At 45.3% G+C, this 143,088-nt stretch overlaps 7 protein-coding genes across 20 annotated transcripts in view; 4 read left to right on the forward strand and 3 right to left on the reverse strand.

Moving 5' to 3' along the window:
* The first annotated feature begins 3,050 nt into the window (after positions 1-3,050).
* On the forward strand, positions 3,051-12,354 carry LOC130372816 (zinc finger and BTB domain-containing protein 7C). Its single transcript, XM_056578976.1, has 6 exons — positions 3,051-3,173; positions 8,870-9,707; positions 10,098-10,492; positions 10,769-11,173; positions 11,643-12,109; positions 12,257-12,354. The coding sequence occupies exons 2-6, from the start codon at positions 8,931-8,933 to the stop codon at positions 12,352-12,354; spliced, it is 2,142 nt and encodes a 713-aa protein (XP_056434951.1). The 5' UTR covers positions 3,051-3,173; positions 8,870-8,930.
* Positions 12,355-25,919: 13,565 nt separating this feature from the next.
* On the forward strand, positions 25,920-29,290 carry LOC130372759 (sphingosine 1-phosphate receptor 3). Its single transcript, XM_056578919.1, has 2 exons — positions 25,920-26,062; positions 26,581-29,290. The coding sequence occupies exon 2, from the start codon at positions 26,634-26,636 to the stop codon at positions 27,798-27,800; it is 1,167 nt and encodes a 388-aa protein (XP_056434894.1). The 5' UTR covers positions 25,920-26,062; positions 26,581-26,633; the 3' UTR covers positions 27,801-29,290.
* Positions 29,291-30,296: 1,006 nt separating this feature from the next.
* shc3 (SHC (Src homology 2 domain containing) transforming protein 3) lies at positions 30,297-54,584 on the reverse strand. Of its 3 annotated transcripts, XM_056578463.1 has the most exons (16): positions 53,960-54,584; positions 52,605-52,679; positions 52,189-52,280; positions 50,483-50,592; positions 47,439-48,538; positions 43,648-43,718; positions 42,647-42,710; positions 40,654-40,773; positions 40,096-40,149; positions 39,919-39,970; positions 39,134-39,263; positions 37,156-37,309; positions 36,530-36,623; positions 36,232-36,408; positions 34,166-34,512; positions 30,297-33,343 (listed from the first exon to the last, which is right to left on the reverse strand). In XM_056578463.1, the coding sequence occupies exons 5-16, from the start codon at positions 48,207-48,209 to the stop codon at positions 33,218-33,220; spliced, it is 2,160 nt and encodes a 719-aa protein (XP_056434438.1). In that variant the 5' UTR covers positions 48,210-48,538; positions 50,483-50,592; positions 52,189-52,280; positions 52,605-52,679; positions 53,960-54,584; the 3' UTR covers positions 30,297-33,217. The 3 variants fall into 3 exon arrangements, with proteins under 3 accessions (XP_056434438.1, XP_056434439.1, XP_056434440.1); XM_056578464.1 differs by lacking the exon at positions 52,189-52,280; XM_056578465.1 differs by lacking the exons at positions 50,483-50,592; positions 52,189-52,280; positions 52,605-52,679; positions 53,960-54,584 and having other exon boundaries at positions 47,439-48,641.
* A 65-nt stretch (positions 54,585-54,649) lies between these two features.
* Positions 54,650-92,776, reverse strand: sema4d (sema domain, immunoglobulin domain (Ig), transmembrane domain (TM) and short cytoplasmic domain, (semaphorin) 4D). 4 transcript variants are annotated; one of them, XM_056578286.1, is made up of 21 exons: positions 92,615-92,776; positions 84,927-85,036; positions 79,666-79,711; positions 71,460-71,593; positions 69,888-70,033; positions 69,669-69,731; positions 69,110-69,208; positions 68,675-68,768; positions 67,625-67,741; positions 67,026-67,174; positions 65,667-65,842; positions 64,571-64,727; positions 63,536-63,758; positions 62,953-63,065; positions 62,212-62,381; positions 61,810-61,856; positions 60,858-61,238; positions 58,686-58,925; positions 57,146-57,358; positions 56,514-56,605; positions 54,651-56,174 (listed from the first exon to the last, which is right to left on the reverse strand). In XM_056578286.1, the coding sequence occupies exons 4-21, from the start codon at positions 71,554-71,556 to the stop codon at positions 56,145-56,147; spliced, it is 2,607 nt and encodes an 868-aa protein (XP_056434261.1). In that variant the 5' UTR covers positions 71,557-71,593; positions 79,666-79,711; positions 84,927-85,036; positions 92,615-92,776; the 3' UTR covers positions 54,651-56,144. The 4 variants fall into 4 exon arrangements, with proteins under 4 accessions (XP_056434260.1, XP_056434261.1, XP_056434262.1 ...); XM_056578287.1 differs by having other exon boundaries at positions 79,652-79,711; XM_056578285.1 differs by lacking the exon at positions 79,666-79,711 and having other exon boundaries at positions 54,650-56,174.
* A 3,267-nt stretch (positions 92,777-96,043) lies between these two features.
* add1 (adducin 1 (alpha)) lies at positions 96,044-123,165 on the forward strand. Of its 6 annotated transcripts, XM_056577980.1 has the most exons (17): positions 96,048-96,165; positions 104,289-104,494; positions 105,628-105,790; positions 106,204-106,355; positions 106,640-106,720; positions 107,005-107,154; positions 107,696-107,839; positions 108,115-108,213; positions 108,739-108,912; positions 109,118-109,363; positions 112,908-113,003; positions 113,182-113,274; positions 116,407-116,563; positions 118,292-118,384; positions 120,116-120,131; positions 120,846-120,899; positions 121,542-121,630. In XM_056577980.1, the coding sequence occupies exons 2-16, from the start codon at positions 104,303-104,305 to the stop codon at positions 120,895-120,897; spliced, it is 1,908 nt and encodes a 635-aa protein (XP_056433955.1). In that variant the 5' UTR covers positions 96,048-96,165; positions 104,289-104,302; the 3' UTR covers positions 120,898-120,899; positions 121,542-121,630. The 6 variants fall into 6 exon arrangements, with proteins under 6 accessions (XP_056433953.1, XP_056433955.1, XP_056433956.1 ...); XM_056577981.1 differs by lacking the exons at positions 120,116-120,131; positions 120,846-120,899 and adding an exon at positions 119,354-119,387 and having other exon boundaries at positions 121,542-123,165; XM_056577983.1 differs by lacking the exons at positions 120,116-120,131; positions 121,542-121,630 and adding an exon at positions 119,354-119,387 and having other exon boundaries at positions 120,846-120,861.
* A 1,088-nt stretch (positions 123,166-124,253) lies between these two features.
* Positions 124,254-137,244, forward strand: nop14 (NOP14 nucleolar protein homolog (yeast)). Its single transcript, XM_056577977.1, has 19 exons — positions 124,254-124,450; positions 124,573-124,755; positions 124,918-125,052; positions 125,306-125,447; positions 126,576-126,715; positions 127,412-127,549; positions 127,856-127,984; positions 128,462-128,593; positions 129,130-129,478; positions 129,896-130,026; positions 130,397-130,482; positions 130,835-130,970; positions 131,478-131,579; positions 132,027-132,180; positions 133,517-133,676; positions 134,798-134,945; positions 135,095-135,213; positions 135,692-135,847; positions 136,167-137,244. Exons 2-19 carry the CDS (start codon positions 124,573-124,575, stop codon positions 136,258-136,260), a joined length of 2,634 nt encoding a protein of 877 aa, XP_056433952.1. The 5' UTR covers positions 124,254-124,450; the 3' UTR covers positions 136,261-137,244.
* LOC130372167 (alpha-synuclein-like) overlaps positions 136,940-143,088 on the reverse strand; it is a 7,028-nt gene continuing 879 nt past the window's right edge. For 2 of the 4 annotated variants that reach the window (XM_056577985.1, XM_056577984.1), the window contains 5 exons: positions 142,799-142,965; positions 142,226-142,255; positions 140,401-140,543; positions 138,580-138,651; positions 136,941-138,087 (listed from right to left, as the gene is read on the reverse strand). In XM_056577985.1, coding sequence (XP_056433960.1) covers positions 138,073-138,087; positions 138,580-138,651; positions 140,401-140,543; positions 142,226-142,255; positions 142,799-142,919 — 381 coding nt within the window. In that variant the 5' untranslated portion in view covers positions 142,920-142,965 and the 3' untranslated portion in view covers positions 136,941-138,072. Of the gene's footprint in view, positions 138,088-138,579; positions 138,652-140,400; positions 140,544-142,225; positions 142,256-142,798; positions 142,975-143,088 lie in introns of all 4 variants that reach the window. The other 2 variants (XM_056577987.1, XM_056577988.1) reach the window with 2 other exon arrangements.

Below are 143,088 nucleotides of genomic sequence, written 5' to 3' on the forward strand. Positions count from 1 at the left end.
GACACGCACACACACACACGCACACACACACGCACACACAGACACACACACACACACACACATACACACACACACACACGCACACACATAGTGAGCAGTCCTGTGTATTTATATACATTTTAATGTAGCCTATATATATTTATATTTCCAGGATATTCAAGAATTCATAACAGCCTATATCCTAGAAGCAGAAGTCAGTTCTTATATGTGTTTGCGTATGTGTCTTTGTTTGTGCATGTGTGTGTGTACGCACAGGCACACGTATGTGTGTGTGTGTGTGAGTGTCTGTGTGAGAGCTTGTGTGTGTGTGCGTGTGTGTGTCTGTGTGAGAGCTTGTGTGTGTGCGTGTGTTTTTTTGTGTGTGTGTCTGTGCGTGCGTGTGTGCGTGCGTGCGTGTCCGTATGTGTCTGCGTGCGTGCGTGCGTGTGTGTCTGTGTATGTGCGTGCGTGTGTGCGTGCGTGCGTACGTGCTTGCGTGCGTGTACAACGGGTGCACGTAGGTGGGAACAATAGACACAGAGCAGGACGGTAAGGTCAGCTCCCGTGGGCGTTCTGCAGTTGACTCCGATATAAAGAAAGACTAAAATATTTGTTGAGGAACTCTTATACTTTCAAAAAAGACATGACAACATACTTTCCAGCAACTGCATAGGAAATGTGATAATCTTTTGTTTGGACAAAACTTGGCAGACTAAGTGTTTGAGTAGTGTTTGGGGCTATTATGATGAGGATTTGTCTTTCAATTATTTGACAACCAAAAAATTAACTTTGACCCTCAGTCATTCACAAGTCAACTCAGAGGGAGTCCATTCTTCTTATCCAAACGTATAATTCTCACACTCTTTATCAATTCACTGTCCATGAAAGTTCCACAGACAGATATTTCCTGTACTTTGTTCAGCTCTAAAACATGTACTACAAATATATATATATATTATCAATTATATCAAGGCAGAGAAAACCTTGTAATTTATGCACTGCACAGTAAAGTCACCGATGTCTATAAACCATCACGCAGAACAGAGGACGCATGTAAAAACAGATCCAGCCGAGTCATCTGAAATGTTTACAGATGTGTGCGGATGACGGAGAAAGAAACACACACACCCATACAGACATACAGCTATCGTATACAGCACAGGCTCTGCCCCTGCTCCCTGCCGCGTTACACCAGCCTATTGGATTTCCAATCACTGTGTCAGACCTACAATCCAATTGTGTGCAGTCCAACGAGACCTAATTGACCCATTAGATAAGCCACCGGCCCTGCGCTTACTGTGATCTATTAGCTTATCTGAAGACCGGCTCTCACTTTATTAACTCGGATCATCGGGTTCATGCAGAAACAGGTATTGCTGCGTGTTGCTATGACGACAGGGAAGCACTGAGAAGAGAAACACACCCAAAACGGTTATATCATGAAAACCAGTGTTTGTCCGGTGTATGTCCGTCTGTCTGGTCGTCCGTCTTGTGGGGGGGGGGGGGGGGTTGTTAGCATAGTGTGGCGGAAGCGTACACTGTGTGTTTATGTATTTTAGTCACCGCGGTGAGCTGGTTTAAAACTAGTTAGCGTCTCCAAACAGTGCTAACCGCTGTCGTGGTCTGGGCCGCAGTCTGAGCCTGCAGAAAAAGACCCACACGTACTGTGGTATTACACATAGCCCCCCCATACATTCCAAACATGTTCAGGGTAAAGCTTTAGTGATGCTGCACAGGACACCCTACCCTATGGGTGAAAGTGAGTTTGTAAAACAATAAGTGTCCTCAATTACCAAGCAAATAAGGTCAACTAAAGAATGTATCATCTAAGGATTAAACCCTTAACATATCAATATATCTCAGGTAACTTTGGTTGAATGCATGGCAACCTGGAAAAGCTTGTTCCAATGATTGTCGATAACTTTCTAATCAATTAATTAGAAGAACAGAATAAAAAGAAACACTAAAAGGCAACAGGTTAACACCACTTGGTTAACACCAATGGTTGATTTGCAAAGCTTGCAGAATTATTTGAAGGGATTATCCCCTAACAGAGGTATATAGGAAAAGGGTAAGTTAGTAACTAAATAGTAGGCTACTAGGTTGTGTGCGCTCTGTATGAGGAGGGTAGGAAGTAAACGAACACAAGCTCTCTGCCCTCTAAACGCCCACCACTTCTTCAGCTAACTTTCCACCATTCACAGCGCACACAAAAAAAGTTTCCTAAAACTTAAATCGTTCCTCTCTTTTTCTGTTTAGGTCCCATGGCTTACTCCACCCCCCCCCCCCCCCCCCCCTCCACACACACACACACACACACACACACACACACACACACACACACACACACACACACACACACACACACACACACACACACACACACACACACACACACACACACACACACAAACTTCCATCAGCATCAGACCCACTCCCTTCATGCTTAAAAACAACCCAGAGAAATCCACTCAAACACAACTAAAAATTCATTTTGTCTGACCTAAATCAGAGGGTGTCTGCGCCATGGGCTTATTACACAGTACGTTTAAACTTGTGTTGTGGACGAGGATGGGGTATTATTATCTAGCTCCTACCCACCCTGCTATAAAAACTAGCAGAGCAACATCTCCACGGCGCAGCGCTGGTGCTCTCCCCTCCTCCCTCTCCCGCCCTCCCTCCCTCCCGCTCAGTCTCTCTCTCTCTCTCTCTCTCTCTCCCTCTCTCTCCCTCTCTCTCTCACGCCTTTACAACACAGCCTGATCCAAACTCCACACTAGCCATTCCGCTACACACAGGGGGAGCGCGGGAAGGGATTCTCACTCTCGCTTTTTTATTTTCTCCTGCTGGCGCTTTCTCATTCTTTTCACAATTGGATTTATTATTCATCTCCGGCCTTGTTTTTTTGTGAATGGGCATCCCTGGTGGTGCAGCTTGTTGTGAATGGACTGACCTGACTGACAGAGAGAGAGGGAGAGAGAGGGAGAGAGAGAGAGACAGAGTCAGAGAGAGAGGGACAGAGTCAGAGAGAGAGAGACAGAGAGAGACAGAGACATAGAGAGTGAGAGAGGTTCACTCCAAGGAAGGCAATGCTCAGAGGTCACCCGAGGAGCAGCTGAGGTCCTTAATAGTGTGTAAATACGCACACACACTCACACACACACACGTGTGAGGGGAGCCCGGAGAGAGTCAAGGTACGGCAGATTTAAAGTGATTAACAACTGTTTGCGTGCTGTGTGTGTGTGCGCCCGTGCGTGAATGTGTTTGTGTGAGTGTGTGTGTGTGTGAGCATGTGTGTGTACGTGTGCATCAGTGCGTTTGGGAGTTTGTGTGCCTGTGTGTGTTTGTTTGTGTGTGTGCGTCGGTGTGTGCGTTTATTAATTCTGTGTGTGAAAATGTTTTTGGGTTTTGTTTGTTTTTAAGATGTGTGAGCTGCAGGGATGACGATTTGCCGGTTTCAACTGCATGTGAAAATGTGGATAAGTGTGATGCACTGAACCCTCTAACGGCCGTATCGCAGACTGTATCTGAGTTCAGGTACCGTCTGGTGGTACACATTTATATTGATGTTACAGTGAATTGATTCGTTCAGACCGTGTAGGCCTGTCTCTATCTGCGATAGGCAAGCAAACGGGTCAACCCGTTTTCTGCAAACTTAAAAAACACACTTGGGTTTTTAGAGTTAGCTCAAATATCCATGTTGTCTTTGTATTATTTGCAATTTATCCTGAAAGTAGCTCAACTTTTTTCTGAAAGTTGGGTTAAAGATTTTTTTTCCCCTTTTCGATGGCAGGTGTTTCCATTCAATACGAGAACACAAATCAGGTGTCTTTTTTAACGCTATCTATTAACCAAGGACTGTTTATCCTGTTACAGCTTAAAACGCGCTCCACGTGACACAGTACACAAGAGATTAATACTACGATTTATACGTAGCGGAGTTGAGGAATACAATGCAGTGGAACGATGCTGAGCGACACGCAAAAAAAGAAGAAAAACATGTTTCGATTTCCAGCTAAGCTTTAAATGGTTGTTTTTGTCACGGTTGCTCTCAGCCAACTCAGAGGAGAGGCTTGCTTCATGAAGTTACAAAATGTCAGACAACCTGCATTGACATTTCTATTGTAGGCTTATCGTAGTTCAACCTTCAGTTGGGCATGTGATGGACTGAGTTGTCAGTTGAGTTAGTTGTCTATCACATGATGCTTGTTTCTTTGTTCAGATTATATCGCATAGAAAATGTAAAAAAAGTTAAACTAAAAAAAAAAAAGTATCATGTGGTATTAACGTCTTGCGTGAATCAATTCAAGGAGAGTCTATTCGTTCATGGAAGTATTCACATTTGTAAACTATATTACAAGGCCAACATACTTGGCCTAAATGACACGGTGAAATATCGTGTAATTTATAAAAAGCACAATTACAAGGGTTTTCCTTTGAGTTCTTCTAACAACGGCAATAATGTCATCCCTAAAGGATAAAAGTATTTAATAATTTAGGTACTAAGAATACAGTCATTTCAATAGGTGCGTGTCACAATTCACTATAGCTTTAGTGTAATTCTTGCTTAAGTTCCATTGTTCGAATCCTAAGCAACAGTGATAGCATAAAACAATATCCTGTTTTTCAGACCATTTGTAATCATGTGTTTTTAAGTAGTATTTACATTATATTTGTCATTGCTCTTAACTCGTTTTTGGTGCGTGATTAAAGTAGGTCAGACTGTGAATACACGTCTTGTAGAAACAATGCTGCGGTCTGAGCGTGATCTTCCTTCCATACTTGTTCAATTGGAAGAATCATGCGGCAGACAAAGACAACTCGAGGTCGACTAGATTAAGAAAATAACTTCTAGGGTATATAAATATTTGTCATGCTGGCTTTACTAACACATATAATTCACAAAAGCTAACAAACAAATTCACAGAAAAGATAATTGCACGTATTCAATTACTTTGTAAGAATAGCACCGACCCCAAAAAGTTAACAACACACAGGTCCCAAACTACCAGTGGCAGGCCGGTGCTTTCGGACTGGGGGATAATGTATTTGTGTACCGGTCAAATGAGAGCATGGCCCCTAATAAGGCCACTTTTTAAGGACCATGCACGGTGACTTCTCCCCCCCCCCCCCCCCCCACCACCCCCTCCTGCTGTCAACAATACGAATTATTGGCTGGGCGATTGTCCATTGGTGACAGTTGTTGGGGTGCAACCTCACTGTTTTGGCATTGTGTGACAGGGGTAAAGCCAGGGCTTTGGCTGCAGGTTATTAAGCCTGTGAGTCAGGTGAATGCCCCAGCCCTGACAGGGATAAACTGGGCTTTAGCCGCTGCTTGCTTGCAGGCCAAATGAGTGTCTGCCCCGGTGACAGGGGGTCTGAGATGGACATTAACTGTTGATTTGTGGCCTGAGTGGTCAAGGCAGCGAGGGGACATGCTATAGCGATGGGCGGCTGCTATGGCCATAATGATGATGATGTCGCTGCTGTACTCGCTGTCATCACTCTGGTTGCAACAAAAAAAAAAAGTGAGGGATAAGTAGGCAGCGGGAGAGAAGACGGAAGAGGAGACGGGAGGGGGGAAGGGGAGAGGAGAGGAGAGAAGTGAGGAGAAGAAGCAGAGAGAGGAGAGGGAAGGGCCGGAGAGAGTTGAGGAGCAGAGATGAGGAGAGCAGAGAAGGAGAGGAGTTGCTTGGAGGAGAAAGACTCCCTCCTATCCTAGCCAGGATAGGGGGAGTCTAGGAGCTCGGGACAGGAGCTGGGAGGAGAGAGGAGAAGACAGGAGATGGCGAGGTCAGGAGAGCAGAGGGGAGGCCAAAGGAGAGGGGAGAGGAGAGGCAAGAAGGGGAGAGGATAGGTGAGGGGAGGAAAGGAGGGTAAGAGAGGCTAGGGGAGTCGAGGAGGGGATGAGAGTAAAAGAGGAGAGGAGAGGAGGAGGAACATCTACTTGAGGAGAAGGTGGCCAGACTGGAGGTGGAATGGGACATGGGTGGAGGTGACACATGCTGTGAGGTGGGTGTCCTGAAGAATACTGAGTAGAAAGTGTGAGTGACTAAGTGAGGCGTGAAGCCAGAGAGAAAGTCACACGCAAAGGCAGACTGTCCATTAAGGGTCACTTTAATAATTGGGTTCATATTTAGTTCAACTAAACAACAGTTGGATGGTTTTTAACCTCCAAGCAACTGAAAACATGTTATTGTTGTTTTTCTTTGTGATATTCTTAACCTAACCCTTTTTTTTTAATGACCACAGGTGTAATATTTCAGAGTAATATTTACCATGGATGGACCAGTAGAAAGATGGCATTTAGCAATAGAATAACTTCAGCAGTTTGAGCCTAAAAGTTTGACGAAGTCAATATTGCAGACTTTCCCAAAAGTATAGTAGGAACATACAAAATACTCAGAAGTGTTTTTGTGCCTGTATAATTAAATCACAAAAATACAACAACTAACAAACTAAAATAGCCATTATCACACCCCTTTTTCTTCACCAAGCTTGAGCGTGAGCCACTGCACTGCTCCACCGCCCTGGTTATTTCGGATGGGTGGGGTTAAGTCTAAGGGGTTAAAAGGCTGTTTTAGCTGATGAAATGTCGCCCCAGGACCTTGTGGTGGGAACGCCGTGCCCTTCTCTCCCCTCCCTGTCTATGTGGCACATCCTCCTCAGATCCTATCCACGTTGTAATTAGGGGCTGGCCGCTAAATAGCTCTCGCTAGCGGAGTGGCTGCAGTAGGGAAGCAGTGGGAACGGAGGAGGGGAGTGGTGCTCGCTCAGGGGCGCGAGCACGAGCACGACAACATACGAAACTCCACCACTACTACGACACGCGAACGGCACCCAGCACGTGTCACCTTACTTGAATACTTTTGTTTTACCCGGCCGGTCTTGCGCATTCTGTCTGTCCGTCTGTCTGTCTGCCCTTCTGTCCGTCGTTCTGTTTCTTTCTTTCTCTGTACGTTGAACAAAACAAACTTAAAAAAAGAGGGAGGGGGGAATAACAATGGAGTCCAATTAGTCCAAATGTTTAGATGTATAAAGTAGACTCAGAGTACTATTTAAGAGGTGAACTAATTACAAATGTGATGTAGGCATGCCTGTACTGTAGGCCTACAATGGAAGTGTCGGCATACCTGTACTGTGGGCCTACAATGTAGGCCTTTTATCGGTGACAATATTAAATGCTAAAGGCTATCCCAAACTAAAGTTGTTCAGTTTGGATGTGCGGTTTTGAGTAGTCTCTCTCTGTCTCACTTTCTCTCTCCCCTCTCTCTGTGTCTCTCTCTCCCCTTTCTCTCTCTCTCTCTCCCCCTCTCATCCAATCGCTGTTGTTCCAAGCTCCTCGTTATTGTTTGCCTTGGGTGTGTGGGTGTGTGTGTGTGTGTGTGTGTGGGGGGGGGGGCGCTGGGAGGGGCGCCGTGTTTGTGCAACCTGTTGGGGAGCTTTCAGCCTATCTCACGTCTTTCATATTCTCCTCGAACGAGACAGGCTGCTATTCTCTTAACCTGTTATTCCCGCAATGTGGCGGCGAGTGCATGTCTCGCATGAACATTCAATAAGCGTGTACGTTGAGTGTGTGTCCTGATGTGAAGCAGTCAAAGTGATGCGAGTGATACTTGCGTGCGTCGTGCGTTTGGCTGCAGGGATGGTAGGTCAACACGTCGGCGTCAATTTGTCATTGTTGGATTTATCTCCTCTCTATCGCCCTGCACAAACATTCATTAATAGGGGTTCGTACAATAGGCCTACTGTACAAAACACGAAACATTACCACCCCACCCCGACAGCGAATATGTCTGTTAAATAACAGCTCCTAATATCAAGTCTTGCTATCGTTGCTCGTATTTGCCAACAAGAAAAACACGCCCACACTGAATCGATTTTATATATATATAAAAAAAAAATCCCTCAAACTTGCTGGTCTGAGATATACGTGATACCACCACCCCCTCTATAGGCGTTTAAATAATTATGTCTACTCGGTATTAGTGACATTAACATGGCAACCGTTACCTAGCAACAACGTGGACGAGAATAAAAAACCCTTTTGCCCAACTTGTATACCTGATGCACAAGGTTGGCTTTCTTCTGAAGTTTTTGAAGTTGGCATAGTCTCATCTGATACGCCGCCTCAACAGTGAGGGAGTCTGGGACAGTGTGTGTGTGTGTGTGTGTGTGTACAACTGAGTGTGCATGTGAGTGGGTGGGTCAGAGTGTGTGTGTGTGTGTGTGTTTGCATTGGTGGGTGTGTCAAAGTGTGTGTGTGTGTGTGTCCTGTGCACGGGTGGGTGGGTTGGTGTGTGTGTGCGTCAATGTGGCTTCATAGTCCAAGTCCCGCTCAGAGGCAGTCAACAATGTCGCCGTGGTGAGCAGGACCGCTTCAAAGTATTGACGTACACATGCCTCCCCTGACCGCCGAGTGCGGACAGCACAGTTTAAGCGCTATTCATAGATGTGAATGAGTGAGAGCGGTGCCAATGTCAGTTGTCTTTTTTACCACGGTCTGTAAACACCAGAGTGATTCAGAAGGTAGGAACTGCAGCATCTGGTGGGAAGGGTCAACAGAACACAATAACATCAAAACCACATCAGATTCATTAGACACTAGTCATTGGCCCTTGCAAGTAACACACTGAAATCCAGATGACGATTTATCTAAAGATCCCAACGTATACCTTGTGAAGATGGCTATATAAGTGTACAATTGCAAATCTGCCTTCATTTCGGTTAGGCCTTTTTATATATTTCTCACTACATCCTCCAAAGACAAAGAAGATGTCAATCTTATCAACAAATCAAAATCCACAAATGTATACGTAGGTACCAGCAGTCCTCCAGCAACGCCTGTCACAGCGTCGTCTAACCCGCCACCTCCGTCCCCTCTCCTCAGATCCCCCGGCCTAGGGTGCAGCACACACTCCGGCCCCCGCCGACCCCCCCCCGACCCCACCATGTCCCACCACAGAGAGGAGGACCTGATCGGGATCCCCTTCCCCAACCACAGCAGCGACATCCTGTGCAGCCTGAACGAGCAGCGCCGGGACGGCCTGTTCTGCGACGTGGTGCTGATCGTCCGCGACCAGGAGTACCAGACGCACCGCTCCGTCCTGGCCGCCTGCAGCCAGTACTTCAAGAAGCTCTTCACCGTGGCGACCGCCTCCGACAACCACAGCAACCACGGGGATCATCGACAGCAGCAGCCGCAGACGGCGGCCGCGTACGAGATTGACTTTGTGGGCGCCGAGTCGCTGACGGCCATCTTGGAGTTCGCCTACACCTCCACGCTGACGGTGACGGCGTCCAACGTCAAGGAGATCCTGAACGCCGCCCGCCTGCTGGAGATCCCGTGCATCATCAACGTGTGTCTGGAGATCATGGACACGGGAGGAGGGAGGGAAGGAGGAGGAGGAGGTGAAGGAGGAGAGGAGGAGGAGGAGGACATGGAGGACGACGAGGACGAGGAGGAGGAGGACGACGAGGAAGAGGAGGACGAGGAGGACGGGTCGAGGAAGGAGGAGGACGAGGAGGGAGGCAGCGAGAGGTCGACGCGGTCGCCGGAGAGCCGGGGCGAAGGGACGCCGCGCGGGAGGGAGGAGTCCCCGCCCCCGAGCACGTCGCAGTACCACCGCCACCTCCACTACCGCAACAACAGCAACAACAACAGCAGCTATGAGCTGCACGCCAACAGCAGGCAGTCACAGTCGCCGGACAACATGAGAGGAAAACAGGTATGCTGTTACTCATGTTTTGATTGGCGTTGATTCGCTAAAATCCCAAGATAGGAATAGTAAAAGCAAAGGAGAAATCATGAAGACTTTCTCCCTGAGGAAGGGTCTGTGTAACACACACACACACACGCTCACAGTGGGTGTGTGTGTGTGCGTGCACATGAGCACATGAGCACATGCATGCAATGCAAGGCAGGTGGTGGCGCCCTAATCTTGTGTGTGGTTGTGTGAGAAAACATGAAGTTTAACAAAACTGTTTAACAAACGAGTCCAAAATTCTCGGATCACCTAAATTATTTGATTTCCTTTCTTTGTCGTCGTTGCCATGAGCTTGCACCAACCCGTCGAGTCCTCATTAACCCAACACCTCCGACGTCTGTTTGTGTGTAGGAGAGCACCGAGAGCCGCGCCCTGAAGGACTTCTCCATCAAGTCCCTCCTGCAAGACGGCCTGTACCCGCGCATCGCCTCCGCCCTGGACAAGAGACAGGCCACCTTCTCCCCGCTCCTGCCCAGCTTCTACCCCTCCATGTGGGCCGCCGAGATCTCCGGCTTCCCCCAGCAGCTGCTGGAGCCCGGGCGACACCACCACCACCACCACCTCCACCACCACAACCGCCACCTCCACCAGCAGCCACACCCGCACCCCCACAACGGAGGCCCACCCCGGGGCAGACACTACCCCCCCGGGTCCTCGGCGGCCCCCCAGCTGGAGAGCTCCAGGCCCCTGGACCTGGCTGTGAAGAGGGAGGTGATCAAGGAGGAGGTGAAGGAGGAAGTGACGCAGTAAGTCAAGCCTCTGCAGTTTAAATGCACATGCATGGTTAATAGTTAATAGATTAATAGTGTGACAATGTATATTTCCGAAGCCACATTTCTACTACTCTTTTTGTGCATGCCGACATCATTTCTATGTTATTAGTTGTTTTTTTATATGGATATTTTATATTTATTATGGATTTTTAAGTCTTCTTACCGTCATGTCTGCTGTCTGCTGTGACACGCTATTCCCGTCTGGGATAAATCATTTCCTTAATTCTCATATCTTATCCTTCCCTCTAGCAGTGGCGCCGGCTTGCTTCACGGTGACTTCCTGAACGAGCTGGTGGGCTCCGGCCTCGTGGGGGGTCTGGGGGGTTCTGAGACCCCCGGCGTGAACGGCGGTGGCGGTAGCGGGAGCGTCGCCGGGGGAACGCCGTCCCTGGAAGGCCACGTCCCGCTGGGCCAGATCAAAGACGAGGCCGACTTCCGCTCGTACCTGAGCTTCCTCAGCTCGGCCTCCCACCTGGGGGCGCTGTTCCCCCCCTGGCAGCTGGAGGAGGAGCGCAAGATGAAGCCCAAGGCTGCCCAGCAGTGTCCCATCTGCAACAAGGTGATCCAGGGCGCGGGGAAGCTGCCCCGGCACATGAGAACGCACACGGGGGAGAAGCCCTACATGTGCACCATCTGCGAGGTCCGCTTCACCAGGTAGGCGTCAGCCAAGTAGGGCTCTCTGTGCACTTTCTGTGTCGGACACTTCTTGATGCTTGGTTGTATTCATTTTTAAGTGCATTTCTGGTCACCTGTCACAAGGCCGCTAAGACAGTTGGAATTTCCCAAAGAAATTCATTATACATACTATGTGAACATCCCAAAAGAAGGAATCTGATTTGACAGTTGATGATGTACTCAATGAGTTATTAAACTCACAGTATTATAAACTAGTAGGAAAAGAGGACAGCTAGTCATGGGTTTGTACAAGTTCTTCCTATTTCTTTCAATCACACTTATTTACTTTCAATCTTTCAATCTGGCTTATTTACTAGGTTAGACGTGGTATACATTCGACAAGAACAGCAAAACACAAGACCACAATAATCATGTCTTAACCAATAACCAGTTACCAGTCCAAATCCCCAACACCAACACCCCTGTCTGTTTCCCCCCCCTTCCCCAGACAGGACAAGCTGAAGATCCACATGCGCAAGCACACGGGCGAGAGGCCCTACATGTGCCTCCACTGCAACTCCAAGTTCGTCCACAACTATGACCTGAAGAACCACCTGCGCATCCACACGGGCGTGAGGCCCTACCAGTGCGAGCACTGCTACAAGAGCTTCACGCGCTCCGACCACCTCCACCGCCACATCAAGAGACAGAGCTGCCGCGTGTCCCGCCCACGCCGGGGCCGCAGGCCCGCCGCCTGGAGGGCCACTCCAGGGAGCGTCAGCAACAACAGCAACAACTTCCTGTGTCAACCGGCTGCCGTGGCGACGACGACGACGACGTCGACGACGACGACGGGCGTGATGTCAAACCGGACCTTGGAGGAGAACGGCTTGTTGCTGGGCTCGCCCTACGCGGGGGTCAAGGCTCTCGGCGGTCTGGCGGGCGTGAAGGGTTTGATGGCGAACAGGGGCAGGGGTCAGGGGTTTAGGGGCAGGGGGGCGGGGTCCGGGCTGGGGGGGGGCCGGGGGGAGGGGAAGGAGGAGGAGGAGGAGGAGGAGGCGGGGGAGCTGAGGGGCGGAGCTGGGAGGCAGAGGGGTATGTTCTCCTTCACGCTGGCCGGAGACAAGGTGCTGAGCCGCTCGGGGTTCTACGCCCCGCCCCCCGACCCGTGGACCGTGCGGCTGGAGCGGCCGCCGCCCGTGCCCGAGCCTGCAAACTGAGCTCCCATTGGTGGAGCTTTGAAAGGACTTTTAAGGACAGCTGCGGTGATTGGATATTGGGGAAGATATGATTTGAATATGGTTCAACGATGGAGAAAGATAAAGAGGACGTTTTGAAGTATGGTATAGCTGTTTACTTTTACAGATGATCCTTTGTTTAAGAAAAGTAAGCTGATTCATTCCGCTGGTGGTTTTTGATAGCATTTAAGAGATGCAAGCGCAATCAAAACGGATCTACGTATATATTTTTCTAGAAGGAAGCCCCAGAGAGTACACTGAACTGTTATTGTTTGCCTTATTGTTCGATTCAGATGCAGGTTTGTGTTTTTCCAGAAGACTGCTGAATTAATCTCATGGGTCTTGATGAAGTATGCGGACACAATCCCTTCAAAGGTCCTTACTGTCCCAAGTCACTATTTTTATACTAGTATTTATTAATTGAGGATTGATGATGAATGTACTTTAAAAAACCAAAACATTAAGAAGTATTCTAAATACACAAAACAATCGCCCCACATTCCAAAACATTGTGCCAAAAAAACACCCATTTCTCATTTGCATATTTTGAAATGCCTGGTGTTGTGATGACTTTAGACTTTTAAAATGCTTGATAAACAACCTAGCCCAACCACATGGATCTGTTTGTGTTTCTACATTTTGACCACATTAAAAATGAAAGGAATTAACTTGAAGTGGTGTCAGTCAGGGTTAGGGTTAGACGCTAAACAATGTTGATAACAAATCTACTGCCTGTTCTTTTCTCTGTTTTCCTTTGGGCTGCACTATTGTACATAGTCTCAAACTCTCAGCCATGGTGGTGTTACTTGCTTTTGCTCATGATGTTAAAATGTGTTGCTTTAAAAATAACGACTTTAAGGGACCTTTCCAAAGATGCTGAGATTGCTCCTTCACAAACTTGAATAAGCCTTGTTATAAATTTTGAAGTGTGTTAAAAGGTGTATATTTCTGACTAATCAAATGCAGCTTTAGCCATTTCTTTGTGTTTTATGTGTTAAGAAATCGAAAGGGTTTAAAACCCTGTTTTCCTATATTGTTTATTTCTGATCTACGTGTAAAACAATTATTTCAAATTTATTTGAATTGAAATGGGAAAATGTTTTCCTGCTATTTATGTGTATTTAAATGAATGAGCCGTGGCTATATTTTGCAAATCTGTTTTATAAAGACACTAAATATTGAACACCATGGGAGACCATTATTTGACCCTATTTGTGTGTGTGTGTGTGTGTGTGTGTGTGTGTGTGTGTGTGTGTGTGTGTGTGTGTGTGTGTGTGTGTGTGTGTGTGTGTGTGTGTGTGTGTGTGTGTGTGTGTGTGTGTGTGTGTGTGTGCATGCATGAATGTGTGTATTAAACGCCTTTGTATGTCTGTGCGTGTGTGTGCGCGTGCGTCTGTGTGTGATTGTGTGAAAAGAAAGAAAGATAATAACGGAGATGAAAATAAATGTTATGTTGGACCTACTGTATTCTTGCAGTAGTTTGAACATATTATGTTCAAACTAGTTTGAACATATTATGTTCAAACTACTGCAAGAATACAGTAGGCCCAACATAACATTTATTTTGATTTCACCCACGAAGATCAATACCTATATAACATAGATAGATACATGTAAACTCATTTAAAAAAATAAAATACCGAAACCAATATACATATATATTTGCAGACACAGATTACTCAGATTACTACATTTTGCATCAAGTTATAGATTGACGGCACGCAATATGATGATATTGCTATAGGCCTTCAGGCAAATACTTAACATGATATGAACTTTTGTCGACCAATTGTAAGAACTTGCAAACGTAAACTATTTATAATGTACTTATGTTATTGTAAACATATGGTAAACAACATAATCTCAATTTTAAAAACGGGTTAATGAAATTATAGTTAGTTAGTTCTATGAAATTGTGAGAACTGGGAAAGAATTGGCAGTGCATATCCTCAGACATTTATTGCCGTTTTCCGTGGTTAAAAATGTATGACACTGACCTCTAGTGGTAAATAATTGTCTAATTTCCACCGAATATTGAGTCTTATAAAATGAACGTGACCCTATATCATTGAAATAGACTTAACCATTGAATAACAAAAATGTCAACTGTAACAGCAGGAAATATTAATATTGAATTGGATTAATAACATTAATAACTGATATTGCACGTATGCCACAGTATGGCATAAGTAATATTATTGTTACAATCATTATAATAATAATAATGATTATTGTTATTAGTATTAATATTAATAGACCAATGGAGTGTTTGTTCATGGATTTTGAGGTAGGCCTACAACGACAAGAAGCTATGAAATAATGTATTTAGTTTTCTCCACCAATTTCATATTCTTCCTCCAGGAGACGCTAAAGATGATTTATTCAAACGCATTCAGACTTATGTCTTCATTTTAAACTCTAACTTGGAACCTTTCCCTTACCAATGTAAAATAACAAATTAGAAGTGGTTATAGGACCTAAGATCATGAAAGATATTTTTTTGAACGTCTCCAATTATTATCAATATTATTATTGTGGTTTTTGTTATTATTAAAGTGTTGATTTTTCTTTCAATGATGCCATTACATTTAGAGCCAAGTACTCTATCCACATTGCATGATCCTATGTAAAGTAAACCACAACGCAAATCCATTAGTCAATTCAATTCACAAATAACTTGTGCGTGTGTGTGTGTGTGTATATGTGTGTTTATTGTGTCATTTCCTAAATACAGAACGTCCAGAAGTGTGACTTCCTGACCCACTAACCTTGCATGAACTTCTTCTGTATGCTGTCCAGACTCACTCTCACACATACACCGACGCACACATGTGTGCGTGTGTGTGTGTGTCTGTGGTTTGGGGGTTTACTGAGGAATGCTCTTTCCTAATATGCTGTGTTACACACACACACACACACACACACACACACACACACACACACACACACACACACACCCGGCGTTGCGTGTATGCAGGGCGGATGGTGGCCCGTCTGATCTTGAGTGGTTGTTCGGGTGGTGTTTAAGGCTCTGAAGCCCTGGCCCCCCCAGAAACTCCTGCCACATCCTCTGAGGAAGTGGAGTGACAATGTTACCTCACGAGGAGCCATGAGCTTATTCTGTGATTGGTCGGGGTCTCTGGAGGTCCAGCGGGCACACGAGGAAACTCACTTCCAAACAATAGGACAAAAAAATAACAGTGACAAGGGCGAAGGAACCGAAGAGTCTGACATCAGACCTGTGTGACATCAAGCCCTACTTTAGCTCCACTAAAGGACGTTTGAGAGACTACTCAATGACGTACTGGTAGTTTCTTTCACAGGTTAACTCAAAGTTGCAGCCTGTGGAGGATAACATTTCCAATGAGTTTTACATTATGGACACTTAAGGATAAATTTAGTGTCCATAGTATAGTAATAGGATAAATGAAGAGAACATGTGTTGTTTCCCTGCGCGACTAACACTCACAGGCTGAGGACTGTGAGTGTCCATTATGTCCATTATGTCCATTAGTCCATTACGTGGACAACAACATTGTATGGATGACAGGCTCGCATTACTGGCCGACACAAGTGGATGTGGTGTGTTATTCAGCACTTTTTATTGTCTTTCTCAGACAAGTTGGAGGAAAATAACATTTATAACCTGGTATGCCCTGTTTAAACCCTGTCATTGTTATGGAGCCTGTGGAGAGCTGATATTTATTTGAATATCTATGGTCATCTTTTTGTAAGATAGTCCTATGTTCTATTCTGGGTAAGATGTATTCCTTTAATACATGTATTTAGGTCATTCTGTAATTTATAAAGGAATTGAATGGCATAATCAAGATTGAACGGCATAGTCAAGATGCATTCCTTGTATTCCCGAGCAGTTAAGATTAGCCAGACCCTAGGAGGCTACACGGCCAGTTGTGAGAGAAGGCTTAAAGACAGTTTGGAGGATCTTAAAGCTAGGGTGGGCAATTTATTTTAGTACCATTCTTTTTCTTATTTGTTGAAATTCCCTTAACAACAAGATAAAAAATATTAAATGAAATGATGAAAACAATCTGTAATCTGTTCAAGGGAGTACTTTAAGATTTTAAATTAAAAATAAATATTTAAAGCCTGTTCAACAATTTAATTAATCCTTAATTGATTGGTTGGCCTACACATTTGTCTCCCGAACTATCTGACTACCTATGCAAAAATTGACCACTCTGCATTCATTGTGCATGACAGGTGTCTTTCACAAGGCTAGACAGACCTTCTGCTAAAGCTAGCGAGCTAATCGTGTGTTTTGGGAGAGTGGCTTGACGTTGGGACGTAGGCCTGAAGGGAGGGGTGGGACATTTTTAGGGATGTATGTTTTCAAAATCGACCTTAATCTGGTTGGGTTCTCCAAATTGCCTACCCTAATTTAAAGGTGACATATTATACCACCAGGTGTGAGTGTGATTAGCCGTTACAAGCCGTTCTGAAAATCTCAACATGAACTGAGGACATCACAAGTTGCTGTATCCACCTAGATGTGTGCTGGATGGATCAGTCATTCAGCCTACCCAGTGGACTGTAGCAAATGTTGCTCATCTATCCATCATACATCTAGGTGGACACGCCCACTTGTGATGTCGGAAGAGGCCGATTTTGAAAACGGTTTGTAATGGCAAATCAGACTCACACCTGGTGGCATAATATGTCACCTTTAATGTAGCGAACCTCAGCCATGGTGGCAAGTTGCCAGGGTCACAGCAGTGAGGGTTAACTTCTGAACAGCGGAAAAAGACGATGCTTATGGAGATGGAGATGAAGAAGGAAACGGTCAACTGTAGGCTGGAAATGAACAGTCGGAACAGTCGGAACAAAGAGGGGAGATGTGGCTAAACAAAACCAACTGAGGTGCAACCGCTGGACCAATCATGCTGTGGGCCCTAGGACTAAGAAGTAGCTCTAACCACCACACCAACATGAGCACTAAACTACAAAACAAAGCCAGACCTCCTCTTAAAGGGGACATATAATACCACCAGGTGTGAGTGTGATTAGCCGTTACAAGCCGTTTGGAAAATCTGCCTCTTCTGACATCACAAGTGGGCGTAGATGTGTGCTGGTTAGATCAGTCTGCCAGCCTACACAGGGGCTTGTAATAGCATATCACACTCACACCTGGTGGTATAATACGTCACCTTTAAAGAAAAATAAATCCAAGACAAAAGGCTTTAACGCACGGCAGGCCAGATAGCACCAGAGCGTGGGCTGACTGGTTTAAAACCTGGTGAGGCTGGTCAACGTTGGCGTGGCTCCACCCGCTGACTCCCTCTCTCCAGGGACTCTGTCAAGGCTCAGTTACCCGGTCAATCACAGCCCTTGCTGTTGAGTCGCCGTGACGCAATGTCACCATTTTTGGGAGGCGCGCGTCAGGCCCTTGCGAAGGACGCAAGGAGGGTCCGCAAGGCAGTAATGGGTCTGTAAACCCCCTTGCGTTGTGTTGACGTGGAACCATAACTAAGCCTTAACAATGCAGGAGATAGAGAAGGACAGCCTGGGCTAACCCAGCTACATGATGTGAGGCTGCACTCCATCGACCCCTCAGGGTCAGAATTAGACTGGGGAAGTATTAAAGCAGAGGTTAATGCAGTGGAACGTTTCAAATACTTTTCCCGTTTCCCTGTGTGTTCGATACGACTGATGCCTCAGATCTGACGCTGATAGTTATAAATAATGTATATAGACAGATAAATTAAAAAAATATTAGTAATGCTAATAAGAGTTAACATGACTACAGCTTACAGACAACATTACAGAGTCCCAGAGAAATGAAAAGCCATCCCATCCTGCACTTTGACCTCAGACTGTCTGTCTGCTCTGTCTGCCAATCACTCAGGCTGCGCTACTACTCCCTTCAAGTCTTCACATGGTGCTTTAAATGTGTGTGTGTGTGTGTGTGTGTGTGTGTGTGTGTGTGTGTGTGTGTGTGTGTGTGTGTGTGTGTGTGTGTGTGTGTGTGTGTGTGTGTGTGTGTGTACATCGTAAAGCCAAGGATGGTTCCAGTCGTTATAGGGCTCCTGATAAAATATGCATACACTTTGTGACTGGAATGCCCGGAGTGTATTCTCCCGGGAACGTATTCCTACATGGAGCATTTTCACTGTGGCTGCAAGTACGACGGGTTGCACCGGCGATACTCAATTGAAGGAACCCTCCGGAAGCCTCAGGCCTGTATGAGCCCGTACTCACACCTGCTCCTGTCCTTGTGTTTTCATGAAAGAAGTAAAAACATGAAGCTACTGGTCATTTTTTAAATATTGTACTATTAACATTTTTCACTTCACTACGTTGTGTATGCTAACGCTAGCTAGTCAGCGCACGATCAATCAGCTGTATTCTCGCGTCCCAGTTGCTACTGTTACGTTAGGATCCATTGGAAAGTGAGTGCATATTAATATTTTAATATTATGTATACATCAGTGCATTATTGCAGACACCAGTCTGTGGAAGATAAATTGTCTCTGTGAGTGTTAATTGCTTATAGGATGTGCATTGTATTGTCCGTTGTGTGCAGGTTCCATTGAAAATATAACAAAAAGAAGTATATTATCCAGAACAAGGAAATGAAATGCAAGTCTTGTCCGTCTGTTCTTGATCACTTTGAACACTGTTACCCACGTAGGCCTACTCTCTCTCTCTCGTTTCCCTATGTGGCTGTTCCTATCGAACACGAAAGGGGCTAGGTTTGATCCCCTAGTGTTCGCAGTCTTCTGGGCCATCCATGAACCAGATGCCCTATAGCTGCTCCTTTATTATTTATATCTGAATTCACTGTCTTTCGAATTTAGGTGTCTAATGATTCAATGATAAAGTAAAGAACACATTTTAATATTAGAGTAGCTAATAAAGGTGATTCTGCTTGCTTGTTGTGTACTGGATAGATCAATGCATGCAGATGGTACAGCACCAGGGAAAGTACTGACAAACACTGTCTTGCTCTGATACCGAAGCTGCAAAAACTTTGAATAAAAAGCTGCGTAAACTGCATAAAAAGTAGGATGAGCGTAGAGTCAAAGAAAATGTTGGTTCCGATATTGTATTTGAACAAAAAAGCTGTAGCCATGAACAACTAGCAAACATGCTAGTATATTAGCATTGCGTGACCTTGTGTGTGCTGAACAGTTGTTTGGTTCCTTGTGTTGTTTGCTTTCATGTCTAAAAGTGAAAAATGGCCTGGGATTACACTGGCAGCTTTAGGGAAGTGGAGAAGGATGAATGGGAAGTTTGGAAATTTATGACAGGGTTTGATATTTGGGTATCTGCCATTCCATGTGTCTTGACATTTATTAAACAGACGCGTAAATGATAATCTGATTCAATAAATAAATAAATATGGTGTGGAGGTAAGATGCTTATGGTCCAGCCACAGACCTTGGAAAATGTAGGGAACTGTTTCAGGAATCTGCGATCGACTCTGTTTCACCACAATGAATAAGCACAAAATGGCCGATCTTCCATGGAAAAGTACTCACTACAGTAGGAACCTTTCTTTTCACAGGTTGAAAAGAACTCAGGCCTTGGAGGGTTGAATTGCTTTCAGGTTGTCCCGGCTTGGTTTTCCCATTAACTTAGGGTGTTTAATTTTTGGTCTGGCTTGGCATGCTGCAAGGGCATGGGAGCCAAGACCGGTTAGTAGGATTTTAACGGTGCACTACACTAATACATTGTTAACAATGAGATGCATATACATCGGGGAAAGATGATGGAGGAAAGCATTAAAGCTTCACAAGATAACATTTATTAAAGCCTAACGAGTGCCTGATCAATATGTTTGAATGCACTCAGGCATCGAACATGCGGCCACTCCAGACAGAAGCCTGGCTCACAATGGAAAGGCTCTTAAACAAGTTTTCCTGTACAGTTCCGTCCAACAATGCGCTGTAGTATATGTGGTATAAGGGGTTTTAGTTTGGTTATATTTTTTTACTACAACATATTCTATATATTTAATGCATAGCCTACATTAAAATAAAATATCAACATAATTTTTTTTGGTAGACACGCCTCTGTTCGGGAAGTCAGTAGTTTGCTGATCAAGCAGTCCTTTTCCTAGAACCTTCTGTCATTGGGAGATCAAAAGTTCAGGGTTCTGCTCTTTATAGTGTTTGTCTGTATGTGTAATCTCTCTGGCCAGACAAGAAGTCAGGCACTTTAAGGCACTTTTATCCACTGTAGATTCTTCACATGGAATTCCCAGGTGATGATTAGACTCTCAGTTCTGCTACTGATTTGGCAGCTTCTCTTGGAGAGAAGCTGTATCGTGGTCGATACCCAGTGTGCGAAATACGTGGGGGTCCGGGGGGGCTCGACCCCCCCCCCCCCGATTTACCAATGAGACCCCCTGAAAGCCTCAATAGCAACATTTGAGGGGGGTCCCAAATTTTGTCCAAAAAAATAAATACATAGCCTATTTTGTTGTCACTAATGGTCAATGTTTTTAAGCTCACTATGTCCAGTATTCAGAATTCAAAACATTTATTCACAAATATGTTATTTTTTGCCAAGAGCCAGCCAGTCATGTGTGCGTATGCAAATTAGCCATGTTCGCCAAACAGAAGAAAGACGTAATGTTGAAAAGTCGTATACTGTGTGCTCTGTGTCCTCTCCGGCTTCGGCATACTGCACGGTTATGAAGGGTTGTGGTTGGTTGTGGTCCGACTGTGTGCGTGCATTACCTTTCCGGCTTCGTCTTAGTGAAGCAGCCTAGCCTTGCAAGTTGGAGTAGGCCTAATTGTTTACATGTGCGTCGTGCGAGAGAGAGAGAGAGCGCACCTGCCGTGGTGATGTTTGGCTTGTTGTGTAAAATGTTGTCAGCATCCGCCGTGGTGCTTTGTGTATGTGTTCGACAATGAAGTATCTGTCTGATCGTATTTGCTGTAGATGTAGGCTGTCATGTAGGCTACAGACTGATTGCTTGCATCGATGAAATATTGTAATGTTATAGGCCAACTGCATATTGAGATAATTTAGATCGGTAATGCGCAACAATCGGCAACAATCGGGGGACCCCCCCCCCCCCGAATATTGACGGGTATATAATTTGTCTAGATGGACTCTACGTCTGTTGTAGGGGCAATTAACTATAAGGGATGATATGGAGGGATAACTGGATGGATAAGGAAGCTATTGCCAAGATATTTGTTGTTAACTACCAAATAAACAATAATGAATCATTGTCAAAATCACTATAGAAATAAAGCTCTAAATAAAGCACACTATTGACAATAATATTGAACAAAATAAATACTGCTAGTCTGTTTCTCATTCCTAAAATAACTCTGTCCACACACGCACTCATTCATACTCTTTCACACACACACACACACACACACACACACACACACACACACACACACACACACACACACACACACACACACACACACACACACACACACACACTCTCTGGTTTTGTCTTCACTGGTTTGCCAAAGTGAACTGGAAATGAACCATGATTCAATGTTATACTCTCTTTTAAACGTGTGTTTCCCCTGCTCTCACAGGAGGGGGGTCAAGGATGGCAGAGGATATTCCATGCCGTTCATATCCACTCCAGCCACAACGCACTGACAACGTGGATTCTGTGACGCCATCTTTAGACCCTGGGTGGTCCGTCCATTATTTTGGAAAGCCCTCACTCTTTCCCTCTCGGAAAACTCTGAACCCCGTTATTAAAAAAATATGTATTCGACTTCAACTTCATATTCAACTTTTTTACCAAGCAAACAAATAAAAGACACAGTGCTTTCAAAGGGAAAAGCCATCGCGGCGCAAACGAAAAAACCATGAAACAAGGATTGTTCCCGTTTTGTGTGGTCTGTCCCCCCAGTGTTGGCACACTGACTTGCCCCTAGACTAAACAGGCCCCACGGCTGAAATTACGCCTCAGAAATGACTTCAACCTTCTGCCTTCTTTTTCTCCCTTCTCCTCCTCAGTTCAGCTGCATGCGAGAGGTTACCCAACGTGCCTCAAAATACTCCTAACCGCCGAAGCCATCGGACAGAAAGAAGGTGGAACCAAAAACCGCCACAGATGCTCCTGGGGCCGAGACCCATGGGGTGTGTTGTTGCTTTAAAATAACGGCAGAGTTGAAATTAGAGGCAGGGTGCTCTTATAATTGCTCTTATAATTGCATGCGGGTGCGCCAGTGCGCTGCCCCGCCGGTTTCTGACCCTAGCCGTCTTTAAATGAAGGGGTTGGGGAGGCTGAGCCGTGGGGAGGCTGAGCACGAGGTGATGTCAGCCGAAGACATTTCGGAATGTGTTTTTAATGCTAGCGCGTCACGGCGTGCCCAGGGCTAATCACAACTAATCATTCCAAAACCAGAAGCGCGCTAAGAGCTAATGGCGTAATGCTAACTAGCGGAGCAACAAGAGCAACATCACGCCATTAGCTCTTAGCTCGCTTCTGGTTTGGAATGATACATGTAGGCCGGACGTTGTGGTGCTATAGGTAATGCCAGGGTGTGTGTAGTAGTAGGCCTATGTATGTTGCGTTATGAAAATCTTTACTGCGCTTGATGCATGCAGGAACGTATATCTAAGTGCAGGAAATGCCGCTTGTACAATAAATAATGAATGTGTTCCTGATAAAAGTCAGAGACGGCGAACATCCTATTTTCTGCTGATATGTTTCAAACCTGCACATTTGATGCACACTTAGAGGAAGTGCTGTCTAGACTATGTACTATCGGGCTACACACTCTGCTTCTAAAGAAATCTGGGTGTGAGTATAGTTGATAACACTTGATGTACTCTAATGTTGCGTTTAGAAGACGACAGTTAGTAGTGTAGTAGTTTAGTCGCGTTCAGTTACAGCGGGAGGGAAACAACGTAGCGCATCGACCACACAAGTTAGAAAACCAACCGGCCCGCCACAGACTTAAATCACAAGCAACTCTCTGCCTAAACGCTTATTACTGTCAGTGGCTGACCGTCGATCCCAGGGAACCGTCCAGCCTTCCTGCCCATGTATACAGGAGGCACGATATTTCAGAGAAGGTGGTCGTGAAGAGCTGAAATCCCATCCTCACGCACTGTACTCCCCTCTCAGTAGTCTATGTATAAACACAGACGCTGGGCCCCCCCGTTCCTCGACCACATCTCATGGCTTTACACTCAGTCCCCCTGAAACCTATCAGTAAAATGTAGTTTCCTGGTTTTTCCACATCACCACAACTTTGCTGACAAACTCAGAAGTTTTTTTTCCTTTTTACTTTCCATCTGGGGTTACTGCAGGAACGTGCCCACCGCTCTTTTCTCCTCTTCTCAAGAGTCCTAATATATGATGGCTCCCAGATTGCTGAGCACGGAGTAGTAGCCCTAAGATTTCGTTGTTTTTTTCTTCTGAGTTTCACAGTGTCACTGGATGAATAGGCTACTTAGTGCAACCTGCAGGAAACGTCTGAGGATTGTTACTGTAACACAAGGCCTTGTGTGGACCCTTGCCAAACCACGTCCATTTATTCAGTCTGGACTTGCGGTTAACACAGAGAGTTAAGGACCCGGCAATGTGTGGCTCCTCCATGACGTCACCTCGGTCCATTATCGCCTCGATATTTGCTGAAACTGAAGTAAAGCTAAAAGCCTAGCACTGTGCCACGTGTAGCATCTTGGGGAAGGATTGGAAGTAGCCTAAGAGTAGCAGTGAGATAAGTCATTATTGATCCCCAGGCAGGGACATTGGGTTGTTTACAGCAGCAGAAAGCCAGGTGAAAAAAAGAGATGCAGAGTATAGTAAAAAACATTCTATGGAACACAATACCCCAGAAAAAACACAATAGGCAAAAAAACTACTTATAATGTAATTAAGAACCAATTAACAAACAAATGTCAATGAAGTGCAAATGTGTTATTTCAAGTGTATGGGTTAAGGTAAAAGAGTCTAAAGTAGGTAAACAGTTATAAGGGTTGGACGATTCCTGCTCTTTTGGAAGTCCGTCAGCCGCTCCTTGGTCTGGCCGATGTTGGGATGGAGTTCAACCCAGACCTTCTGACGAACCTCCCATCCACACTTTGGTACTCGTCCTCTTCCTCACTGAAGCAGCCCACGATGGAGGACTCCTCAGAGAACTTCTTGAACTGGCACGTTTCAGGGTTGAAGCTGAAGTCAGAGGTGTAGAAGGTGATCGGAAAGGTGGAACGCAAGGTTCTTTGGGAGGCGTCGGTGTGGTCCATCACCCCATCTGACTTGCATAGCTGAGAGCTTCTCCGCAGGCAGGAGGGGCCGGAAGGTGCGGAAGCACGTCAACTCTCCAGTAACTCTCGCTCTGCTTCCCGGCCTCTTCTGATCGAGCCCTGTGCAACAGGTAGAAGTTGGCATCGTCCATGCTGATGGTACTTGAATTGCGAAAGTGAAGAACTAGTGAGGTTTGAAAGATTCACAACAACAACACATATTAAAAGATTTTTGTTATTTATTATTTTGATAGTGAGGATATGATATTGTATCTTAATGATAATATCTAAGGTAAGAAATGTGATTGATCTTGTCAGTATGGGCTCGATTTTGAAAGCATCCAAACTAAACATCCCAGAACTCAGGTCTTCTGTCAAAGCCACTCCCCTGAAACATGTGACTTGCTCGCTTGCTTTAGCACTAGGTATATGGGCATAGTGCGCGCAGGTAGACGGTAGGTAGGTAGACAGACAATTAGGCCATCCAATAATTTCATTCGGGCCGAATGAAATGATTGGACAGGCTTATTACAGGCCAGCGAGAGCCAAAGATACAACACATTATATATTTTTTGTCAGTTGATTTATTTCTCGCTGTCGGGATGTCAAAATAAATTTGACAAAGAATGGCTCTAAAAAAAAAATTGCCATCCTACCCTACCTTAAAACAACATAATCTAACAAATAACATGAGTAGTTGCATGCATAGTTTATTATGCTATTATAGATATATAATCAAACAATATTCTAACCATAGCAATCATGAAACCAGAGAAATTAGGATGTGATTATTTTAAGGCTATAGGAACGGGGTAAGTCTAGCACAAAGGTTGTCTACAATTCGATAGAATCATGTTATTTATTTAACAACCAACAAACACTGAATAAGTCATGACTCCAACCAGATAAAGACAATGAGTCAATATTTATTTCGCTTACTTTTGTTTTAATGCACGCAAAGGAATTATGTAGGGTTCCTATAATGAATACAATCGCAGGAGTCATTGTGTATAAAACACATAAATTGTATCATTATTATTTGTGTGAATTATTTTTTGTGTGAGTATTTCTTTAATAAAAAACTGTCTAAAAAAATATCCAAAAAATATATATCTTTATCTTGCACTTGGCAAAGCCATCTGGAAAATAATGCAAAACGTTATGATAGTTCATTTCAGGACATGCTATCCATAGACACATTACTGACTTTGATTCACGATCTTTAGTTTTCACAGCCCTCCCAATTTAGTTTGCAGCCTCCAGTAAATTGAGGAAGGGGTGTGACTTGAAGAGAACCGTCGAAGAGATACCCTGCCTATAGAGCAAAGAGACCTGGACGGAGCGCTGTCTACTTTAAACCGGAGCTGGAAGATGATTGAAATTAAGAATACAATTGCATGGATCAACTCTTTAGCAAGGCGTTGCATATTTTTCCCCCTCTCTTCAAACTGGAATAGTTGTTGAATATCCCCGACATCCTTAGGTAAGATGTTTTTACTTTAGCCATTAGGGTAAAGAAAAAAAAAAGCAGAATAATCTAGGATTAGGATTAACACTGGTATATTTGAAACTAATAAATGCTGGGTGATTACGAAAGGAAAGTATGACTATTTGGACAAGAACCAGATACATTGTTGGTGAGATTATACTCTTGTGTTGGACCACCTATTCAGGCTCTTTTGTGTTTGTCCTATGTTCATTATATGTAGGCAACATATCGTTTATTTGCCTTAATAATGATTAATTTATAATATTCTACATATGGCTCTAGGCGACTGTCCTAACTGTGTTTTATTAAGTAGACAAGCCTAGCAATGACCGGTGTTGTTGCATCGTGTAAGGCAATAGTCCTAAAACACTAAATGATTCATTATATAAGCCCGACTTTTACAACCAGTTCACGTTTAGAAATACGCTCATCACGGACTATAGAACCGAGCAGCAAATTAAAAAAGACAAACTTTCCAGCACTGTCTTCTTTCGTTTTTTTTGGTCCCCTAGACTTCCAAAAGATTCCCTGCTGAAGTGCGCCCTCTAGCGGCCGCTCCGGGAACATGATCAACAATGAACTTTACCGACACTACAACTTCACCGGGAAACTCGACCACAGGCCCGCCAGCGGCGAGGGGACCAGCGGTGGCTCCGTGGACACCAAGACCTTGGTGTTCCTGGTCATCTGCAGCTTCATCGTGCTGGAGAACCTCGTGGTGCTCGTCGCCATAGGGAGCAACAAGAGGTTCCACAATCGGATGTACTACTTCATCGGTAACCTGGCGCTGTGCGACATGCTCTCCGGGGTGGCGTATCTCGTCAACCTGCTGCTCTCGGGGGACAAAACCCTGCAGCTGTCCCCGGCCCTCTGGTTCGTCCGGGAGGGGAGCATGTTTGTGGCGCTCGGCGCTTCGATCTTCAGCCTCCTGGCCATCGCCATCGAACGACACCTGACCATGGTCAAGATGAGACCTTACGACCGCAAGAAGAACTACAGGGTGTTCCTCCTCATCGGCACCTGTTGGATTATTGCCCTGTCCCTGGGTGCGCTGCCAATCATGGGTTGGAACTGTCTGGGCGACCTGCCCGACTGCTCCACCGTGCTGCCGCTCTACTCCAAAAGGTACGTGGCGTTCTGCATCATCATCTACATGGTGCTGCTGCTGGCCATCTCCGTGCTCTACGCCCGCATCTACACGCTGGTCAAGTCCAGCAGCCAGAAGGTGAGCAAGCAGCGGCAATCGGAGCACGCCTTGTCCCTGCTGCGCACCGTGGTCATCGTGGTGGGCGTGTTCATCGCCTGCTGGACGCCCATCTTCGTGCTGCTCCTGGTGGACGTGGCGTGCAAGCAGCGCCGCCGGTGCCCCGTCCTGTACAAGGCCGACTGGTTCATCGCGCTGGCCGTGCTCAACTCGGCCGTGAACCCCGTGATCTACACTCTGGCCAGCCGGGAGATGCGCCGGGGCTTCCTGGGGCTGGTGTGCGGACCCTTCTGCAAGATCCAGACCTCGGTGAACGGTAGCGGTGCCAGGCCGTCGCTGGAGCAGAGCCGCAGCAAGAGCAAGTCCTGGGGGAGCGGGATCAACCAGAACCAGAACCAGAACCAGATTCAGAACCAGAGCCAGAACCAGCCGCATGGTTCCTCCAGGAAGGAGGGGGAGAGGGGGAACGAGGCGGGGTCGGGACCCGCTGCTCAGGACACGCTGGTGGGCCAAGCGTGTCCTGATTAGGGTCATGGGTAGGGGGGTTCCAGCAGTCTGAAGGAAGACGTGAGGGGTGTGAAATGAGGGAAGCACGCAATCTAGGAAGGGACAGAGGTAGGGGGGGGGGTTAATGAAATGAATAATCTTGAAGTTGAAGTCCCCCCCACACCCATGGTCCCTACGTGGTACTGATTTAAGAGTGTTGCTCATGTCAGCACACTCAGTCAGTATCATATATTTACCTTCACATCAAGCTTTTCATGGCTGCTGCTTCAATATAAGCTTTGTAACTGCATTAAGGATAACGACAGAAAGAGTGTGGTATCAGTACAATTCAAAGAGCTATATTTAAGAAACTGCAGTAATGCATGATGCTATATATTGGTCAGTATTACCCATTGGAAACCTATTTATTAGTATTCAGGTTGATGATGATTCAATTTATTTTGACATAATAATGCAGCAGCCTAATTGCACAATTCATAGATTAAAGCCAGCATGGTTTGTGTGTGTTATGTAAAAAACAGACACACTTTGTTTTTAAACTAAATGCTACATAATTCTGTTTATCGAAGAGATTTTTTGGACTGCACTTCATTGACCGTTACTGTCCGATGGACCAAAGTCATATTTGTAAGGAAGTACTCCTGCAAAGCTTTAGAAGGGGAAGAGCCCCATCTGGTGGTCAATAGTAAAAGTTGGACAATGCTTTTTTTTTGTTTCCAATTAACTGCATGTTAATCATTCGTTTTTTTTCTCAATCGCTTTCGTTCAATTATTGAATGAGAATTATGTTTGTCAATACAAAACCTTCAAATCGCTGAACAAAATATAGTCTCTTGTTCACACCAGATTTTTTTTATTATTCATTTAAGTAAATTGCACATATGTTGGTACAATTGCATACGATTTGCACAATAACTACATGCACATGGCTTGCTGATGGGATGAATGCATTGAAAAGTTGGTTTTCAGTGTCAGTTTTTCTTTCTTCAGTGTGTGAGCCATGACATGCAAAATTATCCATTCAATTGTCGAAAACCTGTCAGACATGCGTGTATATTCCATAAATATCTTTGCCATGGAGTGTTTGTGATGTCTGCTTGATTGACAAACGAGCGGTCATGTTACATATAGGAATTTCGAATCCCAATCCTACCAATCAACAAATCAAGCTTGCAGCATTTATACGGAGCTGCCCACAGCAGTATCAAAACCAAGGATGAGGTTAGAGAAAGGTTGAAACCCTGAATAGCATACACCCTCGTGGAAGAGGAACAAGAAGAGAGATGAGAGTGTCTGGGGGTGTTAGGGGAAGACATAATAGAGGAACAAGTAGACATTTATAAAGAAACTGCAACTGTGAAGTTTCCGATATCCGAGTTATCCGAAACAGTGAATTAATTTTTGTTGCAATGTGTATCCTGACACATTGCAACAAAAATACATTGACTGTATACCTACCCTACTGTGGAAACCAGTACCTTAAAAGTGTGTTATGCAATAGCAATCAGCGAGACTAAATACTGTACATTCTCGACGAGAACCGTGAGAAGTCAGTGTCAACAAAAAAGTAGAAAAGTGATATTTTTTATAGGACAAACATTGCTGGCTGGCATGGTAACGATGACAAACAACAACCTTGGATGTCTTTGGCTAATTTACCTACACACTTGCTGGGTTTTGAAGCACAAATATATATTTTTTGGGTGAACTAGTTTTGTAGAAAGTGATGTCTGGACAGTTCTGTGATCATTGTGTGACCATCGCACTTACACTTGTGACGTTGCACTTGAGCCAAAGCGATTGAGAAAGCTGTAAAGCAGTTTTAGCCTGAGGCATGGAATATATACATTATGAATATAATTAGTGTCTCCACATGTGGAAGGTCAATAGCTTTATTACCCTACATGATACTCTAAGGATGTTGACAAGTCGTTTTGTGGTTGGGAGGAAAGCCAATGAGGAAACAACAAAAAAAATTGCACATTCACGATTTTATTGCCAACAGTCATACATAATAATGATTAACCCATACAACCAAAAGATTAAATTTGTAAACATCATTTGGACATATTCCGTTGTTTTTGTTATTTTAATATTTTTTATTTTCATTTTCTTCAGCTTTTCCCCAAAATAAGTGTACTTTGTGTAAATCCCTCTGACAAAGGTTTATATCTAGAATTTGGGAAATTATACATTTATTATATATAATAGAGAAATAAATAGAACTAGAGATAGAGACAGAGAGAGAGGGAGAGATAGAGAGAGATAAAATTGGAGTCTCAAGCAGCAACACGCAGCAGGGCAAAACAAAGCCTCTCGTGAACAGGCATGCCCCATTGAGGATCAGCTATTGCACTTTAAAGAGAGAGAGAGAGAGAGAGAGAGAGAGAGAGAGAGAGAGAGAGAGAGAGAGAGAGAGAGAGAGAGAGAGAGAGAGAGAGAGAGAGAGAGAGAGAGAGAGAGAGAGAGAGAGAGAGAGAGAGAGAGAGAGAGAGAGAGAGAGAGAGAGAGAGAGAGAGAGAAATAAATAAATAAATTAAACACCTGGTACAAATAAAAGGCACATTTTCATCAACTGAAATCTGGAGAAGAAAATAACAAATGTCTTACAGTTTAAATATCTTGTTTGGTTGTGTACGGCGTGTGCCCCCCTCCCCCCACACATACTTCTGATCTTCATAAATATTCAAGAGTTATTCAAGTAGAGAGTTGGTCCTGCAAGATACTTCATTCCTATTTCAAACCTTGCATTTATACATATATACAGTGTATATATATATATATATATATATATATATATATGTGTATAAATGCTATGTTCTTCATAAAAATAGGCATCAATCTAAATAGACCGAAGTGTGTTGGCATCAGGCCATGGCTCTCGTCAGGGGTCTGATTGACAGCTGTCACCAAGGAGTTAGTTGAGCTTGTGTTCTCGTTTTCTAGAAAATATATTCTATTGATCGTAACTGTGGTTACAGTGGTTTCTAGTCAACAAAACGTAAGAGGAGCAGCCCAGTGTAGGGCTCTGTCACAAACACAAATTACCTTCCTCTAAGGAATATTGAAGGAACTTTCCTCTCATTTTCTGTGAATAAATTTTAACGATCGTTGAAGGAATTTTCCTCTGAAGGATTTATTCTCTAAGGAGGATCCCAAAGGAACTCTCCTCTAAAGACCCTCAGAGGAACTTTACTCTAAGGAACTTTGAAGCAACCTTCCTCTAAGTATCCTTGAAGGAACTTTCCTCTAAGGAGCTCTGAAGTAACCATCCTCTAAAGATCCTCAAAGGAACTTAACTCTAAGAAACTCTGAAGTACTCTTTCTTTAAGTATCCTTAAAGGAACTTTCCTCTAAGGATCTCCAAGTAACCTTCCTCAAGGGTCATTGAAGGAACTTTCCTCTAAGGAACTCTGAAGTAACTGTCCTCTGAGGATCATTGAAGGAACTTTCTTGCAAGGATCCTTGAGGGAATTTTCCTCTGAATAAACTTTGCTCTAAGGAACATTGAAGGAACTTTCCTCTAAAGGAACCTTTTAGGAACATTCCCCTCTCAGGAGGAAACTTTAGCCAGGTGTAAGGTGTTAAGATTGTGTGGAAATAGTTCCTATAAGTAATCTCAAAATAGTGTAATCCCTCTGAAGATGTGTCATTTAGTTTTTTTGGGTGATGCACGTACACTTTATCTTGCAGCAAAATACAGGTACATTAAAGAACATTGCATCTGTCTTGTCAAACGTATTGAACACACACACCGATTTTGGTTCAATTTTACTTGTCCAGTGCATATTAAACTCAATACCTAATTCATATTGGTATAAAGCATGAGAAAAATAAAACTGTCCTCAAAATTGGTTGAATGAATGGTTGAAGGAAAATTAATTGTTGAATAACACATTGCAAGCTCATTCCAAAGGGCACCCCATGTTTAGTCAAACTACAGTTACAGTTTCCTAATGTGCACGATGCGTTTCAATCAACACATTGTTGGTCAAGATTGAGGTCGTTCCAAAGATGGAAGTCAAATATAACCAGAAACAATACTGCTTAAATTTTTGACTTTTTAAACGTAAGAAGAAGGGGGTTAAAGCAAGATAATAAACATTATCAATTTGGGGATGCCAATAGAAGATATTCACACACTAAATCAAGTAAAAAAACAATAACAAAATAACCATTTCTAATCCATATTTCTTTTTACAACTTTAAGTGAAAGTGATCTAAAATTCAACATTCTTAATTGAGGGCGCACAAAGTGAAATAATCAACAAGATTTGTCTAAATCAGTCTCTTTAGTATATATTGTAAATCACTGCTGAACACATTGGCGTGAGTCGTCATGGTGCGACTCACACAGATGATCTAAGGTTTCAGATTGTGCTATTCCTTTGTGACCATTCATCAAATCATAAACTCTTCTTTTAAAACGTCACGATAAAGCCAGAAACGCTAATTAGGGATGCGTGAAAACATCCATTTGCATGACTCAAGCCCCGAGAAAAAAAACGAATTATTTACTACACACCTATTGAAAACAATCCAGATAAAAACCAATCGAGAAAGAATTATCCTTTGAAAGCATAGATATTTTACAGTGTGAGCATACGCAGGCACCTCTTCAGGAGAAAAAGGGCATCAAGGTTTATGAACAATGTCCACGTGAACACATTTTTCAAGTCATGCGACCGTAGTGACACAAGAGAGTACTTCATTTAAAAAACAGAAAAACGTCGTTAATCTTTAAAGCCATTGACAGCACTATGAAGGATGTTGGTGTACCATCCCCAACACTTTGTGACTAATACTGCAAAGCAACATTCTCGACTACTCCCCGATAAAACCAAAAAAACGATTGGATATAGTGACTGATTCATTGAGCTGTTTGCACTATTGCTGGGCTTAAAGGAGATTTTTTTTGTCCTAAAATAGTTTTGATACAAACAGTAGGTTTTTCAAACAATTTCAGTATATTTTTTCAAACTTTTAGCCAACAGTACCTGTAAAAACGTGGTTGTGCTTGACAGAAAAAAAAAGAAATTGGGTTTGTTTTTTTTATTCTAAAATACTCTTCCCCCACCTCTTTGAGGTTTGAATTGCGTTTCACCAAAACTACAAGAACAGTTGCTTGAGTTTTTTTCTTTAAATCTCAAAACGCCAAATCAACATATTATGTCCAAATGCACCTATATATCTTTTCAAAAATATAGCATTTCAGTCTTCACAACAAAATAATAACAGTTCTATAAATCATTTTTATCTCAAACAATCCTGCTTCGTCCAAAGCCTCCATTGAAGAACTGCGGGCTGTTTTTGCATCCCCTCCCCAAAACCCATTGAGCCATCAAACAAAATATCACATCTTCTCTGTTCAATGTAATCTTCAAGTTTCAAGTTGACGGTTTCTATTGTTCGTAGACTCCGGGTCTGTTATAGAGTCGCTATTTCCTCCCGACCGGCTGTTTGAGACACAGTTCACTTCCGGCCGATACGATTGGCAGACTGTTATCGCGATGGTGTCCAATCAGGTGGTTGATGCTGTCAAATATGTGGTCTTTTGTCCTTACCTTTTTTCCAAAACAAGAAAAGATGGCAATTATTAGACACAGTACAAAACAAATGTACTAAACTGCTTGATAGTGCTGATGTGGCTCCTATTCTACCAAAAATATTATTCCCCTTAAAAGGGGAATAATGTGTATCGATTCACAATGCACAACACAGAGATGGTCTGGGAACCTCCTGCGCTAAACGAATCCCCCTTCCGGTCTTCAAACATACGTTCAAAATATAAAGTACACAAACAAGGCATATAGGCATGTGAAAAACTACTTTATTTTGGCCACTCCCACAATTTGAAAACCCCTGGGTTAGATGAAAGAATCAAACCCAACTTTATTTGTAGAATACTTTTGGTTCAAAATAGCAATGGGAAGTGCTTGACAAGTTAACAACACAACAGTAAATGAGTTAAAAATAACTATCACAGAAGGTACAATGTGAGTACTACGGAGCAACACAAAGTGATCAAAGGTGAACCGTCACCCGGCTATTTCAAACCATGAGCGCTCGCTGCTTCGTACGCAGGGTCTGACCGACTGTGACATCAATTATTTTTCCGTGAAGTCAGGCCATTCACAGACACACACTTAACGTCATGAAGTGCGTTTGAATCAGTAATAGTTCATAAAGCAGTATTAGAAAATAGCCACGTGTGACGCTTCCCCTTTACCAAGGGCAACGACGCAACAACGAGCCACAAACAAACAGCATCCTATTCCCAGAGTCACCGAGGCACATCCAAGAGGGAGGATGGAAAAAGAAAACGGGCACCCGCCTGACGGTGACTCACGGACGGGGGTCTCAGAACAGACGGCGGCCGCTCTTACCGTCCCCTCGGGGTCCACCAGCAGCAGGTGCTTGGCCAGCCCGTGGTGCATGCCCGTCAGCACGTAGGAACCCGGGTTGGTGGTGCTCTTGCGCACCAGGAAGTCCCCGTCGTCCCGCAGCAGCTTCTCGGCGTCCCGCCGGCTCATCTGGCCGTGGTACCAGGCCTGGCCCCCCAGCTCCTCCTGGCCCCGGGGGGCCACGGCGCGCGCCAGCAGGGGGCTGCAGTTGTCCACCGAGGAGGCCTTGTGGAGCGCCGCGGCGGAGCAGCAGGCCGGGGGCAGCGGCTGGCCCGCCCCGGGGTGGCAGGGCGGCGGCGGCTGGGAGTGGATGGCGTCCTCGAAGGGCTCTGGTACGGGACAGGGATAGGGTCGGAAGGAACGTCGGTATGTTGGTTACGCTTTTAATAGATGGAAGCTCTGTTTTCCTCGGGTTGTGTGATCTGGCCACCCCGTGTGTTAACTGGTGTTACCTAGTCCCCCATGTTCACCTTCTCCCCAGACCCCCTTATCTATACCAGAAACCCCCTGGATGTCAACATATGATACAACATATATGATGTATCCTTGCCGGGAGCGTGGGACACTGTGTTAAAAGACTGTCTGAAACTGTATTCTGGGCTCACTCTGCTAGAGAGGAGACTAGTGTATATGTATACACTAAAATAGGTTAATTGTCTACAACTATTGTGGGCTTTTTTTTTAGCATTTTGAATTCTCATCTGTCCTACAAGCAATATCTCATAAAGAAATTGCCACAACACAAGGTATTTTTAAGTATGCCCAACGTCCAATTTTGGACTCTTTGGATAAGTTCTAGGATTGAAGCACTCGATTGAAGAGGATAAGACTGTGACACATTGCTAAAAGGTTTTAGTTGTTCTGTTATTTTCCTTTGAGACTGTTAAACCTTTAAATAGTTTGAGTTCTAAAGCCTCTTCCCAACAGCTGTCACAAATGGCCAAATCAAAACTACAGTAGATATTTATATATAGCTATTTGTATATCCAAAGTAACTTAAAACAAGACAAAATGTATCAATGTCAAACAAACAGGAATGTATCAAATATGCTCGTAAGTCATTTTTGGCAAGACCAGGTCAAGTCTTTGGTTCACAAGTCCAAGTCAGGTGTCAAGTCTATGGTCTTATGCCAAACAAGTCCTAACCATTCACATGACCTAACCAGGACGTACTCATGTCAATCAGGTCCTAACCAAGCCCCCAGGAACAGTGCATACTGCCACAATCCACCAGTGCTCAGCGGCCAAGCCTGGTATTGCAGCTGTTTTAGCGGGCTGTGGACGGGTCCCTCAATTCATGGAGTCCCAGAAGTAGATATCTCCGTTCACTCCAATACAAGTGGGGAACAGGATTGTGTCTCCGCAAAGATAATATGGATATCAATCAAAGGCTCATAATTATCTTTATACCATGTACTAATAAAATGTAAGTTTTCTCTTTTCCTAACACCATCTCAAGCGTTTTATCTTATTTATGTATTTTTTGCAGGAGAGAGAGGGGTAGGCAGCTGAAAGGAGTCATAGTGAAACAGATGTTGTTTCGGCCCTGCATAATAATTGTCAAACTAATTGTTGTTCAGATAGCAGGAGGTGTGTAATTTAAAGATCACATATAGAAAATCATCGGGGGTTTATTAACTTATACTTCCATGGTCGGTAAACAATGCGACTGCGCTCGCTCAGACCTCTCGCTTATGATGCTACAATGCTAACAATGCTAGTTAACGAGAATATTTCTGCATCCGGCACGTCATGCACTAGGGCGTGGCAAGGCGCCCATGACGCAGGAGCAAATCTCTCCTTGATGTTGCCCTGTGCCATTGAGCAGTTTTCATAGGAATGAATAGGGGGGCCATGTTTTAGCCCGCTGGCCTTTCTTTAATAGGTCCATGACCTAACCAGGACATACTCATGTCAAACCGGTCCTAACTGTTCACCTAATGTCTCCTAACCAGGACGTACTCTGGTCAAACCGGTCCTAACCAGTCCCCTGACCTAGGCGTACTCCTGTCAAACAGGTCCTAACCAGTCCCCTGACCCAGGCGTACTCATGTCAAAGAGGTCCTTCTGCGGGCTGATCTTGGCGTCCGAGGCGTGGTCCGCCTCCGCCTGCAGCACGGCCAGCACCTGGGCGTCGATCTGCTGGGTGTTGACGTACGTGGGCATCTCCCCCGCCTTGGACGCCTGGCCCTTAGCCTCCGGGAGGCTGTATGTGTCCGTCGACCCTAGACACACACGCCGCGGGACCAGATGTTAAAACCCTAGTTTTCCTGCTCAGACGGGGGTAGCTTATTAGCCTCTGTGAGCAGGGTCTACGCTCCAGGATCTCAGTAGACGTGGTCCTACCTTGAGTGACGAGCGAGGGGGTCTTCTCCTCGCCCCAGCTCTCTCCACAGTGGCGTCCCTGGTAGTACGCGGGGTCCACGGAGCCGGAGCCCGTCTGCTGGCCACAATGACATCATGGTTTAGAGCCCTGTTTCTCAGGGGTACTCGGAACAGATGAAATGATTAACATTTTGTGTTGTTTTATATCGGTAAGTAATGACGAATGTTATTGAAATCAGCCCACGGTTGCGTGCAGCGAGCCGACCGCCAAAGACATCTCGGTACAAAAGTGTTGACTTCACAATTTCACAGTAAGAGAAAACTTTCAGACGAGAGAAGATAAAAGGGGTACATTCGCAAAATATGGTCTGAGAACCACTGATGTAGTGCTTCCCAGCCAAATATATCTAAGTCTACCTGCCACTCATCCTTGAGCTAAGATAACTAATTCCTACCTGCTCATGAATGGCACATTACCAAACTAAAGGTCCATCCCTTCGTATAACAGAGCTTTATAGTCTCAATATTGGCTTTGATCAATCAATCAAATCCACGACGACAACGCAAAGATGGAAACTGAATATTGAGTGATTCTAATGCATCCCCAAAACAAAGCATTGACATCAGAACCAGGGGTGCAATCTGACCTGGCCTCCGTCAGACGCCCCGCCCTGGCCGGCCAGTCTGGAGTCGATGAAGCCCCCGGGTGGGGGCATCTTCCCGGGGATGTTGTTGTAGTAAGGGTGCTCCGCCGGCTCCTCCTCCTCCTCCGTCCACGGGAACTCTTCCATGTTCAGCACCCTGAGGAGTCACACAGCCACCTGTTGTTAACCTCCACATCGCTGCTCGTGAGCGCTACAACACCGAGGGCCCTGTTTCCACGGTCTGAAGCGCAAGTGAGCAGCCCAAAACGAGGTAGCTTTGTGGGCGGGGCTCTGCCGCTGTTGCTATCATACCGGCGGATAAATGACTCTTGCGCCCGACGCAAATCTGAAAAGGGTTGCCCTGAAGTAGCCTAATTACCCGTAGGTGTGGTTTGGGCGTAACGTGTAAGAGCCATGAGAGCATTTGAACCTGACAAGTTGATATTTTGGTGCGTTTACAGTCTCCGATGAGACAGATGCATGACCACATTAATTTCAAACTCAAATAGCTCAGTTTATGGCCAAATAATATGCCCCAATATACACATGGAATAGCGTTTTCTTCTACAACTTCCGAAATAATGAGTCGTCATGTACATTTCGGTAAGGAAAACTTAACACACATATGATTGCAACTGTGGTTTTATTTAATGATATAAGGCAATACATTAACAAACATAGTTTCTTACCAGTATTGTATACATTATCGTTATCGACTTGTGTTCCTAATATGCATATGTCCCCCCGTTAGTGTACATTGCCATTGACTGTATTATGCGTTACGTGTTATGCTTGTGTGTGTTTAAACAGATGGATGCACACACGCGCGCCTGCATTCATTCATTCTTTTTAACACTCACTCGCGGCAAAACTATATTTTCTCACAAAAAAATACTCATCAATCCTAAAAGTTATGGGCTTGTACACGATGTCTGTGTCAAGAAAATATGTGTTTGCTGTACGGTGTTTGCAGATGCATTGATTTAAATACAACTTATTACTGCTGTTCTTTCCCAAATAATTTAACCAACGTTATCATTTACCCTAAAACGAGATTTTGTTTTGGAAGGCCGGGATATAGCCTACTTTGCTAGAGTTTATTATTATTATTATTTGCTTGAGTTTGTTATTATTATTTTAACACATGGCATAGCCTACTACAGTGTTCATTCATGCAGCCCCTATGGAAAGAATGTTGCGGTTCAGACCTGCCATGGTACGTCAAAATAGCATCACCAACTGCGCTATCCGCTAGTGCACTTAGACCAGATATTTGTCGGTCAGTTGCGCAACTGCTTTATCTATCTGTAAGATAGCACCATGTATCATTTGCGCCGGAACACGCCTCTGCTTTTCGCCAACACGCCTCTCAGGGCGCAAGATTAGAGGCGCAGGATTGCTGCAGGGGGAAATCGGCTTCGCGCCGGGTGCAAACTAGCAAAGATAAATGCGTCGATGTGTAGTCTGGCCGATGCAGAGATAAACTTATTAAAATCTCCTTCTGAAAGCCTAATCCAACATTCTCTTCGGTAGAATATCTCCCTTACGAAACAGGAAACAAGGCCTGACTCTCTGTCGTTATCGTTCCTAGTTTTCGGCCAAGGCTCTGTGCAGATTTCCCCCAGAGGTTTTGCAATAACATAGTAGTACGAGTAGGTCACGACAATCAGCCTGAGAAATCTGCCCTTTCTTCAAGGATTAAAAAAATGACGTTGATCGCAACATACAGATCGAACTTTCCTGAGAAGTCAGACAGCATTTCTTTAGAAGAGGGTGACTCACCGTTCACAGGAAGGTCAGTGTCTTGGTGACGTGCATACTTTTTTTTGTGTTACTGCCCCTTTCTTACGATACAGTATATGCACATACTGTCAATGCTCACATCTCCTTACAATAACTGCATTAGCAACACATCAAATCAAATCACCTCCATCAATTGTGTGTTAACAAATAGTGGTGTAATCACAACATGTCTGCTCACCTGTCGTGCGTTGAAGAGGGCTTGCTGGAGGGACACTGAAGGTACTGCTGGAAGCGCAGGTCGAAGGCCTGTCCGATGCTGCTGATCACGTCCTGGGCCAGACTGTCGGAGCACTCCAGGATGTGACACGCTGCCCAGGGGAGGAAACACGACACCATGAAGCCTCTGACTCGCCACTGTAAAACACCTGGTCAGCAAACTGTGTCGCCGGATTCAGGTCACTAGGTAAATGATGCAACACCTAGTTAGTATTGTGTCACTAGGTCAGTGTATACAGGTCACTAGGTTATTGATACAATAACTAGTTTGTATTATGTCACTGTATACAGGTCACTAGGTTATTGATGCAACACCTAGTTAGTATTGTGTCACTAGGTCAGTGTATACAGGTCACTAGGTTATTGATACAACACCTAGTTAGTATATTATGTCACTATGTCACTGGATACAGGTCCCTAACTTAATGATATACAAATAATTACAAAGTAAAGTTGTAGTATAGTAGTATAATTATAAAAAAACATTTTATTTTAAAAGCTTTTATGAGTATGTTTTAAAATAGAGTAGATAGCAAGTAAGTCAAATTAATAAAAACAAATGTATACACACACTCATATACAAATACATACAAATCAAATGATCTGAGTGTGTGGTATGGAAGAAAGAGGAGGCCCAAGGGGGGGGGGGGGTTATGAGGTGACCTGGGAGCACTGGTCATCTGTGTGTTTCCATCTGAACAGTTTATTTAACCCCTAGCTGGTACACTGGGAGGCACGGTCCACTACCTCTTCGATTCACCGGGTCCTTGGCGACGTAGGCAACGTAATCTGTCGTGTCCTGAAGCGAGGCCAAGAAAGCAAAAACGATTGTTAGGAAACAGATATTTTAAACAGCTCGATGGAAACATATGACCTTACACTCTCAGTGAAAAAACTAAGCTTGAAAGCGTAAACATCACTTACTGGGTCCCCGCCCGATGCAAAGGAGATGGACTGCATATGGTGGTTGGCGATGATCTGTGAAGGGCACAACACGACGTCTCAATGTGCGCCAGTGGCCGTTTATTTAAGGAATGGTTTTTTTTCACGGTTATACTGGTTATAAACAATGATCAAAAATAACATGATTATTTTATATTATTGTTTTTTACTCTACTTAATCAGCGTACATTAAAACAGTCTTCTGTGGTGCTTGAGATTTGTAGTGTGTTCTATTTCAAATGTTGTCGTTCATTTTGGATTTGTAGCGCATTGATCGGGAACTGTGTGTGCTGTCATCGAAAAACGATGGACACAAAGTTAGAATGTCAATTCAGTTATTCAAGCAAGGTCAAAATAAACCCTAACCCTCTAACCCTAACAATGATCATAATGGAAAGTAAGAGTCATTTATCAACCAGGTACTTTTTAATTTTAACTTGAGTAGATTTCTAGAGCGGTTATTTTCATTTTTACTGTAGTCATCTTTTAGGGGAGAAGTTTTACTTGTACTTCCTTTCAAGCACGAGTCCCCTGACTGACCTGCTTGGAGTCGGGGGTCATCAGGTTCAGGCTGCTGGTGGAGATGTTGAGGTTGATGGACATGCCGGCAAACTGGAGGTTGCTCTTCCCCAGGATGTTGGACAGGGCTTTGGAAGGAGGCTGCAGGGCACAGGTAGAAACAGAGGTAAACTTTACATTTTGTTCTATTATTTATTTTCAAGTGATGTTCAGCATCCACACCACGGCCCGCCACTAGGTCTATCAAAAGGATCTCAGGAGGCCCGGTTTAGGAAAAATGCTAAAAATATATGTGAAAGACAGTTTTTATTAGGTCTCGCTGTTGTTCTTAACTATTTTTAATCCCAGACAGATAAAATCCTGAGATCTTTCATGAAGAAATCTAATTTAAATGAAAAGTATTGTAGTGTACGACAGATGTAAACGTTCTTAGGCTGTCCGTCAATACAAGGGCATTCATTCATGCTTCCAATATTTCCCTGCCCTCAAACATCAAACATACACTTGGTTCTTTTTGCTTCATGTACTGTGTATCGGCCACACCCATTACATACAGGTAGGGTATCATTTGGATCTGAGGATATTAGTCATGCAGTTACAATCACATCCCATTTCATCTCACAGATCATTTATCTGTGAGGAGCCGGTCAGCACTGACTATGTGACGCATGCGATCTCTCCTGCATTTAAACCGGGAACGGCTAGCACAGAAATGCTTAGTTTCACACCGTACATTAATGTGTGTTTTCATCACACACACAAACACATCCTAAACATAGAGACAGACATGCACACACACACACCCTTAACATGGGCACACACATAATCAACAGAGACACACACTCAAACGCACAATAACACACACCCACACACACACACACACACACACACAAACACAAACACACACGCACAATCACACAAACATGCACTCGAGGACACACTAACACACACACAGGCGCACATGCACACAGCCTTGCTGATATTCTGCACTACATGAGTCACTGAGTGCTGCACGAAGTGTGCAATGCATCGTGGGCTAAAGCTATGCCCACGCACACTGAGGCCAATACCTCTCTTGCTCGCTCTCTCTCTCCCTTCCCATCTCTCTCTCCCTCACTCTCTCTCTGCCATTCTCTCTCCCTCCCCCATCTTTTTCTCTCGCTCTCTCTCTATCTGCCTCTCTCTCCCCCCTCTCACTCTCTCCCTCCCCATCTCTCTCTCTCTTGGTCTCTCTTTCTCTCTCCCTCCCTCATTTCTCTCTCCCCCTCGCTCTCTCTCTGCCTCTCTCTCTCCCCCCCCCTCTCACTCTCTCCCTCCCCATCTCTCTCTCTTGGTCACTCTCTCTCTCCCTCCCCCATTTATCTCTCCCTCACTCTCTCTCTGCCCCTCTCTCTCCTCCCCCTCTCTCTCTTCCTCTCTCTCTCTCTTCCTCTCTCTCTCCTCCCCATCTCACTCTCTCCCTCCCCATCTCTCTCTCCTCCCCCTCTCTCTCTCTCTCCCTCTCTCTCTCTGCCCCTCTCTCTCCTCCCCATCTCACTCTCTCCCTCCCCATCTCTCTCTCCTCCCCCTCTCTCTCTCCCTCTCTCTCTCTGCCCCTCTCTCCTCCCCATCTCACTCTCTCCCTCCCCATCTCTCTCTCTCTGCCCCTCTCTCTCCTCCCCCTCTCTCTCTTCCTCGCTCTATCTGCCTGTCTCCCCTGTCTCCTTCCTTCTTTGAATCTCATTTCTAAGAAATAGAGAGATAGACCAATCCGCACATATCCGCACATAAGTGGACGCGTGTATACGAATGCAGCCAGTCATGCACTCACACACACACGCACACACACACAACCACACACACAATCACACGCTCAAAACATTGAGTGTGTCTCAATTAAGAGCATTGCTGACCAAGATCCACACATCACCATGCCTTCCTGTCTCCCCTTCCCCAGCCTTCTCTCCCTCTCTCACCCACTCTTTCTCTCTCCTACCTTCTCCCCTCCCCCACTGCCTCCCTCACTCCCCCGTACCTTTCTCTTCCGCGGGGCTCCTTTTGTCCCTGGAACCGCCTCGCATACCAGGCTGATGGCCTCCCTGCAGACAGGAAGGAAGGAAGAGCAGGAGGAAGGGCCGGAGAGAGAGAGAGACAGGAAGGAAGAGCAGGAGGAAGGGCCAGAGAGAGAGAGAGAGAGAGAGAGAGAGAGAGAGAGAGAGAGAGAGAGAGAGAGAACCACACCTAGGGGTTATGTGAGTCTAATAGTTGTTTTTATTATTTTGTTATACACTGAGCCAATAACCGACCGGGCCAGATGCATTACAGTACCTCATTGACAAAACTACAGAAAAGTTGACAGCAGCGAATAGTATCAACTGGATGAGAAGTAGTAGCCTACTCTTTTCTTTCGTTCTCTATTCTCTAGTCTTTAGTTGGCTCATGGGTTGAGTCCCTCATGCTAGCACTGTGTAGCCCTGAGGTTAATACCAGGATGGCTCCAGTAATCCAGCACAATATGTCGCCGCTCGCTAGTCCTGACACTAGACACTAGACTTGCTCCGGGAAGTCATGCAGAAACATTGATGTGACAGAAACGATTTGCTGTTTGCTTTGGCCTCTCTGTGCAGAAGCGGTCGATTACCTAAAGAATATTTCTTCTCACAGAAGACATGTATGTCGACAAGAGCATACTACCGCATGCAGTGTTGATTCATAAGAACCGTATTGATCACGATCCATTTTTTAAAACTAGTTTATTCATCTCAACCCAATCCACCCCTTGCTTCTGTGATATACAAGATTGGTTGCGAACATTTTAGGGTGACTGCATGTCCTTTAAAAATTTACATTTTAGTCTAAAATATGTATCTAAAATAATTGTATATGGCATGAAATTAGTTTGAATCTTGAATCTTCCTAAATCATTATCATCATGATAATATCATGTGTTGTTCTAACTACACTAAAACCTGTGGTTGGTCTCTGAACATAAATGACTGAGCAGACCTCAGAGGCCGCTGAAGGAGTGAGTCCTACCGTGTTATTTGTGATCTGGTTGTGAAATCCAGGGACCTCATTGACCGTAGCACTTCTATGCAACCAAGGTACTGAAAAAGAAACATGAAAAAATATAAAACACAGAGTAAAATGTATATCTGCTGAGAGATGGGCATCTTCTTATATCGTAAAGCATTTCCTAAACAGGTTGTGATGGTAAACGGAAAACCACAGTGTGCTATGCTCAACGAAAGAGAGAGAACTGGCCTGAATAATCTTTTTTCAGCATAGACTTATCATAATAATGTATGGTCAAGTCTTTGGCATTCAATGGCCAAATGCAAGCAAAGTGTATGATCAGAGATGTGCTTCTCTACCTTCATCTCTTTTGTGTCCTCACTCAGTGAGCCAATGGCAGAAAAAACATATTGTCCATATAAGGCCCGAGTGTGTTTTGGTTTGGTGGCTGCATCTGGAGTAGGGGGGGTAGTGAAAACCGATCAGGGACAATGGCTGTGTTAGATGTTGGGAGCAGACGTATTCACAGACAGGTTCGCTCGTAGTTCACCCTTTTTACAGAAAGTCTCTTGGCGTGTGTGTGTGTGCGTGCGTGCGCGTGCGTGCGTGCGTGTGTGTGTTTGAAACATGATCACCAAACAAACACGAAAATAAACAGAAAACAATGGTTGGCACATGGAAAAATTAATTCCGCCTATCACAATATGTCATGGTTTCATATTGAATAGAAATCTGTTGAGGGTTCACCATGACATGGGACAAAATCTAGTGAAATTAATCTTCATTTTTAGAAACATTTTGTGACCACAAAATGGCTTCAAACGTGTGATCATCCTCACACCTGGGGTGGGTTCTATATGCTGCTTTAATGGGGATTCCACTCACCCCGTCATCCTAAATCTCCATATGTTCTCCTCAATCGCCATCTCAACAATGCGCAGTAGTAAGGCAGAGAAGTGGCCTAAAGCATCCTCGGAAGCAGATTTGGACTGAGGATACAACAGTGTAAAAGAACTTTGGAGATCTACGTAATCAGCCGTACAGTCACAAATAAAGCAAGTGCAATGGTTGTGATTCAACAAGAACTTTCACACTCAATGTCCCCTTTAATGACGCTGTAGTAGCATTCAACGCCATACTGCTTCTTTCCCAACCACAGGCCGATACTGTGTCTCCTCTAGCTTATAGCGAACATTGAACAGGGCGGTAGATGTAGGAACGTTGTTGTAAAACAGGGGCCCTTTGACTCCACAGTCCACCATGGATTAACTAGCTAGCACACTGTTAGCCTAAGGAAAGCTGGATGTCACAAAGCCACTATCACAGACTAGCATGAGTCTCACTTATTAACAACCAAAGGCCACATCCTCTGCCGCCATCTCTACTCAAGAGCGGATGTAAGTCAACTCTCAGATGAGTCAAATGTGATGTAAAAACCGAGTCACACAATATAGCCAGATATTGTGAATGATCTTCATTCACGTTTACACAGTGTTGCTGTTGAAAAATAGAATAATAATAATGTACATGCGACTTGTCAGATGCTTTTATTCAAATGTGTAATTAAAAAAATGCAGGTGCAAGTGTTAATGTCCTGCTCTGACAAGAGAGCAACAGAGAACCTAACAAGACCAAAACTGAAATAGGCTTAAATTCATGAATGAAAACAAGGTGTGGTTGTTATGTTCTATCAGATACAGACAATGTTATTCTGTCACTCTATCACAACGTTACACTTCTCCCAGCGTGTGTGAAGAATAGTGCAAACGTCAACATGAGCTCAGGGCGAGAATGGGGAGTTTATACATGACACTACTTATGAATGAATGGCTTCAGTTTTTACAACACCGAACCGTCCAGCACACAGTACAACAATATGTCTCTCACTTCATCCTCCACCATCAAATCTCCAGGTTGAAAAAGACATCAGAAAAACACATATGTCCACATGATCACCACCCCTGACACTGTCAATTTATCTCAAAAGGAAAGGAAATAATTAATAAATAAAAACCAATCTCTAACATGTAAAAGCCTCGTGCATCCAAAAGACATTGCCACACACGAACACCCTAGCAACCACCAAGGACAAAATAAAGCTGGAAGTGTAAATAGTGCCAGCGTTAATCAGTGTCCCTTCAGAGTAATGGTGCGTGATGTGTAAGCGTGAGCACATGACACTAATTAAAAGTGCTCCGAGCTGAACAGCACATGGAACTGTGTGTGTGTGTGTGTGTGTGTGTGTGTGTGTGTGTGTGTGTGTGTGTGTCTGTGGTTGGTGGGTTCCAGACCACCACCAGCCAATCACAGGCCTCTGTCGCTCTCGCTAAGTGTGGCCGCTGTTCCACAGCATCGACTGGACAAATAAACATGCTCTCGCCCCACAAATGCCGTTAATGGACTGTCATGCTGGGTCTGGATACTGTAGGCTTTGTGCTCAGGCCAGAATAAGAGTGACAAGGAAATAATGGCGATAGCACTGCCTGACTCTGACTCTAACACTCTCTCCTTCTCTCTCTCTCTCTCTCTCTCTCTCTCTCTCATTCTATCTCTCTCTCTCTCTCTCTCTCTCCCACTCTCCCTCTCTCTCATTCTCTCTCTCTCTCTCTCTCTCTCTCTCTCTCTCTCTCTCATTCTCTCTCTCTCTCTCTCTCTCTCTCTCTCTCTCTCTCTCTCTCTCTCATGAATAAAAACCTCAATCAACTGCCTTTCTGAGTGACTTACACCGTTACTCATTCAATGGACTCATTATTATGTTTCTTCTCAGAACCTTCACACATTTCTTGTTGCTTTCACTGACAACAAGTCCCTTCCAGCCAAATTCATTCACACCAAAACGCGGAAGGTCCTTGGTGTAAGATCCTCTTCTGCTTCATCCTCCTCCTCCTCCTCATCCTCCCTGCTCATGGCTACTGTGACTCATTGCCAGTGTGACATTCTCAGCAGCACCAGCAGTTGTGTGCCAACTTGCTCGCCTTCCATCTCTCTCCCTCTCCCCCTCTCTCCCTCTCTCTCTCTCTTTCTCTCTCTCCCCCTCTCTCCCCCTCTATCCCTCTCTCTCTCTCTCTCTCTCTCTCTCCATGGGTAAGTGCTATACAGTGATTGAGAGAAACAACATGCATGTCTTTATGTGTCGGCTCGTATCTGTATCAGAGAGCCAGTGCCGACGGGGGGGAGAGCTGGGCGAAGGGGAATCAACACCGTACAGGAAAATGACATTGCTATGGTTACAAAAACACGAAGCCATGCCATTTCTGACATGAAACAGGTTGATGCGCCGCCGAGGCAAGAACAACACACAGGAGAAGCAAAAGAATAAAAATGCTCGTAACATTCTGCCGTTATCACACGCTGATTTAATTATAATGTACATGATGAATTCCAGGGATTTCAACATCAGTTGACTTGATGAGAGACTGCTGTTGTTGTTGTTGTTGTTGTTGTTTTTCCCAGCTCTGCCATCAATGGCTTCTCCTATTTTTGTCCACTGGTGACCTTCTCTGTTTCCTGAATTATTCAATATTTTTTCCTCTAGTCCCTGTTCTTTCTTCTCAGCCGAGCCCTAGCATGGCTGCCACCTACACCCACACAAGGGCGCCGATGTAGAGAGCTATTGACAATAGGTTCTTTCTTTTTTCATACCCCCCCCCCCCCCCCCACACCTCCTTGAAGCCATAGCTCAGATCAAGTAGCAGCACGGTAAGATCACTTGTAGGGATGTCATTAATAAAAACAAGCCTAGATCAAGACGGAGAGCGAGGACGAAATAGAGAGAGCGAGACAGAGAAAAAAGAGACAGAGAGGTGACTTACGTTGACGATATATGTAACTCCAGGCCCAGAGATCTTCTCACTGGAGTGAAGCCACCCTCTGGGGGGTTTACTGACCAGCCCGGCGGCGGTGGTGGTGACGGTGGTGGCGGCGGCGCCCGTACCTCCACCACCACCTCGACCCGGGGTCCTGTCCTCCGCGCCGGGCTGGGCCTCGTCCGGCCTGCCCTTCTTGTGCATGCACCCGGGGGCGGGCTCCAGCTGGGAGCAGCTGCTGGTGCAGGCGGAGCTGCCGGTGGCGGGGCCGCTTGCCGGGGAGCCGTGGCTGCACATGGAGCCGGCCGCACAGGGGGCTGCCACGTGTGCGGCCGACCCACCGGGGCTTGACCCCCCACCGCCGCCGCCGCCGCCTCCGCCGCCGCCGCCGCCGCCACAACCACCGCCACCTCCTCCGCCGCCTCCGACCTGCAACTTGGACACGGCCAGGTCCTTGACGGCCGAGGGCAGGCCCTTGATGCCGAGCAGGCTGCCCGAGTTGCTGAACTTGAGGTGCGACACCTTATTGATGAGGGTGCAGAGGGTGGTGCCCCCATCGCCGTCCGGGTGGTGGTCCGAGCCCTGGCTGCCGACGGCGGACGGCGAGGCGGCGGCGGCGGACGGGTGGACCTCGGCGGGGGCGGTGTAGGGCGTCACGGCGGAGGCTGGCGAGGGGGCTGCCGACACCTTGGAGTTCATGGACAGGCCGTGGAGGAGGTCATCGACGGACGTTACGGACTCATTCCTGAAGCGGTTGTATTTGGTACGGTGAAGCATGCCCTTTTCTCTCTCTCTCCCCTCCGCTCCCGCGCTCTCTTTTTGCTCTTTGTGCTCGTTCGCTCTCTTCCGGCTGACCGACACGCAACCTGCCCCCTCTCGTCTGTCCCCCTCTCTCTCTCTCCCTCTCTCTCTCACGAGCGTATTGACAGGGTTGTCTGAGCGGCGGTACTTATTGCCCACTTCTGTAGCATAGCAGCGGTGGCACCGGGCTGCCAATGCCTCGCAGCAATCACACAGGCCACCTGACCGTAATGTCCCCCTCCTGTGTTGACGCGATACAGCGGCCGCCTGCGCTGCTCAGCCTCAAAACCCTCGCCACCCACAGGCTGCAGTCCGGTCCGGAATCCGTCAGTCACATCAACCAAAAAAAATAACTCAATAAACGCAAAAAACAAAAACAGAGAATCGGGAAGAGGTAGGGGGGCGGGGGGGGGGGGGGGGGGGGAAGGCTCAAACGCAAGACCCTAGCAGTAAAAAATCGAAGCGAAACATGGACAGTTGGCTTGTTTTTGTTCCGTGGCGACGATACAAATGTTATTGATCCGTGGACAGAAGAGACCAGAGAGGGGAGGAGAGAGGAAAAAGGGCTGCGTGTTAGTGATGTTGATGGATTCGGCCGGCGAAGGTTGCTGCTGCCGGGGAAAGAGAAAACGGTATCTGCTGCCTGCCTGCCTGCTCCGAGCTAAAGCATGACTCACTGATCTGAGAAAAACCTGCTCAACAAAAGGCTTGCTGAACACTGCAATTCACTTCCTGTTAGAGGGCGAGAGAGAGAGAGACAGAGGGAGAGAGAGACAGAAAGAGAGAGAGAGAAAAATCCTCCCACATACAGCACACTAGAACCAATCAATTCTCAAATTTGCCAGTCTGATATTTCTCATCCATTGTAGAAACGCTTTTGTATTTCATAATGTTGAATTTTATCGCAACATTTGAGATTAATATGCTACGCTGTTATCAAGTCAATCGATTTCACAAATAAACCTGGCAGTTTCTTTAAAATCCAATCCAGGGTAAACGCTTTTTTTTATGAATGAATTGCAGTTTTCATTAACTAACTATATTGACTGAACACCTGAATAAGCCTGGTGAAATGATTTTGTGCAACTAGCCCCTTTTGTCATCGCAGCTAAAATAAATATGACTTCAAAACGACCGCAAACAGACTTTTCTGCATTTGTAATAAAATGCTCCTATTTAAATACCTCGTACATACGCCACCATGGAAGATAATAAGGGAAGATATCTAGAAAAGAAAAAAATAGGAAACATACGAAACAAAACCATAGCAACAGCCCAAAGCCAATAACACCACTAACCATGTAAAACCATGGAAAGGAAAAAAATGACTCCTGGCCTTCGATCTTCGTATTTTAATCCATAAATTGGTGGACCTCTAAAATATCCGCCATTCTATTCATCTGTGGATCTTGAAAACGATCATAACAACCACAAATCATCATCTAAACACCATGGTCTGTCCTCTTCTGTTTACATAAGCATGTTCTCAGTCCTTTGTCAACATTCTGCAACAAAGGATTATAAAAACGCCGAACCGAGAGCGGCGACAAACCAATATAGTTTCCGATAAACGTCTCCGAAATAACACCCGAAAGAACCATGCGATAGACTGATGATCCACTAGGTCCTGGTATTAAACCCCTTAGCCTCTCCGTGCAACCAGACCTACTTGAGCGCCGACAAAACACCCACGATACGTTTCCCGGGCGCACATATGTCAATGAAACCAGCCGGCAGAGAACCAGAAGCAAGGGGAAGTCTCGTTCACGCCGTCAGCGGCTAAGCCTCGTCTTCATCCCCCCGACTCCTTATGGCGGAAAAACAGAGATAGAGAGCGCGGATCCAGACCCCATTCATGTAAAAATGTCCCCGGGAGCATCTAGCGGAGGAGAACGACTATCCATTCATAAGCAGCTCCCTCGCTCCTTCTGCTGCAGATTTCGCACTGCAGTCCCTCCCAACATCTCTCTCTCTCTCTCTCTCTCTCTCTCTCTCTCTCCCTCTCTCGCTCTCTCTCTCTCTCGCTCTGCTTCCTAGCAAATATAGAAGAAAGCACGTATTGCTTCTCCCTCTGAAAAAACAATGAGAGATAAAAAAGAGGAGGAGGTGGAGATGTGCCGGCAGGATTTCAAAAGGTGCAGGGAGCAAAAAATCGAAAGGAGAAAAGATGGAGAGGGAAAAAGGCAGAGGAGGATATAAGGTGTGCACAATTTAATATTTTATGTGAATGACATCGCAGGCAGGCATACCAATGTTTCTGTGAATGGAAGCTGGGCCTTTCTGCCTCTGCAAGGCAATCCCTGGGGATGGCATGGCGTTGTCCAATCAGGAGCCGGTAGGATGACTCATTCAGGGAAGGCTTGCAGAATAGTGGAACGAACCATTTGGAAGGAGGCAGTGTGTTTGATGGGAGATGTTGACCAGGGTAAAGGAGATACAAACGACATTAGAAATATGACATACATGGTGTTTATGGTATTATAATGTGAGAGCTAGAGGATGGAGAAGGTGAAAGATGTCTATGGTAGAAAGAAAAATAGGATACTAATGTTGCCCACCCCTCCTTTGTCTTGATAACTGTTTCTATTAAGGGTTATTTTTCAACATTCATATAAACGTTGGTACATTCATGCATTGCGGTAGCGTTTTACGCATCATTATAAAAACACGACATTAACATAAAAACTCGGCCCATGTGTTTCCTTTTGTCAATAATATGTTATGTTGATTATATTTCTAAACATAATAAACACAAAACGATTTTCTGAAATCAATGGATGGTTTAACATGTATTACTGGGGAATAATCAAAATAAGCTCCTATATTCTACTTGTATCCGTAGCTTTTATAATCAAACAGTATATACAAAGTATGCTGGTATTATTAATAAGAACTGCAGTCATGCTTATCTACATTATAATATTACAGTTGAAAGACTTCAAAAGATAGGATTATTGGATATAAATAGACCCAATGCAATACTTGTCCTACCATGTCCCTGTATTCCTAATGCTGTTGATGTTATTATTGTTATTATTATTTAATAACAGGCTGTGTCCAACAGTTTTACCAACATTTTGTCTGTTAACTTTTGGAGGCATTGCAGAGCGGAAGGGAGACAGGTAGGGAGGGGGAGAGAGGGAGGGAGGGGGAGAGAGAGAGAGAGAGAGAGAGAGAGAGAGAGAGAGAGAGAGGGGTAGGGAGGGGGAGAGATGGAGAGGAAGGAAGGGAGCGAGCGAGAGAGCATCCTCAGGCAGTGATGCTTCAGAGACCACTTCACTTGACTACTGTTGCCAGGTTACTAAAAACATTGGAAAAGCAAGAGTTATTTTCAAAGTAGAAACTAGCCAAATAATGAGACATAACGAATGCTATAGCATAGACTGACACCAACACTTGGCAAATTATGTTTTGAGCTAGGTCATACGTTTTGATTTTGAACAACATAAGCTTGTATACTTATTGTATGGTGTGTTTTATTAAACACCATGAATGAAGTATTAAAGTAATTGTAGTTCCAATTATTTTGCACATTATTAGATTGTACCGTACCATATAAAGAACCAATTTTAAACAGTAATACAAGTGGACAAATATAGAAATAATAATAGTAGGAATTAGTTCTGCTGTTTTTTCCCTGAGGTGTACTACCTGAATGAATACCAAACACATTGTACATACTATGTTTAGGCAGATATATTTTTTAGGAATTATGCCCAATTGATATATCCAGCATGGATTTTTTGACTCAAAGATGTAAAACCCTGTTGCCTTAAAGGGCCCTTGTTTTACTAAGTTGTTTCTATGCTAAGCCTATTGTCCCTTAGCAACTATGACTCAGGGGGATTTACGTTTATCAGAGAACCAAACGAGGGATGATAAAATGTTTTCAGGTACATGGTTTCCGGAGTGTCCACTCAGAAGATGCATGACGGACTGATCAACTCCAGCTTACCATATAGGTAGACCACCAGTGGACTCCTTCCAGCCTTTGGGAGCACTCCCACATTGGGACTGGTGTGTGTCAACTGATTTTGTTATCATCACCTGTGATTATATTAAAGGTGCAGTGTATATAATAATAATAATAATAATACATTTTATTTATAATGCACTTTATATTCAAGAATCTCAAAGTGCTTATATATAGGGAGGGTCCTCTTTATGGAGCCCACCAGGTTGCAAAGACGTTTCTTCAGTAGCCTAGAAAAAGCGTAACGGATCTAGAGAGATAACTGTAGCAATAAACCCTACCACAAGGAGGAACAATCAACAATCATAAACACTATACTACTTGCAAACTATAACCTATAGTTTTGCAGAATAAATAACTATTTACATTTCATAAATGTATATCCAGGGAGGTCATACTTGATATTGGATGCTGGCGATAATGACATCATTTAGAAGTACCCACTGGCACCTTGCAGGCCACTGTAGCTTCTCCTATGTCGTCGGAAAGGAAGAGGTCAGAGGTGGTTTTCAATGGGTTGCAATCTGCAACCTCTCCACTAGATGCCACTAAATCCTAATCACTACACCTTTAACCCGATTGCAATTATTCTGGTGCACCTGAATGGAGCTTAATGAAATGAATGGATAATTATAGCACTATTGACCAGCTCCGTGGGGGTAGGCTGGTTCGGTGCATAGATTTACACGGAAAATACACGGAATAGAATTAAATAAAACTGGCGTGCGAATTAATTAATGTAATGCGAACCGACCCGCACCCTCCTGTGGAAATGGCGCAAATTCTGTGTACTTTGCAATTTCATAAGACATGATGAATTTTCAGTTTTATAACTGATTGTCTTATTTTGTTTACAAGATACGGATGGAGTCTGAAGGTGACGTGGGGTACTTATTGTTTGCTGTTCACAGTTTAGATAACACAATTCAGGCTGTTGCAGCTAGTTCAGGGGAGAGACTGTATGACACTAGGTGGTACAACCAGAGACAATAAAAAAGAATTGCCTTCTGCATTTTTGTTTTTCTTTTCCCTTCATTGTACCGAACTCGTACCGAACCGTGATGTCTGAACGAACCGAGGTATGAACCGAACCGTGACTTCAGTTTACCGTTACATCCCTAACAGGTACTAGACTACACTTAAACTAGTAAAGATAAGTCAATAGCCTGTGCCCCTGTACATAAGTAACAAAGGCAACAATACTAAAGATTAAATTCCATTAATCTCGTGTGGATTATATTCAAGGCTAACCGCTTTATCCGAAACATATACAAGATTGGCAGTGAAATGGCCAATAGAGGGCAGTGTTGATCGTCTGTGGAGCTCCATTTACTAATCACTAACAGGCTGCTGTGGATATTACTATGTTATACATCATGGACGCTTTAATTAGGTGGAAAGCACCACCTAAGGTGCATGGCATCTGTTGTTATTGCAGCTTTTCAGCCATTCACACCCATACCTTTTATTATTCTATGGTTTCCATATCATATTATAGATATATAGAACCTTCAGAAGATGCCCCCTTATATACATATATAATTATTGGTAACGGCTCTATCTCTGCACTTGATTGGTCAAAGTAAAAAAAAAGAACCTTCAGAAGATGCCCCCTTGAAACACAAAGGTCACATAAAGGACTCAGACAAACACGCTTGTGAAGTTTAGCGTCAATAAAAGGAAATTGCTCAGAAACGCCATTATCACTTAAACCATAACTGGGATTGACGCTGAATCATCTGTGGACCCTTACCTCATGGCCCCGGAGTGACCGATCCTAGGTCACTAAACCCACGGTGTGAAAGTCGTTGTCATGTCGTCGTCTTTACCTCAGGACATAACCGACCCGTGGCCAAACTGGCCATCTTTTCAAATATTTAGGTAAACTTTTGCCGCACGTGCAGATGCGAGGCTTATCGGCCTTTTGTTGGTCCAAACATTACTGCAATAAAATGAAATGAAATTCGCCGTGTTCCACTTACAACATTCCTTTTACTTCTACGGATTGTAGCGGTTAATATATCACACAGGAAACTGTAATAGCTGATTGGGGGCCGAACTTGTTTTGAAAGAAAGCGCTTCAGCGACCTAGTTTTAGAGTTTGGCTAAACTGCGTCCCCTAGCGCCCATTGTTCATTAAATTATTATTATTATATATACAATATATATCAATATTGATTTAATAAACAATGAGAGCCAGAGGGCGCAGTTGGTCTACATTATTGTATACCGCACATTAACTTTCTCAACAAAAAAGACATTAAAAGAAATACAGTCTAGCCTGTAAATTCAACTTGGCTGTCCTGAAGACAACCTATAGCTGCAGCCCGAGCATCTTAACCATGGACCTACTAAAGAAGATCTTAACCGATTCATGTTAATAATGGTGAAGGAAAAATTGGTCTACACAATTTGCCTTCAGTCTCGATTCGCCACGGAAATTAAAACTGTAATACCACATTAAAAACAAACCGGTTTTCTTTCATACAAGACTCTAAACTAAAGGATTGATGTGCATTAGTTTGGTCTGGGATGTATCTTATGACTAGCTTGTGTGTGGCTTCCTGTGCGTGCGTGTGTACGTGCAGTTACAGCCATAGGATTTCTATACAAACATAGACTAAAGACAGAAACTAAAGAGTATGACCTTTAAACAGCATGCTGGAGGCGTTGGTCTACTGTAGAACAAGACCATAGTCCATTTAGCAGCAGCAATGCACAAACAAATTACCTTTACGCGATTTCAAATTCGTTACCGACGTCACTGGCTGTCATCACACAAGGGAGTGTTTTTTTTTTTTAAATGGGGAGCTTTAATCTGCATGGTACAAACAGTCTTGTCACGACTGACTTGTGAAGGAGTGAACTTGGAACATGCAAATGCCCTCGCTCTCTTAACACCCTCACACACCTCAATGAAAGGAGTTAACCAGGCTCCCAGTACAACATTTTTATTTGTGACCTATAAAGAAACAACCTGTTGCAACCCGTGACAAAAGATAAATTCAGAACTTTGCTTCAGAGCCTCAAGAATTATGCATTTTTAAAAAATTGTCCAACCCTTAGCAAGTGACGATAATAATACTCAAGAAAAGCAAGATTGACGTCAAGTGAATATTAAGATTGTCATTCATCCCACAATACAATCAAAAAGTGAAAATGTGTTATTGTTTCTATCACACGTACATGACACAGGGGTGCTGAAGGACGGTGAAGCAAGAGAAAGGTGTAAACTTTACACATAGGGTGCTTTCAACACATTAAGACCAATTTTCTGTGATTGCCTTTGCTCTCCCACCCAGAACTTCTATTTCTTATTTTTCACAGTCAAAAAACTGATATTACATCCAAGACAAAAAATTATAAACAGACTACAAATGAATAATTAATGAAAGTTAAGTAAGTGAACCGATTAATATATTATACAATTAACGATAGATCATATACCCTCACATTACAAAGGCCCCTTATTCTTTCACCACCAGGGGTCATGTTGATGAGCCTTTACTAGCCATTTAATGTGCAAGGTTTCCTTCTGGCTGGAAGCAGCAGAGTAGTGGACTGGATCAACCCGATGGAGTCGAACCGTCCGTCTGGGTGGACACGCCACAAAGTGACAGATTGTGAAAGGGCTTGAAATGGCTCATCAACCTCACACCTAGTGGTAAAACAAGGGCCCTTTAAGGCAACAGCTAAATCCTTTCCCCAGAGTATCCAGCACAGCAGGAACACCGGGGGACCCCTTAACAGAACACAGGGTGTCAGAGTAAGGCCTATGCATTCCGTAGGGTCTTATCAAGACTTTGCTACAATGCCCTGACATCACAATGCGTCAAGCTGTGCCATCGTGAGGCCTGCTGGTACACCAACGTCCAGGACTCTGGACGTGGACAATGTGTTGCTCAGAGGACGGTGGTGACGTAATGCACGCGACATCCTCACAGAGCTCCATGGCCATCGCAGCGATCCTGAAGACAACAAAGGAGTTCAGATCTTTGAAAAGCTAATTACAAGTAAGGCTGGGAACAATACAAAGCATCACTAACTACTACTACAAAAAGGCATCAAACATTTTTTTTTTAAAAGGGTGGGAATAGCTCCTAAATGTATCAAGCTAGGAACTAGTGACAATAATTAAACCAAAGAAGTCGTGTGTAACTATTACCCAATAACCCAACCCCCACTGCAATGTCCTCATTAAGAAGTTGCCCAAGCCAGCACTTATGGTCCAGAGTAATTTGGACTAGTGAGCCCAGTAGGACTCCTCAGACCTGAAGGGGGTGCCCCTCACCAGGACGTAGACCTACCCAGGCGTTCTCCCATCGTTTGAGCAGGTGCTCGTGCTCCGTGAGGGCTCCTCTCCACTGGGTCAGATCTCTGGCCGGGACGCTCTCCTGATCTATGCAGCAGGCCACCAGAAGGAACCATAACTGCCTAAATACATTAACACAACTCCCGAACCCGTCAGCGTTATATTTTCCGTGCTTCATTGTGAGCTGTTTTTACGCCAGTTAAGTCGCAGGAGTGACAAGAATAAGTACAGAACAAGAAAAACATAATTTATTAAGAATAATTTGACAAGGCAATATCCGAAACAGCAATGGATATCCCTCCTATTGGTTATTTATCCCTCTCTTGCCGTTAATCCCATTTACCTGAAAGTCCCAACCCCTCTCTTTTCTCCGCTAATCCCATGTAACAGAAAGTCCTGCACTCTCTTTTTGCCGCTAATCCCATATAACACAAAGTCCCGCCCTCTCTCTTTTCGTGGCTAATCTTATAACAGTAAGTCCCTTCCTCTCACCAATCACGCCGATTCAGACAGAGCATCCCATTCCAGGTGTTCTCCATGGTGAGCCGGGAAACAAGGTTAGCTCTCGCCCCAGTGCTTCCAGTACACTTGATGACCATTGGTCAGCACAAAACCCCTCCTCCTCACCTCCGATGGGAAGGCGGAGCTCCACCTCAGACACGTCGCTGCCGGCGCCGGCCTCGGCCACACAGCTGTAGGAGGCGTCCTTGATGAGCGGTCCCCCCTTCAGCCAGCTGCTCACCAGCACCTCGCTCTGACCCAGCTGCAGGCGGTACTCCATAATGGGTGTGTCCATACTGTGGCCATTGATCAGCCAATGAACACGAGTGTCGCTCGGGCCTGGGATGGATGCGATTGGACAAGCCGTGACTCATTGCAACAACAAAAAACGAAAAACACAACACAACCAAAAAAATATAGAGGATTCTTGAGGTGAATAGGACGTGCGTGAAGGTGCAATACTTGCCTTGGCTGTGTCCTTGGGGATATATGTTGGTTTCAACACACACTGCACTGCTTTGTTAATGGGAGCCGTCAGGATTAGATCATGCATGGGTCAGTTACTTGTCGGTACCAACGAAAGACTCAAGCTAACTCGATGCTTTTCTCTGCCACATTGAGTGGAATGACCCAGGCTTCCAAATATAGACTCCTCATATAAGTTAATGCATCGTTTTTAGTTTGTGTTATAAGTAACTGTTTTCAAAAGGAGTAACCAAAAAAGGGCAAAGGACACAGGCAGCGGCATCTCTGGTAAAAGGCACATTATTATCAAACTGCTGTTTGGTTGACTCAATTTGACCCCAACTGATTGATGAAAACTATTTTTGCCGTTCAAACCATCCGAAGTAAACCCTTGCGGTCATTGAATTGTTGTGGTTTAAAACCATTTACAATATTTCTTTATTCAGCTTAAGACCAAATAAATACAAATAAAGTCGATTTGAATGATTTTAAACTGAAAGACAAAGTCAAGTATTTTAAAACATTTGAATGTAACATTTATTCAAATCCCCTACAGCAGTATTCAAGATTTCCGAGAATCTATTTACATATTTAAAGGTATTATTTTCTCCATATATACAAATATATTTACACTTGTTTACAGGCACAAAGTTCTGGATAAAGTGTTGAAAAAAAAATATGATACAATGAGTCTCTATTCTTGAACATAGAAAAAAAAAAAGAAGCAATCCAGAAAAGTCCACCTCAAATGTCCCAAGACCCTCCGGCCAAAAACAATCAGGACTTGCACGTTAGTAACACATCAAGACTGCAAACCAGAACAGAGGGACGCTAGCAGGACAAACGACGATTTCCGCCAATTCTTGAGTACATTGACACACCTGCCCCTTTTTTAGGTTTTATGACACACACACACACACACACACACACACACACACACACACACACACACACACACACACACACACACACACACACACACACACACACACACACACACACACACACACACACACACACACACACACACACACGATTGGCAATGTAGAAGGAAAATTCCATGCAAGAAAAAGCGGAGAGTAGTGATTAGAAAAGTAAATGGGGGGCGGGGGGCATCAACCTGCACTCAAGTTCCTCAGGGATGCAGTTAAGGGCTAGAGCTGGCTCGGACAGTGGGTCAAAGGTCACAAACACCACTCACCAAGAGCCAGGCAGAAAAGCAAGAAGGCCTCCTGGGCGTGCAGCCCCCAGGCCTGGTCCTTCAGCAGGGGGGGCAGCAGCCTCACCTCGGCCTCCCCCCCTCCCGCCACACCCACGCTGGGCTCGGAGGGGGAGGAGGACATGGAGGAGGAGGAGGAGGAGGAGGAGGAGGAGGAGGAGAGGACAGAGCGAGAGCTACCTTCAGAAGACAGGGAGGCGGAGGAGGAAGAGGTGGCCGGGGCTGTGAGGGAAGAAAGGGGATGGGGGGGGGGATGGAGACGGAGGAGAGAGGAGTGAGGACAGCTGACGAAGAAGAGGGGACGTGCGAAAGGGAGGGGAAAAAAGGTGGGGAATGACAGAGAGATGAAACTCAAGCAGAGTAGGAGATGCAGTGATTTGAGTCGTGTCTCAGTGTCAGTTAAATAATAGCTTTCTGGAAATACTCTAATACTTAAAGCTCAATTAAATTAAAAAGAACAAAAATACAAAAAATGCGATTGTATCCCAGGCTCATATTTCAGTGAAAAAAAGAGGTTTATCAAGCAAATGGTCTTAAATTAGACGCGTTATGAATGGTTATTGTCACACCATACTGGGGAATAGGACTAGTAGAAGTTAATATGGCACAGCACAACAACTCCGGGACGAACAGTTGAACGCCCTTCTTCAGCATGTCAGACTTCACGCGTCAGTGACTTTCTCAAAGTGGTTCCAATCCTCTTTAAGTCTTTTGCATTTTCCGGTTCAAATGTTATCAAGCGGTCAAAGTCTCCCCCGTCCATATTTATTGGATATCCCCTAGTTTCACACACGCACGCAAATACGTCGGAGGTTAAATCCTTCAAACGCACGTTTCCTCCATTCCGTTGTGGTCTCTCGTGTTGACATCCTCTGTACCGTCGGTATCGCTGATCGCTGCGGTCCACAGACATCATGCTCAACGGTGACAACATTCAAGAAAGGAAACGCAGGTACGATCCCCCCGTACCAAAGCCAACTCAGTCCCTGAGGAGTCACAGATCACACTAGGGATGGTTTAAAAACACGCCGCTCCCCCAGATATCTGGTAGCCCCAAAGGATCTACCATAAGTTTACAAAAGAAAAAAGTATCAAGACGCAGGCCCCAACACTGCACAAAGTTAACATGGCTCCAATCTGGTCAACATTAATTTAACTTACCAATTTGGTAAACAAATGTTTCCAATTTGGAATTTAACTAGAAATCTTTTTATAGCTGGACTACGGTCATCGGTTGTCCAACGATCCGTTGGTTCTATCGGAGAGTTGAGGGGGAGGCAAAACACTTGAGTTTACCACCGTCGGCATCGGCCATATTTTCACATTTCACAATTCTACCTCGAAAGGAAGCAGCTTGTAGAGTCGGACGCACTATAAATACTTTCTGTGCTCGGCGTGGGGGTGAATGAAAAAAAAAAAAAAGCAGATTTTCGCGCTAGCAGCTCGGTTCGTCCGCGTCGGCAAACTCGATGTGCTGCGAGTCCGAGTCCACGTCGAAGGGCTTCTCGCTGGAGGGACTGTCGCTGCCGCCGCCGCCGCCAAACCCGTGCGACGGGATCTTCCCGTTGCCGCAGTCGGGCTCCGTCTCGTAGCCCGTGTCGCGGAGCGCGCGCAGCTGGCTCTGGGTGGTGTTGGTGGCGGTGGTGTTGGCGGTGGGGGTCGGGGTGGGGGTCTGGCTGCCGTTCTGCTGGCCCTCGGGCCGCGGCGCCAGCTTCAGCTTCTCGGCGGCCGGGGGCTCCATGAGGCCGCCCTCGCAGGCGCGGTACTCGGGCCGCAGCGGGGACTTGTGGCCCCCCACCAGCGCGGCCCGCAGCCGCAGGCAGGGCGCCGGCAGGTAGCGCATGTAGCAGTTGTAGGCCAGCGCCGCCAGGAAGAGGAAGAAGAAGAGCAGGAAGAGGCAGAGGAGGGCCGCCGCGTTGCCCCTCTGCAGGTACTGCGCCGAGGGGTCCCGCGCCTCCGGGCCCCCGGGGGCCTTGGAGCTGGGCTGGAGGGGGTGGTGCCGGGGCTGCAGCCGCAGCGTGCCGCCGCCGCCGCCGCCGCCGCCGGGGGGCGGGGTTAGTGGGGAGTCGGTGCGGGGCTGGGGGGGCGGCGGCGGCAGCGGGGGGGAGAGGCGGGCCGGGGTTAGCGGGGAGGGCCCCGGCGTGTTAGCGTTACCTTCGGGGAAGGGGTCGCCGAGCGGGCCGCTGCGGCCCAGCTCCGGGGCGGCGCGGCCCAGGTCCTTGCGGGGGCCCCGGGGGGCCGGGGGGGCGGCCAGCACCAGGGTGTAGGCGGCCACCTGCCGGCTGAAGTTCTTGCCGGCGGCCGGGGCCCACTCCAGGGACCAGCACTCGTAGCGGCCCTGGTCCTCGGGGCCCACGCTGTAGATGAGCAGGCCCCCCTCGCCGATGAAGTGGAAGCGCGAGGCCTCGGTGAGCGCCGAGCCGTTGAGCCGCCACGACACCAGCGCCAGGTTGGAGGGCGGCGCGCACGGGAGCTCCGCCGAGCTGCCCGGACGCACCAGCACGCGCCCGTAGTCCCGGGGGGAGAGCGCCGCCACTGGGGGGGGGGTGACAATGTTAAAGGTCCCGTGTTGTACCACCAGGTGTGGGTGGGGTTAGCCGTTACGAGCCATTTTCAAAATTGGCCTCTTCTGACATCACAAGTGGGCGTGTCCACCTAGGTCTGTGCTGGATAGATGAGCAGCGTTGGCTACAGTCCACTGGGTAGGCTGGTAGACTGATCTATCCAGGGTTCATATAGTTGGACACGCTCACTCGTCAGAAGAGGCAGATATTCAAAACGGCGTTGGTATAATGTAAAACCTGGTGGTATATGTCACCTTGTGGTTCTTTGTTCTCTTTCAAATGTCGTGATTTTTCTTTTAAATTTGATCACTGCCTATGTAAAGCAATAACGACCCTGGTGTGAAGGGTGCCCTTTAGAAAGTATTGCCTTGTTAGTAGGAATCTGTCTTCATAGGGAGAAAGTCAAGAAAGTTTTCCACTATCATTTGACATGAGTACCATCATCCAGCCAAGACCAGAATGTTGACTGTTCTCGTGATGAGGTCATGTCAAGAATGTTTTGTTGTTGTCTCATGCGCATCCAGTCATGCATCTTCTCTTACCTGCAGGACAGGAATCTGCGTCACCTTTTAAACTCTGGATCAGACCGCTGAAATGACAAAGAGCAGTGTGCTTAAAAGGTCAGTACGAGGAGCACCGAAAGAACAATGGCTGACTGAGGTGAACGAGATAAATGAACCGGTTGTGGAAGTCTCGAAGAAATAAACTACATGGAAAACTATTCATTTACAAATCAAACCATACTGAAAAAAAATATTCATGATTATTTGATAATACTCAAAACAGGGGATACTTCATTGTTAATATTAGCTTTAGGATATGTTCAGGTGTTATATAAAGCTTATTCATTTCTGAAATGCATCAGATTTGACTGCAGATAGACAGAAACGTTTCCAAGGGTCTCCAGCGTAGAGCAAACCGCTATTAACAAAGTATCTACTCACTTCTGCGTTTTTGGGCGGTCGAGTATATTGACGCAGGCCGAAGAGCTGGGGTCCCAGGCACAGTAGGGGTCCCGGGCCAGCACACACTGGTCACATGACAGGTACTTCCCACAGAAGGCGGTGGGGGATTGGACCACGCCGGAGTCTGACCCGGCGTACAGGGAGCGGGTCTGTCGAAGGTACACATCCATGTTAGTATCAACCATACTGTACTATCAACCATACTGCGGCAGAGTCCCTCTGCACCTCACTTCTGTGTGTAGAGGGTACTGGTGTAGTAAGCTATGAACCAGTCATACACTCGCTAGGTGGATAAAGCATTCTACATTTATATTCATTTATTTATTCAGCTATCATCCCATCAGCTATCAACCCACATCATCTAAAGCGTGACTCATATGGCTTTTGAAAGAGGGTTGCAATGTGTTGCTTCGTGTTACCAATAGTTGTGTATCAAGATGGAAACACAATAAGTATATGTTACATATACACACTAGAGCAAAGATAAAGATTACCAAAATATCAAACAGCATAGACTGCCATAGGTGGCGCCAAAGAGAACAGAAACAGAGCTTCAAGACTGCCACTTGAGGACACAGACGCATTGCATGAGTGCACAAACATTTCCCACCGTGAATCACGGTCAGGGAAAATCCCCAGTTCCCTGCGCCCAGAGTGAGTCACGGCATCCATTATATATAGTCGTTCATATGCATAATATATCTATCCACTTCCTCTGACCTCGGAGGACAACAGCAGGTTCTTGATGGCCCCGCCGCTCTTGATCAGCTGGATCTCCTCCACCATGTGCACCTCTCCCTCGTCCAGGACCGACTTATGCAGGACTCCGGTGTCTAGAGGGACAGACGCTTAGCCATTAACCCCCACACATGAAACTAGGGCTGAACCATTTGGGGAATGATCCAATTGCGATTATTTTGACCAATATTGCGATTGCGATTTAATATGCGATTTTTTACATTTATTGAGTTCCTTATAGTCTGTATTATTCACCAAAAAAGCAATAAATCATTCTTTAGTTTGACCAAAACAACATTGGAAGCATTCAACATATAAACTGCTCTTTCATTTAGGCCAGGCCTATGTGTTGGGATTAATTGATACAACATCTCTATTTAACCATTGAATTGTCAAAGAAAAATAAATATAAATCTTAGTCAGTAAAGGTAACAAATCACCCCATCAAAATATCACAGCCTTTGCGATTTGCATATCGCGTTCTGTTACATTGCGATGTCGGTTTGAATTCGACTCATCGTCCAGCCCTACAGGAAACCTGCGTTTAACAGCGGGCTGCACCCACCGGTGCCGGTGAAGATGACGTCGTAGGCGCGTCCGTCCAGCGCCGTCACCCGGTCCACGGCGATCTGGGTGTAGTTGACGTCCTTGGTGATGAGGTGGGGCCGCCCGCCCACCGGCAGCACGGGGTCCTCCAGGAGGGGGTGGTCTTTGACGAACTGCAGCGTCTTGTCGGGCAGGTGCAGCGAGCTGTTGATGTTCTCCTGCCGCATGGCATTGTCGATGCACTAGGGGGGGGGGGGGATTTGGTGGTTACGTTTTATAGAGAGGATGAACCGGTGATGACGCAATCACTGAATGTGAGGGCTGAGTAAGATGAGGAGTCTTTAAATCATTGTAGCTAACGTCATCTCTTATGACATTTGTGCCATATTTTATATCACTCGGTTTCTGGGAAGAATTTGTGAAAGATGTACTTTAAATTGTGGAACGCTAAAACTAATTACTTCATGTTGAAATTAATATAGAATATCAATGCGTTTCATGCAATTATTTGAAGTTCATTGGTTATGAAAACTTGGTCACGCAACCGTTTAATGTAGGGAGTTTTAACTGTGTCAGAGCACACAGTTCAATCCACCCATGTACAGTATATGTCAAAAGGATTATGTCATTGACTCTATAACTCTCATACAATTAACACAGAAGTTATGAAACTACATCATCCATCAAGACAGAATAGGGCTTCAACATCAGAATGCATTATGGGAGATTTGTTGGAGAGACACTCCCATTTTGAGGTTTAGTACTGTCAATTCCTAAACCAACGTACCATAACCTAGGCTAATGAAAACGTTGTTTTGCCGCTCCTCGCATGAGAAAAGCTGTGGTAGTTTAAAAAACAACAGTGTCCTCCCATAATGAAAACACATTTCTCGATGAATGAAAAAAAAACATTCCTACTACCAAGACAAAAACCAACATTCCGGTGCATCCAAAATGGAGGTGATTGTGACTTCACGGTCAACAAGCCCAATAAGTTAGCTGTGGAGACTTTTTTGGGGGGGGGGGGTAAGGCTATAAAGAGAGGTCCTCTTACCGCTCCGGGCCGTGGTGACGGGGTGATGCCGTTGTAGCGGACCCACTTGGTGTGGGACTGCTCCACGGTGGCCTTCTGCATGTACTTCCCCTTGGAGAACACCTCGTCCACCAGCGCCATGTTGTACACACACACGGCCGAAAGGCCCACGTTGCCCCTGGTGGTGGGAGGAGGGAGAGACAGAGAGGGTGAGGCAGAGAGAGAGAAAGGTAGACGATGAGGAATTGGTTTAGAAGGAGAGAGAGAAAAAGTGTGGGAAAAAAAAGTAATATTATTTTAATGAATTTATTCTTTTATGCATTTATTGTTTTCTATGCATAAAAAATAAATAATAAAAATCTATTTATTAGCAGATTTTGTATTCCATTAGAGATATATTTAATATTCTTATCAATTATTTTCTTTATATGTTTTATAATAAATATGCGACTATTGTGAGGAGGCATCCTGTTATGTCACCATGGCAGTTAGGCATTAGGAATACGGTCGATGAGTTTCGGTAATACAAGACATCTCTAGTGTATTCCCAAAGCACTACTTAGAGCAGGCAGATTCAATTCCATGAGTCCTTTTAAGAGCTGTCTGAATCCTCAATATGCCATTTAATAACCTCATGGCCGGGCATTCATTTCCTTTAGCCCTCCTCACCCCTCCCCTCGACTAGTTGGATAGGGTGTGTCTGTCTGTCTGTCTCTGTGTCTATGTGTGTCTCTCTGATACACAGATGGAAATACCCTTAGTGCAAAAACCCTGGATGGGAAATGAACATGTTTCATAAAAGGAAATTAAAACATCCATCAACAAATTGAAGACACTGTTTTGTTGATACAAAAACAGCAATATAGTACATCAAGGGAGTGTGAGCTGTACATATGATACAAGAATCATTATGTTTTTATTCTAAAACAAGGGAACAAGGCCAAGGCTAGCTGAATGTAGTGTTGATACATGTTCATTTAATAATGAAGTGACATGAATAATAACTCTCATATTACAGTTAAAACACCACTACAATTCTTAATAAAAACATAAGAGGTAGAAGCTGAAGCAGAAAAATAATGGTAATTATAAAAATCATAAATATAACCCTACTGACCACTGGGATGTGAAGACGGCGTAGATGAGCGTGTTGCGCCAGTCCTCCGCCTCCAGGACGAACACGTCGTGCACCACGTTGAACACGAAGTTGAGCTCGGGCATGGAGCACACCAGCTTGGCCTTCAGGAAGGACGTCCACTTCTTCTGCAGCGTGCGCTGACCGCCCAGGTCTCCCTATAGGTGGGGGGCGTTCACAGACTTTACTACCCACTGCTGGTGGTTAGTGAGGTCCCCCCCTTCACTATAAAGCGCTTTGGGGACTTGAAAAGCGCTATATAAATTCAATGATTATTAATATTATTATTATTGGTCAAATGCTCATCGAATTCGGGCAAAGGGAGGAATAATAATAATAAGAATAAAATGAATACATTTTATTTCAGTGCACCTTTCAAACACTCAAGGTCGCCTTACAGTTAAGCCAAGCATAATACAATCTAAAAACAGCCAATATAGTGAAAACAAACACATTTTTTAAATAAACAATGCAACAAAGTTGTTAATTTGGCTGGTGGGTGGAGTTAAGCTGGAGTGAGAGAGAGCGAGCTAGAGCGATTGAGGGAGAGAGAGAGATAAATAGGGGAGCAGGAGATCAAAGAGGTTGAAGGAAAGACGAGTTATCTGGAATAAGGAACTAAAAACCACATTGACTTTAATTTCCCATTCGTGGTATGCTTCAGCAAAAGCACGCAGTGACATTGATAGATCTGCGGACTAGTGTAGGCCCTCGCTTTGTTTAGGGACATGTTTCGGGCAAAAATGTTCACGATATGATCAAACAGTGACAGTGTGTGTGGAGTGGGAGTACGAGTGTATATGGTGTGTGGTCCTGCCAAGCCTCACATGTAGGGTCAAGACCCCCACCCCTAAGGAGCTGGATTCCAACAGGGCCCACCCATGCTAGGAATGTACGCACTCGCGGTATTGTAAGACGCATTGGATGGAAGCGTCTTCCCAACGCCTGATATGATGGTGGATTATTTAAATGGGGTTGCGGCTGGCTTCTCGAAGGTTGCTTATCTATTCTTCGGAATCTCTGCTCTCATGAGTCATTCCTCTATGTTCCTAAAATAAGTAGTTTGATGAAAGATAACCACATGCAGGCACACAATACACTAAACAGAAACACAAGCGACACACACACACACAAAAGACACAAATGACACAGAAAGAAACGACACTCAAACACACAAACACAGAGAAACATGACACACAGACACCCCCATCCCCACAAACAAAGAGGTATATAAAGCCAGGGGAGGGGAGGGGGGGGGGGGGGGGGGCGTGATGCGGGACATGGGTGACGTGCACAGTGACGTGCACAGTGACGTGCACGCTGACGCGCCCACCGACCGACCTTGCAGACGCGAGCCACCCGGGGGATGAAGAGCTTGCCGAAGAACTCGTACTCCACGGACACCTCGGTGAAGAAGTAGTAGATCTTGTCGTCCTCCCCGGCAGGACCCCCGCCCTCCCGGATCACGTCCGCGAACACGAAGCTGGGCTCTGGGGGGGAGGGGTTGAGAGGGGCTGTGACTCAGCACCTCCGTTTGGGGGCTGTGACTCAGCACTTCCGTAAAGGTAGCATTAAATCATCCCGTACACACAATGGTCCGTCTGCGTACGTGACTTTGTGACTAATACACTGAATAAAAGACTTTAGAAACCTGGAGATTTTATCATTTTTCACAGTAGTAGGTTAAGGGCTTTACAGCATTTAGGTGCAAGGAAGGCAAATTACTCAACTAGATTAATCAAAGATAAACAAAATATGAAATACTATGAAATATTATTTTATTATGAATCTATACAAAATATTAAATACACACAATATATTAATAAGAAAGGACAGGTGGAGAGCCCTGCCTTAATGCCAATGTCATGTTTCTTGCCAAAATGGAAAGGAGTTTTGATTGGCTGCGTAGGGTGGCACGGGGTCATGTGACGCTGACTCACCATTGAGCCATGACGTGGAGTACTCTGTGCGCAGCAGGGCCTGCTGAGGGGAGTACCGCGAGATGATGGGTTCACTGCCCAGGAAGTTATACACCGTGCCGGAGTAGAGCTCGCCATCTGGGATAATCAAGGTTGTGTTGAGTATTAATAAGGACCAGGGCTAGCAGATAGGCTAGTCGACTACCAGCCGAAAAGGTTGTGGGTTTGAACCCCAATGTCCACAAGCTACCTGTAGTAAGATGACCTTGTAAACTATCTGCTGAAAAATGAAAACGATTACCACAATTCACTTCTTTTTTGGCCGACGGACATTTACTTTTTTTGAAAGGTAATAGTTCCTACCAGGATAAGATATTAATACATAGTAGGGCTGGGTAATACCAGGTACCTCACAATTCAATTCAATTTGATTCTTTAGGTCTTCATTCGTTTCGATATTGATTCGATATTGATCCAATTGCTTCGATATCGATACAATAATACGTCCAGATGACAAAAATACCTAAATTTTATTAAGAATTAACCATTTCATAATGAATTAACCATTTCATTGTGCTAAGGAAATACACCATTGTATAGTATTGTTCCTGAGCTAAACTTGCAGCATAAACAAAATAATCATAACATGGACAAATGTAAAAGGGCATGAACTTTTAGGCATACTCGCTTCTAGATTACAATGACTGAGTATGTTTTTTTTGTTTGTTTTTTATGGAAATAATCGATTTAAAAAAATTCCGAATCCAAATTGAATCGAGAACAAATTAATTGCAGCGCATTGATGAATCGACATTTTTATCCAGCCCTAATACATAGTATTATTCTTATGGCATATATTATCGTTTTTGGAAAAAGCCACCTTGGTTGAGTTGTTTTGTCTTTGTCGACCTGAATATATCAGGGCTTTGGTGAAAAAACCCAGACTGCGAGGGATTTCCTAAAAACTCTCCCAAATTATTTTATTATCTGGGATTACCGTAATAGTACGGAGGGGACAGGGCGGATGACCAAAAAACCTCTTTGTGACCCCGTTTAATTCTGTTTACTCACCAACCATGACGGTGGTGACGCTGTGCGACGGGTCGAAGGCACACTTCCCCCGGCCGTCCTCCGCCCGGCCCTCCAGCACAAAGTCTTTGATCGACTGTGGAAGACACAAAGTGCAGAAACACAACAGTTGTTTAGTCTGACATTTTAGCGTTTTTTTACAGCATTATAACGTCACGTAACATCTTTAGATTTTACATTTAGGGCATTTGCCAGACCCTTTAACCCAAAGCGACATTTGTGATGTTTTAGGAAGGACTGTTGATTCAAACTCCGATAGGGGACAGGATAATACACCTGCTATGGTGTTTGACACCCAGCTAAAAGGTACTGAGTTCGATCCCCAACATCAGCAGTATGCATCCATGAGCCAGATACTACTGGGGCACTGGGGATAAACGCTGTGCTAAAACCATTACTAAATGACCGGTAGCTTACCAGATAGTCACACTGTGGTTGGAAGGCGTGCGTCCCACACACGTACAGGTGCTCCTCGTTCAGCACCTGCAGCACCCGGATGTAGTTCAGGCAGTCCTTCTGCAGACAGACAGCAGACAACAATCCTCGTCATTATTCATGCCATCATTAACACTATTAGAGTCACAGTGTGTAATGTTTCATTAAGCTCGGAGCTTGAAATGGCCGAGACCTTTCTGTAGTCACTGATCGCTGATCAATGGTGATTTTAATAAGGTCATCAGTGATGAAATCACGTCCTCAAACTGATATATTCTACATAGAAACAATGCTGGCCAGGCTGTACCTCCCTTTTGTTACAATAATCTTACAATCAACACATACTTAAGCTTTCTATTTCGGAAAGTCTCTCGACTACCAACTGGGAAGGGGCTCAATTCACACATTCAGCCTATAATTATTACATCCCTGTGCCAACTTGTTTTCCACCATTTAAAAAATAATGAGTCATAATCAGTTCTCAGAACCGATTGAAGAACACAACGACGGGAAGAACCCTTTCAGAGAGTTCAGCGCTCACCTCTTTAGATTTCCCCTTCAGCATGCACATGCTCATAGGCGTATCCGCAACCTTCCACTGGACCTGGGGAGGTGGACAACCACAGTACATCAATCACACCCTCCCGTCCCAAAACACTCAAGGTTCAACATGTGATCATAATTATTACAAAGAATGTATCATGTATTTATCATCTGTATCATCCGTTTCATCTATTGGCTGCATCATTCATGGCCGTACCTTGTTGTTGCGGACCGTCACGTTCCTCTTGCTCAGCTCAAAGATGGCCTCCCGGGCGCCGACGTACAGCGCGTCCCTCGTCTCGCTCAGCAGCAGAGTGGAGTAGTTGAAGACCCCCGGCTCGGAGAACTCCAACAGGTCCACGTCTGAGGGCACCAGAGGGAGGGGGTGGGATTATATTATGAACGACGCCTGAAGCAGTACGCCGGTGTTAGAAAACGGTGTTGACGGGTCACCTTGGAGACACGATTTACAAAATGTGAATCTATGTCTGAGGGATAGACCTGTTGCTTGATTTAAATCTTGGATTATTTACAGCTTCAGACATAACATTAAGACAATCGAGTTAAAACAGCCCTGATAGTATTTGTAAAAGAATACAATCTTTGGTTAAAAAATAAATAGTAAGGATTATATGCATATTATACAGATAAAACATACTAGGAAAGACTTATTATTGTATGCCAACACATTTATCTGTTTTGGATAATTCTTGGTTTTGTAATCTTGTGTCCAGAGATCCAAATTTAGCTCCTTGTTAGCTATGCTTATGGAGGAGTTGGGCATTCTTGCGAGTGAGTGTATCTTTAGTAACCCCTGTGTGTTACTATGTATACTATCCAAGGCCTCATCGAGAACAGTGTACGTGTGTGCGTGTCCGTCTCTGTGTATGTGTGTGTGTTTGTGTATGTGTCCCTCAGTATGTGTGTGTGTGTCTTGCCACCAGGTGCAAAGCAGCTCAGGTTGCGCCTCAACAGAAACGGCATGTCGACCAAAACCAAACACCTGCCCCGAACGCCTCAAAGAATGAGCGAGAGAGAAGAAAAGACGCTTCCCTCCAGAGAGGGTGAAAGAGAGGGTGTGTGAGGGTGTGTCTGTGTGAAAGATTCAGTGGAGCTACTTAAGTTGCTGCTTACAAGAAAACAAAGACTTGGTGTTCAAAGTTTCAAGCAGGAAGAGGAGTATCGTCTCAGGGAATATAGAAGATATTCTGCCCAATGAAAAATGTCACAATAATACAAGCATACACGTTTATAGTTCAGCCTGTGTTAAGTGGTTGATGATCCACAATCCAGACATTTGAGGTTAAATTTGATTTGGCATTTTATATATATTGTTAAAATTAAGATGATTTAAGTTATAACCGAGTAACAATTATATATTCTAACTACATCTTAAAAAAAATTACCTAAAACATTTATTTTAGGGGACTCGAGAGTTATAGTAATGTCAAATCCTAAATAAATGTGCAATCAGTAGCCGAAGCTCATCAAATCTTTGTTCAGCCATGTCTCGCATTATAACAGCTGTGGCAGTTTCAGACACAACAATGTCTCCACACATCGACTAATAATTCATAAAAGCAACGCCTAAACAACGACCAAACCACTATTACTCCCAGCAACATTCCTTTGCGCCTATACTTCAAAAATGGAGGCAGTCGCTACGCTGTGACCACACAGTTTGAAAATCCCTAAAGCGCTCTCCTTAGAGCCCAAAGAAGCCTTACTGGAAAACATGAAACAAACAGACGAGCCAAGAGAACGACGGTAAAAGGTTGTTGTGGGTTACCTTGGTGCTTCCAGGTGGTGCGGGGCCCGCTGTGGGGCCCGTGGCTGGAGACCTCCAGAAGGAGGCCCAGGAACACGCCCAGCACTCCCAGGCCCATGTTGGACTCTGCTAACCTGGGCACCGTCAGGTTCCCTCTGCAACACACACACAAGCACACGCCGTGAACACCAACAGGACACGTGACAGGATTCTCTTCCTTTCTTTTGATTGTGTGGGCCGCCGGTTGAGGCCTTAATCGCGGGTCTCATCAGATCAAAGCGTGCGGATGGACACCTAAGAGCTTTGTTTTCACATTTCTTTACCCGGATAGTTGAGCCGGTCATGAGCGGTACTAAAAAAAATAATCATAAAAGCGTTGCAAAAAAAACAAGCAAAACACAGGCTAAGGCGGAGAACGTATCACGGTTGAAATATTAAACCGCCCCCCTGCGTCAAAACAATTCAAGGTCTTTAATAGGTAACCTTAAAACCACCAGCTGATCCTAATCAAAATAATTCATGCGCGTGACTCAGCTCCCGCCCTCGTTAAGACCTCCACAAATACCCTCCCGGTGGACATGCGATGCAAATGGACACACCCTGCAGCACAAACACACAAATGCTACACACAACCTGAACAGTTGTTCAGCCAGGTAACCTCAAACACAGCGCTGGAGAACGGCGGGAAAGCTTAGGGAAACAAAGACTGTGTTGTTCTCGATTTAAGTAATTAAAAATGGGGGGGGGGGGGATTACTCAGAAGAAGCGATTCTTCTGAGAAAGACTTTGAGAAAGAACAAGACCCGATGAAGAACCACTGTAGGTTAAGTCAGACCACAGACCAAAGCCACCCTAGCCAGAAACTGTTCACTCTGCTACCGCCAGGAAGACGGTAGCAGAGCACCAGGACACGAAACACCAGGCTCAAGAACAGCTTCTTTCCGAGCACCACAAGACTCTTGAACTCTTAACCCTAAGATCCCTAATAAACCCTACTAAAACTAGAATACATTTATTCTAGTTTTATTTAAATTATTTGTTGCTGCTCTATTTACTCTTGCACTACTTTTCATTTTTTGCATTGTTAAGGAGAGCTTAACAATGCAAAAAAAATTATTTTTTATTGCCAGCTTTAACTGCTTGCCTTTTATGTTGTGCATTTGACTAACAAAAGAACTGACCTGAACAGATGATAACAGCAAGATGCTCTGGCTTTCCGGTATTCGTTCACAGAAAGCAACAACAAACACGTCGGAATGCAGATATACCGTTTTGAACCGGTGACTAATAGGCATCTCCTGTGACACGTAGCGAAGAAGGTAATAAAGTATGATCTTTAAAGACACCAACGTGAGGTCGACATCAGAAAGGACTGAAGCGCAGAGGCGGGCATAGCAGGAGAACAGCCTTCCATCTCCTCGCCACGGTGGTGACAGAGCTGATGACCACTGGGTCTTATCAGATGCGGCGTTCCAGGCCATGAGTCATTGGACGGAACGTTTCGTAGCAGCATCTCCTGGCTATCGACAGTTCTCACCTCACAGATAAGCTGTACTGAGGACAGCATATCACAGCCAACCAGAGAACTAGGAGTCATCTATAACTCTATCATACATCACAGACAGGGGTTATGGTGTGTTATTTATGCATTTGATTAAAGGAATGGCAAATGGAATGTTTTTTAGCACATATTTATGGATTTAAATTCTCTGCCAACATATTAAACAAAATGCAATTTATGAAAACATAAAACAAAGCTGTTCTACAACTAGAACACATGAAATCATGCTTTGTCCAGCCAAAGCATTCATGTGGATAAACAAAATATTCGGGGGGGGATTTGGACTTAAACATTGACTGGGTCCTCCCACACAAAAAAACTTGTTTTGTGGTCAGCAACAAAATAAGCCCCAAAATGGCAGCAGACCTTTCAGCCAAAGTGTAACGGTGTAAAATATTTAAATCTCCGTCTCCCTCCCTAGCTTCGCTATGCACCACATGTGTGTAGGGCAGACAGTCTGCTAAGCCGAATACCAAAACCCCCTCAAAATCTCCTCATATGTATAGGGCAGACAGTCTGCAAAGCCGTATACCAAAACAAAAACCTCTCGGTCTGTTTCAAGACCGTGGAGAGGAAATGTCATTGTAACATTGACTCACTCTAGGTGGCTTTCTCCGTATGCTTGGTTTAACGTCGTTATGTAGACATAAATGCCATTAGGTAAACAACATGAAGGTTATTAGGTGGCCTAATGCAATTGTAAGGATGCTTTTCCTACCATGTGAAGACAGGGTTGGGAAGAGGGAGGTGCTCTGAGAAAAGCCCTGTCCATCTCTGCTTCCCCCCCTCTCTTTCCCTCATCAGTCAATTCACGTGAGATTATGAGTGAACTTGAGTTCTTTGTGGAATTGTGTACTAGGACGGTGCATTTTTTGTAGTGGTGTCACAGTAAAAAAAGGTGCAGCCTTTGTGCCAGCAGGCAATTGTGGTTCTCACCTCCGACATCGGTATGGGAAAACGATACGAGTGCTTGAACAGGTTTTACTGGTACTGCCGAACAACCCACATCTTACTACGGGGCCTGGGCCAGACGCACACATGGCGCAAGATCAATCTTCAAAAAAACAATTTCGGAATAAAATAAAGTAATTACTAATTATCACAAAACACTCATTATTTTAAGATAATGAGAAGAGAACTTGGTGTGATGCTCTCTATAAAGAACAACTCATCTAAATCATTGCTATCCTTTTCATCTGCAAGGAGTCGTGTTCCACTAACCACAGCATTCCACAAAACAGGTTTTGGTTACACACAGCCTATTCGTCGGCGTTTTCGCTTTTGGTCTCGCCACATGGATAACATAAACCGTCCTCCTGAATTAAAAGGCCGCATAAATCACCGTGGCCTACCGACTGGGTGACCCAGTGACACCATTATAGAGCGTAATGAGATAGCCCAGCATGCAACGCTTCATTATCATACATCCCGTCAGACAGATCGATAACAACGATGCCACAACCGGAGGGGAGAGGAGAAAAAAATGCAAATTGAATATTGATTGGTTGAAAAAGAGAGAGAACTAGGGGGATATACCCTCCTGGGTGAATCCTGATCGCTCTCCGTCAATACTAGGATCAGATGTAAAAACGAAATGGTAAAATACCTTATGATTATTATCAACTGAATTTTACTTTTATTTTATTAACTATTTCAAATTTGAATTGAACCAACAGTATTTTTTGTGAGGGAATCCAGAGCAGGGCCAACTGAATGCAAGAGCAACTTTACAGCTCTCGCCGGCCTTTTACCCCCTTCAAAAAAGAAGCAGGTCAGCTACATAAGGAGCCATTGTTACCCCGGCAACAAGGGAATTCTGCACTCTCTTCTTACCCACCCTCCCTTTCTCTCTCCCGCCCTCCCTCCCTCCCTCCCCTCCCCTCATCCGCATCATCCCCGCAACACAGTGAGGGGGACAATGGACAGAGACGAGGAGGGGAGAATGAGAATGAAAAGGAATGGAAAGACATCACTTCTCTCGCCGTCCCTCCCGTCCCGTTCTCTTCCAGGCTTGCCAATCTTAAATGCCAGGCCAGCTTAGCCGCAAGCCAAGCCCAGAGCACAGGGCAGCGCTTTAAAGAGACCACAAAAGGCCAAAGGAGATGTAGATAGGTAGCGTGCGCCAAAGGAAAAGATCCCCCATGTGCACACGCACACCAACACACACCTCCTACATATCACAGCATATGTTAGGCATATGGCCACAATATAGCCCGCCGGTGTGAGCGTCAAAGAATCCCCGAATGTTAAAAACTTAGCAGCAACAAAGCCAAACCATTAAACCGCTTGTGGACGTGTCTTACCGTCTCCTCTTGAACCCTTAAAGAGCAGAACAGAGCAGGGTTACAGTGGCATGTGTAACGGGCCCCTGGCGGCTAGCCCGGCGCTCCGACGCGGCGGAGTGGCCGGCCCACAGGGCCTGGGACATTAAAGACGGTAACCGTGCTGGCACGTCTCTTTGAGCCCTTTGTGCTGCCCCCTACTCTGAGCTCCTCTGGCCGGGGCCGGGAGGCCGACACCTGCTCGGGGGCCCTGGAGCTCCCAGCACTAGCGCGGCTAACCGGGCACAGACGCTGGCAGGGCGCCTGGACGAGGGATGGAGGGGCGGGGAGGGGGGGGAGAGATTCTGAGTCCGAGTGTTTGTGTGAGTGTGTGAAAGAGAGCGTCTGTGTTTCGGTGTGACTTTTTATACACGAATAGTAAGTCAAATGCTAATCAAAATAACGCTGGATATCAAATCACATGTTGAAAGGGAGGCAAGTGATGTTGGATTTTACCTTGAATTTTAGGTTACTTTGGTTGGTGGTACTCACTAGTCACGGTCAACGTAGTCCTATCACACATAATAACAAATCTCTATGAAAAGGACTTCACATCCGACTAACAGCTCATCACATATAGTATATGGTTTGGAAAATATAACACATATGGTTCATGTGTGTTTGGTCAAGCCAACACCCAAAATAAAACCACGCCTGATGACAGAATCGTCCACTTCCTTTTCCCCCGCAACATCTCCAGTTCAGTCCACGGTAGAAACCCTTAATGTGACTTTTTGACCCATTGATGTTACACAAGTGAAGGGAGTTCCTGCGTTCGTAATTATAAAGTTACAGCGACTGTTGTCCTTAAAAACTTTCTCAATCTAATTGGAGGAAGAAGAGCCCTGCCAACTACACGGGGAGAATGACCAGCTGTTTCCACACACACTGAACAGGGACTCAGCAGGTCAGCCAGTAGATACAGCTCTCACTCCCTCCCTATACCCAGGCACCCTCATCTGGAGTCATAGGCGTGTGTGTGTGTGTGTGTGTGTGTGTGTGTGTGTGTGTGTGTGTGTGTGTGTGTGTGTGTGTGTGTGTGTGTGTGTGTGTGTGTGTGTGTGTGTGTGTGTGTGTGTGTGTGTGTGTGTGTGTGTGTGTGTGTGTGTCACAATACAGAGAGCCGTCAGAGTCCGGCTGAATAGCTCTGTGTTGGGGACAGATGTCTCTACCAGGGCTAGCATTAGCTGAGGGGACATTTGGTTACAGATGTGACGGACACGCATAGGATGTCACACGCTGGCTACATGATTTCAGAGCAAAAATGCCTGTGGTTTGAATCCCCTCTTATATGTCGGACAGTGATGATAATAATAATACTAAAAAGCTTAAAATAAAATATTGCCAGCTGTATCCGTCTTATGATGGATCATACGTTAAGCATTAGGCTAACCGCCAGTTTTTTCCTCACCAGATGTCTCTTGTTTTATGTCCCCTTTACACCCACAGAGTCAGTTTAACATCCTAGTTATGTGTCATGGTGTAATGTGGATGTTGAGAATACACTGAATCCTTCACCCTGCCTCTGGTTCATTTCCTCTAAAACCAACTGTAGAGGATATCAAATAAAGAAACGAAAGATATACAGTGTAAGATCTAAAATAGGAATGACAGGGAACATGAAAACAGTCTGGATACAAAGGATTTATGAAGTTAATGCGTCTGCGTGTCGAGAGTGTTGAAAACGATATTAGGATAATCTCATATTTCTGCACGAGATCAAAATAAAAGTCAGACGTCACGTTTTGGTGATTACTGCAAAACCACATGTTGACAGCTAAAGAAAGAGAAATCCTGTCGAGTCAACAGCTGCACACACACACACAGTCACACAGTGTCACACAGACACACACACACACACACACACCCCTTTGAAGTCATTAATACAATTACAGAAAAACTTCTATGGAGTTTAGCAATATTTAATTTAATACGTGTCAATTCAACACCAATTTCAATCCCAACCATCGATACAAATCCAGATGATGTCAAATATTTCAGGGTTTGGTCCTTCGATTTTCCTTGGGGTTCGTGAAAGGGGTCATAAAATGTGAGTCTGTGAGGCACTCTGCAACAGCGATGAAGTACTGTACAAGTTACATGGACTCCAGTTGAAGGAAAAACAAAAACAAACCAGAGAAAATCACTGAACCAGGACTATAGCCAAAATATATTAAGCTCTGCTAATTTTTTGGCCATGCATGTTTATTTGACTTGGTGTAAATCCTAAACAGCCCCAGCACTACCAGTGACAACCGACGGTCAGACTATGATGGAGAGGGCTAGCGTGTGCGACGGCAAACCAACACAACACAGGGGCCGTGAGAGGGGAGCCTGGCTCTATAATCACTGGGTTTCTCAGGGGGCCAAGTCTGGCTAACAGAGGGAACCTCAGCCAGCCACAGCAAACGGGCAAATGACGGGTCCGCTCCTGTAAAGGGTATATTTAGTGCCCGCGACGGGGAGCTTTGGAGAAAATCACAACACACCCTTTCCCTCTCGATCACATGGCCTTGAGAGAGAGGTAGAAAATAAAAATAATCCTATAAACATAAGCACAAATAAACGGCGCTTGAAGCGGGGTGCGGTACGGTGTGGCCCCCCAAGTCCTGGATGTCAATGTGCTCCAGTAGGCCCCAATTTAAAAACTTTACGGTGTCCTGCTACTCTTTGATTAGACATTCCCACGTTTGGGAATTTTTTACTATTGAGATCTGATCTGGGAACTGATGTGACGGCCAAGCCTCAGGGGAAACCGTCAAGCCTCATGGGAATAACAAACACACAATAGAGACCGCTCTCTTTTGTAAGAACTAATTACATGATTACATAATGTGCCGCCCAAAGAAAATGCATATACTCTCCGATATATAAACTGGAAATACCCATTAAAACTGGACATAGCCAGCCACAGTCCTTTACCATAACCATAGTACTTTAGCACAACGTATCAAACTCATTTTATTATGGCGCTCGTATATAGTCCTATAAAAGAAAAAGGAAACATTGAACGACCAGTGGGGACTTGTTACCAGTGGGGTGAGCCGTGCACTTAATGCAGTTTCCTTCAAGCTACAGCGTGACATTAAAGCGCCATTGCTACGTACACTCGGCCTGCTATTTTAGGGCTCCGAGTTCCTCCCCAGAAAGCATGTGGAATGCCGTGTGGTCCGCTGTGGCTAAATGAAAGAGAAACGGCTGGTAATCTCCTGAAAGGCAACAAGTCAAGGACCAGGTGCTGGCAGGGGGGGGGGGGGGGGCTCACAGCACCAGATTGTTATGTTTTTCCTCCATTGGTCACGGGTAATACGGCAACAAATAAAACCTGAACGCTGTAAGCTTTATTTATAGGGCGTGCTGTGAACACTCGAAAGATAAACAGGTAGATGTTCCGACGACAATAGCAACCATTTGCCACCCCTCAGCGACTTTAAATGATCCCCCGTGCTATATATTCTCACAAGCGTGCCATTAAGGAACGCTTTTTTTTTGGGGTTCCCCTTTCTCTCCCAAACTGCTCCTAGCAGGCACCAATTTCATGGTGGTGAATTTGGGAAGCGGGGACAAAACCAGAGCGTTGGGGGGGGGGCGGGGAGCCGGGGTGTGGGGCTCGGTGTGTGAGAACTCGGCCCATCCCACACTGGCTGCCACAACACTTCAACTGGGTTGCCCTCCTTTTGGCAGACACACATACTAACACTTGCATGGAAAACACTGATTTTGCCTATTTACTGTGTGGGATAGTGGAACACCACGTTGGCAACCCCTGTAATGAGATCTACAAATAGTTTGGATTCCTGTTGACCTTGTTAGGGAAGAAGGATTGGTACATAATTCTAATGGGAACCACTTCAGACCTGATTAAACCAATGAGATGTTGATGGAGACGGTCAATGGTAAAGCCTTACAAGCCTTACATCATGACAAGAAAAGACAACCAAAAAAGCAGCAACTGAAAAACATTTGAGCATTGATTCGATTTCAATCATGAAGACATCATTTGCAGTTCATAAAAGTCACCTTTAACAAGTGTAAACGAGAAGAACTCAAGGGAAAACCAGGATTAAAAAGAAACTGTGCAAAAACATAAATTGATCAGATTACTCGTCAACAAAAGCCAAAAGGAAAAGTTGGGAAATCATGCCGACATGCCCACCAATTATAATCATTTAGTTCCAGCAGCAAAAGCCCAGGTGTGCCAACATAATCGGGGATAATAAAAGAGAGAAATGAATAAAAAGGGAGGAGCTTTGGCGTGGCAGGCGCACCGTGCAAGCATGCAGCATTACTGTGGTCGCATGCGAGCAGGCAGCGGGCGGAGAAGGTCTGACCTGCGGGTCCTTACCAAGTCACGGCGCGTTTCCTCTGGAGACAATTATAAAATCCTCAGGCTACGTGGGTTGGGGGGGAGGGGGGAGAGATAGGAGGGAAGAGAGACGGAGAGGTCAGACAAGATATGCGAGTGCATGTGTGTGAGTGAGTGTGTGTGTGTTGCAGACAGAAGTCACAAGAACATGGTTAGGGCAAGCTCGCCATAAACAAATCACAGTTCACATTGCATGACACAGACACACACCAGATCACCCATACACACGCACACCCAGTTATAAGACACTTATTGCAAAACCAACATATCTTTTCGGAAATCGAACCAACTTAATCCAAGGGTTTCACGTGCCCTTTCCAAACCAATGCCGACATAATGGCTGCCATCTTAATGGCATCTGACAGAATGTCCCTTTGAGCACCCCCCCAACCACACCAACACCCTGGTGTGGACACCGTGATCTTCCAGCAGGTCGTTACGAGGGAACAAGCAGTTCCTCCAAGCTGGTGGGGGGGGGGGGGGGGGGGGGGGGGAGAGGTCTCGAATCACACGAGTTGACTGACACTGGAGGCCTGGAACTTTCCGTTAACGTCGTATACCATTTTCTAATTTAAAAAAAAACACACGATATAATACTAGGTTGTCCAAAGTGAGTCACTGCTTAGTAGAGGAATTTTTAATAAGCGCTTATGAAGTTTGTTCCCATGACCATCTTCACTTATCCCGGCAGTTCGAAGAAAACAGGAAAGGGTTGTGCAGTATCAGGTTCCAACGGGCGTACAATATGTCTTTCATTGTAAAGGAAACAGGATTAAACATTAGAGGGAATCCTCTTATTGCCATAGCAACAGATGGCTGGGTTCCCATTCATTCTCACTTGCAGTCGGTCAACTTTTATAAAGTCAAGCCTTAAGAGGGTTCCCCCTTTGCTGAAATTAAAGAATATAAACGGTGAAGACTGCATTAATTCCCCCCCTTTATGAGCGTACTGACTCTATGGAGGCCTGGCAGTAGTCACCGTTAGCAGAAAGAAAAGACTTGAATTGGCATTGAAAGAAACCATTCCACACAGTTTAAAACCACAAATGGACACACTAATCTATATAATTTGTGACCATTGGTGGCTTTAAACTTTGTGGAATGGTTTTGTATGTGAAAATATATACATCTATAGAAATAGGAATATAAAATCCACAATACATTCACAAAAAAAAAAAGCACACAATACGTCAATACCCTATTGCAAAGTTATGGCACAGAAAGAACAGAAGGCCGGCTGTAACAGTTGTACCTAATATGCATTATTTATGAGCATAAAAAGCCGGCCAACTGACAGACTGTACGTTGGGACCCCATTTTAACCATCACCATTCTCCACTGAGAGGAAAACAATCTGCCAGACAGCCAATATCCAGGTCACCAAAATCAACTCAAACACAACGTTTCATTAGCATATCCCTGGTGAGGTACATCTCTGTACAACCCACCCCTTCCCCATTCCCGTTTCCACTGTAACAAAGAACTAACGATGTCATGAGTTGATTCACCCAATCACAGTTGAGAGCTAGTAATTAAAATAGAAAACTCTTTAAAAACATGCATCTGTCCTCGTTCTTGTGCGCTGTAATGGAGTAAGTAAACTGAAGTGTGGGTTTGTAAATAGGGCGTTTTAAGCTAATGTCAATGGAAGGTTTGGAAGTGTTTGGATTCCCATTGCCCCTCCTCCTACTACAACTACACTTATTTGGAAACTTGGTTGTGAGGCACTTTTAGTTCCTTTTCGCAGTCACTACAATTGCGTTTGTAACAATTATTTGTTCTCACTCCCTCAGTTATAAGTCTGAGCGAAGTGTCTACCGAGTGAAATTAACAACACAACACTTGACAATGCGTTTTTTAGGCTTCCCATGACCTGCGATACAGTTTATTCAACTCAAGGTCAAGAGGCATGTCTTCTGATTACATCCTGAAGCCACTTTATCACAGTCAGCCACACAAAGACCCAACGGAGAGGAGCCCACTGCGACCCCATCTTGGACCCAACACGCACACAAATGAACAACACGTCACGTAGACATGCACATCAAGACAACTCGCTTCCTCCTGTCGTCCTTTCAAAGGACCAACGAAACACTGCCAACAAGACTGCGCCCTAAGATTGACGACCCAAAAGGTCATAGGTCGCCGTCCACCCCGACGACATCCGAAAGGAAACGCTCTGACTGACACTCTTTTTAACTCTCGCAAAAAACACCCAAAAACGTTGACAGCCCGTATAGCATTTTTGTGGTATAGTGACCCTCCCACACAAGCCCCCTCCCCATCCCCCAACCCAGCTGACAGCAGCACATCAGATGTCTCTATTGAGTTAGGCGTCCCGCATGGGCTGGGGTCTGGGGGTTTGGAAGTGACCTCCACGCCTCGCCCTATAGTGACACATCGGACAGGGCGTGGCGGTTAGGAGGGCAGAGGAAGTGCCGATGTCACGGGGTGGACAGACTTTCAGACCGATGACTGATGGGGAAGGACAAAGGTGTCAAGGGTATTGGCTCTTTCCTTCCTCAAACACACCCCCTCCTTCCTCAACCTCACCAACCACAACAAACACAATGTGACACTCCAGGTCCCCAGTGCCGATGGCGGACATACGGACATGAGGGGGGGGGGGGCCTTGTCGGCCTTGATTTACCAAGTGTCCGCTGAACGATGCCGGCCGCAGTAGGAAGGGCAACAGATGTCCGATTAACAGTTTGTCAGACTTCGTTCTCATCGGATGAGGCCGTGCGATTCCAAACAGTTTGCTGTAAATCCCGCCCCTGCCATGCCCGGCCGCCGGGAGCCCAGAGCCCAGAGCCCAGAGCTCAGAGCTGTCTTTTAATGGATAATAGATTATGTTGGGCTACAGGAGCTCAGTCCAAAGCTCAAGTGGACACTTTCCAATTGGAAATGGATCAGTTGCGCCGGACTGACAGGTATAAGGGGGGGGGGGGGGGGGGTTGTTGGTGACTAGAGGGGCTGGGGCTATATGGGGCTATGGGGGGGGGAGTGCGGCACCCCGATGGCTGACATGGATACAGCAGACATGCAGAGCTATGGGCGGCTGACACGGATACACTAAGTGGCCGGATGCATACTGGGAAGGGGGGGGGGGGGGGGGGGGGGGACGACTCATCACTGGGACTGCTGGCCATTCCGGTAAGGGTCATTCAACCCCCTCACGACCCCAAGATTAAGGCTCCTCCAGCAGGGAGAGGGATGGGGCTAATATCCGTGTTTGAACACACCCAGTGTTTCGGACATTTTTCCGGGTGCCGTTCCATTTTTTTTTACTGAATAAAGGATTGCAAAAGAACGGCTCAGTGTACGCTGTAACCTAGAAGGCTGAACCTTTTAAAGGCATCTCTCGAACAAGGCGCCGTTTGGACTTTGTATCTGGGATAGAAGACAGTGTAGTCCAGAGGTACGACCGGAGGGAACGTTATACATTTGGTAATGCGGCCGGGGCAGGGGCGGGGGAGAATGGGGCCCGCGATGTGGGCACAAGAACCAAGATATGTGGGGAGCGGAGCCGGCTCCTTGCTCTGTATGAATCTCAAGTAGTCACATGGCGAGGGGGGCTTTGTTTGCTGTCACTGGTGGGTTTGGGGGGGGGGGGGGGGGGGGGGGTCCTTCAACTTCTCCCTCACTTCCTTACAAAATAACATTTATCATTCTTCTCCATCGCTCTCCCCCCCCTCACCAACCTCCCCCGCTAAAACTTGGACTAGTGCAAGCAACGCACAAATTAACCCCCCTCTCTACCCCAACTCTACCCCCAAACTCTGACAACCCTCTCCCCCCCCCCCCCCCCATCTCTACCCCCGTCCGAGTTGCTAGGATACCACAGCGGCAATGGAGGGGGGGGGGGGGGTACGCCTTGTCAACAGCATCATTACTTACATAGAAACTGCCACGAATCCACACAGCGCTCCGAATACAAAACGCGCTTCGGTTCGGGGGCAACAATTGAAACATTCCCACGCACACAAAAAAACGATCGCGGCAAGCAAGGAAAATGGTTCCATGTAGGAAAACCTCTATGAACCCCTTAAAGAAGCGGTCTGCTGGTCTTTGCTGGCTTTGAGCAAGGGGTTCATAAAAATACACCGCCCTGAGCCCCGTGTTGTCATGTAATATCCCCCACTGTGGCGGGGCGGAGGGAGGCCAGCGCTCGCCTTTCAGCAGCGTCCCTCGCTCCAGAGAGGGTGAACAGGTGCGTCGGGCGGCGCTGGTATGTGTTGTATACACAGTAGGCCTCGCTGGCACGGCGCGGGCTGGCTAATCATTGGGCACGGCAGCGCACCGAAAGGGCGCGCTGCCGTGGCCTGACGGGCAAGGGGGAAATGCACAGGATACACCTGCTGCTCACGCACACATCCCATGGTGAAGAACATGTATGTACACACACACACACACACACACACACACACACACACACACACACACACACACACACACACACACACACACACACACACACACACACACACACACACACACACACACACACACACACACACACACACACACACACACTATAAGTAACAGGGCAGGTCAACTATTAACCAAAAAGCTTTTCAAATGCGTCCATTGCCAACGTTGCACGGCATGGACAGTGGCATTAGAAGGACAAATAGAAAACCGAGCTGGAAGCAGGGCTTCACAAAACCACCAGAAGATACATCCCCCATGATTAAAAATAACAAGTAAACCGAATCAAGACACATTGAGATAAGAACCAGAAAGTCACAAAGGAGGAATAGAAGCGAGGTGTGATTGGTTTGGTTGGCATCGGCTTCTCAAACATCTTATGGGCGGGTAAAAAAAAACAACCGGTGTGTAGCAGCAGAAGATCCAACATTCCAGCACTGCAAACCGGAATGCTAATCAGCCCTTGGTGCGACTGGAAGACATCTTGGGAGTGACAAAGTGTTCGTACCAACCCCCCCACCAACCCCCGGCCAAGCTTGGCTTTCTCTGCCACTATCAGAAAACCTGACTCCCCCCATGGCGCACACGCACACACACACACACACACACACACACACACACACGCACACAGAGCAGGGCGATCGCCGAGGAAGACAACAGAAACATTTGTTTTCCGACCGCCATCATCTTACTTCACGAGGAACAGAAGTGGGCGAGTACAGTGGGGGCTTTCTGTCAGAAGTAGGGGGCTGGAAGAAGAAAGAAAATACACAACACCAACACATAAACACTCAAGAGGAGCCACTTACTTGTCTGTCATGGCTTCAGCGAGCGAGTATGGGTTCATTTAAAAGGCCCGAGGTGGTTGTCACTGAGGTGTGGGGATGGTGAGGCCCGGAGCGACCGTCACAGCAGTGTTCTGTAGGAGACCAAAACAAAAATGACCATCTTGACACTAATTGAACAGGATGGCATTTATAAAAGACAAGCAGCAATGACCGGAGGTCTGACTCGCATTCGAAAAAAAGTTGGAACTATAGTTCTAAAACGATAGTAAACAATTCTAGATAAAGCCTCAAGCTTAACTTAAAGTTAACCAAATGTATTTGAAACACAAGATTTGAATGATTTAAGTTGTACCGGATTTGAATAACAATCAAACTATTGTCAAAAAAAAAAAAAAAAAATCATGTCAACGAATCTATGATTCAATTTATCCATTTAATCAGTCTCATAGCCCAAAAACCGATTGAACAAATGAGTGAATGCAGGACCCCCCATGTCTGCGGGTCTGCCCAGGCCTGTTCGGGACACAGAGCACCCTGCACCACTTATTTTAACAAGGTGGCGACTGTGAACAATGGAGCGTCTCCACACAAAAGAACCATTGGATTGAGCCATTGCAAGGACCGGGCACCAGGGCGAACTCTGCAGATATGCCTGACTTGCTCACAATCAACGCTCAGGGAATGGGGATTTTATTGCCATGGTTACCGGGGAAACCGACCCACCAGCCAGCCAGTCAGCTAGCTAGCTGGTACAAATGGAGCGCAACAACAAGTGCGGTTCGCTAGCGGAGAGAGGAGAATGGCAACGCTGGCTTTATGAATCTCTTCAAATCTAATTACCGCCACAGGAGGTTATTTGGGTTAAGTAGCAATGACAAGGGGTTGGGCCAACCGCTAGGTTACTAAGCATGTTTTAATCCATCTAGATGCCCTGAAACAATGCATGCATAATACATATCCGATAAATATATTTAGGTTTAATTATTTAGCAGCAGACGCTTTGGTCCCAATAGACTAGATAAGACCTAATACACACAACTGTAGGAATCGGAAAAAAGCCTTCCAGTTTCCTAAAAAGCACACACGCTAGATGCATCACTGTAATTTCCCCAAACACTGCAGGAAACACTGCTGTCTGCAGCAGAAATCTAATATTGGATGGATCTGTGGGAGCATATTTGGGATTTCATACCAAACTGCAGACATATCCTTGTTGCGGTCTGGCGTTCTGATTTGGAAAAAAAATCCCTTCTACTGAACAGAATCCTTTTGACTGGCAGTTCAACAGCGTTAGCAGCAGCTCATCCATCCTATATAGGATTATTACAGTATTACGTTATTCTATCAGACCAAATCCGTTTTATTCTGCCTTCGCTTTCTCACATAGCAGACACGAGACTCGGGTGAATGGTTTGGTTTTCCTATTTAGGATGCAGAGAAGACAATTAAAAAAGGGCCTCAGGGTTGTTTCAATGCATTTTCAATAGTGATTGCTTCATTGCTTTATGGAAAAAAAACAATGAGGTTAGGTTCAGGAGGCTCCTGGACCTTTTTTCCCTCTTCAGGAAGGGGGAAAAGGTCTTTCCAAACACAGACACAAGCCAGCGGCAGTTCGTCTGGATGGGGGTTGTCTAGCCGTCTTCCATCCCCTCGCCAATTATACTACAGTTCAAAAAATAAAAAAGGTGCACTTTGCGTCTCTCCCATTTTCAGGTAGACTTGTCACTTGCATTGCACTGGTGTGTATATTATCTTTGCTCAATGCTTATGTTGGCCTGTCGTGATTACAGTTCCTTTGTATGCTGGCTTCGGTTTACGTCAGAAAGAGGCATCGACTGAGCATAGAAAACACCTTCTTCAAATTATTTTTTTTTGGCAGGCAGCATAACAAATAGCCTGACACCACCAAAATAATCACCGTCCACACATTTAAAAAGAGGGTTTATAGGAATTTTCTAAAGTGGTGAATTGCATCACTGTGGGAAAACGGATACGCCCAACGTTGTAGCTTTATAGGGTAGAATACACCAAAGAGGGGGAAATGGTCCAACATCTTAGAAGGGAACACTTCGATCCATGGTTTGGCTCGTCTCATTTCAACAGCCTCACGGGAAGGTGGCGATGCAAAATATTCCACACAAGTGCACAATAGGTCTGTTTAGCAAACATCATGGCATGACATACAAGGACACAAAAAAGGCACTTGTGTTCGATGCTGCCTCATGGTGTGGACCTCCGACTACCCCAGCCAGACCATCGCTCACACACATGTCCTTCCCATGTTTCCCTGTTCCCAGAAGGGATGCCGTGTTCCTTTCCCTTTTGGAGAACCCGGCTTTGCTGAGGTGATCAAAATGTGCTTCAGCATGCTCATGGAAACACCTTTCGGGGCCGTAAATCATTATAAGGGTTCTCTGGTATGTAAACAAACTTGACACCTAGCGCAGGGTACACGTTAGCGCTACCTAGACAAAGACCCTGGGAAATGCTGACATGGCAAAAATACATTCATTGATCCAATTTTAAAAAGCCAAGACGCAGGTTTGCTGTGAAGCCTTAAGACCACCACTGTCATTAGTAGCTAGTAGTAGCTAGTCGTTAGAGCTACACAACGAGGATCTAAATGGATGTCAAGGCGGGATGGCCACATCGCTGCCAGGGGTCGGACTCCTTTGAGGGAAAAGCACCGCTCCCTTTTAAGTGTCTGGACTGCTGTGATCTACCTTCCAAGCGCCGTGTTCCCACAACAAATAGCACGAGTGGGCTGGTTCCACTGCAATATTTGGGGCAACAACAACAGACGATGTGAAAGGCTGCATTCCAAGTTATGGAACCTTGCGTTCCTTTTTTTAAAAAGGTAATTTGCAATTAAACCCCAAGGCAAAATATGAATTCCACTGAATGTCAAACAATAGAACAACTGACATTCATAACTACCAAATAAGTCAATTGAATCCAATCATCCAATCGAAAACATTTTTCGTTTCTTCGTTGTAAAGATTATAAATAGGCAATTATAAAAACTGTCCACATAAACAAGCCAAGTGCACCCAAACTATCTGCCGCAGCCAGAGGATGACGGCCATCCCTCCACGGCGCTGAATTATTCAACACCTAGATGCACAATTGGGTAAAAATAGTATGGGCACAAGTTGACAGCAACGTGAACAACCCATCTAGAGCAGAGCTGCAGGAACAAAAAAAAAACCTTTTCACCCTCTTGTTCTTGACAACACACTCACCCACATCCACCCTTGATTTCATTCACAACGTATCAAACCTTACCATATTCAGAGTCACCGTCACAAACGGTTGAATAAAAAGAAAAGAGACAGAAAGGTAAAAGGTCCAGAGCTCCTTCACAGCCTTAGATCTGCCGTCCAAATGGTGCTGCACAATGGGTGTCAGTATCCTCACAGCCTGCTGGCTCTCATGACAAACCAGCCCCCGGTCCTCCGCCACCAGACAACCGCCACCGTGATGAAATCTGCTTCCTAGTCGTGCATTGGTCTGTCTCTTCTCCCACACACACACACACACACACCCACACACTCCCCTCATTTAAAGTGCCCGCCTCCTTCCAAGTACCGATCCGCCAGCGTAACCTTTGAGATCAAAAGGAGACTGCATTTTGAAATAAGAGGAAGGAGGAAGAGGGAGGAGAGAGACTTCTGACCACGCTAGCATATGCCTCTGGCCGGCTGCCCATTTCATCCCAAACCCGTGTGCTAAGATAAACGTTGACAAAAGAGGAGAATATGGCTCTTCTCCCCTTCCTTCACACACAAGCTGGGAAAAGGAAATCGCCAGAGCCGAGATGGTGCCTCTGGAAGGCGTCAAAGCCACATGTTTCTTCAAGAGAGGGGGAGGGGTGATGGGAGATGGGGGGAGGTTTGTGTGTGCATGTGAGTGAGTGTGTCTATTGTTCTAGGGATGGATGCCCCCCCCGCCCCCCACCCCTCGCTCCATCTCCGCTAGAATATAGGGGATGGCCACTGAGCTGCGGTCAGACGGTGTGTTTACGCGTGTGTGTGTGTGTGTGGACCAAGGGTGGATATAGAGGCGCATTCTAGATCTAACAACAGCTGTCCCTTCAGGTAACGTTTGACGCTGTGCAGCAGAAGGTGGTTCGCTGCTTTACAATTCAAAACCGCAAAAGGTTCGACCCCAGGGGAAGGAAAAAGAAGCTGACAATTTCTGAAAGTTTAACATTGTGCACAGTACTCACTCTTTTAAAAAGGTGCAGTGCTTTCCAACGGTATAGTGGCCTTCGCATTTGAAATCATATTCAATTTAAGTTTTGCATTTCTCATATCTGAGAAACTGAAACTTTGATAAAACTTTGTACGCATTCAAAGTTTCCCCACTTATTAGCAATGCTATTGGCTGTGATAAACACAGGTTGACCTAACAGAAAGCATCAAATACCCGCAATCCGTTCTGTTTATATCTATATCAAAACATAGGTCCACTTTAAATATTATGGCTAATACACAACACTGCGCTCAACTCCCAGGACTGATCCAAACGTGACCAGGGGCTGGTTTACCAGGGTGTGGCTTTGAGGCGTTCATTTGGAAAGGGGTCGTCCCAGAGTCCTCATCATCTGAGATAACAGACAATGGTCCTCTGCATTGTAATGCTCTGTGACTCACACCGCAGCACAATGGACAGCAACAGCCTCCACGGGCTCCTGGCCCCCGGGCCCACATTACCATAGATGCTGAGCGACTGATTGCTTCATGTCGGCTCCGACGAAATACCGGTGGGTTTTGTACTTACAGCGAGGAACTGATAAAACATAAAAGTGTTGAAGTTCCTGAAAGGTGGCGTGATGTGTCCAGTGCCTTGGGTAGCTCGGGTATTAGAAAGAAAGTAAGAGGATAGGACGCTTATGTACTTGGGGGGGGGGGGGGGGGGGGGGGGAAAGAATCAGGTTAATCAGAGTTGTTAATCGGTGGAGGTGGTTGGAGGTGGGAGAACAATGGCTGCTATCCGCGTGTGATGGTAAAGGTCAGACGAGGAGGATCTCTTACAGTGCGCCACCCAGCAGGGGAGCGGCCCTCAGTCAAGGCCACTCTAAAACTGGAGTACTTGCCGAGAAACAAGTCCAACAGTAGTGGGTTGCATGTTAACCTTCAATTCTATTACGATGCATGGCCTTTGCTGTAACCAAAATAAACAAGACATCAAGATAATCAACTTGTGTTCAAAAAATAAATGGAAAAGGGAACCATTTCTGTTTGACAGTTTGAGTTTGAAACAAGGCGTCTTTTCAGTTCCTGATTTGAAACCCCTTTCCAAACCATTTCAATTGGATTATAGATCATAACAATGGGGGTCATGTAAAACGCAAACGAGCATGCTTATGCAAGTTCCCTACCAGGAATAGTATCTCTGGCTATTTCGACCAAGACATGCAAGTCTTGTGCTTTCAATGGTTGTGAAAACGAGAGCATTAGAACTGGTTACCCCTTTGGCACATGGTAATCAAATGAACTATGTAAAGTTCAGTAAACACATTTTTCACCGTTCCACTCCACCAGGGCCGAACAATGTTGAAAATATGAAAAGGCGTGATTCATAACTAGTAAATGTGTTATTATTTAAAAAGTGTGCCACGGTTGATTTATTAACAGAATGTAAAAGTCCTTAGAATGTGACAAAAGCGTTTTTTTTTTTGCCATCTCCTCAATGGTAGATGTTTCATATGCCATGTTAAAATGAGATAAAACAGCAATAACCTTGCCTTCTTCTGGTGGAAGTCCATGTAAATAAAGTGACTATGTATCCAATGGTGACGACATTATCAGAGTTTTTTCCCAAACATCAAGTTTCACACACTGATTCATCAAAGACCAAAAAGATGAAACAGAGAACCCTTTGTTCAATTAGCTATCATATAATCATCTTCTCTTGTGCGTACTTTATTACATAGGTTTTGATTAATAGGGTGCTTTACTCTATCCATCTAGACATCGTCAATTTGTCAATTGTCCCTTCGAAAAGCAGCGAGTTCTCTAAGCTCTTCAAGGTGGCAGTTAGTAAACCATTGATGGTGTGATCCCACCATCAATGCCAACTTTGAAGTCAAATCAACTTTTACATACTTGTATGGACTTCGAACATACTGAGAATAAACAGACACGGGCACGAAACCGTCAAAACAAGGGACACCCGGATACAATGGTTCCCCTGAAGGACATCAAGTTCACGACTAGACAGCAATCCGTTCAGCGGTCCGCAGATAGGCCATGGGGTGGGGTGGGCGGGGGCAACACATCACAGCAATATCCTGTCTCGACTTGTCCCCCCCCCGCCTGAGGGACTAGTGGCATGTCCTGATTCCTACCCCAGTGCCAACGGGCCATTGCATCAACATGTCCCGGATGCCTGCCCCATGCCTTATAGGACACGGTCTGTCCAAGGACCTATGGAAGGGAACTTGGTTGTGGTAGTGAGTAGGCTGCAATAATAAACACTTTGAGGGCCCCCTTAAAGAGAGGGAAGGGTTGGATGGACCAGCTGTAGCCCATTTATTAGAGACAGTGGCACAAGCACATATGGGTTGGTCGTCTGTCTCCCAGTCTTTCTATGCAAGGAGGTGGATGGATTCTGAGACACAGTTCCAGCTATGTTCTTTAACTTTCAGTGTGGCAGCATTTGGACAGCAGTCACTAATTAATCACGTTCTAAAGACGTGGAGAAAGCAGGGCCGTGCACTCATAGCAGCTGTTATGCCATAATCTCTGGAATATTTCTGAGCGGATTCTCGTGGTTAGGCTGCCACAGCTCAACATTGCTCGACGCAATATTGACCATCAAGTGTGTTTAGGAACCAAGGTGGCATCATTTCCTCACGGCAGAAAAAGCCAGGAGAATGTAGAGGTTATTAAACTCTGACTAGACATGGACAGGACAGGTGAAAGATTTACGACTGTGCACCGATTATCTGCAGCTGCAATACAGACACGTTTCCAGGAGATGAGGGAAAAAAACATCATGCTAAGAGACACGCTTGGAGAGGGAGAATATCCCTACATTCTCTTGTTAACAAAAATCATAATCAATCATATTATATTTGATTGAGTAATATTCATTGCTGGCCACACTAGTGCAGTTCGTTTGAAGTTGTTTAGCAAACTTAGACGATACGCTGAAAACGTTTATGCTTTGAATATAGTGTAAATTATTCGAAGAAGGAAAGCTCCGTCGATTGATAAACGCCATTGACAGGAGCCCAACTATGTCCTCTGCAGCAACATACTGGCCCCTAGAAATCAGTGATTTGAAATCACTAAACTGAACAACTTAAGATCCAGACGTTTTTTTTTCCAAATCCATATTTCGAAATTAATGTTGCACAAAGAACCACATGAAATGTCAACTCTCAGTTTGAAAGTGATTGGCATAATGCATACCTTCCAAAACCCGTTAAATAGTATTTTATCCAATTTGAATGTAAAGCTCCCCACTCGTTGTTACTAGAAATGTTAGTCTACAAGTAGTCGTGCATTGTGAATACTATAAAACAGACTGCAATTTGCTAACACCCAACCCAATCGGTCTTTATACTAGGAATCTCACACTATAACAAGTGCAGCACCGAGTCTGCAAGCCGACGGGACCGCATGAGCACCCGACTAAACGGACGGGCGGACCAAAGTTGATAAATATAGCTCTAACTAAGACAAAAAAGGGACACTTACAGGGAAGGGAAGCCGATATTGACTCAATGCAATGTATCCTTCGTCCCGTGCAAAAGAGTCGATAGATGGCGTGTGGTCGCAGGAGCTTTGACAAGTTAAGTTTCTCTGCTGCGTGTCTCTCTGCTCAGCATGGCGGCTGGTAGCGGCGACTGGACTCGGCGCTCCCCGAGGCTGTTGCATTAACACGGCTGTAGTGGGAGGAGGGAGCGGAGGGCGTGGGAGCGAGATAAACCTATGGTGCTGCTCACTGGGATGTGGGATCACATGCATTAAGCAAAAAAACCTAAAAACTAAATGTTTCTGGCCCGTTATGAAAACTCAGGGTCTTGTTTTTTGGGTTGGTTTTATGTGTTTTATTTTATCCATCAAAATAAATAACAGTGGACCTAAAAGTTTAGTTTTTGGAATATCAATAGCGATAGCATTACTATTGATGATGATTTAACAATGCAAAATAATATACCTAATTCAAGAAAATGAGTGACAGTGCACATTGTGTATGAGAGAGGGGTTGTGTATGGTGGGTGCTCTAAACGTCGCTATTTGATTTGGGGCGAAGGGTTACATAACGTTTTCTCTAGTGCAGGACTGGAGTGTAAACAAAGTCGAGTACGGACAGACTGACCCCTTGTGTTATACCGCACGACAGAGGAGGAGGAGGAGGAGGAGGAGGAGGAGGGGAATGAGGGATTGGAGGGCGACTCCAAGGCGATAGTCTGAGTACAATGCCGTCATTCAGTCACAGCTTTTGCTGCTGAAAAAAACAACAAAAAAAACAACAACAGTATGCCAGTTTGCATTACAGGTGTAATTTTAAACACTTTTGAAATGGTATTTTTATGTTTAGTTGGGTGCTCATTTCAAATTTGCTCCACAATTGTTATATATTATTATAATATAATATAATATAATATAATATAATATCATATAATATCATATAATATAATAACATTTATAACAGTTTAGTATTTTAGCCTGCCAAAACCAACTAAAATAGCATATCACGCAGATATATCATCTCAAGCAGTATTACGTACTCTTATGCTTTGCCTAATGTTGCCATGTCTATCATGTGTAATTCCTATAGCATGCACTTTTTTTCCCCTTACAAATACCTTGCATGTCTCTCAATCCAGTTTGTTATCCTGTGAGTAAGCTGTTGATTTGGTAGCTTCCAGTTAAGATCTCTGTGGACTTCATGGAGCTTTAAGTGATGGCTGAATTGAAAAGCAGCTGTGCTTATCTTCCACCACAGTGACATGTGTTGCTAAAAGAAACAGGTGAACGGGGAATGTGGGCCGATTTGCTCCTAATGCAATAAGGGAGGGTGGATGATTTGTTTTCACTTAGACGGCCTATATCCATTGTATACAAGTGGTTCAATTTATGGTTATACATTTTGTGTATTAATTTGCCCTTTCTGTCTGGGTTCTTTTGCCTTCTTTGCTGCAGTCTTTTTTTCCTTTTTCTTTTCAACTTTCTCTCTCTATTAATCTCTCTGGGTTATTCTCTCTCGGCCTATCTCTCACTGTTGCTCTCACTCTCAGTTTCTGCACACACACCCACACCCACACCCACACCCACACACACACACACACACACACACACACACACACACACACACACACACACACACACACACACACACAAACACACACACACACACACACACACACACACACACACACACACACACACACACACACACACACACACACACAAATGACACGCACATACAGAAACATTAGACTATGAGTGAGTTAACAAGTATATAAGACTGTAGACTATGTTGTTTCTCCGTGCCGGACTGTCATCCTTCAGACTTGCCGGTCAGATCTATTTAGAGCTCCTATAGCTGATGGGGTATCTCCATGCTGCTGGGCAGAATACAATCGCTACCAGACCCTGAAAGGGCCAATGGTGGTTGAGACATCAGATAAGGTAAGATGAGATAGCATTTTATTGACTCCCTCAAGGGGGGAAATCCGATCATCCCGACAACAATACAACATAAAACCACACAATATACACATCCTATGTGATACTAACCTGTTCATTTGTGCTGTCGACCACTTCCATTCCATGTGCAGTATTGACAATTCTATGTTCAGTTGTAAGTATGCTATGCACTAATGAATTAATAATGAAGGGCTCTCATTGAACATGTCGAGTACAATGTGAACATATCTCTCTGTTGGTGTAGAGAACCCAATGCCCCTAGATTATTCAGCGATCTGTGGGCCCACAGCAAACATATATCTATGTATATATATGGCTTACATCAATAAAATACAAAAAGACATACAGCCCTACCTTTCTAGTACATATGATGTGCTCAACCATGCTTTGAGAAGATGCAGCTGCAGAACGGCCTATGGCATTGAGCAAATGTCACAGTATGTCTGTTTGACACACATAAACAATGAACACTGATGATCTACTTTTTTTTTTTTGTGATGGACAATAACACTGGGTATCCAGGCTTTCAGTAACTATCGTAGCTTCATATTTTCCTCATATTCAATAGACTAAAAAATATAACAAGTTCCCAGTATAAGACTGAACTACAATGATTTGCAATAAGATTGGGAGAACACTAACCACACTTACCTAATATTATAAAGCAGCAATGACTCGGCGTAAACCTTAGGTATGTAGTAGATAAGCAGTGACCTCTGGCGGTCAAGCTGGGATAACGAAGCTTTGTTTTGTGTTTTGTTTGAAATGTATATTTGGTGGCGCAGTTCCAACGAAAACCATATTTGTATTTGCTTATTTTTTGCCAACTTTTCTTTCAATTGAATATTGCTGAATACATTCAAATATTTAGATGCAAATAAAACTCAACTCAACTTTCTTTCTTCTTAATTGTAAGGAGAATGGGCCACTGCAAACACAGTCCATTTAGAAGAAGCCTTTTAAGTCTTCATACCAGCTTTGTCTAATACCTTGCCACTACTGAACACTGAGGGCGCCAGACCCATACAGTGTATTATATTATTGCAAGACTGACACTCATGGTTGTGACAGAGACCAGAGGGTCAACTCTTCAGGGCAAGGTCTGGGCGCTTTATTTAAAGTTGTCTGGGTTGTTCGTCCGGCAACTCCAGAAATTATAGGCACAATGGTTCATATTTATAGAGGTATTCTGTTAAAATCAGTCACCCAGTACAGCGTTGCACACAAACATTGGATGTATATAAATACACTTAAATGCTGCAAACTAATGTTTCCTAGTCATTTCTATGCAGACTGCATAATAGTCGACTATAAGGACAACATAACATATACCCTGCACCAATATATGGTTGTAGGCGGGCTTAAATCCTGACTACCAATCGGGTTCGTCGTAACTGCCCTGTGTTATTATGTTCTCAGCCAATGACGAGGCGTAGCATTAATCTTTTGCCGCACCCAAGTAGGCAGACAGTGGATGGGCGGTGCGAGTAGAGGCGAGGATCCCCCTTATTATCAGTAGGGGATAAAATAGTGAAATCGCCTGGCATCTTCGCGGAGCATTGTTTTTATTGTATTGTTCCAGCGACAAGTTGGTACGTATTGAATTCAACAATGCAGTGTACGATCTCACGAACAATACGTGCAGTAGTGTGAATGTAATAACGAGGTTATGAGTTATTACGGTCTGTTTTCTTTGTGGTTGCTCCGGATAGCAAGCCCGCTAGCTACGTTGCTAATGCTAACGGTGCTCTGCGATCCATGGAGTCTGCAGAGGGGCGTGTGTGTTTGTGTGTGTGTGTTTGTGTGTGTGTGTGTGTGTGTGTGTGTGTGTGTGTGTGTGTGTGTGTGTGTGTGTGTGTGTGTGTGTGTGTGTGTGTGTGTGTGTGTGTGTGCGCGTGCTCTTTCTATGGTACTTTTGCTTTCAAGCTGGTGTCTGTCCGTGTGTTCCCGGTAACACTGAGGGTACGTTAACTGACCTTAGTTAATGCAGCGTTAACTAACACTTTAATAACGGTCTAGTTACCGTTTCCCTCTAAAGTCAGCCTAGGATGTGGTCGCTGTTGACCTCGGTGGTTCAGCTCCTGGTCATAGGACTGGATCATGGATGGTGGGGTCGATCGGTTAGTTGTGGTTACACTCAGCTGGTGATCGCTCGTCGTGCTTTAAATAGTTAAAATGGGAGAACGTCACTATCGATGACGCTGACTCATCGCTATGTCTGAAGATATGTGTGTGTGTATATATATATAGTATGCCCAGGTCTTGCTTGTTGTAGCAAATGGACGAGTTTTACGCTAGCTTTGAACGTTATTGCAAAAGCCCCCTATTACCCATAGGCTGTCCTATTGGCTGGTGTGGATAGATCCCACGTCTTTGTAGCCCTACATATTAAGAAGTCACTATAATGAAACCCTTGGAATGTTTCCAAAAAATGTTCATCATAGGTCGTCATTGGTTATCGTCTTTCCTCTTGGCCATTTGGTGCATCACTTGTTTAGGCCATAGTGTGTATTACATGGACTGTAAACTGTTAAGTCCTCCGACTAATGTACATGTCCTGTAAATGCAATCGTAAAGCCCCTCCCCCCTCGCTATCCGAGGATTAGCATAGTTTGACTACAACCCTAGCCACCAATATACGAGTCGGTCCGTCTATCTGTGTTTTTGTATGGGAAGGTAACTTCCTGTCCTATTGGGCGTGGGGGTTGTTTGGCGGGAGTCCATAACCCCCTGACTCACACACACTGTATGGGGGTGGGGGGGTTAGTGGACCCTTCGTCCACTCCCTTGACTGCAGTGCAGATGGAAATGTGTTCCTTATTTCAACTGCCTTTGGTTCACCGGCACTAGGCCTATATTACTCTATACTACCACCCTCCCTGCATGCAAACACCATCAGCCACAATCTTTGACCTCTCCTCTGCCACAGCACATTAGCTCAGGAGGAGCTGAAACAGTTATTCCCTTGTTGTATTAGATCATACTTGTGTTTTTGTCGTTGCTGAAATCTGCAGCAAAAAGATAAGAAAACACCATGTTGTTTTGCTGATGGTCTCGCCTCTTTAGGAATGGGCAAATAGACAAGCCTTCGAAGACGCCGTTGTTCAAATAATTGTTAAAGCAAGGACCAAACCCATCCTTTTGCTTTGCTCAACATAATCAATCCATAAGATTACATTGTCTGAGAAACATTTGAGTAGTGGCTGTATTATGGATACACCAAGGTTTGTTCTGTCTTTTGTGTCTTGTTTTGCTGTTTAAATGAGGATTAAACATTAGTTGAATGAATCTCATGTAGCATTTCTGCTGACCAAAGGAAAAATGTGGTGGGAATTATTCAAATGGACAAGTATGGTACCAAAGATAAGACTCTATTGGTCAATCACTGGGCTGGGAGAGACATATGAAACATGATTGATCTGTGCTGGCCACACACACGCAGAGAGCTAGATCGATGGAGAGAGCCATCAGCCGGTATAAAGGCATGAGGAGGCCACTGGCCTGCCATCCCCTCCCTTCTCTTCCCAGAGACGGCCCGCTCACACAGTGACCATCAGGGCCTTCGTATGGTCTTCCTCTTGCGGTGCGGCTCCATATTGATCGTAACCACTCTAAAGGTGCAGTCCACTCTGTTTCAAATAGAAGCTGGAGTATTAGTATGCTGTGTCATAACCCAAACCCTAATTACTCAATTATTACATACTCTCCATTGCGATCCCTTTTCTCCTGCTTTACTTCCATTGATTCCTAACCCTCTTTGGTTAAGTCTTTAGTTTACAATCCAGGGTTGGAGGTGGTGTTCTTCATAAGAACAGGCTTTATTTAATGAATCAAAGTAATTGGAAACTGCAGTGATATTAGATTCTCAGTAATATGATCTATTGTTTCGGTAGACGATGTACAGGCTCCTTCACTTTGCACCGGGGTAACACAGACACACAGATAACGAGCACCCTGCTGCACATCGCTAAAAGGCCACTAGATGCATTCCTTTCCCCTCCGTCACTTGGTCAACAGTGTGGGTTGGCTATTAAACGCACGCGACCCACTCGTACATGCACACACCCACAATAAACAGCAGGCTGCTTGTGGGATACTCTTGCCCTGAAATGACATCCAATGCGTCCGGCTTTGAGATATAAGACCCTCGCTGGATTGGCCGTCCCTTGAATAACCGAAGACGTCATTAAACCCATAGAGACAGTGACCCACAGCCTCATAGAAAAGTCAGAATGCTGTACTGTTTTGGTATTTAAAGGCTTTTTTGTGGTGCTTCCATGGGTGTCTGCTAGACTGGCATATTTTTGGAGCAAGCTAAATCGATGATTGAGGATTTTCTTCTTTGTCTGTACATATTTTCATGAGAGCACACTGTTGTTGAGACGACCATTTTAATCACGGCGCCAGTCTCCAGAGGCAACAGGGAAATTCCATTCAAAGGCAAAACTGAGAAAGAAAGAGAAAAGCAGACTGTACCTCCATACATCCACATAATATCTTTATGTACAGATTTGTTAGTTTGGTGTTGTTGCTGCTTAGCTTATCTATACATATATTTGCCCTTACTACGATCTTTAAGAAAGTTAACATGATTTTGGTGAAGGGTTCTACTCCCAGTTGAATTGTTTTGTTTTCGAACCCAATCTTTGCACGCTACATGTAGGCGTCTTTGAGCAAGGTGCCTGCTTCTATCAATGACCAAACATCATCATAAACGAAAAGAACAAAAAATTGAAAACTAAGTCACAAACTTACTTATTGGATATTGTCTATTCAGTGAACAACACATTCCCCAATTCTCTTTTAATTACTGTATGAATCGGAGGCATTATTATTGCCACCAAAGGAGCAATAGCAAAAAAAAAACACTTCATCTACAGTATTTGCATATTTACTTTCGTACACGACTAAACTTGTCGCTGGAACCAGCTGTTGGGTATTTCTTTTTTTTTTCTGTATTGAATATAGGAAATTTCAATGAAGCGTGTTGTTTCTGCTTGCTTATGGTCCTGACCTGGTGACCTTTTGGCCCTCTTCAATGTCGTACTTTCTGTATATGTTACTGTCTACTTGACGGAACTGCCTGGTTGCATAGGATGGTACAACAGGCTAGGCCACAGGGCCACTGGTGTTGTTCCCAAACTGGGGTTAGAAAGAAATGGGTGTTATCTGCCCTGACGTAATGCTTACAGCTGGCCGAGTATATAGGTTGTTGATGTTCCTCGAGGTCGGTCTGGTCGGAACATCAGTTGGATCGCAGACTTTATCAAAACATGGGTGTGGTTGTTGCGTCGATGATGTCATCCATTGGTTCTTCGTAGGGACATTTTGAAGCCTGAAGTTTGGCTTGCCGTTCTGCACGTCATGTGGGGAGAGGGAAACCTGGGCAGAGCTGATAATCAGTGGAACCGATCTAGATCAGCAGCATGGCATTTCAAAGTAACCATGCTACTAACATTGGTACTTGTTTATCCTGGTTCATGGTTCCACTTTGAGTGGCCATCGACATCCACTATGTTTAAATATTCAGTTCTCCCTCCAGATGACCCTTTGTACTAGAGCGAATGTCATGAATTCAGAGTTTTTTTTTGGCACAGGCAACTGGTTTGCAAACTCTTCCTTTATTTCCATGCACAAGTCATGCTGGTTCAATAATTACTTCTTGTGGTTGGAAAATCACACATATTTTATATTCTGTATAATTGCTGCATTATTCTATAATGGTTGGACCAATGCATGTGCATTCTATTATCTATAATTGGATAAAGCATATGATGCATGGCCATAATATTGATTAAAGGTCAAGATTATAACATTACATATAAAATGTTCTCCTATCTGTAAATGATGTCTAACTACATGTGTGCTGATTTGCTGTTTTTAAAAAGTGCATGTTTCCACACAGACTGGCTTGAGCTATACGATCAGCTGTGCTTACATAACAGTCATGGCTGAAGACCATCTCCAGTTTCCATGGTAATGAGTTTAGTTTCCATAGTGATCGATCGGAGCGGTCCTATCTTCCTCCACATTTTAACACGTTGCTCATCAACATGTATTTTAAATATGACAGTATGTGGTTTTCAATAAGCATAGCTTCAACAAAAAGGAAGAATGGAGTATATCCTGTTACCCCATAGCTCTGCAACCTCCTGTAATTGTCTAATGTTGGGATGTGCTCATATTGTTGGTAACCTATGCTCTTGCAAATGCGAACTATGAGGCTCGTCTAATGCTCCTGTATTCAATGTTTAGGCAAGATCTCCAAAAGTTGTATGACATTTCTGCTATAAAATTGTAATCTATGGTTGGAAATATATAAATTCTAAATGTTTGATGATTTTAACTTGATAACTAAAGCCTATTTATGAACAAACACGTTATCTAACGTTATCAAATTACTGTACAGTAAGGGTTATCACAGTTCACACACTTAATGGTGAATGTTTAATGTACATTTTGTTTAATTAAACTACATCCTCCATTCAATGTATGTATCTGCTGGGAGGAGCTTTGATTTGAGGCTCTAAGTCACTCTCTTACTTGCAAAACTAAAAGTAAAGCTCCAGACTCAATGTCTGTAAGTGCAGAGTCAGGCGGACAGAATAAGAATCGTTGACGAAACATTACAATCTCCTCGTTTGTGGATTCTGCCTAGTGGCAAAAAGCTGACTTCATTCTGGTAATTGCATTATCTTGTCTTGTGCCCGCAGGAAAACGTATCGGGAAAAAGTTATTCTGTGAAAAGCAAAACAATATCTTATTCATAACGGAGTACGGGGTTGAGGGTTGGTTTATTAATGAGCACGTTTGGCAACCGTACTAAGGTCCATCTCTGTTGATGCATTGAAGCGTAACTAATGACCCAGTTGGCTGGAACAAAACATGGGGGCTCTTCAACACCAGATCTGTTTGAGGACAGGCCCTGGGCAGCGGTCTGGTGCAGGCCACTCCACACCAGAACTGTTGGAGGGAAGGCCCAGTACAGCCGTCTCCTGTAGTCGTTTTTCACTGCCTATACTTTAACCCAATTTATTACGAGATGTTTCAAAGGAAGAGACAGAAGGAAGATGCCAGTGAGCCGAATCAAAGTGGATTTATTGTGGATGAAGAGGGCCCCTGTGTGGTTTCTAAGATGGAAGTGTTCCTCGGTGCTTCGACTTCCATGGCAACAATCTGGAATTTCTTCAATCGAGGAAAACGTGAGCTGGTGCCCACTGCCCACGTTTGGGATCGGAGCCCATTTCTAGTGTAAAATTAGCAATAACGTGTTGGTTACGTTATGAAGGTGTCAAGACAAATCGAGGAGTTAAGATGGTCATTGTTGCAGTGTGAACACGTTTACTTTTTATCCGTGACTAAAGCTATTTGCCAGTACCAAAGGTGTCGATTTAATGTTTTTGGATTTAGATTAAGAGAGAAATAGATATGATTGAATTGAGAAATGATCTCGCATTATCATCCAATAACATCATACAGAGTATTAAAAACTCTATCTAACTAAGTACACACTGAGAGGACGATTTGTGTTGTGTTCGCGGTCACATGCTTTTGAGTTTGACTCTCAGTTGTCATGGAAGCGGAGGGGACAGTTTGAGCTATTTTTTAAGTAATGGTCTATCTACACACTGTAGTCCATTGTCTGAATAAGGGTGAGTACCACTCCAATCACGGCAATTTAGAGTCCACAAAATTGGGCTGTTGGCTTCTTGTTTCAGGCAGTCCTGGCGTGAACATGATACAACTGGGATCACCCATAGCCCTGGGTTTGTATCCAAAATGTCATCCTGTTTCCTGTGAGGAAAACACAGGCGGTGTCTCAGTGTCCCTTTCCACCTCGTCCGGGCCTCCGCTGTCGGGTGCGGAGGACTTTGTGATTTCACCCCTTCTGGAGGGGTTTGAGCCACAGGAAATCAACAGAGGGGGGAACAGGTCATCAATACCAATCCCTCTGTCCTGAGAGTGGCAGGACAGGAAGTAGAGTCGAAGTCAGGGGAGGGTGTTGTCTAGCTCACTCAACATGCACTTCTACAGTATCTACTGGGTTACCTCGAGGAAGCCTCTCTCACTGTCCGTCAGACAGCTCTGGGCTCGGGCTCCCAGGGGCCTCTCATCCCCGCTGACCACTTCCTCTCTTCCGGACACGCCTTGCCTTTGAGAAGCCTGATTGAGTGGTACCATTAGGTGACAGGGTGTACGGGTACAGGAGAGTAGGTGGTTAATGGAATGAATCAATGATCATACGAGATTGATTATAGATGCTTCCCTTTGCATAGTTTCCTATTAGTTTCTAATAGTTTCCTTATTGTTCTCCATTTCTTACTTTCTTTTATCGTATTATGTCTCACTCACTCACCTCACTCACTCACTCACTCACTCACTCACTCACTCACTCACTCACTCACTCACTCACTCACTCACTCACTCACTCACTCACTCACTCACTCACTCACTCACTCACTCACTCACTCACTCACTCACTCACTCACTCACTCACTCACTCACTCACTCACTCACTCACTCACTCACTCACTCACTCACTCACTCACTCACTCACACACGTCAATACAAAGTCCTATTTGCTAGTGTTCAACTGTGTAGAATAGCACAAGCAGGCAAGCTTAGCATATGTCAATATAGAATAGAATCTTTATTTGTCATTGGGTTAAATACAATGTATTTACACAACGAAATTAAGGTGCAGATCTTGTTCAGTGCTTTTTTTAAAATAAATAAATAGAATACAGTAAGAAATATTAGTAATAAATATATAACAACAATAAAAACAATAACCCCAATAACCCCTCCCCCCGCCTTCCACTTAACTGTGTATAGTCAGATGCAGCTATTTAACATAACCTCTGAACCGTTGGAGAGGGGGCGGCTGATGCTCAAGGATGTGTATGCAGAGCACGTCATGCACTAGTACTTCTATCTACTTCCTTCTTTGTCCTATTTATTTTTGTGTTGCTCAACTGGTTGAGCATGGGTTAACACTGCCCTGGTTGGAGTCACACTGGGGCAGTGGGGCAACCTTTGCATGCACTCATGGTATTACACTTTTTTTGGCTTCCATCCAAATTCCTCCACTTAAATAGATGAGGAGATTGGTGCCTTATTCATCACAAAGTGTCCACCAAATGACATACAGTATAAAATGTTAGCATTCAACTGAATTGTTTTCTGATGGAAAACTTATTTTCGACAACCGGCGTCGTTCTATACATTATCCCGCTTATTACACGGCTACTTGCCTAAACGAAAAAATAACTTCATGGTGTGTCTTTTTACAATTTATTTGTAACCATCATTCGTAGTGCTGATCAGCAGAGAAATAGTCTGCCGTTGACGTCGCTCAGCAACCGAAGACAATGGGGTTCCCAAGGTTCCGGACTACTTGCGGAGTGATACCAAAGACGTCATTAGAGGCAAAAAAATCATTTTTTTCCCTTGACGGCGGTCAATTATACTTAGCAACGGTGAATTATCAAATATAATTCACTGCCGGAAGTTGTGAAGGGCCCATGCGAGTGAACGGAGTGTTCCACGGCATTGAGAAGAGCCGTGTAATAAATCGATATAACTTCAATCTAATATGATGTGGTACCCCAAGGTCCGGTTCGAAAAGCGTGCAGCACGACTTTTTCAAAACTGTAACCCCCCCCCTTCTCTCCTCCCCCTCCCCCTCCCCCTCCCCCTCCCCCTCCCCCCGCAGGAGGTGAGTCCAGGATGAACGGCGATTCAGGCGCAGGGGTGGTGACGGCCCCCCCACCCACGGCCCCCCACAAGGAGCGCTACTTCGACCGGGTGGACGAGAGCAGCCCTGAGTACCAGCGGGAGAGGAACATGGCCCCAGACCTGAGGCAGGACTTCAACATGATGGAGCAGCGCAAGAGGGTCTCCATGATCCTGCAGAGTCCGGTGGGTGGGGCGCGCACACGCACCAGCACACGCATAAGCACACACACACACACACACACACACACGCACACACACGGGCACACACACACACACACACACACACACACACGGGCACACACACACACACACACGGGCACACGGGCACACGCATAAGCACACAGACACACACACACACACACACACACACACACACACACACACACACACACACACACGGGCACATGCATAAGCACACACACACAGACAAGCATAAGCACCCTCATAAGCACACACACAGACGCATGAGCGCACAAACAATGCATACGCACACTCATAAGCACACACACACACACACGCATGAGCACACAAACAATGCATACGCACACGCATACGCACACGCAAGCCACACACAGAGGTAAACTCGCATGCAAGTATGTTTTGACTATGAACATGATGATCCTCCATGAAGTTGTGTCTCAACATTTTTGTACATGAGGGTCAAAAATGAGAAAGGATAACAATATTTAGTCACAAAACGTATTTAACAATGAATTGGACATGACGAGTTATACAGGTCCCTTTTCCCTTGTTTGTGCTACTGCTGTAAATAGGAAAAAGATCTTCTCAACATGTTTGTCCACTAGGAGGAGCCAGAGGGTTCTAGCTCAATGGACAGCTGAGCATTTAGACGATGATATTTTTAGGTATATGCAGTTAGTTGTCCACTGTTTCTATCAAATGAACATCAGCAAAGAACGACTATTGGAATGCAGCGTTTGAAAATAGGATCAATGTGGGATTATGTACGCATCAAGGTTACCAGTGGTGTGTCCAGATCAGTGTAACACATTACAGTATCAGCTGTCAGCCAATAGTTAACCCTTCAGCTATCTGCTAGAACTAGCCCTGTGTATTCTCGCTCTATGCCCCGCCCACGTGATGTGTCATGTGACCTGCCCTTAAAAGAAATAACATGGAGTGGAAGAGGCAGCTGAGCCAAGGATAGCCAAGTGTAGGCGTGTGTAGAGGAGGGGACGACACTCAAACCGCAACCGCACGGCAGTTGGCTTCCTCTCGTGTGCGCTCTTCTTCGCCGCTCTTGGATGTCCGCGGCGCCTGTGCCTGTGCCTGACTCCGTTTTGATCCGTCTGCAGGCGTTCTGCGATGAGCTGGAGACCATGATCCAGGACCAGATGAAGACGGGCAAGACCCCCACCAGCCTGCTGGCCCTGCAGCAGATCGCCGACTTCATGACCACCAGCATGCCCTCCATGTACCCCGCGGCCCCCCAGGGAGGCATGGCCGCGCTTAACATGAGTGAGTCCCCCCCCGACCTGCCTCACGGGCTGAATGGCGTTTCTCTTCATGTCGATTATTAATGTATATGCATGTTGAAATGTTGACTAATATGTGTTCCATACAAGGGACTGGCTTTTTTATGTTCATGATGTACAGGAGCGTTGACTAGTGTTTGTTTGACAGAGGGTGTCAAAGTGAAACACAAATAGCAATGTTGTTTTGTGTGTTATAACCTTGAGAACATCCGTGATGCATGTTCTATGACATATGAGTAGGAGACCCGATGCATAATGATCTGCTCCTCGGTTTGTTGACCCTCTCCTCTCATATTCTCCTCTTCCTCTTCCTCCTCCTCCTCCTCCTCCTCCGCCTCGTCCCCCTCCTCCTCCTCCTCCTCCTCCTCCTCCTCCTCCTCCTCCTCCTCCTGTCAGGCCTGGGCATGGTGACCCCGGTGAACGACCTCCGGGGCTCTGACTCCATCTCATATGACAAGGGCGAGAAGCTGCTGCGCTGCAAGCTGGCCGCCTTCTACCGGCTCACCGACCTGTTCAACTGGTCCCAGCTCATCTACAACCACCTCACAGTGAGTCAGACCGGTCCTCATCAGCAAGGCCTCACACAGACGACGGACTGATGTAGTCTGCAGGGTTTTAAAGAGATTTATGTTTTTGGTTAGTTTTGAAGCGCTTGGTCCAGCGTTGGTGTTGGAAGGTTTTGTTTGCGAAGGTTTAGCGTTGCATTTCACTCGAGCAGTGTGTAATTGATTTATGAAAGGGGGACATTTGAAGGTTAACTAGATCTTCTAGATGATCTTTGAAATCTAGATCACCTCATCAAACCTCATCTAATCCTGCTTGATCTTTTTAGGTCAGGGTCAACTCGGACCAGGACAACTTTCTGATTGTCCCCTTTGGGCTTCTGTACAGTGAAGTCACTGCTTCCAGTCTGGTAAGGATTTTTTACAATACTTCAAAAATAGTAATTTTTGTAGATGGTACATTTCACTCCTCTTGACTCAACATTTTCATTTGCAATCTTGAAAAATGTTAATGCGTCACATCACATCGCTAAACTTGCATTCAGAACACACGCACACACACACACACACACAGACACAGACACAGACACACACAAACACGCTCACTCTCTCAATCACCACTCTCTGGCAAGAACACACTCTGGCCTGTGTCTGGAGGGGAGATCTCTAACCTCCCTCCGTTGCCGTGTCCCAGGTGAAGGTGAACGTGCAGGGGGAGATCGTGGACCGGGGGAGCACCAACCTGGGCGTCAACCAGGCCGGCTTCACGCTGCACTCGGCCATCTACTCCTCCAGACCCGACATCAAGTGCATCGTGCACATCCACAGCTCAGCGGGCGCCGCGGTAAGGAGCACGCTGGACGTGACGCGGTCCCCACCCTCTCTGCTGGTAGTGGGTTTAAGGTTAACACCAGTCTGGGGGATCAAACCAGTGTAACCATATCTCCTGGCTACCCTAAGACATTTGTTACCAATAGAGTCAAAACCACTTAGTTGGGCCAATTCTATCTAAAGGCTAATTTAGGGTTCCACATCGACGCAACGCAAGGGGTTCACTGACCCATTACGTCCTTGCGGACCCTTCTTGCATCCATCGCAAGGGTCTGACGTGCGCCTCCCAAAAATAGTAACCTTGTGTCAAGGCGGCGCAGCAGCAAGGACTGTGATTGGTCCGCTCACTAAAACCTGACGCAGAACCAAAACGGATCACGACTACGGCATAGCGCCTGCGTGATCATTGCGGTGCGTCAACGTGGAACCATAACTGGGCCGTCAGAGCATTTATGCATCAAGGCCCCCTCCCAAGAATGTAAACAAAAGCGATGAAGTGATGTGGATGGTTGCTGGTCCCAGACTGCTCACGGTGGCTCACCTGGCGTCCACAGGTGTCGGCCATGAAGTGCGGCCTGCTGCCCATCTCCCCGGAGGCCCTGTCCCTGGGCGAGGTGGCCTACCACGACTACCACGGCATCCTGGTGGACCAGGACGAGAGCGTCCTCATCCAGAAGAACCTGGGGCCCACCAGCAAGGTAATGGGGGGGAGGTGTGTGTGTGATGATGAGGTGTGTGTGTGTGTGTGTGTGTGTGTGTGTGTGTGTGTGTGTGTGTGTGTGTGTGTGTGTGTGTGTGTGTGTGTGTGTGTGTGTGTGTGTGTGTGTGTGTGTGTGTGTGTGTGTGTGTGTGTGTGTGTGTTTGAGTCTTAACAGCACAACACTTCTGTTGCGGTCTTCTGATACAATTATTGAACAGTATAAATCAATCATTTTCATCACCAACCACACAAACTCTCTGTGACCCTGTTCAGGTGCTGATCCTGAGGAACCATGGCCTGGTGGCCGTAGGGGAGACGGTGGAAGAGGCTTTCTACTACATCCACAACCTGATCACCGCCTGTGAGATCCAGGTAAACACGGTCACACCCCTCCTCTATTCTTTTCAGGGCACGCACGCTTGTTCTGCCTGATCTTAAAGCTGTGTGTGTGTGTTTTGGGATCGCTGTACTGAACAGACTGACTTTTATCTTTCTATGTTTTTTCTTTGTTTGTCTGTCTGTTATTTTTGATTTTTGTTTGTCTCTGTGTGTATGTCTATCTCCCTGCCCGTCTGTCTGTCTGTCTCTCTCTCTGCCTCTCTTTCTCTCGTTGTATTTCTCTTTCTCTCCCTCTGTGTGTGTGTGTTTGTCTCTCTCTCTCTCTCTCTCTCTCTCTCCGTGTGTGTGTGTGTGTGTGTGTGTGTGTGTGTGTGTGTGTGTGTGTGTGTGTGTGTGTGTGTGTGTGTGTGTGTGTGTGTGTGTGTGTGTGTGTGTGTGTGTGTGTGTGTGTGTGTGTCTCACCCCATCTGTCACTCTCTATCTCTGCTCTCTCTCACTGTCCCTCCTTGTATCTCACTCTCTCTCTCCCAATGTGTGTGTCTCTCTCTCTCCCTCCAGGTGCGGACCCTGGCCAGCGCTGGGGGTCCAGACAATCTGGTGATGCTGGACCCGGGGAAGTACAAGCAGCGGCCGCGCGTCCCAGAGACGCCGGGCGACGGGACCTCCACGCACCCCAAGTGGCAGGTCGGGGAGCAGGAGTTTGAGGCCCTCATGAGGATGCTGGACAACCTGGTAGGAACCAAACAAACCTAGCACCCTCCCCAGGGGTCCGCCTACACCACATTTGGTCGGTTTCGACTGTGGTAGCGTGACCCCTCTCGACAGCCTCAACCCGAGGCGACCAGCACGACAGAATGTTTTGATCGACCCTGACCCGTTTGACGAGCCCGACGACGTGTCCCCTCTGTGTGTGTGTGTGTGTCCTCTCGGTCCCCAGGGCTACCGGACCGGCTACCCCTACCGCTGCCCCGCCCTGCAGGGCAAGGGCAAAAAGTACAGCGATGCCACCGAGCTGCCTCCCCACGCCCACTCCCACGCGGGCTCCTACTCCTACGGGGAGGACAGTGACTCAGGCACGCGCTCCCCGCTGAAGCACAGCTTCCAGCGTGGCCAGCGGCCCGCCGCCCCCCCGCTGAGCGAGGAAGGGGCCGACAGCGCCAGCAGCCCCAAGGCGAAGGCTAAGGTGTGGACGAACATAACACACGATCACGTCAAACCCTTGCTGCAGTCGCTCTCGTCCGGTGTCTGCGTGCCGAGCTGTATTACCAACTGCTTGGTCTGTCCCTCAACCTTTACTGTTCCAATCCTACTGTAGAGTGCTCTTGGTTGACATAGATGTGTCTGTGTGTGTGTGTGTGTGTGTGTGTGTGTGTGTGTGTGTGTGTGTGTGTGTGTGTGTGTGTGTCTGTGTGTCTGTGTGTCTGTGTGTGTGTATATATCCGCGCCGCTCCCTTGGTGCGGTGTATATGCACGGGTCGCGTTGGGGATGGCATTCTGAGACTCTCGGAGAATGTTAGCGTAGCGTGGATGCTAATTCGGTTCCACACGGACACTGCACTGTCTGAAGTATTTTTGGACATTTCTTAGAGTCTTTGCGACTTTGTTTACATTTGAAGATCTTTATTTCCAACAAAGCAGTCATAGTGATATATTTACCCTCTCTAATCTCCTATAAATTGGATATACATAGTAGGATAGGTTAATAGATTAGATAAATAGCTCTCCCCTCCTAAAGCTTCAAGATGCCACTCCAGTTGCCGCCCCCAGCGCATGCTCTTGATGTTGCATGAGATGCAGTGAAATGCATTGTGGGTGTTGTAGTTTTCCCCCAGAGGCGCTAACCGCAGGAGGCGTGGCCCGGGCCCGTCACTGTGCAGGCGGATGTCACCAGACGTCAGCCGTGTTATTGTTGCATGTGTGCAAGACCCCCCCCCCTCCCCCACCCACCACTTTTAGTCACTGATAGTCGTACATGTCAATGTCTTTTGTCTACGCATCTTAATGTTGCCGTTTTGTAAAGAAGTTAATACAGTGAGAAAAAAACGTAAAAGTAGTGTATGCAAGTGAATCTAGGGTAATTAAGAAAACCCCCTCCGTCTTAAACGTTCAGTGTGTAGAATGTAGTAGCAGCTAACTAAGGAATAAATGAGTTGAACCCAACACAATCGGTTATCTTTGTCACCATTGACACTAGATGTTGTAGGAAATGGCAGAGATAACTACTTTGAGTTATCGAACAGGGAATCAACCTCGAAAAACAAACCTCCAAAACATGGATGTGTTAAAGGACCCACACCCACTTAATCATCACATCCCCCGTAACTGCAAACTAGCATTCACTACACGGTTTTAAACTCGGATTAAAACTCCATTAGTACTCCATTAGATATTTTGGTGAACGGACGGAGCAGGCTCACCTTCCCCGCTATAAGAGGTAGTCTGAAAGACGGTTCAACTTCTCCTACACTTATAGATTAACGCAACAGTGTGAAGCACATTTCATATACAAAATCGCTCATTATACAATTTTTAAACAACAGAGCTCAATCAAATCAGTCAACACACTTTTCCTAGCGATGGGAATAGCGACCGCCTGCCTTCCTACAGCTCTGCCCAAAACACAGCTTCATAAACGCATTCTCTCTAGGGCTGTTTATTCTCGGCTACTTAAGAAAAATGGCGCTCTGTGGACCAAGACCCGCCCCCTAATTAATTTAAAGGGCTCATTCTAGGGTAACAAAACACAACAGTTCTTATTTTACCGGGATAATTCGCTGGGTGCCAATCCATTCTACACACTGCACCTTTTGACCTGACAGTATTTTACGTTAGAAATGGCGATTCCTAAATGAAGTTATTGTCCCCCAAAGTGTGCATAATTGCACCTAACACACGACACACGTTGGACATGCTGTGCGTCGTACAGCAGCAGCCAATAGGAGCAGCCGGTGTTAAGCCATGACCTCTACGTGGGGTCCCTTCAGCTCTCTAACTCGCGCCCGAGAGCAAACCTCCCCAACTGCCATCCCCCCAAATAAACCCCCCGCAACCGCTCCTATACCGTACATTTCGGTTTGCTTCATTTAATTTCCAGTTTTAAATTGTCTATGATCCCCCCCCCCCCCCTCCTCGAGGTATGACATATCATCCAGTCGCACGTGTGGATCTATCTGAAGCCAGGCAAATGACGTTGACCTTTGACCTTTCTTGTTGGGATAGTAGGAAGTGTTGTGTTGTGATGTGAGGCTCTTACTCAGTGAGTATTAAGCGTCTTATGTTCACCCCCCCATACTCACTCGAACCCTCTCCTCCTCCCCCCCTCCCTCCCTCCCTCCCTCCAAGCTCTACAAACAAGTCATTCAAATTCTCTTCATCTAGCTCCTAGTTTGGCTCTTTTACAGCTCAGCTTCAAGTCTAAAGGAATGAATCCATGCGCTTATTTACAGTTTCTTTAAGGCGTATATCTTGATTCATCTAAAATATGTCTGGAAATATCTGCATGGAAGCACAGCATTCTTGTTTTGTTTTGTTATCACAGCTGCTCATTCAATTACATTGGTCCTAGAAATTGGTATCGATTTTATTTTCCAGTCCAATCCCAGTCCCAATGCTGAGCATTAGCACGTTAGGAAAAAGTCCAAGTCAGCTTGAATAGTTTATTCTCTTTTAGTGTTTTTGGTAATGCAATCAAATAAAAAGTGTGTGAGGCTTTTACACGGCTATACACAAGTGTGTTTATCTGTAGGAGGTGTAGGGTTGTCCACAATGTATGGAGGTCAACGATGACTATAGAATACATTTTTATGTTGTTGTCTTTGGCGGAGCGGGTGGGGCCTCTCTCTCTCTCTCTCTCCCTCTTTCGCTCTCTCTCTCTCTCACTCTCTCTCTCTCTCTCTCTCTCGCTCTCTTGCTCTCTTTCAATCTCACTCCCTCCCTCTCTCTCTCCCGCTCTCGCTCAGTATCTGTGTTGTCCTCGTCGTCTGTATGGTAATGACTTTGGTGATGCCAGCTCACTGCCAAGCCCCGCCCCCTCCCCGTCACTGACCAATCCCGCTCCGTAAGCCCGCCTCCATCTTCCATCGGCCATCCCCCCCACACGGCGTCCCTCACCCCTCCTCCCCTTTTCCCCACCCCCTCCACCAAGTTTGCATCCGTTTCCATCTTTTCCGTTGGTCCTTCAGTGTGCCGATTGATTACTCTCATTAAACAATCTTAAAGTATATCAATGGTGATGATGATGATGAACATGAGGGAAGACCGGTTGTCGGTAACGCAGTGGAGTGGAGTTATGGCTATGTTCGTCCTGGAGGCCTAAGCATACAACATGACCTATGGGCAAAGTGATACTGTGTTTGACAGATGGCATACGTCTAGTTATCATAACTCAAACTTGCCATGAGACGATATTGACGGACCTCTCTCCTTAAGATAGGACTTTAGTTTTGTTGTTGTTGTGGTGCGTTGTAGATGTCATCATCATCTTAGATGGTTATTTATCTGGAGTTTGAATTCAGTCTCAGCGCATCATCATTGGTACACTGGACAGAGGCCATCTTACCATTCAGTTATTTTACGGTCACCTTCTCTGATTTCAGTTTGATCAAGCATGACTCTTATTGTATTGTTCTCGCCTGTGTAGTAGTTTTGTCTTTACGTGTGCTATTGTTTATATTGGGTCTGTTTTCCGTTGGCTCGACCCTTGTTTTAACTGCGTCTCGATCCCACAGTGGACAAAGGAGGAGGGGCAGCGCCAGGCGGCGGTAGCCAATCAGTTCATCCCCATGAACACCAACTCTAAGGACGTCCTGGAGATGAGGAACAAGGTAGACCCACCCCTGACGTACAGCAATGCAAAAACATCATGATCAATTAAAGCACTACGATAACTAATTTTGGGGATACTGTGTGTTGACTCCTCATTCTATGTTTCCTAACGTTACGTCATGTTACTCCAGATTCCTCCATTAATCCTCTCCTCTCCGCCCTCTCTCTGTGCCCCAGATTCGAGACCAGAACCTGCAGGACATCAAGACCGCCGGGCCCCAGTCCCAGGTCCTGTGTGCCGGCTCGGTGACTGAGCGCACCTTCACCCAGGTCAGTCTAACCCCCTGTCTCCACCACAAACCATCCAGACTGTTGGAGTACCCTAGGTCCCGCCCACCACCATAACCAACCATACAGACTGTTGGAGTACCCTAGGTCCCGCCCACCACCATAACCAACCATACAGACTGTTGGAGTACCCTAGGTCCCGCCCACCACCATAACCAACCATACAGACTGTTGGAGTACCCTAGTTCCCGCCCACCAACATAATCAACCATACAGACTGTTGGAGTACCCTAGGTCCCGCCCACCACCATAACCAACCATACAGACTGTTGGAGTACCCTAGGTCCCGCCCACCAACATAATCAACCATACAGACTATTGGAGTACCCTAGGTCCCGCCCACCACCATAACCAACCATACAGACTGTTGGAGTACCCTAGGTCCCGCCCACCACCATAACCGACCATACAGACTGATGGAGTACGCTAGGTCCCGCCCACCACCATAACCGACCATACAGACTGATGGAGTACGCTAGGTCCCGCCCACCACCATAACCGACCATACAGACGTTAGAGTACGCTAGGTCCCGCCCACCAACATAATCAACCATACAGACTATTGGAGTACACTAGGTCCCGCCCACCAACATAATCAACCATACAGACTATTGGAGTACACTAGGTCCCGCCCACCACCATAACCAACCATACAGACTGTTATAGTACGCTAGGTCCCGCCCCACCACATAAGAGACCATACAGACTTTTACAGGATGCTAGGTCCCGCCCACTACATAAGAGACCATACAGACTTTTACAGGATGCTAGGTCCCGCCGACCACATAAGAGAGCATACAGACTTTTACAGGATGCTAGGTCCCGCCCACTACATAAGAGACCATACAGACTTTTACAGGATGCTAGGTCCCGCCCACTACATAAGAGACCATACAGACTTTTACAGGATGCTAGGTCCCGCCCACCACATAAGCGACCATGCAGACTTTTATAGTTCGCTAGGTCCCGCCCCACCGCCATGACCAACCATACAGACTGTAAGAGTGCTTTGTCCCGCCCCAACACTATGTATTGCAGTGTGGTACAATCCATTGAGGTTTTGCTTTGAGTGTCTATTTGTTTTTCGTCTTGGACATAACAAGAATTCAGAAAAGCTTTTTAGTTTGCTTTTTTATTTTTATTTTGACAGCAAACTGATTCTACAATTGAATTAGTTTCTGTGTTGAATACAATATCTATCATTATATGCAGTACATCCTATAACGCACCGCTTGAATGAATAGTATACTCTAGTCAGTAGAGTGGGGGCTTGAACTGAGGATACCAATGCTGTTCACCAGTACACAATCACCTATTCAATATCATTTGGAGAAACATAAAGAGTGGCTTAAAGCTCAGCAGACAAAAGTGTTCTGTGTTGCTCCCTAGAGCAAGGAGTGTAACTGACCTTATTCTCTGACCGCAGAAAGTGTCTCTCTGGCAGGTGAGTAGCACGATGTGGCATCATGCTAGCCGTCATGCTAGCTGTAATGCTAGCCGTCATGCTAGCCGTCAAGTTCAGGATCCCTACATCTTCCCCCGGTTACTTTATGGCTGCTTATTATTTAATTTAATTCTATGATTCTCATTTGATTTGTCCTTTTGCTTGGGAAACCGTGTAATTGACAAACAGCGAGTTTGTCTATATACCTGGAAGGCATTTTCAATGGAGTGCAGTTTGCATGTTGTACCTCTATTTGGTGGTGTGCTCAACACATACACACACCATTCATTGATGATACATGCGCAACAGATGGACTGTGGCCTGAACATCATACACCTTTTAAAATGCATCAGGGGGGACTTTAAAGCTCTAGGGCTTTAACATGCACATTGCATGATGAGAAAGTTGGTGTGAACCAAACTACTGCAACTACAAGATATTAGACTAACAATGCATGATTATAGTCTTTTGCTTCCGCACCTTTCATTGATCATTAGCTCCTCGCAAAAGTGTGTGTGTGTGTGTGTGTGTGTGTGTGTGTGTGTGTGTGTGTGTGTGTGTGTGTGTGTGTGTGTGTGTGTGTGTGTGTGTGTGTGTGTGTGTGTGTGTGTGTGTGTGTGTGTGTCGATATACCTTGATGTGTGTGTGTCTGCAGGCGATCATACTTACAATTGTTTGTGTGCGCACATGTTGATATGTGTGGGTGTGGACATCTGTTGTATATGTGTGTAAGCGTGTGTGTATGTTTGCGTGGGTATCCATACTACTAACAGTAACACTGGTGCATGTGTTTGTGCCGGCCTGAGGACCTGTGATTGTGTGGGCGTCTGAGCGCTGGGTCTCCCCCCACTGGGTTTACATTGCAGGACGCACGTCGGTCCGACTGTACGGAAACTATCGAAGGCCTTGAGGGCTCCAGCGGCTCCTATAGTCCTGCTAAGTCTTTTAGAAAGGTACTTCTATAGCACCCGTTGGAACACGCATCTCACATCGATTATAATCAGAACTTAAACACCACCGTAGATCTGGGAACTTTTGGGAAGACCGACGCACTGTGACTGGAATTACGTTCCCCCAGACCCTAACTGGAGATCTGGTGACACAAGGCAGGATCATTGTATTAAATGACCTCAGGATCGGGTGAGATGTACCCCTAGCATAGCCTCCTGGTTTGAAGGATTTGCAAAGAATAGATTTGAGATTCAGGGACTAATTAACATTTGTTTTTATTATTTTTAAAGTGGAAACTGTTGGTGGGATTATGTGAGATGGTTTTCCTGTCATAATGTATTTTTTTTTAATCTTTCTTTATTCTAAATACGTAACATTTTCCTGAAACAGCATGGTTGGCATTCACTAATCGTATTCCTTGCCCTTATCTAACCCAACCAAGTTAAATTGAGGTGATTTTGTATGTTCTTTCACATAGGCTACCATGTACGTAAATGTATGTCTAAGGGTAGGTCTAATTCTGTTACACCATGATACTAGATCATGCAAATAAAAACATACCGATCATAACAAATTATTTTGATTAAAGGAAAACTACTGAAAGCAAAACGGTACAGAATTACAGAATGTAAGAAATATCTTTTCACAATCTTTCAAATCCTAAACAGGTTAAACCTTTGGTGCTCTTTGTTTTTGTCATGTCTCCTCTTGGCCTGCAGGGGGAGCTGGTGACGGCCTCCAAAGCCATCATCGAGAAGGAGTACCAGCCAAGGGTCGTCATCAACAAGCAGGGCCCCAACCCCTTCAACCGGCTCACGGACCAGGAGCTGGACGCCTACCGCAAGGAGGTGGAGCTCAAGCAGAAAGGCCCCGAAGGTAATGGAGCACAAGGGGACGCGCAATCCGCAGAGAGACATCCTATGTGATGGATCGGGGTGCACTTTGACATGTCATAATCACGCTCGAGAGAATCACCCTTATCATTTTACTATTTGTTTCTGATGATCATTTCGTCTTTTATTCCATCTGCTGTATTTCTTATTTTCGAAAGCACTAGTATGTGAAGGGTTTGCGAATAAAGCCATTCCTAGGTAAAGGTTACCCGATGACCCCCCGTATTACTATTTTACACACACACACACACACACACACACACACACACACACACACACACACACACACACACACACACACACACACACACACACACACACACACACACACACACACACACACACACACACACACACACACACACACACACACACACACACACACACACACACACACACACACACCCCTCAGTGCCCGGGAAAGGTGACCAACCGAAGTCGGAGTCGACCGCATGTGACGGCGCACACTCCCGACAGACAAAAGAAGAACCCTCCTCCAGCCTCCCGCTGTCTGTCAGTACACCATCATCCTCTTCCTCTTCCTCATCATCGTCCACCCAATCAGAGAGCGCCGCGCCGCCTGCCGCGCCCGCAGCGACTCCGCTCACCCCCTCCTCCGTCTCTGACTCGGCGCGCACCCCCGTCGAGCCTGAGCCGGCGTCCGGCGGTAACCGCGGCGACGGGACCGCCGACCCCGGCGACGAGGAGGTCCCGGAGTCCCCCGAGAGGGAGTTCCACTGCGCCGTCCTCCGAGCGTTGAGCAAGGAGGCGCCCGGGCTGGAGAAGGGGGAGAAAGAGGGGGCTGACGCTGAGGCCGGCCGGGGTCCAGGTACAGCAGAGAGAGAGAGAGAGAGAGAGAGCCCCCACGGGGGGGCTCTTCTGCTGCTAGAGCAGCCAGACCCTCCTTTCCCTCTTCCGTCCCGCCTTCCCAAGCTCCTCATTCAACTCATCCCCTCTCTACTGGGACCCAGAGCCCTCCTCCTCATTCAACTCATCCCCTCTCTACTGGGACCCAGAGCCCTCCTCCTCATTCAACTCATCCCCTCTCTACTGGGACCCAGAGCCCTCCTCCAGTCGGGTGTGGGGGTGTGTGGTGCTGGTTTAATGGCGGGCTGCTCTGTGGTGTTTGATGGGGTGGTGTTTGATAGCGCGTAAGGCGGTGACCTTGCGCGCCGTCATGCTGTCTTGAATCCTCCCTGAAGTCTTTGCTTGGTTTTATTGTTTCGACCGACGGTCACAATGCATTGGGTCGTATGGAGATATATGATGCATGGAAGCCCTACAAGATCAATGAACTTAGGACAAGTTTGTGTCACAACAAAGGTGTTACATCATCAACAACAACAAGGGGATCTCATGTCGGGACACAAGCAAAGGTTTTCTTACGTTTTTTCCTTCTAACCTCAAGTCCAGTCTTGAAACGGTGTGCTTTTGGGTCTGGCTAGTGCTTGGTTGGTTTTGTGACGTTATTAAAAGCCTGTTTTTAATAACGTTTCTGGCCGATTGACATAAAGAATGTTGGTTGTGGGTGTTCTGCTTTGGCTTTACTATCTCTAAAGTCAAAGGAATCCTTCCCTGTGTGCCTCTTTTCCCGCCTGCTTCCGGCGGGGTTACGGAAATGTTTGGAAGCCCTCATAATTCATCCTTATGTTTATACGTCATAAATGTTGTTGATGTGTGTTTGATCGTTTATTTTCGTCTTCCCCATCAGACGAAGAGCACCCCGCTGAGGAAGAGGAGGAGGCCAAGCAACCGGACCCCACCTGCACTCCACCCAGCACCCCGGTCCGAGCGGAGGAAGAAGGTACGTGGCCCACTCTGATCACCCTGGCTGCCATGGCCCGGCCTGGGCACAGCATGGATTCCCCCCCCCCCCCCCCAGCTGCCTGGAGGTTTGGCTTGGGTTGTTTTGCCTGTGAGTGAGCGTGAACAACAAGAACAACGCAGGCGGAGCGTGGGGTGGTCTCGGGGGTCCGTCTCAGCGTGTGTCGGGGGGGGTTCCGGTGCGTTTGTGTTGTGTTTTTTATTTTTTTAACCAAACGACTCTTTTTGAGAGGTGACGTTTTGTGTGGTTGTTGTAATAACCGGCCAAGAGGTTAGCTGTGTGGCGTCGTGGGTTTTGGATGATATTCATGCAAAACCGTAATTAGGTAGAGCACAAAGAAATAAGCGAAGACGACGCGCACATAGGTAAGGGATCTATATTAGAGCAACTTTACTTGATGCTTAACATTAAGTGGAGGTAACCGTCAGTTCCCTCTTGGTCATTATTACCGTTGGATTACACCTTTACTTAGCGCCATCCGCCTCTTAACATTAAGGCTGGTCGGCCTCAGAAATAATATCAAATAAATAGATATTCTTTGTTATTAAATGTAATCTTCTTGGAATTGAGCCATGACTCTTGTGTAAGGTTATAAGGTTCATGTAAACACTAGTCTAGTTTGAACTCGTATCATACAGCACAGCGAGCTAGAGATAACGAGTGGGGAGAGAGGGAAGCATCTAGGATTTAGGACCCATGGGGTGTAATCTAATATGAACAATATTATAACACATGCCTTTCGATGTACGATCTCCTTTCCCCTTTCACTTCCATTCTCCATCTTCCGGGTTCTCCCCCTGAGGAATGGAATCTCTCCATTCCTTTCTTTTTTTTTACCATTTTCCACTTTTTTTTACTTAACGCAGTGCCTGTGGTTTGATCTGCATAGACATTTGTTTCTACTTGTGCTTGTTTTTTTTCCTTCTTTGTGGCTGCGTGCTCACTCAGGAGATGGAAAAGCAAAAGAGTACCTGTTACCATAGTAAGTACGTCCAATCCCCATCTGAGTCTCCCGTTAGCCCCGCCCCTTCCTCCCACAACTACTCACCTATCACGTCCATGCCTCAGTACTGACCCCGCCCCCTACCTCCACTACCAACACCAACTGCATGACTGTGTTCTTACTAACCCCCGATTGGCTGTGTTGACGCCCTACCGCCGCCAATCCCCCGGGGGCAGTCTCTCTGACGACACCAGAACCCGTTCCTCGGTTATTGTTGTTGAGGCGGGGTTTGTTTCACAAGCACCTCCCTTCTCCCTGGAGTGATCGGTAGAAGGACCAAGACACAACGGCAGAAGTAATTGTGAACACAAACGCCCAATGTTATTGGCTGTTTAGTATGTTTGGCCACTTTAATTGACGCAGTCACCTACTTGACTAAATACATAGTCGTTCAAAGAAAGACATAACATTGTATTGTGATATGCGTTGGTAGTGATGCCAAGAATGACCACAGTTTCTTCTTCTTCTGTGGTGCTCAGGGAAGCGGAGAAAGCCAGGTGAAACAAACCCCCCCTCAGCATATAAATCCAACCTCCTTTTACTGTGTTCGCTAACCTTCCTACCCTGCATTCAACCACTGTCTCACAACCTATCCTAACACAAACAACCAACCACCTTACCCTATATGTTATCAGTCATGAAACAACAGGTAATGTATGGGTCCTTTTCAGAAATGTTGTTGGGTTTTCTGTGTGCTCTCTTTACAGATGAGTCGTTCACCAGGTAAAACAAAGTGTTGGAGTGTGGGCTCTACAGGCATAGCGGCATTTCTAATAGTCCTTGTATTTTGGCTCAGATTCCTGCTGTTGATAACATGGCTCTCCGATATACCAGCCATAAGGCCTGGCTGTGTGGCGTTTATTATATGCCTTCAATGTGTCCTATTAAAAACAAAGGGATAATGCTCTGTGTTCGTCGATGTGTTGACATTTTGAGTCTGTTAGCATGCGTGTGCTCTAAGTGGCTATAATTGTTTGGCGCTATTGAGTGCTAGTGTGTGCTTTTCACAAGGCTTGGGGCAGCGGACTGCGTGTCGTGTTTGTGGCTGATTAAAACGCTGCCATATTTGGTTCGGTGTCCCTGTTGGACCTGTTGAATGATGGTGTTGTCACAGCGCTTATTAATGCCCCCGAGTTGTTATTTATTGAATGTCAAGTGTTTCTATAGAGCGCGATCGCGAGCGTGGCATATTGTTGTAATTATTCAACGTCTGAGATTAATTTGATAGCTGTGCTTCCGGTAAACAAACTGAAATGCGACAGTGTGACTGTGAGACTGGCTGGCTTATTATACAAGTCCTAAGCTATGGTTATCACGCGGCTGTGAGGCAGATGCACCTGTGCTTGTCTTTATATCGAGGTCGCTACTACTGCTGCTGCTGCTGCTGTGGTTCTTCTGGATCTTTCTAGACACTTGTATTTATTCTTTCTTACACAGGGTGCAAATGAACACGAGAACCGCACTCCTTAAGATTTGCCTGTATAAATGAAGGTAAAATAAGAGTTGGAGTGAACATGTGATTACACATAAGGAGGTTTTGTGGCCTTTTTTTTAATAAGATGGAGTGGTTGTTGGGGAAGGAGGCATGTGAGAAATGATGGCAATCTTATCCTTATGAAAAATAAGATGAAAAAAAAAGATGAGTTTATTGATCCCGGAGGAAATGATTTAATGGCTCTCAGGGGATTTCGGTGGATGTTTATGAAGTTAGCGTTGGCTTTTTTGTCATCCCTGAGCATTGGGTTCCTGTGAATGCTTAGCGTAGGATAGTTGAATGTTTGTGAACCATCTATTCTACAGGTTATATTTTAACTTCTTTCTTAGCTTTTTGAAGGTAAAAAAACGACGTTTTCTTTTAATACGTTTGTTGGTACATTGTAATAATTTTGAAACTTGCCTGTTCATAGCTTTTTAAAAAAATGTATCTTCTCTAATTATTCAAGGGCGCAAATTCTTTTTTGGGCATTCAGTGTGTTAATTGTCTGGCAATGTTGTATCAATGTGGCTACGTTAATTCCTGCGGTCAATAATAATAATCATAGCAGTCAAGGTGAAGGCCCATCCCGCAGACATGTCAACTCTATCCACCCACTGACTAGCCCCTCCCCTCGACCTCCTTCCCACCAATCACAGAGTCCCTCCCGGATCCCACCTCCAAGGACGAGAGCGACGGCGCCACCCTCCGACAGACCCTGCCCGACCTGACCCCGGACGACCCCTCCGACGCCGCCCCCGCACTCCCGGAAGCCGAAGACTCCGCCCCCGCCCCGGTTGCCACAGAAACGGTGGCTGCGCCGGAGGAGGAGGCGGCGACGGATGCGGTAGTGACGGATGCGGTAGTGACGGATGCGGTAGTGACGGATGCGGCGGCGGCGGAAGGGGAGGAGCCCGGCGAGGAGGACGGCGACGAGTCCCCCAGCAAATCTCCCTCCAAAAAGAAGAAGAAGTTCCGCACTCCGTCCTTCCTGAAGAAGAACAAAAAGAAGGCAGAGGCCTAGAGGAGGAGAGCGATAGGTCTGTCATGAGGGGGGGGAAGTCTGGCTTACATCTCTTTTATTTTATATATATAAATATAATATTTTTCGTCCTCTGCCATTTCACCCACTGCGAAAAAAAGCCACTCACAAACTTGGAGTCTGTTATTTTCAACGTTTTGATATTAGATTCATCATTGGCTTATTAACCTGCGCCTCCTTGTTAGAGTGTGCCAATTTTTTATACAGCATCAAGCAACAGGTTGGGCGGCTTTAGAAATGTTTGGAACTTTTAGTGGCTTCTTAGGTCAGAGTGATTTAATCACTAATTTTGTTTTTGCCTCTGCATTTTATTTTTGTGCACGTGTAACTCCACATGTTCGCACACTGGATGTGTGTGAACATGTTGACTTCAGGCTTTTATTGTCCTGCCTTTAACATGTTGCTCTGTTTTTACTGATATGAACTGGGATTGTAACAAAGGACTTTTGAGTCTTCTGAGTATAAAAATGCAAAAAGAATAGCCTGAAAGCCTGTTTCCTCTTACTGGTTCCAAAGTGGAAAACTACAACTCCTAAACCCGCTTGATACAAGATACAAGCAACAAAGTCGGCCATCTTGTGTTGAGAAAATTATATGCTTAATCCATAGTCAAAATAAAATCTGATTTCTATCTTCTATTGCAATAACCCATTCATAACCTAGTTCCCACTGCTCCATTTTTTTCAAACCAACCTATGAAGATGTTTTTCAAATTGATAGAGCAGTATGCTTCGCTGTAGGATAACTATATGAGCTTTAACTTGCGTTGCTATGCGCTTGATGCGAATCTCGAAGGGTGACCGATATACAGCTAATGTCAAGGATTACATTTTTGACAGTATCGCCTTATGTGCTGTTCAATATGAAGGAATGTGGTAAAAAAAAAAACTGGTTTGTTCACTTTTTTCAGTTGCTTTTACCTTTTTAACCGGCTTGCTTTTGACATGGGTGCTGTCTTCTTCTAAATACAATGAAAAGCAGAGTCCACACACAAATGTCTCATGCTGAATGAATGGTGTCTCATATTTGATGTTATTTTCAGCTCTCGTAGACCTGCATTACGTCTGTGAAAGCACTGTGAACCGGTCTTTCTTTCTAAACCACTTCTTCTCATGTCTCAGTCACTATTCGAATGTTGCAATCTATAAGAATAGGCAATGTTTGGGGTATCACTTAGAGAGGGTTTTTCGTCCTGAAAGCTGTGCAGACACTTCCCTGTGAAAAAAAAAAAGAAGTATTTACTCTGTAATATATAATCGATGATGGGAACACAATTAGTTTGTTTTGAGCTTGCCAGATTAACCACTCCGAGACAAGAGATGAAATATCGACAAACTCTGCCCAAGGGAATCGACGAGTTATGGCTATGAAATGTTGTTTCCTTTTTTTTTTTTCTTTGAACAACATTAGGTACCAAATGGGAAATTGAAGGTTGACAGTGTAGAGGCCTGATACATCCTTGCTTTTGTTATATAAAAAAAACTACTATGGTGTATTTACGATGTGTCATGCAGGCAGAGGAAGTCTAGGCCCATATAAGGACTGCATGGCATTAACCTGCATATTGCTGTACTCCCTTACATGACTGTAAACTCTCGCGACCCTACACTATTGTTTTGTACTTTTTGCATTACTGTGCGCATTATACATGATACTAAACTACTTGTGATGAAGCTTTTTGTTCTATCCACTATTCAATTTTTCTTTTGATTCACACACATTTATGATGAATTGTATTTACAGTCTGACCCATTTTCCATTTTTATGTGTTATCCTGCATCTATAGACTTGCAATCAATGATTCTTCATGGTACTGTTGCTTTTTCATCCTTGAATAAACACACTACTGTGAAAATGTATTCTCTTGGTACACGTGTGTTTTGTTTGATCAATGTAAATTATTTAAATCACATCTTACATGTGTTTTGTGCCATGTTTATATTAAAAAAGTGATAAATAACTACAAACACATGAACTAATATGGAATCAAGTTAAGACATTTATCTATGCATTATTGTATTTAAAATTCGATGTGCATAATTGCCCACCATTAACACGATGAACCACAGTTTGATGATTAACAGATAATGAGTCATCATATTACTTATTTTGATCTTAACAAATTGATGACATAAAGAAGATGAGAAAATGATGCAACATCATACAGTTGGTCAATATTTAGTATCCCCTCTATTTGCTTCGGACGATTATGGTACGATGGTGACTGAATGGGTTGTTGTCCTCCAATGTTAGATTAGCCAAACATTTTCAGTTGCTGGTGGCGACCACTAGAGGCGCTGCAGTAAATTGATTCACCGCCCGGTGGCGCTTCATAACTACCTTGTGTTCAACTTTAACCCCAACTTCCTGCACGCTGGACCAGGGCTGGCACAGAAAAAACGTGGAAACACCAGAATAATAACACTAGAATAATAATCATTCGTTTCACATTTATATTCCCACGGTGCTGGGATCTGACCGCTTCTTGATGTTATTTTAAAAACCAGTGATCTACGTGTCTGAAAGGTAACGTTACAGTTTGGATTTAATGCTAAGACGAGTAACGTTAGCTGTGTGTTTAACCAAAACTAAATAGTGAAGAAGGTCTTTAGTATTTCTCTTATATTGTCTTGGTTTTGTTGGTACAGATGGTGAAGCCACAGAAAAAGAGGAGCCTTGTGGATAAGGTTCGCAAATCCAAGACCTCTGCTGAAATCAAAAATAACCCTTTCGAGGTGAAAATTAACAGGAAGAAATTTGAGGTTTTGGGAAGAAAATCCAAACATGATGTGGGCCTACCCGGTGTGTCTCGGTCCAAAGCAATCAACAAGGTAAGGAAATAACTAATACCCGACCCAGTAGTTTAAAAGAGTTACATTATAAATTCAGTGTCAGAACAGTGGGATGATCATGTATGCTTGTCAGTTATTTGACTTGATTGTGTGTGTGTGATGGGTATGTGTTAAAAATATAAATACTCTTCTTCTTCGTAGAGAAAAGATACACTTCTCAAGGAACATCAAAACAAGCACAAGTCCAATAAATTTATTGACCGGCGGTTTGGAGAATATGACACGAATATGGACCCCGAGGACAAGATCCTCGAGAGGTTCTCCATGGAGAGACAGGTGAGTCCTTTCCATCTATGTTTATTATGAGTGTCAGTATTGTTTAAAATGGATGAAACTGTCAAGTCGTAGTTATGAGATTTGTTTAAGTTTGGTTATAGTATAATAATATCAATTGCTCGGCATGTAAAACAAAAATAAATCAGATGTATTATTATTCTGCTGTGACAAGCCAATTTCGCATCTGGAATTAATCAAATGCATTTTCATGTTCTAAGATGAAGTTTGCATTCATTGTTGGTTGATTCTTCAGAAACAACACGACAAGAAAGACATGTTTAATCTGAACGAGGAAGAGGAGCTCACTCACTACGGCCAGTCGTTGGCCGAGATGGAGAAATTCAATGACCTGATGGACAGTGACAGCGAACCAGACGAGAAAGGACTTCTGTCGGGTATGTGTTTCATAATAAAATCTTCTTGTAACCCACTCTTATAGAATGTTTTGGGTGTGTTTTCTACGAATAGTGTTATTCAGATCTAATATTGAACCTGTTGGAATACATTATGAACCTTTGCATGATTGTAGTTTTTGCAAATAATGTGTTTTTCCCAACTGTCTGGATACAATGTTTGAAATATCTCTGGGACACTAGATGGCGCATTTGCCACCAATACAGACAACATCTATTCCTCAAAACGACCCATTGACATTTAAGAGAGGGAGGCAATGAGGCATCATGTCTCCCTCTTATTCACCTCGCCCACATTCGTTAAGCATATTAAATCCCCCACAAAAGAGGATGAGACTGAACATATTCCCGGCTCTCATGAATGTGTAGTGGCATGGGGGTTTTCCCTAGAACCAAAAGGATCTAAGTTTGATCTCCAATGTCTACACACTGCCGACCTGTAATCATCCATGCACATTATATACAGCCTCTACCTGCTCCTTAATGACAAGTATCTGGATTTGCTAAGTGGCTTTTGTAAGTAGTGTCTGCCTAATGACTGAGCGGTAGAAAAAACAGTAAAGAAGCTTGTAGCCTTTTGGCAGAAAAAGCTCAACCCAACAGGACTTGATTAACTGGTCCCTGGTCCAGATAGCCATGTAACAGCTGTAGGTGGACGATGGATAACGACAATTACACTCACACGTTTCATCAGAGACCTCCAGCATCCAAGCGTTTTTTTCCATGTCCAAATAATTGCATCCATTAATATAAATTTGTCCTGCTGCTAACCAGATCTAGCTGCGCTATAATTCTATTTCCCTTCTGTTATTGAAAACCACAGTGAACGTAAAAAGAAAATTGAAATCCTCCTTTATTTATTTTTAGCACAAAAATACACACACAGGATGTGATGTATAATCTTTTGGCGTCCACACTATTTAATTATGTGGCTCCTGGAGATGTGCTAACCATGCAGGAAATAAGACTTGTAAAGCACCCCGCTGGTTCGAATGCCATCCTGAGCTCCACGTCATTTCCTCTTCACTGTAAAGTACACCAAGGTGTAAAAGGCCATATACAGATCTAGATATTATCTGTAATCTTTCTATCTCCTGCCCCCCCCCACAGCGGAGCTCACCCGGTCCCACTTCGGCGGCGGCGGGGGTCTCCTGAGGAAGAAGGCAGGGGACGATAAGGGGGGGGCACCGAGGGCCAAGAGCCGGCAGGAGCTGATCGAGGAGCTCATCCAGAAGTCCAAGCTGCAGAAGGTAGGTCGATAGGAACTTTATTAATCCATCGGGAAGGTTCAGGTGCACTTTCAGCAGCAGCAAAGACGGCCTACTCTATCCACTATCTATGTGTCACATCTCGTCATATCATGTTACATCTTTGTGTTTCTTATTTCTTCCTTGTGCCAACTTACCAAGTCAAACTTGGTACTCGGTAAACATACTTATAAAGATAATTCTTACTCAGATTCTTATACACAGCTGAGCCTCTGCCAATAGATAAAATGTGCAATGTGCAACATTTCCACTCGTCGTAGCTCAGAATGACCTCAACATATCTGTAGTCAATGCTGTTTGATCACTCTTTCTTTAAAATAATCCTACTTTCGACACAACCAGAGACCTTCCCACTCACGTCACACAGGCTGCCCTTCCGCAGCACTCAGCCACTACGGTGGACAGAACACATACAGATTTTTGTGGATTGTGGATCCCACCTGCTAACTGGGAGGGACTCAATATTACACTTTGAGACTTTAAGATGAAATTGAGACTCAGGGCAGCATTGAAAACTGAACTGGGTCTCAATGGGTTTTCTCTGTGAAATTAATAAAAACATTGTTTTCTCTTGTCTGTTTTAACCTTTATATAAAAAGGTGGAGACGGTGGAAGCTTTAGATTAGCCTTTTTGAACCTGTGAGTCACACGGTGGTTTGTCCCCACCCCCCCTTACAGCGCGAGCGGCAGGTGCAGAAGGAAGAGACCTTTGAGCTGACTGAGAAGCTGGACAAGGACTGGAAGAGCATCCAGACCCTCCTGGCCAACAAGCCCTCCAAAGCCGAGCGGGATGAACTCCAGCCGGAGAAACCCAAGGTACTCCCCGGGAGGGAATCCTGATCCCCCCGTACCCGTGATATGTTCCCCTGGATGAAGGCTTTCCTGCCTACAATGGCACCCTGGTTTGTGGTTGCATACTCATGTGAAGCAAACCTCCTTAGACTGTATTTGAGTCCCAAGTTATGCTACTTTCTTTGTAGATATGAAAGAGGCTCGACTGATAGAAGATAGACCGTCTGACGCTAAAGTGACCGGACTGTATTCCCGTTTCCGGGGTCTCCCGCTGCGTTCTGTGGTCTGACGTGTGACCCCCTGGTCCTGCTGACCGGTTGGTTCCTGCAGGTGCAGCTGGACGAGTACGACATGATGGTGAGGGAGCTGGGCTTCGAGATGAAGGCCGCGCCCTCGGAGAAGCTGAAGACCCCCGAGGAGCTGGCCCGAGAGGAGCGGGAGCGCCTGCAGAGGCTGGAGGTCCGTACTCACTGCGTCACAGGGGGGGGGGGGGGGGGGGGGGGGGTGCGGTTATTTTCCACCTGGCCTAGCTGGGTGGACTGGGGGGAGGGGGGTCCTGTCTTTGTGTCTGGGAGCTTTCTAGTTTGATTTAATTTCCAGATGTAAATGATACCTCCCTGTCTTGTGAGGACTATTGTTTTGCTACAGGAAGAGAGATGACTGATTTACTAGAAATGATCTTCTCATCTGAAGGAAGAGGATGTTCTATCCTTGTCAGAACTTAATTGACGTAATAATTCAGATTAGATTTGCCCTTGTAAATACTTTTTGAGAATGGAGAGTTCCTATATTTACATTGGAATACATTAAATCCCTCCCCAACGGTATTGGTGGATACCTATTTGTATTCCAGGGATGGTTCTTATTTCTTCTTCTTATTGGTATCATGCTTGACATCTCCCCCCCCCCCCCCCCCCCGGTTGGCGCCCCCTCCAGGCGGACCGCCTGCGCAGGATGCTGGGGGACGCGGTGGAGAGCGCTCCCAAGGCCCCGGCCCACCTGTCGGCCGACGACCTCAACGACGGCTTCATCCTCGACAAGGACGACAAGAAGCCCCTGAGCTACAAGGTGAGCGCAGGCCGACTAGGACGGGGAATACATGTAGACGAGGCCGCATAGCAATCTAATGTCCATGTGGTCAGTGTTATCCCACCATGTGTGAGACTGCTATGCACTATTTATTTACTTTTATTGAGTATATGCACTTTATTTGTACAGTGTCCTTGGGTACCTTGAAAGGTAGCTTTTAAATTAAAATGTATTATTATTATTATAGACATGGATCACATAGCAATACACTTCTAATGTCAGTATGAACAAGTCTAGACACCACCGAACAGAAGAAGACGTAAGATAGCAGCGGCATACCGGGAAGATTGTTATGGAAATAAATAGTTAGATTTCTTTCTTTTTTTATCATCAATTTATTCAGAGACAGCCCAGTCCACATTTTGGATACCCGCCCGTTCATAACGGGGTGGCTGATTGTGGGGCTGATTGTGCTGACTGTTTTATTAGTGATTGCTGATTGTGTGAGCGGTCTCATGATGAATCCTGTGCCGTTTGCTGATCCAACCTTCATCTCATCTCTTGTGCGTCCCCAGGACGGGAAATGGCTGAGTGGGGAAGGGGAGGACAAGGGTGACGAAGGTGATGACGAAGGGGAGGATGAAGAGGGTGAGGGTGGAGAGGAGGAGGAGGAGGAGGATGAGGAAGAAGACGATGGAGAAGGGGTTGCCGTGGGTGATGACGATGAGGATGGTGATGAAGAAGAGGATGAGGAGGCGGACAGCCACTCTGACCTGGACTCTGAAAAAGAGAGCGGGGAAGAGGCGGAGATAATGGAGGAAGAGGAGGAGGAGGAAGAGGCTGCACCCGGCGTCATCCTGACCGAGGAGGAATTAAAGGCACAGCAGGAAGCGGCCAAATCAGAGCTGCCCTACACCTTCACTGGTAACTACCTGCGGCCATTCATAAATATGCAAATTCTGTACAGATTTACACACCGTATAGACATGTCTCCTACACGGAATGTAATGTGGATAACTCACCTCAATCCAGTAATGGAAGAAAGATTGTTTGATTGATTTTGAGGGTTTATGGTGGGGGGTGGGGGTGTAGTATACATTATGCTGGGCACTATATAAATGTATCATGACAGTATCAAATAAATGAATGGATTTATCATCAGTTAGATTTTTGTTTCAAATTGTCTTCTACTGCCTATGTATCACCTCTTACCTTGCAATCAATACCGCTCATACGCTTGATGCTTTAGCATCGAGCGTTAATCTTATTAGAACCAATTGCACATTCATCCATATTATTTACGATCAATTGTAATATCCCCCTCTGTTCCTCTTCCTCCAGCTCCAGAGAACCAAGGCGAGTTTGTGGCCTTGCTCAAGGGCCACTCCCCAGATCACCAGTGTGTGATCCTGGCTCGCACCCAGAAATGCAACCACCCGAGTCTGGCTGTGGGCAACAAGCTCAAGCTGCAGGTTTGTTTTCACATGTTGCTGTGTTCAGTTTTAATATATAGTTTTATATATTAAATATTTTTTATTTTTTTGTTCAGTTTTAATATATATGATGCACATCCCTTACCAACTGTATAAGTATTCATTTGTAAATGAAGAGGAAGTTGTAAAGGCAGTGTTTACTGTAAAGTCTCAGGCTTTTATCCAAGTGACAGGATCGTTTTTAGCCATTAAGTAGAAGTCATTAATGTCATCATGAGAAGGAAGTGGTTGGGGCATCTTAATGGAGGCTGCAGCAGGGTAGGGCTGGGAGTCTAAACAACTAGCCACTGAGCTAACCCTCTCCCTGAAAGTTAGTTGTTTCTAAATGAACCATGTGTTTGGTTGACAGAAACTCTTTGGCTTCCTGTTGGAGTACATGGGAGACTTGGCCTGCAGCAGTCCACCTGACCTCGGCACCATCGATAAGCTCATACCGTAAGCTTGAATATTCTTCTTTTGTTATTTAGTCAATTTTTAATGGCTCCTATTGGACCTATTTGATTTTAACATGGCTGGGCCACACTGCCACTTATTAATGCCCCTATAGATTGTGACATGTTAAATACATGTTGATTAGCCGTGAGGATTTCAACCCTCCAACGACGTCACAAGTGGGAGAGTCCACCCAGATGTTTGATAGATGAATCAGCATACCAGTTGGTACAGTCCACTAGTCCAGCCCACCTGTCTATCATACCTCTGGGTGGACACTCCCCCTCGTGACATCACAAATGGGTCAATTCTAGAAACGGCTTTGTCTCACTGTACCTCTTTCCCCTCCTCTCAGACAGCTGTACGACATGGGCCAGATGTTCCCCGACGCCGCCTCCAAGGCCCTGCGCAGCGTGCTGGCCGACGCCAGCCACGGCATGGAGGAGGACCTGGAGGGCAGCGGGCGTTCCCCCTTCCCCAGCCTCGACATGGTACGCACGGCCCCCATCTTGTTTGTCTCCGTCGAAACGCACACAATCCGATAGCGAACACAGACGGGAAGTCTGGAGCCGCTTGTATTGACCCTGTTCATAGGGTCAATATTCATCTTCTTAGGACTGATTATGGGCCTGTTCCCTTCATTATAAGGGCACTGGTAGTAGGCTTATCTTCACTACTTTAGTCCACTACCTGGTACTTAAATACGTTTATGAGGGATAACTGTTTGTCTTACAATGACACCCCTGGGAAAAGGGTCTATGTATAAGGAATGATGTCAAAATGAATTAAGGACCTTTTATGAATGGGTGTATTTAGATGTCAAACGCTATTCAGCGTATATACCTGTTTTAATTGGGAGCAGGATATTCTTTAAAAGTCCTTGAGCAATACTTCCCTAACTGCTCATTAATAGCATTTGCATGAAAAAATGAGCAGTCGTAGTAAATGGACTATAAATAGTATGTTTATGTTTTTTTGCCTCTCCCCGTCTTGGTCAGCTGGTGTACCTGAAGGTGGTGGCGCTGCTGTTCCCCACGTCTGACTACAGACACCCGGTCACCACGCCCGCCCTACTATTCATCTGCCAGAGTCTCTCCAAGGTAGGCCCTGACTGAGGCCCGTCGGCAAGACAGACTCAGCGATGGCTGGCCTATGTCTATATAATTAAATTGCATCATCTTTCTACTTGAATAATAGTTGTTGTGTGGAAGGAGGTTATAACCAATGTTTCATACATTTGTATGATTGAATTTGTCTTCATTCATTGTTCCTTTGTTTGCCTGGCACAAAGGGGGTAATAAAAACATAAAAAACTAAATCTGGTGGTGAAAGGAGACATTTTATCTTTTGTATTGATTGTGCAACTAATACACGTGTTAATACTCATACTCTCATGACATCACCATCAGACCGTCAGGCCTATCTTGTGTTTGAGCTCATTGTTCACTTCTCATTTAAAAATCGATCTACTTAGATTAATCAGAATTTAAAAAAAAAAAAAAGTCGGCGTGTATATGTTGTCTCATTTCCTGCGTATTGTCCCCCAGTGTCCGGTGACATCACTGCAGGATGTGACATCAGGCTTGGTGTTGTGTTGCCTGGCATTGGAGTACGTCTCGCTCTCTAAGCGCCTCCTGCCCGAGCTCCTCAACTTCCTGTGTGGGATATTACACCTGGCAGTGCCGGACAAGACCTCTACAGGTAGCCACGCCCCTTCATTAACCCATTGGTTCATTATTCTGTCAATGAACGTAATGGCTCATTCATGCAGACAGCTATTCGTTCAGTCATTCCTGCTACTTTCCTGAGTTTGTATTGATTTGGTCCCAATTCATTGAAATGCCATTGCCTTGTTGTGCAACCTTTATCGGACAAGAATGCCCTGTGTGTGTGTGTGTGTGTGTGTGTGTGTGTGTGTGTGTGTGTGTGTGTGTGTGTGTGTGTGTGTGTGTGTGTGTGTGTGTGTGTGTGTGTGTGTGTGTGTGTGTGTGTGTGTGTGTGTGTGTCCATTGTTATGCTGCCTGGTAGAAAAGCTGTACTTCTCAGGGTTAGACTGAAGCAAATTCATAGTCAAGGTGAAATGATGAAAAGAAATGTCTGAAAGAAATGACTACAATGTTAAATGCAACAGAGTTTTGTTTTTTTTAATAAAAAAAAAGCAATCTTCCATCAATGGGATTGGACAAATCATTATAAAACAAGTTATACTTAATATAATTAATTAAGAATCCAGTTTCAATTTGCAATACACGCCCATAAAATGAATCTATATATAAATAGGACGAATACTAAGTAGTCCTAGTAAGATCTCCCTAGTAGGCAGTGACTGAGGATCTGGAGCGGGTTGACTGGCAACCACAAGGTTGCTAGTCTGATCCTGGCTCCTTAAGGGAGTTGAGTTGTCCTTGAGCAAAACAGCTATCCCTAACTGCTCTCGACAAGCTGGCTGGTACCTTACACATCACCTTACACATTCACACACCGCCGTCGGTTTGTGGATGTGTGTATGAATGGTTGAACGGTATGCAACAATTGCAAAGTATTTTGTGTGGCCAGTGGTAAGAAAAGCGCTGTATAAATGCAGTGCATTTACCATTCACATTTACCATTTACAATTGAGTCATGTAGCAGGTAAGAATTGTTAAAGCTCACATATTCTAACAGCAGGTGTGATTAGCCGTTGCAATCAGTTTTGAAAATCTGCCGCTTCTGACATCACAAGTGGGTGTGTCCACCTAGATGTGTGCTGGATAGATCAGTCTACCAGCCTACCCAGTGGACTGTAGCCAACGTTGCTCATCTATCCGTCATACATCTAGGTGGACTCGCCCACTTGTGATGTCAGAAGAGGCAGATTTTCCAAACGGCTTGTAACGGCTAATCCCACTCACACCTGGTGGTATAATATGTCACCTTTTAAAGATGTCTCCCTTATGAGTTGGTAGGTGTAGAGCCCTGAAGGGAGGGATGGGGTTTATCAGTGCAGTGCATAGCAGTGAGTCATGTTGTTCATCTTGTCCTTGTCTCGGTGCTGCAGGCTACTCGGTGGTGCCGCCGTTCAAGCACGCGGGGAAACACAGCGACCTGCTCCTGCTGTCCGAGCCACAGTCCAGCGCCACCTGGACCAATCACACGCTGCCCCTGGCTCTGACTCAACACCTGGAGCTCACAGACAACCTGCACAGGGACCACCATAGGTACGTGGCAGGACGTGTGTGTGTGTGTGTGTGCTTGTGTGTATGTGTGGTTCCAGAATGAATTGAACGAAAAGGCAGCATTCCTTTCATTCAGAATTTCAGGCTGAACAGCATCAAGATATTTAAATTGTAGACCATCATTTGCCTTTTGGGTGTAAATGATGATGAATCATGAGAACATGGTTCTGGTTGTTCTTATAATTGCATCTTTGTTGAAATTCTCACATGACAGCCATCCAATGCGCTGACAAATAAAAATAAAAACGTCCTGTATCCGTGACGGTCACAGGCCTGTAATTTGCCCGTGCAGTCTTCTCAATCGGCCCTAATGATGATTATTTGGCCTACCTACCAACCTGGCTAGCTACGTTGTCATTGCTCATCATCAGAGTCGTCCACAAGGCTAGACAGACCTCATGATAATTTAGCGAGCTAGTCATGTGTTTGGGGGCGTGGTTTTGAAGGGAGGCCTGAAGGGAGGGGTCGGATTCTTTTCAGTTGGATACTTTAAGATTATAGCTTATTCGGGAGGCTTTCTTCAAATACCTACACTAGCTCAAAACGAACAGATTTTGCTATCAAATATTTAATAGTGGCATGAAGAGGCTTTCTTGTCGCAGGAGGAACTAAGCAACACAACTAAACATAAAAAAACAAAAGATGAGACTGGTACCAGATGTCTGGTGCGCATTACATCACTGACCAAGTCACATGACTGGCTGGCTGGCCCGGACACGCTGTGTGTCCAGATTTGCTTCACACAGCAGTTGGTGTGTGGGAGTCGTTGCTAAGCTCTCGCTAAAGACACACACAGTAGGGGGGCACAATATGAACAATGGAATCCCAAATGCTGCACTGTAGGCCTGTCATGATATCCATGTACATGTATTTACTGTTGTTTCAACAACGGGCTTACAGTTCATTACTCCTCTTCCATAGAGCCACGCCAGGTTGTGTCCTGTGTTTACAATTATATAAAGATTGATCATTGTTTAAGAGTGTTGATATGGGTGAGTTGGGTCTTGAATAAGGGACGAGTTTTATAAATAGTAGCTTTATCTGTAAAAGGAAATAGAAAAAAATCAGAAATGCCAATTTAAAACGCGTGTGTGTGCGTGCAGGATGACCTGTCTCTCCACCTGCCTGGACCTGGTGAAGCACTGCTGTGTGCTCTACAAGGACTCAGCTTCGTTCACCGCCCTCTTCCAGCCCATCCACACACTGCTCTCTAGGCATCTTCCCCTCCAGACCCACCCGGAGGTCCTCCAGGTTCGTGCACATGTCTCCGAGGGCATAATTAACCATCTGATGACCCACATTTACAACTATTACGGTTATCTGAGAGCAGCTGGTCCGGGGTTCTCCTTGTTGTCCACGGGCTTATTGTGTTGTGGTTGTTGTTTACTTGTGTGTCTAAGGAGCTGAAAACGGAGATCCTGGCAGCCGTCGACGGCGAACCGCGCTCCCATAATCCTCTGTTGTTTGAGAAGCAGAAGCCCATTCCTCTCCGGATGTTCACTCCCAAGATCGTGGAAGTGTGAGTAATGGCTGCCTTTGTGACGCGATGCGTTAAGGGGGCCCTACATCACCTACGGGGGTCTTGATGGTGAGCCGTGATTGCCCGTTTCAAAACCCCTTATTTAGTGACGTCACAACGTGGGAGTGTCCCAACCGGCTGGAAGGAGTTGATTGGTGGACAGCATCAACTGGTTAAAGGCTCGGGTTGATCTGTCCATTTGTGCATCGTCCGAGTGAACAATCTCACTTGTGATGTCACAAAGGGATGCTTCGAAATGGCTTTAAACGGCTTACCGACCTCATGGTTTGTAAAACGGGGGCCTTAGTGTCACAATCCTGCCCTTAATGCGTGGGAAACAACCAAATCCAAACTTAATTCATGAACATGAAAGGCATTGCAGCACTTTGTAACTGTGTTTTGAAAAGTGCTACATAAATAAAGTTTATTATGTTATTATTATTTCTGAATGACTGTTCCATGTTGTGTGCTCCTGCAGGCTGGACTACGGGAAGAGACGAGGGAACACGAAGGAGCAGAAGGAGTCTGAGCGCACCAAGCACAAGTACAAGAAGGAGTTCAAGGGCGCGCTGCGGGAGATCAGGAAGGACAACCGCTTCATGGCCCGGGAGAAGCTGCAAGAGACCATGAGCAGGTACGCACACCGGCTGTTCACAGGGACCCACAGACTGCTGCTGCTGCTGCACTGTTAACTCATTCTTCAGCAGAGGCTTTTATCCTGAGCAACTCGCGGGGATTACAGATCATTAGGTCATTAATGAGCAGGTAGAGGTTGGAGGCATCTTGCTCCAGGATTACTTAGCCTGCAGACATGAGGGATCAAACCTAGTTTATACAACGGGGGACCTGAATCCAGCGATCTGATTGGTACCCAACTGTTGTATAATGAGCGTATACATAACTGCTATGACGCCCGATTAAGACACTGATGTTTGGTCATTTCGTTTCCACAGAGACTCAGAGAGGAAGAGGAAGGTGAAGGAGCTGTATGGGAGCTTGGGCACCCAGGAGGGAGAGTGGAAGGCACTCAGAAGGAGGAAGAAGTGAGACGGTGTTCATCAGCGAGAAGATATTTCAAAGATATAAGAAGGACATCTCACCCAGATGTTACAGAAATCACCGGGAACTGTGATTTCTGTGTCCAAATGTTTGGACAACGTTTGGACACATGTAACAATGTGTATATGCTTGTGTATTTGTGAATATAAAGCATACATTTCATGTCCCAAGTTTAAAATAAACTTGATTTTCATTTCCAATGTATTGGAAAGAAAATTATTTGTTTTGATGCCATGATTGCAAAGAATGCAACATCGTGCTGGATATTAGATGAGTCTTTGGGAGAGAATGTGTTTTTCTCAGTTTCTAGCTTTTTTAAATAAATTGGTATCTAACTTAGATCAGATGTTGGTGCTTTTTATTTGCAACGGTTGCTTGGTTTATTGACTCAAATCCTCCAGGGTTTGGGGTCTCCAGGCTGAGGTTCATCATGGTCTTAAGTTGTCTTTTGCTTCGTGGATCAATGAGAAGCCGGGACCTATTGGGCCTTATTCAGCTAATAATATTTACTTACCCGCCCCTCTTACCCTAACATTGGACTGTTGCAGAACACATTGTCGTGCACAACCCACCTGTTAAGCCAATTCGTCTGTATGACAAGCAGCCATTTGTAACATGGTTGCTATGCATCCCCTACATGGGCAGAGCTTCAGAATATTTGTTGTATATATTATTATATTGCAATTTATTTCAAGTCACATATTGGATGCACATTGGTAACGCAACACTTACATCCACAACTCGGTTTTAAATTATTACGTGTCAACTAGGAAATGTAAATTACTGTTTATTGCCTGCAAAAAGCCAGCAACTGAAGGTGTAAGTAATGGTGTGATCTGACTCATCACTTATGTGGTGAACACCGTTATTAAATGGGAGCAAACTAGATGCGGATATCTGCATGAGTCATGGAGCTCAGCGATTATCCCAAATGATTGATGGCTTCTGTTTGTGTGACATACTTTTCATCAGCACATTTGTGCAAAGAAAAAAACATTTTCAACCACGTTATTTAAGTACCCTGGCCATACAGAACAAAGCCATATTTTATTTTTCAACACTTAACAGAACAAACATACATATCACGGCAGTTTGAGATGAATTCATGGATACATGCTGTTATTTAAATCTAAACTACATCGACAATATGCATTTCAATAGCAAACGGTGACAACTTAGAAAAATACAGTACGAGTCCACCAATGGTTGAGCACTTGACAGCCAACCGCAAACAACTCCGAGAAAAGATTTACGCACAAAAATAGAGTAATAGTTGTTTTCGCTTTCATTTTGGTCTCCCTATATAGAAACTTAGGTGGTATAATGTTCAGTTCTGACATATTCCTATTTTATTTAGTTGTACTTTTTTAATCGCTTCTGAAGATATATAGGACACGCACACACACAGATACACACGTACACAAACACACACACACACATACACACATACACACAACATCTTTGTGCCCAGATGCCATTCTCAGTGGGAGGGAGTCACTGAAACAGCAGGACAAAGAAGGACACCATTTTCACAACAGACTTGAAACATTAGTTGACACACATTTAGTGAAACACACATATCACATCTCACATCCCCCCCTAGGTCAGACATTTGAGTACACCTATAAACAACATACAAAAAGACATCTTCCGAAAAAACGCACACACTTGAACGCACAATAATCGCATGTGCACGGACACACAGAGTTAATCAGGAGGAGGCACAACGGGACTTGGCAGTAGAGCGGGGAATGTTCTGGTCGTAGTTCTTAGAATGTGAATCTGGAGGCTGTTCGTGATCTAGTCGTCCTCCCCCTGCAACGTGCACACACAACACTTTGTTGACAATTTGTTTCACAGATTTCCTGACCTCCCTCAGTGTCCTCATGAGAGGTTAATACACTTCTACCACAACACAGGCCTGGTCAAGCCGGCAGCGGCATTTTAAAACCATTACGGCATGGCGGGTTAAAAAGAAGAACTCTCGCTTGTGACATCACTAATGGGATTGGTGGCTTGTGACATCACAAATAGGAGTGTTGGTTTGTGACATGATAAATGGGAGTGATGGCTTGCGACATCACAAGTGGTAGCGATGGCTTGTAACATCACAAGAGGGAGTGATGGCTTGTGATAAGTGTCTACCCAGGTGATGTATGACGGACAGCTGAACACCTGCCAGTTGATATTTTGTCCGTCAATCAACGTCTTGATTGGTAAACCTCCCACATTGTGATGTCCCAAATTGATATTTTTTAAAATGCTGGTAAAAGGCCTCCCTCTACTATCTAATGAGTTCAGTCCTACCTCAGTAGCGTCTGCACTGTCTGCATCTACCGGAGAGTCCAGGGCGGTCTGTGCTGCCGCAGCCTCCTCTTCCTGGAGGAGCAGGATACAAACACAGTCAATCAGACACTAATACATGACTTACACAACAATGATGTCGTCCACACTGTATATGCAGGCCAAAATTAAACTTAGAAGGTAGTATAGATAAATACACAATATTATCATAATGATAAAAACAGTGTTCTATTAACACATTTTATATGTATTATATTTATGTATATAAATGTATTTTGATGGACTCTGTTATCAAGAGCGTTTTACAATACAGAGAGTGCATTCATTCATACTATTCATCCAACCCCTTAACCCTGGAATGTCTAAATATCCTGCTCTACCAGCTGAACCCCGGATCACATACCATGTAAAGACATGATTTATAGTATGTACATGGTATATAGTATTTCTCTTTCTACCCATTCAGTGTGAGAGCAGGTGTATCTATGATGTAGTACGTACAAGTGTGAACAAATATTGACAGACCGCGCTTTGCAACAGATAAACCCATTAATAACAAGAAACAATACTGATTCCGATGCCAATGGAATAATCTTCTGCACTGAGAGACAGAGCGTACTGCTGGCTGAATGACTGATTCTGTGTGTCCTCACAAAGCAACTTGTTTTACCAGTTCTTCCTCACACAGCCCACAGCCTACTCCCATCTGTCAGTGACACAATAGAAACGAGCCATGTAACAGCGACATGAATCCAATCTGAACGCATGAGATCAATCTGAAATAGATCCAACCGCTGTCAGATCTGTCTCCACAAATCCCCCTCAAATGATTAACCATTAACCTCAATTTAATTCCTGCATGTGTTCATCAAGCTCTCTTCTGCTGATCAATCCATTTTATTGATTTGTCCTGGTTTTACCCAGGTCTTACCCAGCCGTTACAGATGATGAGATTACAACAAATTATTCTCCCAAAAGGTTCCACACCAGGGCTAATAAAAACAACTGTTAGCAGTTGAGCAGCCTCTCTGCAAAACCAAAACAAGCCCCCTGCATCCTCATTAAGGTTCCTCCATGCACTAATTAAGGGGACCACACCCCCTGCATCCTCATGAAGGTTCCTCCATGCACTAATTAAGGGGACCACACCCCCTGCATCCTCATGAAGGTTCCTCCATGCACTAATTAAGGGGAGCACACCCCCTGCATCCTCATGAAGGTTCCTCCATGCACTAATTAAGGGGACCACACCCCCTGCATCCTCATGAAGGTTCCTCCATGCACTAATTAAGGGGACCACACCCCCTGCATCCTCATGAAGGTTCCTCCATGCACTAATTAAGGGGACCACACCCCCTGCATCCTCATTAAGGTTCCTCCATGCACTAATTAAGGGGACCACACCCCCTGCATCCTCATTAAGGTTCCTCCATGCACTAATTAAGGGGACCACACCCCCTGCATCCTCATTAAGGTTCCTCCATGCACTAATTAAGGGGAGCACACCCCCTGCATCCTCATGAAGGTTCTGCCTGTAGTGTTGCCCTCCCTCAAGTCTTTGATTTTATCGTTTACTTTGGCTTTATTGGGTTTTCCATATGAGGATATGTTTGTTAATATCTTGAATTGAGCTCTATTTAAGTTTAACACCTTGCTCAAGGTGTTACAGGCATAAACCAATGGCATTACGGCATAGTTAGGAGATACTGTGCGGTTTCAGGTGGGAACAGAAGAAAAAAGCATTCTTAAAAATACCCAAGTCCATTTGTGTGTGTTTGTGCGTGTGCTTACATTGTTTTGCGTATACTGTATACGTTTACTCACATTTTTGGCTGGATCTCGCTTGACCAATCCTGTTGCAGCAACAATGTTGCCTGCCCCCTCCACTGTCTTGTGGGCGACGTTGGTAACCCCGGAAACCACGGCCCCGCCCACGTTGGACACCCCAGTCACAGTTTTTCCTGCAACTGTTCAGAAAAAAAAGTGGAGAGAGGAGTTGAGTGGAGAGGAGAGAGGATGAATGGAGAGGAGAGGGAAGGAGAGGAGAGGAGAGGAGAGGAGCGGAGAGGAGAGGAGAGGAGAGGAGAGGAGAGGAGCGGAGAGGAGAGGAGAGGAGAGGAGAGGAGAGGAGAGGAGAGGAGAGGAGCGGAGAGGAGAGGAGAGGAGAGGAGAGGAGAGGAGCGGGAAAGAGAGGAGTGGAGAGGAGAGGAGAGGAGAGGAGAGGAGACGATGAATGGAGAGGACAGGGAAGGAGTAGAGATGAACGGAGAGAGAGGAGTAGAGGAAAGGAGAGAGGGGAGGATTGGAGAGGAGAGGGATGAGTGGAGAGGAATAAAGCGACAGTTTGAGGATTGTAGAGTGGAGGAGTGGGTAGGGAGGAGCAAGCATAAGGGAGGAGTTTCAGTTGAAAGGAGAGTATCGGATGAAACCAACGTTCCTGTTGAACATGTAAATCAGGCAACATTCAACCTGAAATGTCAATGTCTCATAAATTTTGATTTCCCACGTTTCCCTATCATGTCTCCATACTACACATCGTTGTCATCGTTTAGGTCCGGTCCCACACACACACACACGTACGTACGCAGTAAGTGCATGTGGGTGGTTGGCATGGTGACGGGAACATTCCAAGGTGAGGACGACGTGTCCACCATCTCCTGCCGTCGGTTTATGTTCATGCTATACTTCTAATTAATAATGACGCATGCCTCGGGCAAGGACACCTCCACAGCCATCTGCACCCTCCCTCCCCCCTCAGAGGACCCACCAATCATCTGGTGAGCCCGGTGACGGACACATCCCTGGCTCCAGTGAGCTGGATACAAACATGTTGGGATTGGGATATACTGTATATGCCCCTTTTTTGATATAATTATGTACATTGTTCGTATATTTCCTAACGCTTGATGATACCTGTTTGATTAAACACGCCCTGACTGGTTGGTTTGGTAGGCTGAGACCAGCCAAGCACTATAGTCTTCTGATTACCTGTCTATCTGTTACCAGCATACTCATTAAGTTGTGTTATGACATACTTGTTATAAGTTATATGTTTTTATTTGAGCCATTACAAGCCATTTCAATGTATTTCCCTTTGTGACACCACCAGTGGGCGTGTCAGCCTCTCAGACGTACCTGACAAACAGCCATCCACCCATCTGGTTGAACACACACTGGGATGTCACGAAGTTTTTCAACCCTTCAACTATTCACTTATTTAGTCAGATTTCCGCAAGAATTTTGCCATGCAAGGAGCTAGCTGTAAAACGCTCACAACCTAGTTCATAAAACAGGAATTATAAACCGTGAAAATGCTGAATAAATAGACAAATATCGATTTTATTTTTGTACATAATATTCAGTCCACAACGGATGTGGACTATATAGGACTCCCTCCTGAGTTTATTACGAGCCTGCCTGTTGCTGTGCATAGCGACCTTCACTCCCCAAGGACACAAGGAGAGGAAGACAGAGGACTAGCATGGGAACAAGATACCATGTCAACGGTGTAATCACCTTCCTCTGTATCACTCTGGCTACTTCAAAATGGCCGCTCACTGAAGTAACCTAAGTGATTCACTTCTGTGACAAAATCCAAAGAAAGTAAAGGAATAGAATAGTAGAGAATGGCACGAATATCCTCACATACCTGTTGTCACTCCATCCTTCGTCTTGGTACCTGGAGAGAGTCAGATGCAAAATATCATCTCTAGTACGTCAATCTGTTCCTCAAATCACTCTCTTAGGGAAATAAAAAAACGATCATCTATTTATTTAATGGTTGGTTTAATATTATTTTGATTGCCACATCTACTCCTAGCAAAAAAACCATGAGGATTTAGTTTTATCATTGATCCTTCAAATCTGTATCATAGGTACTTCTACAATAAGGACACGGTAATTAACCATTTATAAACATTTTGTGCAGTTATAAGCATTAACTAACAGTTAACTATTGGTCTGGTAATCATTAATTAACGGTGTTCATGTTCATGTTAACAAAGGTAATCATTTATACATTGTGTATTAGGGTTAGCGTACCCCTTACCCTGACCCCTATGCTAAGGATATATAAGAATACTTATATACTAATCTAATTCGATCTCATCCCATGTATTAGTCTTAATTTGTTACAGTTATGAGTATAGGAATCATACAAGTGTTGGTTTAGGTTATGGTGGTTATGGTTGTGGTGGGGGTGGGTGGTGGGTGAGGGACGTACCGACAAAGATCACCCCGTCTTTCGTCATCTCAGCCGCGCCGGTCACTCCCTGTTTGGTTTTCTCCGCCGCGGCCACCACGCCGTCCTTGGCTCTCGAGATGCCCTTAAGGAACGCGTCCATGGCCACTTGATGAGCACCCGAATTACACTCTCGCGCACGCGCTCCGCTGTAACGACGACGGCAGACACGCGAACATACAATCAGGGCTGGAAGCACACACGGTAGGCTGCTGCTGTGTGTGTGTGTGTGTGTGTGTGTGTGTGTGTGTGTGTGTGTGTGTGTGTGTGTG

Source organism: Gadus chalcogrammus, chromosome 19 (assembly GCF_026213295.1).
Source record: "Gadus chalcogrammus isolate NIFS_2021 chromosome 19, NIFS_Gcha_1.0, whole genome shotgun sequence".
NCBI lineage: Eukaryota > Metazoa > Chordata > Actinopteri > Gadiformes > Gadidae > Gadus > Gadus chalcogrammus.

Excerpts from the sequence above, each read along its gene's own strand:
- add1 (XM_056577978.1), top strand. The coding sequence starts at position 104,303 with ATGAACGGCGATTCAGGCGCAGGGGTGGTGACGGCCCCCCCACCCACG. Across the intron at positions 105,791-106,203 it reads CATGGCCGCGCTTAACATGA|GCCTGGGCATGGTGACCCCG; the intron begins GTGAGTCCCCCC and ends TCCTCCTGTCAG. Across the intron at positions 108,913-109,117 it reads TGAGGATGCTGGACAACCTG|GGCTACCGGACCGGCTACCC; the intron begins GTAGGAACCAAA and ends CTCGGTCCCCAG.
- nop14 (XM_056577977.1), top strand. The coding sequence starts at position 124,573 with ATGGTGAAGCCACAGAAAAAGAGGAGCCTTGTGGATAAGGTTCGCAAA. Across the intron at positions 130,483-130,834 it reads ACCATCGATAAGCTCATACC|ACAGCTGTACGACATGGGCC; the intron begins GTAAGCTTGAAT and ends CCCTCCTCTCAG. Across the intron at positions 132,181-133,516 it reads GCCGGACAAGACCTCTACAG|GCTACTCGGTGGTGCCGCCG; the intron begins GTAGCCACGCCC and ends TCGGTGCTGCAG.
- shc3 (XM_056578464.1), bottom strand. The coding sequence starts at position 48,209 with ATGCTTCACCGTACCAAATACAACCGCTTCAGGAATGAGTCCGTAACG. Across the intron at positions 36,409-36,529 it reads CCCCTCGCTCGTCACTCAAG|GGTCGACGGACACATACAGC; the intron begins GTAGGACCACGT and ends GTGTGTGTCTAG. Across the intron at positions 34,513-36,231 it reads GAAGGACCTCTTTGACATGA|AGCCCTTCGAGGACGCCATC; the intron begins GTACGCCTGGGT and ends GTCCCGTACCAG.
- LOC130372816 (XM_056578976.1), top strand. The coding sequence starts at position 8,931 with ATGTCCCACCACAGAGAGGAGGACCTGATCGGGATCCCCTTCCCCAAC. Across the intron at positions 9,708-10,097 it reads ACAACATGAGAGGAAAACAG|GAGAGCACCGAGAGCCGCGC; the intron begins GTATGCTGTTAC and ends GTTTGTGTGTAG. Across the intron at positions 12,110-12,256 it reads GATGGCGAACAGGGGCAGGG|ACAAGGTGCTGAGCCGCTCG; the intron begins GTCAGGGGTTTA and ends CGCTGGCCGGAG.
- LOC130372759 (XM_056578919.1), top strand. The coding sequence starts at position 26,634 with ATGATCAACAATGAACTTTACCGACACTACAACTTCACCGGGAAACTC.
- sema4d (XM_056578285.1), bottom strand. The coding sequence starts at position 84,964 with ATGAACCCATACTCGCTCGCTGAAGCCATGACAGACAA. Across the intron at positions 63,066-63,535 it reads CGTCATCTTCACCGGCACCG|ACACCGGAGTCCTGCATAAG; the intron begins GTGGGTGCAGCC and ends CTGTCCCTCTAG. Across the intron at positions 62,382-62,952 it reads ACCTGCTGTTGTCCTCCGAG|ACCCGCTCCCTGTACGCCGG; the intron begins GTCAGAGGAAGT and ends TACCTTCGACAG.